Source organism: Mya arenaria, chromosome 8 (genome assembly GCF_026914265.1).
Source record: "Mya arenaria isolate MELC-2E11 chromosome 8, ASM2691426v1".
NCBI lineage: Eukaryota > Metazoa > Mollusca > Bivalvia > Myida > Myidae > Mya > Mya arenaria.
In genome coordinates, this window is record NC_069129.1 from 11,117,777 (window position 1) to 11,261,955 (window position 144,179).

The following is a 144,179-nucleotide window of genomic DNA, read 5'->3' on the forward strand; positions in this document are numbered from 1 at the left end:
ATTCTGCATTTTTATTTCAATTTTCGCCAGCAAACGTTAACATGAAGGTAACACATACTAAAACTATATGGTCCTCTATATACGTATTGAACATAACCAAAACATGATTGATTAACCGTAATAATTGAGGTCCTTTTATCTAGCTATTAATTATTCAGATTCAGGTCCAACTCGTATTCCCCAACTAGATAATCTAACAGATGGAATGTGTCACAAAAGTATAAAATCCCTAAAATCCTTTTTGAAGACTTTTCTAGGGTTGGTTGACCTATATTATGAGCATATGAATGGATGAAGACCAAAGATTTAAGTATTTTTTTTTGTATTTACTACATGTATAAAACATTAAAAATATATAATAAGAAACATGTCCAGCACGTAAAAACGGATTTTAAAATGGTATAAAAAATACAAGTGAAATACAAACATAAAAGTGAGCAATACAAATTATCTCCAAATTGACGAACAAACAACATTACATTTTTAAGACAAACATTAATATTTATCACAGCAACAGTCATAATATCTCGTCCGTTTAATCCGAGACAAGCGGTTCACGTTTGTCACTAGTTAATAAAGTTTTTTCTGTTCAGTCGGGTGCGGTAGTACTTCAAACAACATCCGGAACTCCTCGGTCATTTTTTTCAAAAACAAACTCGGATGTATGGCGGTACATCAGTTGAAGTAGTTCGTTTTTTTAATTATATCGTTAATTAAATTTAGTGTTTTAGAGTTGTATTTATTGATCTAAGTTTAAATTTATTACCAGTGAAGTGTATTATTGCAAACGCAATTAAGATACTCAAGAGTTTAGACATAAAGTTTAACTGCTAAATAAAATTACTACGCGATCTACTTGCAGCGGACTTAAACGTACCTCTTTTTGAGTATGTAAACCGTCCAAATACATCAGAGTTTGTTTTTGAAAAAAATGTCCGAGGAGTTCCGAATGTTCAAACAAGTTGTATATTACATAACTTAAGACAACCGCAATTTACTGTTTTACTGTTTATACTTGGGTGCTAGTGTGTGTATACCACGTGATAAATTGCGTCATAAATTTTACGTCGGAAGGCATAATTTTGCTTCGAATAAACTAAACAAAGACATTTTCACTATTTCTTCACCATTTTGAATGAAACATAGCGCAGTCTAGGCCGCTTACGGAGCTATGAATGGAAGTGAACCATATCGGCACCAAAGTTGTGTTTGTGCAGCTCACACTTCACCATGACCAGGAGAACCAGTTCTTGACGTGTATACCCCCTTGAAGCAACTCCCAAGTACCAAATATGCGGGTTGTCTAATTCGAATTTCATTGTATTGGCTAGAAACTGACAAGGCTTTACTTCCAATGCATCCAGAAAACGCGGCATTTTGTGCGTTAACCTAAAAAAAGGTTTGATGGAAGTACCCCCAAGACCAGTAAAAGTAAGCTGCAATGTTTCCACGCCCAAAAACAACAGGTTAAGCAAATTCAATACTCTAAATATTTAAAAACAATCTTATCGGCATCAAAGCAGTCTGTGAGTAGCTCACACAACGTCGTTACCAGGATAATCCGGCATTGTAGTATAATCCTCCCCGAAGCAAATTCCGAGCACCCGGCACACGCGGCGTCTCATCCGACGTTCCCTCCTGCGTGCACGTTTGCCTGCCCGCGGACATATATCTTCTGGGCAGCCAAGGCAGTAGTTTCCTCGGGGACCGATCAGGACCGGAGTGTAACGGCACCGTTGAGGAATTACCTGGGCTGAGCAGGAGGTCCTAGGGCACCGTTGGAGATCGTTTGCAGTAGAAAGAGGCACAGCCAACCCTAATGGCCGCCCTAAAACTTTTTGGCCAGGACGGCTCGGTGGTCCGCGTCTTAGGGAGCGACGCAGTAGACCGGTGTCTAAGACATCCTTCAACTTTAATCCGCGTGCGGGTTCTCTACGAGTAGATAATGGTCTGATGTCAACAGTGGGTTGAAACCGCGCTGGTCCCAAGGGCCGTCCTAAATTAATGTTTACAGGAAGCCGTTCTGGTCTGTTGTTTCGGTCGAGAAGCACTTGAACGGCGTCTACGGCGTCTCTTATGTTTAATCCGCTTGCAGGACCCGGACGGCCACCTAATTGACTCATCTGTCCAAGTGCTGGAACCAGGGCGTCGTCCATTTGAACAATCTGACCATCAAATACGCCAAGCGTCGTTGGTCGGGAAATCCGGTTCGGTAATAGATCGACCTGACCTGGAATAAAGTACAAATGAAATTAAGTCACATTATAGAAGCTTTGATTAAGCATCTGCCCCCTTGCCTGTATAAATACAAAACGTAATAAGCGGTCTAATTTTCAGCATTGCATTCAAATGTCATCAGCCCTAAAGTTGAATGATTGACGTACATACATGTGACGTCATCATATAAATGAAATCCTGTGGAGGAAAGAAATGTTGTTGTTTTTTGGGGTGGTTTATCCTTGTAAAAGAGAAATCATAGTTGTTTAACATAATTTCCAAAAGTTTTTTTTAACATTTGTAAGTTTTGTTGTTGACATATATACGCCAACAATCAACATGATTCATTTCGGCAGACGACGTCTCAATATGTTTGTCTCTTTCTTCAGTTTTATTTCTTACAATTAACTTTTTTTATTATATTTCTAGCATTATTTATTGCCTTACATATTATGTAAGCTAAAACCCATTGTTCTCATAGTTATAATACATATTATTCTCATTCGTGTTTGTTTGAATTACGCCATTTGTTTTCATAGCTTTTTGGACAGCTTAATCATTTTGTTGATGATATTGGAAATGCTAATGGTCGAATCCATTTTTATGTCTTTTTTAAATATGAACTTTAATAGAGATGCATTCTTACTCCCAAATAAGATTGACCACACACATGTTACAATTGTTTTGATATTCTAAAACGGATGGATAAATGTCGAAAACAATGGTTCTTATGAAAGATAACGAGTGTAATTTGAAAGAAAGGTGCAGAAAACATGGTATTTCTACATTTTGAGACTATAGTAGATCACAGTAAATCGTTTATCACTCACCAATCACCAACAAAAAAATGAGTTTTCAGCAACAAAAAACACGGTTTCAATCTTGTTATCAGATATTTTCCATGAATGTACTTTTCATTAGCAGACGTACACTTGTTATTTATCCTATTAAGATAGCATTAGCTATAACAGATAAAGTCACACTTACCATTTGTCAAGCAGATGAAAGCTACAATGAGCACACAAAATGGTTCCAAGACAGCCATGGTAATACTTGCAAATCAACTTTAAGTTATGCTCTTATTCCGAGTGCCCAGGTATTTATATATGTTTCTTACTCGGAAACGCACGTCATAAGACATAAAACAATAATAAAACACCATGACGTTAGACGATCATCAGCGGATACTAATAATGTCATTTATTTATGACAACCGGTGCGCGGTTCGGCTACTGTCCATTGGCCTGTTAGCCTGTCTATGTCATATTATGAATGCATTATTTCGGATTGACCAATGATATTGAATGCAAGTTATAAAATATTAAGTGACGTACAACCCAAATAGCATTCGACTTGCTAAATTGATTTGGCGAAAAGTATTATCTTTACATTTACAAAAATAAACAATCTAATGAAACGCAGTCGTAAAGTCGTTTCATTTTGGTAAATGCAAACTAATAACCCTTTCATCAGTTTTATTTTCGCGATTATATTAAGTATATTGGCTGAGCCCCTGCTTTAATCTACCGATTCACCTAATTAAAAGCCTACTGATTTACCAAAATTAATGTACGGCAGATATGGACAAAATATACTTCCGATCACTAAACATAGAATGCATTGATCTATGAGACAATGAGACGTCTTGTGAAGGACAATTTCCATCAGTGTGCGTCTTTTGTCCATCTTCAAAACGACGCCAATTTTTCTGCATACAAATATTTAGGTACTTTAAAGCTGCACTCTGACAGATTTACCGTTTTCCAACTTTTTTTTATTTTTTGTCTTGGAATCAGCATTTTTTTGCGTAAATATCTGCTAACCAGTGATAAAAGACTGGTGACAAAAGATCAGATCGCAGATGTACATAGTTCAATTCCAAATTTAATATTCTATGGCTTTAACCGTTACTAACGATTAAGAAAAATGCATAAAACATCAGTTTTTGGAAGGACATATGAAAAGCTGCGATCTGATCTTTTGTCAGCAGTCTTTTATCACTGTTTTGTAGATATTTACGCAAAAATTTGCTCGTTTCAAGACAAAATATAAAAAAGTTGTCATAACGTTCAATCTGTGAGAGTGCAGCTTTAAAATCAATTTGAAAGCCAGGCCCGGATAGTAGGTCATCATATATTTAAAGGTCGTCTAATTGCTTAAATTTTGCTAATTATAGAAATGGTGCTTTTATTGACTTTACTTGTACATTACGGTGTACGCTTATTACTATACAAATGCATTACATTTGATCGTGAAAGCTTACACTAAGAGGAATATTAAAAATACATTTTTCCTAAAACGAATCTCGTCGTTATAATGTGACATATTGTGTGTCTTAATACAAAGATCGTATATTACCGTTAGCATACGTAATTCCACATTACCACAAATAACTGTTAGATAAAAAGCAAGAGCGCCGCGGACGCCAACGCTCGTCTGTTGTACGTTTTCAAACGAACACCTATTGAAGCTAGGGTAATAGGTTATGTAATGCCTGTGTGTTTTGTTTCTGGCAACATGTGCAGAAAGTTTCATTTAAATTAATCGAACGGTGATGTAGTTTTAGCAGTATTTATTTTATAAAAAAATACACTGAATACCATATATCATAGACTCTTTCCTACAGAAAGAGCCAATTGCATTACCTTTGTCCTTTGGTTTTGACGTATGGGAAAGGCTTCATTTGAAAAGAAATGTTCAGGTCAGTGTTTGGCCTTGTCCAGGATGCAGGACACAAGGACAATAACGTTCACTTGCCATTCCTCATGCGTAACGCTTACTATCACAGGTAATACTCATTGAATGGCCGAGTAATTGAATGAACAGATGCACTTCTTGAATGGCGATAACGCTCTTACATGTAAAACTTGTTCATCGGCCATACTTAGTTTTTTTTTTAATTGAATGGACGTTTTATGTAAAAGTTTAGGAAGTGATCATAAAATTCCGGAATTAAAATACCGATTCAATCTGAATGCTCAGAAGTTGACACTGTTGTACAATCTATTTCGCTGCGGAGCACCAACATTGCATCATGTATGTTAAAATATTTGAACATTTGATTAAAACAAAACGATATCTGAAATGTTGAAACGCAATTTAATTAAATGTTTTGTTCTTCATGTCCGAGAATAATATCACATCTACCCACAATGGAAGGCAGTCGTGTTGAAAGCCTAATACCACGAGCGGTTTAAGAGGGGGCGCATCCGGCGCGCGCCCCCTCTTATTTCGTCCAAGTTAACTTTTAATGTCATAATCGGAGAACATAATGCACCACTTCCGACTACAAATTGTAAAACATTTTAATGGAGTAACCCCAAATTACCATGCCAACAGTTCATGCCATATACTTTCGGTTCTGAGGGAGAGGCGCATGCCAAAAGGTTGCGCCTCTTAGTGCCACCGCCTCTAAAGTCAATTCTTGGATCCTCTCCTGAATACGGAAACAGGAAGAGATAAAATATGTTTGAGACGAAAATATTCAAAAATACACAAATGGATTGAATTTGGCGAAATAGATAAAGCTTCTTACATGTGTCTAAAGTGGTTTTAAAATGAAAACCATTAGTTGAAATACCATGTACTTCACTGTATTACTGCATAAACACCTATTTTTTTCTATTTTCAAATCTTTAAAACCCCAAATTCGCTTCATGAAAGCTTCTTTAACTTGTCCATAATCGTTTATGGCGAAGCAATTGTATAAATAGTGCCAAATTGCAACCTTATATCGGCTTTAAATCCAATTTAGAGACTGAAGCGTATGTAAATTTTCTTTGTGCTAGGAAGTTTCGGAACGTATATGATCGTTTTCGAGCTTCAGCTCATACGCTAGCAATTGAACGTGGCCGTTAACAAATATTGAAAGACAATTAAGGTTTTGTCCTCATTGTCAAGATGTTGTAGAGACAGAATATCATTTTCTCCTGGTATGTTCTTTATATGATACTATAAGACAAGAATATAGATAGAAAATATTATAAAAACCCAAATATAATTAAGATTAATATATTGATGTCTTGTTTATTGAAAATGTTGTAAAAGAAACTGCACACTATTTATACTCAGCTTTTGAAAAGAGAAATACTCTTTTTCAGGAATAAACATTACATATTTGTTACAAGTTTTGACTGTTAGTATATCGTATTCCATAAAATAGTTCATCAATGTCAGGGTACCAAAATGTACTTTATTTACAAACTATGTTTTGATGGATACTGTTATTTAATCCATGCTACATTAATTTGCACAAGCAGTTTTCATGTATGTATTGTGTGATGGTTGCATGGATCTGGTGGCCTTCTAGCAAATTAATTGTTTGTTTGTTTGATGGTTTGTGAATGTTTCTTATTCTTTATATATTTAATAATGCTATAGAATTATAAACAGATGCATCAGGGTAAAATGTCCATGTAAACACATAGTATGGCGACAAACACATTCTTAAATATATTCCGTCTACAAAATAAATTACATAATTAAATCTCACAAAATCAAAACATTTTTTTTTACTTTCAGGACCTTTCGACGCCATTCTCAAGAACACATTGGGTATCATAAAAAGTTTACATAAACTCTTCCTATACATAACAAAAGTTATTCGACCGTTTTTTTCTATTTGAAGTAACAGTGACCATGACATTGACCCTAGGGGTTCAAAACGCAATCCAAAGAAAGGTCTTCATAACGTCTTCCTATATATCAAGTTGGTCATAATATGTCAACCCTAATTAAAATGATTCAATTCAAATCGTTGCTCTTTTTGGTAATCACCTTGACCCGTAATGCAATCCCATGAAAGGTCTACATGAACTAAAAGTTCGGTCGCAAAATGTTAACCATAACTAAACTTATTCAGTACAAACCATTTTACTATGTTAATCTATCTGTAAATTCCATCAATTATTGGCATCATGTGATAAAAAGGAAGTTTATATGAATGTTTGTAAATATATTAAAGAAGCATTTGTCATACGCAACTCACTTATAAAAAGTACAACTGAATATAGTAGTTATGAAACGTTCCCTCCCTGCAAAGATTAACATAACGATTATTTTGTATTCAATTGACATAACATTTTTACCTTCATTAAATTCTATTTTATAAAATTAAACTAAATTATGTTTTAAGTTTAGATAAGTGACATGTTTATATATATAACTATAAATGTATTAAGACGATGTACTCGAATATACGTCGAATAAACTGTCTGTTCTGTTCTATTCTGTTCATGAAATATCTGATTACTTTTTTGATTAATAACACTTACAAGAATCGAGCATTTTTAAAAACGAGTTTGCCCATGTCAGATTTAAAACACGTCACATGAAACGCTCATTCACTGATTACAGGGGACTCTTCTGTGAACATTAACATTGAGATTTCTGCTTTGGCGGTACAATATTTCAAACGGAAATGCAAGAAATATTTAGTTAACATACAGTCTAATTAATTGAAAGACCAGTAGTAGCGACCCTAAATACATATCTTTGAACGATCTCGTAATACAATAGCATATGGTTCTGCATTTTTATTTCGATTTTCGTCAGCATACGTCAACTTGACGGTAAGTGATACTAAAACTATATGGTCCTCTATATACGTCTTGAACATAACCAAAACATGATTGATTAACCGTAATAATTGAGGTCCTTTTATCTAGCTGTTAATTATTCAGATTCAGGTCCAACTCGTATTCCCCAACTAGATAATCTAACAGATGGTGTGTGTCACAAAAGTATAAAATCCTTAAAATCCTTTTTGAAGACTTTTCTAGGGTAAGTTGATCTGTATAATGAGCATATGAATGGATAAAGACCAAAGATTTAAGTTATTTTGTTTATTTACTATATGTATAAAACATTAGAAATTTAAATATTAAACATGGCCAGCACGTTAAAACGGATTTTAAAATGGTATAAAAGAAAATACAAGTGAAATACAAACATAAAAGTGAGCAATGCAAATTATCCCCATTTTAACGAACAAACAACATACATTTTTAAGACATGCATCATTATTTATCACAGCAACAGTCTCGTAATATCTCGTCCGTTTAATCCCAGACAAGCGGTTCTTTTTTTGTTCTATCGGGTGCGGTAGTACTCCAAACAAGTTGTACATTAGATAACATAAGACATCCGCAATTTACTGTTTATACTTGGGTTATACTTGGGTTACTTCTATGACTGGAAGTGTCCCATAATGGCACCAAAGTTGTGTTTGTGCAGCTCGAACTTCACCATGACCAGGAGAACCAGTTCTTGACGTGTATGCCCCCTTGAAGCAACTCCCAAGTACCAAATATGCGGGTTGTCTTATTCGAATTTCATTGTATTGGATAGAAACTGACGAGGCTTTACTTCCAATGCATCAAGAAAATGCGGCATTTCGTGCATTAACCATAAATAAGGTTTGATGGAAGTACCCCCGAGACCGGTAGAAGTAGGTCGCAAAATTTCCACACCACAAAACAACAGTTCACACACCTGCTATCTAATGTAATTGCATAGGCAAATTCAATACTCTAAATATTTAAAAAAAAAAATCTTTTCGGCATCAAAGCAGTCTGTGCGTAGCTCACACAATGTCGTTACCAGGATATTCCGGTATCGTCGTATAATCCTCCCCGAAGCAAATTCCCAGCACCCGACACACGCGGCGTCGCATCCGACGTTCCCTCCTGCGTGCGCGTCGGCCTGCCCGCGGGCAAATATCTTCTGGGCAGCCAAGGCAGTAGTTTCCTCGGGGACCGGTCAGGACCGGAGTGTAACGGCACCGTTGAGGAATTACCTGGGCGGAGCAAGAGGTCCTAGGGCACCGTTGGAGATCGTTTGCTGTAGAAAGAGGCACAGCCCACCCTAATGGCCGCCCTAAAACGTTTTTGCCAGGAAGGCTCGCTGGTCCGCGTCTTAGGGAGCGAGGCAGTAGATCGGTGCCTAAGACGTCATTCAAATTTAATCCGCGAGCGGGTCCTCTACGAGAAGATACTGGTCTGTTGTCAACAGTGGGTTGAAACCGCGCTGGTCCCAAGGGCCGTCCTAAATTAATGTTTACAGGAAGCCGTTCTGGTCTGTTGTTTCGGTCGAGAAGCACTTGAACGGCGTCTACGGCGTCTCTCACGTTTAATCTGCGTGCAGGACCCGGACGGCCACCTAATTGACTCATCTGTTCACGTGCTGGAACCAGGGTTTCGTCCATTTGAACAATCTGACCATCAAATACGCCAAGCGTCGTGGGTCGAGAAAGCCGGTTCGGTATAAGATCGATCTGACCTGGAATAAAGTACAAATGAAATAAAGTCACATGATGGATACTTTAAGCATCTGCCTCTTGCCTATGTATACACAATTCGTCTTAAGCGATCCGATTTTCAACATTGCATTGAATGTCATAAGCCCTAATTTTGAATGATTGGCGTACAGATATGTAAGGTCATCAGCAAAAATGAAATAATGTGGAGGAATGAAATGTTGTTGTTTTGCGAAGGTTCATCCTTGTTAACAAGAAATCATAGTTGTGCAACATAGTTTCCATTTTTTTGATATTTGTATGAGTTTGTTTTGTTTTTCTATCTATTTGTCTATTATTTTTGTTGTTGACATATATACGTCAATATGATTCATTTCGGCAGACGACGTCACAATATGCTTTTAATGTATTTCTATCATTATTTATTGCCTTACATACTCTGTAAGTTAAAACCCACTGTTCTCATAGTTATAAAACATATCATTCTCGCTCGTGCTCGTGTGAATTACGTCATTTGTTTTCATAGCTTATTTGACAGCGTAACCATTTTTGCTAATGATATTGGAAATGCTCGTTGCCGAATCGATTTGCATGTCCTTTTTATTGATATGAATTTAAGCATTGTCACATGGCACTGTTCCTGTTTTCTGTTGGTTTTTTCATCATATATTGTGTAGATTATCTTCATGCAGTAAGATATGATTAAGTATTGTCTCAATTCAATCAAATTAAAAATAACTTATTTTCTTGTTACTGATAAAATAATAATAATAATAAATAATAATACTTTACTCATAAACAGAATTACACTTGTTTTGACCTTAAGGGATGGCATTTAGTTATAACAGATAAAGTCTGCACTTACCATTTGCAAAGCAGGTAAAAGCTACTACAATGAGCACACAAAATTGTTCCAAGACAGCCATGGTAACACTTGCAAATCAACTTTAAGTTATGCTCTTATTCCGAGTGCCCAGTAATTTATATTTGTTTCTTACTCGCAAACGCACGTCATAAGGCATAAAACAATAATAAAACACCATGACGTTAGACGATCATCAGCGGATACTAATAATGTCATTTATTTATGACAACAGGTGCGCAGTTCGGCTACTGTCCATTGGCCTGTAAGCCTGTATGAGTGTTATCTATGTCATATTATGAATGCATAATTTTGGAGTGACCAATGATGTTGAATGCTTTATTTATAACGTTTTTACGAAGCCAAAAGTGAAATACAATCCAAATAGCACTTCGACTTGCCTTTTGACTTTGGCGATCAAGTATAATCGACACATTTACACAATAAATGATCGTAGGCGACGCAGTCGTATGGTCGTGTCGGTTAGGTAAATGCAAACTAGTAACCCTTTGACAAGCTTGGTATTCGCGACAATAGTTCAGGTCAGGGTTTGGCCTTGTCATGGATGCAGGACACAGGGGCAACAACGTTCACTAGCCACACAACATGCGTTACACGCTTACTGTCACAGGTAAGTCCGTGAGGCTGGAGTTATTGAATGAATATATGCAATGCTTCAAAGATGATAACGCTCTTGCATGTAACACTTTTAATCGGTCATACTTGTTTGTTTTGCATTGAATGAGCGTTTTATGAGGAAGGTAAGGTTAAAATATTTAAATCCCGGAAAATAAAATACCGCTGACAATTCATCATAGGGTCAGTACACCGTGACTGCTGTTTATGCTCTTGGTGAAGATTCCGCCCCGAAGCATTCACAGTGCACCATGTATAGTGCATTATTTGAACATTGGATTGAAACAAAACGATATCTGAAATATTGAAAGGACATTAGATTAATTGTTTTGTTCCTCATGTCCGAGAATGATATCCCGTCTATCCACAAGGGAAGGCAGTCGCGTTTAAAGCTTTATATGGAAACATAAAGACTTAAAATAAAGATCATAGTTCTAGAATACACAGATGGACTGAATTAAGTGAAATAGTGAAAGCTTTTTATGTGTGTCTAATGTGGTTTAAAATGAGTAGTATACCATTACTGCATTACTACAATAATACCTAATTGTTTAATATGGTCAAATTTTTATATTAAAAATTCAATTCTTTATACCAACATGAAATGAAGTGGCATTCGTTTCTTCTTAAACTTGTCTACAGTAGATTATGGTTTTTAACATAAAATGGAATACCGTGTAAATCAAAATACTACTTCATCACTATCCATTGAATATTTTTTAAATCTTCCTACCGAAAATTCTAATGTTAAAATGTTGATGTATAAAGCTTAAATCTTTGGTGAAGGCTTCTTCTACTTGCCAAAAGTATTTTGTAATGCTTTAGAATCATATACAGATACACCATGGCAAAACGTCTATGATAAAATATCAAGCCAAAGTACAAAATATATTACAAAATCAATTTACACAAAATGAAGACATTATTTCAACTTTCATGACCTGATGACACCATTCTCAATAACACAAAAGGTATCATGAAAGGGCTTCATAAACTCTTCCTATACATCAAAGTTTGGTCGTAATATGTCAGCCATAGCTTAAGTTATTCAGGTTCGACAGCTTTTCTTTCTTAAAAAAAACAACAGTGCCCTCGAGGTTGATCCTAAAGGCCCCAAATGCAATCGCATGAAAGGTCTCCAAAAACTCTTCCTGCATACCATCTTTGATCGCAATATGTCAATCCTAACTAAAGCTATTCAGTACCTACCGTTTTCCTATTTTAAGTGGCAGTGAACTTGACCTTCGAGGCCTTAAACGCAATTCAATGAAAGGTCAGCATAACCTTCTCCTATATACCAAATTGGTCGTAAGATGTCTACCATAACTAACGTAATTCAATACAAATAGTGTTTTTTTCTTAAACAGCGACATTGCCCTTGACCCTAATTGCAATCCAATGAAAGGTCTACATAAACTCTTCCTATATACCAAAGGAAATTGCTCGTGTGCCCTACTGCGTTCATTCAGCATAAACGCAAAAAAACATGCGATCAATCCTTAATTACAGCAGAGCCTTTAAGCGTTTTCCAATTAAATTTGAACTCTAGCCGTTCCGAACTTTGTTTAATTTTCATCAATGTAAGTATAAATATCTTCTTCCTAGAATTTTTTCGTAATTCCTTATGGCATGCACCATATTATTTCTTGTCTTATCACATGGAGTGTTTCTTTATGTGTGCAATTACAAGAGCTAGGGTACCACAACCCCACCTCCTGTTGTATCTCATTATGTTCTTTTCAAATCTACTGAAATTTACATGCTTGCTTCTAATTCATGTTACTTAAGGTATTTAAAAATACTTTAAATGGTCAACGTTTATAAACATTAATCTTTTAAGAAACGAAAACAAAGTTGCATGTTCACACTGCTGTACTGCCAGACTGCTGGACTTGCAACTAGACATATATCAACTTCTTGCAGAAGATATGATGCAAGACTCTAACCCTGGACCAAAATATTGTGACCTTGGCTAGTAACATATTACCAAAGATTCATCGACATCCATTTAAAACACGCGAAAGAAATGTGTACACAACATGTGACGCTCAATCCCTTGACCTAGTATTATGACATTGGTAGAACATGTGACCCAAGTTTCAAGGATATCGCACACAAAATGACAAGTTCATATTCCAAACCTTAGGTACCCATTGTAGGTGAAAAATAATCCTGCTTAAGACTGCCGAGGCTGTATTCAATATCGTTCTTATCCATGTTCTCTAAAACGCCTGTGATTCCATTCAGTCCATTGGCCAGGTATTTTTACAGTTCAATCAAGACTTAGATTCAAATAAGTGAAATCTAAGGCGTTTATTGAATACAGCCCCAGGTCCATGAGTAAGGCATTTGGGCCCTTTTTCATATATTTTAAAGCTGCACTCGCCAGTTTGACAGTTTTGACTTCTTCTTTTTTGGGACACAGAATCAGTTGATTTTGGCATCAATGCCTTCAATGGACTCAAATTAAAAAAACTCACAATAGAACAGAACACAATTGTTTGAAAAACTGCTGAAAAACTTTTTTTCTTAAGCGTTTGTAAAGCGCTAGTTATGCTTTTAGCCATTAAACATCAATTTTTAAACGTAAATATGATTAACTGTAATATGGCCTTTTGTCAGCAGTCTTGATTCACTGGTTTCAAGACATTTAGGCAAAAAATTGCTCATTTAAAGTTAAAACGAAAAAAGTTTTCAAAACAGTCACTATGTGGGAGTGCAGTTTTAATACGCTTAATTGTGTTTGAGAAAAAAAGTCAACATTTTTACATCTTTTATGCAACTAAGACAGTTCTGATGGGGAAATGTAATTACAGAACAACAAAATGTATGACTTATTTTATAGTACTTAACAAGTTTATATCCAATACATGAATGAATGACAAGTTTAACTTGACCTTAAAACATGTGAAGTTTGTGTTTGCACAATTCATAACTATTTAACAACGGTAACCAGTTCATGTTTTCATTTTTTTCTTCGGTGGTTCATCTTCCGATGTTTCTGTTGATGCAGGTGGAACACTAAATTCAGGTACCTGAAAATGGAACAGAAAGTACATATGAACTTTATTTATGTCATTATTTATTTCTAATATATGACAAGTGCAAAAACTTTTGATGTGATGTCATAAATGAAAAGCATTGTAAATATGAACGCTTTATAGTGACATTTTAACTATTAATAGCACTGTGAATCAGCCATTTATGATATTTAAAGAAACAAGCTTGCCTGGGATTATTTTTATCATTTGTGAAAACTCATTAAATAATTTCCATATTGAATCACATAATAAACTAACTTGCACAGCTTTCTTAATTCAAACTTTAATATCAGAACTTTAATTGCTATGGAATGTTTTAGAATCAGATAAACTTGTATACATATATATATATGCTAGCATTAATCTTACTTATAACTACATCAATTAAAACTTAAGTAAAAAGCACTCCACCAAAAGGGTGTGTGCTGTTTAAGCTTTTAGCTATCAAACGCTCTGAAACACCTAGTTTGATTCAGGTTGTTGCATAGAAAATCTAAATAGAAAATTAATTATAAGACACATGAGGAATTTCTAGGGTCGGAGCTTAAATTCTCATTCTCTATTATTATTGGTTAACTCTTTATATTCTTAACCAAAAAGAGATTTCTTATGTGATGTACTATTAAGTAGCTTCTGTCCATGCAAGTTGCCTACGTCATTTTAACAAAGCAGAGGGATTTTATTCCCATTAAAATATTTTTAACCTGGGACTTATTTGGAACAGTTTTACAATTAAACATTGATTGGTCAAGCTATTTATCAAGTCTGTGTAGTTGTTGCAATAATTTGGAGTTTATTGTTTACTACATTTCAACTAATCAGAGATATTAACGTGTGTTGTTTAATGACAATTCCTTGCATAATTAAGAAGTAGCACTGCTGACAAAAAAACAACAACAAAGGTTGAGTTAGCTGAAATAAGAGTTCTAGTTCTTGTACACTGCACTTCCTCTCATTGTGTCTGGCCATTGTATGAAGTTTAATTAAATTCCATCCTTTACTTTTCAAGTTATGCTTCAGACAAGGAAAAGTACCAAAGGGCAATAACTCTTGTGATTAGCTGAAAAAGAGTTTTAATTTTTGTACACTGCACTTCCTATCATTGTGCTTTACAATTGTATGAAGTTTAATTAAATTCCATCCAGTAGTTTTCAAGTTTAATAGGCTCTTGAAAAAAAGTAAAGAAAGGGCAAGAACTCTTTAATTAGCTGAAATAAAGTTATATTTTTTTTGTACACAACACTTCTTCTCATAATCATTGTATGAAGCTTAATTAAATTCCATCCAGTAGTTTTCAAGTAATCTTCCAGACAAATAAAAATGCAACAGATGGGTTGTATTAAACAAACCAAATATAGCATACCACTGGTTGTACAAGCTGTGTACGCAGTTTAAGGTGCTGGACATTGGTCCGGTCGATGCTGATCTGGACAATCAGGCGGTCAAACACTCGCAGCGTAACGTCCCCGCAACTCTGTGTGTTCTCCTATAGAAAGGGAGATAATCATTACTGCAGACAACCTACCTCAAGATGATGACTATAAAACTATTCCTTACCAATTTTTTCAGAACATTAACTGGTAAAATTGTCTAAATATTACAATGCAATAAATTCCAAGATATACTCATATTATGACTGTTCAATAGATCAATGTATGTTTGGGTTGAATACATCATGTATACCAAAAACAGTATAAAATACCTACCTCTTCATTGAAAACAAACACAGGGCCTTTCTTGCGTGACTCTGTATTCAGGTATAATGTAGCCTCAAGTCCATACTTGGGAATGAGGACCTGCACAGCATTTTTACGCACAAACAGAATGTAACCTTCCTCATCCACGACCCGTTTTTTAAAGAATAGCTGAAATGTAATAACTTAAAGTTTGGAAAGATAGGCAATACTATACCAATGTATTTAATGGAAACAATGAGCAAGCCTGAGGACTGTGGGTCATATCAGGGTTTGAAAAGTACAATCAAGCTTTTTAAACCTTTATTCTTGGTTGTAACGCTATTTTTCTTACATACAACCCATGAAATAAAGACACTTTGATCATCCCTTAAGAGACATTTCTACTGATGTACTAATTAACAGTTGAAAAACCCTGTCTACAGCCAAAGTACTTACATGAGTGTGTAGATTCACCGAGGCCCGACCGGCATACTGCGCCATCTTGTGTCGGTAGTTGAGATTGTTACACACTGCCTGTGTTTTCTGTTTTTCGAGGAGTTCTGGGTACGAGGCGTCGGCTCCTATACATACAGCTAGCAGCCGGTGGACAAGGATATCGGAGTACCTGCAGACATTGGAATAACATGTATAAACTTTATGTGTTTACTGCAATGATCATGTTTTATTGAGACCTCTAGAATATTATTGTTGTGAATTTATTTTGAAATTTAAAGCATATAGGGCCGATTGATCAGTTTTTGTTAAAGTAAACAATGCATTTAGCTTCATCACTGTTAACTATACTAATCTGGAAATTTTATCAATATTGTGATCTGCTGTATTTCTAACAAGATATTAAACAACTATTTCAGCTGTATTTGTTTATATTTAAACAGAAAAGCACATACTCAATTATGTTCACATTTAAAATTTAACAACGATGTAGTTAATCACATTATTTACTTTAATAAATAACTGAACTTCTGGCCCTTTGCTCATTTGATTTTCAATACCCAACAGACAATCTTAGCAACATATCTATGAATACTATCTCATCAGCCATAATTGAACTTTTTCATAGAATTTAAAAGTCAGAAATAATGCGAGTTACTAGGGCACGTGAGCTCAGATGGTACACCACCAGCCTTCCAAAGCAGGTGGTCATAAGCACCATTCACGCACTGATTGTATTCTTTGCAACTCGAAGGTTCTACCAACTGAGCCCAGAGAACTCAACTACCCTATGACCTATATATAAGTCAGCTTCGTAACAATTACAAATCACTGTCTTTTAAATCTGTTCATGGTATAAAACTAAATTCTTTTTGGTTATTCAAAATACTAACCGTCTGATTGGTGACGTAAAGTGTGTGTAGATTTCTGACGCGAGGCCATAATGTAGGAACTCTGACTCGGGAATCATACCACTGCAGAAATACACGGCCTGCATCATACATCGCGTGGTCATGATCCGTAACATCGTGTTGAAGTATGTATCATCGGGAATTACCGCAGCGTTCAGACTGTCTGCAAGGTCCTTGCCTGTGGACACGTTCATTTTGAAGCCCTGTAAATGAGATGTTGAGATTAAGTAACATTATAAACCATTTTCAACAAGTCATTGATTTATCTGTTGACTCAAGACATAATTTCCTCAAGCTATCATAATCAAACCATGAAAGCATGTTTGAGTGAATGACTTTAAAATCATGTGCCAAGTAGTGCTTTATTTGTGCAAAATGATCTTATCTGATAACTTCTATATTACTGTAATACATTGCATGACTGATACTTACTGATTTTACTGATAACAGGAAATGTTTGTCAAACATTATGACCCCCTGAGCACCATGTTGTCAGAAATAGTTGGACAATTGAATAACATATGCATGGACCAAAATGCCATTTGTCATATCACATTGGAAGCCTATGAGTCAGTTTTAAGATCATGACCAGTGTTCATTCAAGTCTGAGGATAGTAGGTACATTTCTTAATCACATTGTGATGATGATTGACATTTGAAGATAAACACGTATCCTCCTGGTAGCTGGGAATAAGAACATATGACATAAATTAGAATGAGCAATTTGAGCTATAAAAATGTATTACTTATGTGACAATAGTTAACTTTTAGCAACTTCTGTGAGCTTGACCGTTTACCTCAAAATCAATAGGGGTCATCTACTGGTCATGCCCAATGTCCAAGTCAAGTTTTAGGACCATAGGTCCAAGCATTGTTGTGTTATCACTCAGACAAGCTTTGGGCTACTGACTGACTGACCGCCCCACAGTTATTATCAACAGATGACATCAGCTTGTCAATTGTTTTCTGTCAAGAATAAGTGTTTTTTATACAAACCTTTGACAGAGCTGCTTTAATTAGTGGGTCAAAGTTCGAGGGTGGTGGCGAGGGGTGGCGTCTCAGGACAGCGCAGTTGGGAAATTCTTGGTGAATTCTCTCTGCTGTTGATATGTTGGCCAGCAACATAAACTCTTCAACCATAGAGTTAGTGTCCCTGTGATGGAAACAAAAAAATATTTTTACAATTGATTTTAGAACAATGATAAAGTTTCAACAGTATAAACCATAAATGATCCCCATTTTGAGAGGCCATGAGACAGGACTCATGCTGGGGATCAAACCCACAACCTCTTGGGTAGTTCACAATCTTCAGACCGACACTTATACAAATAGACCACTTCATTCTCACCATGCTTTTGAAACTGCACTACATAAATATGTGTACATCTCATTCCTGCTTATTGTACAGGTGAAAAGTGGCTGAAACTTATCACAAAAACTGAGTTAAAATCTAAACCTACAAAACACTTTCTATTTGAATTGTTGTTTTTTCATCCATTTGCCAAATTTTACTTCTTTGAAATCCAGCTGAGGTTCCTAACTTTTTTAAGTCGGGCCTTAGGCAAAATAGACATCATTTCTCACTTCTTAGAAATGAAACTGGAGTTAGCACAGTGGTGGTGAATAATCACCAAAAAGACGCCTTGACACAGGAATTGTTAAATATTGAACAGCCTATGCAGACCAACATTGCTATGAAGTTGCAATACTTTTGGTGCTACATACGACATTAGATATTTCAGAAATCTTTTTTGCTAAAAAAAGGGCCCTAACTCTTTGTTAGCCTGAGTGAAGTGTGATAGAAATAGCAGGTGCAAAGCAACCCGTGCTGACCAATGTATACCTATGAAGTTTCATGAAGTGTATGTGAAATACATTTAGAACTACAAACAACACAAGTTTAAGGATGTGACGTGACTGGACGTGATGAAGGCAACTCCTATACAGCCCTGGGGGGTATGAAAATGCTTTTCTTGTAGAGACCTATCAACTGGCTCAAATTAATGTATCAAAACTTTTTCATTTCTTATCATTTAAACCCACTTACATCAGTTGTTTTGCCTGTACATCAATGGGATCATGAGTCTCGCTGTCGATGTTGAATCTGATCTCCGGTGAGGCCAGCGTCAGAGCACTGGGAATTAAATGAACAAATAAATACAATATTTTACTAAAAGGTGATGATAACAATATTTGCACTTTTCTGTGAAATAATAAACTTTTAAACTAGCATTATTAGGCAGAGAAGAAAATATCTAAATTTTTGCAAAAACTAGATGCAGATGGTGATGAAGACTACACTGCACTATGACAATACCTCCACGTTTTTCATTGAAAAACAAATCATCTAAAAAGTCACTGTACTGTGGCCCTACCCTTTATCAATTCTCCGCTGCTTCATTACTTTTGCTAGTTTATTGAGGCCCCGCAAGCTGGTAGCAATCTCATCATTTCTCTTCGGATCATCTATAATCATCTGAGCCTCCCCATATGTTAAAGATGCCTGGAAATCGTAATGAAATGTAACAAGCATTTGGTAATTAAAGCACTGGATAATTGGACAAATTTCATAATTCATAATTGAATCAAAATGGCCATTGAATCAAAAATATTTAAAAGTGTATATCAAATGACATATTTGAATGAAAATATCATTTATTTTTATTCTATGCCTTGTAAGTTATAAAATTGGCCCAAAATATAGAATGACAGAGAAATAAATCGTGAATATTTGACATATTCAATCTGGTGTTGTTCATTAAAGTAAATAAAATAACGCCATTTCAACAGTTTAAAAAAAGTGGTGCCAACATCAAATCTGTGAGCAAGTCTCTTTAATGCTAATTCATTCATAAATATATCACCATAAAACTTCTCTTCTTCAACAACACTTTTCTTACCTTAGAGCGAATCACACTCTTCATAAAAGTTGTTTTTACAATCTCAGCTTTGTGTGACATTTCCCAAATAACGGTGAAAGCAAATCTGTAAATACAAAACATGCTAGTAAGTTTATATAGGCATTTCTTCAGAAAAAAACAACAGAACACACTTGTTGGCAAAAAAATGGATCTTATGTCTGATGATATTTTATATAAATTTAGTTAGCTAAAACAGATGCTGGCTAACCAGATATTTAATTGCTGGTGCAATGGACAGGTTGTACAATTTCTATTTATGTTCAATAAGATTCAATATTAAGTATAAAGAACTTATTTTACCTCTTATTTAAAAAGAATCACTCACCTATCGCCATCACTTCGTAATGAGCACAGATTAGAACTCAGTAATTCTGGAACCATGTCTATTCTCTGTAAAGTACAAAAAATAAGATATCATGTACCCCATGTATAACTCATTTCCATAGTCTAATCTTACATAAATGTTTACAAGTATATAACTTTTACTTTAATCACTATAATTCGGCAAATTTGTTTTGTGGCCTGTAAGGAATGCCAATATTTGATCTAGTGCAGGTCAATGACCTTGACATTTGACCCCAAAATCAATGCAGGTTGTTTACTGACCATGGCTTATGTGCATACAAAGTTTGAAGACTATACCAAACCGTTCAAAATTAATTCATCAGAAACAAAAGGACCAATTATTGTTCTCTTTAAGGTCACCATGACCCGGACCTTTGACCCCAAAATCAATCATGGGATCATCTTCTGACCACGGCCAAGGGGTATACCAAGCAAAGAGAATTAATATGAACTTGACAAAAGACAAGTTGAACTTGCTCATAAAGTTTAGATCGCAAACCATAGTGTGATGCCTCCACTGACGGAAAAGACTATTATTATCAAATGAAAATTTAACTTTCACTCTTTACATACCGGTGATAATGATACTATAATCAAGTTGTTACCTTATCCACCAGGTAGACGGTTGTTCCTCGTGAAGATGCTTCTTTGTCCATTGCATTTCCCGGCCGGATAAAATGACTCACATCTGCTATATGTACGCCAACCTAGAATAAGATTCAAACGACAGTTATTACTTAAGTTTAATTTTATTATCTTAAATATAATAACCTTTAAAAGTCCGTCCAAAATCAACATAAATTAAGAATATAACACAGTTTTTACTATATTGAAAATTATATCAGCAGCCAACTGTATGAACTTCTCCACAAGGTATCTTTTTGCTTGTTTGCACATTTAAATTATTTGATTGGTTAATTGAACATATTGGATATATAGTGACCAATCATAAACATTTTGGCTTTTTTTTTTACTTATTAATGATAAAATTAAGCAGTTCTATATAATACAATTGGTTGCTTTGATTGTTTGGGACATTGGGGGCTGTCACTCAACAATGAGGGAACACAATTGATCTATGTAGTATTAAAATAAATTCCAGTCATAAGCTCAGGCACATAGCCAACTAATGACCCCCATTTATGTTCACACTCTAACACACCAGCTATAAATGTTGATTATATCAAATATATAATTTTAGCGAGCAAAAGTTAACCCATATATTCCTCTTGTATCTCACACTATCTTCCACTCTGCCGTCTTTGCAGCAACAACTAAATGATCCCATTGTTATAACAGTAAGTACAATGTCACTCAAACTAAATAATATATTTACATACATGTACATACAGTTCTGTACAGTTATAAAAAGAATCAGCAATGTATTTCCATACCTCAAGGTTGCCGTTTTGCAGGTCTCGACAATGAAGCGCATCATCAATATCTGTACAGCCTGGAGGATCTACACTGCAGACAGTGAGGTGACGAAGGTCTGTGCGATGCTTCATGTCCTTAAATTGCAATATTTACACGATAAAATTAATGAAAACAAGTAATTTTAGGCACAGATATATATGTTTTGGGGCTTTATTAATAATAGTACTTTTCCTTACTTTTAGACAGGCTTCAGTATTTCTATTCAGAACATGACTAAATATATTTTCAGTCCAATGAAAACACTCAGATTTTACTGCTTAGCTTAAGGTCACACAGCCTCTGGAACTTACTAAATATATGTTTATTTTAACGTACATTTTCAAAACTGACAATATCTTTTAACTGTATTTTACCAAATAAAATGAAAATTCTCAAAATAGATTTGTTGTTATTTACCTCTTCTGTGATAGTCCAGGGCAACGAGGGTAGGAATGCAAGCACTTGTTGGGAGAAAGCGGAGTGTGGAACATCATGTTCCAGTAACAAAACCTCATTCTCCGTCTCTTTGTCCCCGATAGTTCCGAGCTTGCGTACAAAGTGTCCCTACAATATAACAATAGCTATGCATATAGGAGTGAATACTTAAATCCATCGCATGCAATTGACAAAGAATGGTACCTTTAAGTGCTGCATGACTTAACAGGCTTCTCGCTACATAGATCAACAATTTCTTACCTGAAGGTACCATGAGTTTCTTTGAAAGCTATCAATAGTGACAACAATTCTCTGGCTTTACAGATCAGCAACGCCTTCCTGAGGGTACAGCAACAATTCTCTGATTACACAGATCAGCAAAACCTTACCTGAGGTTACAAGCACTTTCTTGGCAAGCTATCAATAGCAACAACAATCCTCTGATTACACAGATTAACGCCTTACTTGAGGGTACCGTGAGTTTCTTGGCCAGCAACAACCCACTGGCTTCACAACACTCATCCTAAAGGGTAATGTATGTTTCTTTGCAAGCTATAAATAGCAAATAATCCTCTGCATACACATTTCATGGAAGCCTTACCTGAGGGTACCGCGAGTTTCTCGGCCAGCTATCAATAGCGACAACAATCCTCTGGCTACACAGATCAGCTGCTTGTCGAGTTTCAATCCGGATCTTTGGCATTTTTTTCTCCGCTGGCACAAACAGATGTCTTGTAGCCTTGCAGGAAAATGTATAAATATCATTAAATGTTAAGAATTAAAACACCTACATGAATATTTTCATTACTTTTCAACCAATTGACACTTGAGTTTGTTACTTTTGTATAATAATCACTCAATATTTGCTTTTCAAACAGCCAATTGACACATTAGTCTCTTACTTTTGTATAATATTAACTTCATGTTAGACTCATATGTTTTGTTTTCATTCATAATCAGACCAAATCAAGAGTGTTTGCATGGACATTGCAAAGGCTTACTCTTTTTTCTTGAAAAAAAAGACAAACTAAAAAGGACCTTAATCAAAATCACATCTGTTCAATAATTTGTTAAGGCACATAATCTAAATATTTCATCATCATGTTCATGTCAACTTTTTTGAAATCCAACGGGCCTGAACATATCATTTTGCTGAACATTTTATTGAACAGAGCTATTAAAATTACCTCTTTAACAGCCGATTTCTGTAGAATTCCACAGTACTGCCTCCAGTTGCGCTTGATTATCCCGACAACTCGACCGGTTGGCTGTCGAAGATCTTTTGGAACTTTATTACGCTTGAGACTAGCATCCTGAAAGGAATTTGAAGATCGTGTAATCTTTTACAGTTCAAAAATACTTTTAAATCACAAAGTAAGCATTCCATATAATCCAAAATTGTACCTTTACAATGTAAAAATAACCAAGTATAAATACCTAGTCTTACCATATCAATCATGTGACTTATTTTGTTCATTGGCTAAATTCAGCGGTCTCTAGATTGCTGGGATTGTATTTCTCATTAGCTTAAACATTATATATTTTACAACGATTTTGAAGAAAGTTATGACAACTTAAACTAAGGCATGTTTGCGTGAGAGTGTTGTGGGTGAAACCGGAGTGCTTGGAGAAAACCCACTTCTTCCGCTTGGTGACCACCAACCAAACCCTGGGTCGCCTTGGTGAGAAGCAAGTGCGCTTACCACTGTGTTAACCGGACACCCGTATTTCTCATTCAACAAGAAACATGGTCACAGTGAGAAAGACCTACCCAAGTCCAATTCTTAGCTGTCTGTAGATGTAATGTCAGATAATTCCTGAGTGATGTTAGACAAATCACAAGACAAGACATCATGAAACACATGAAAAATCCACAAAAATATGTTAAAGGACCAAAATAGAAAGAGTTATAGTTAAGGACCAACTGAATGTTCTCAGGCCAATTTCTCAAAAAAAGGCTAAGCTTCTGTTTCTCCTGTTTATTCCCTTCTCTTTTCCCCAACCCTAAACTCTGTTTCCCCCTGTTTCCACTGTATATTCCTAAATAGCTTATTTTGTTTAGCAAATTGTCTTACTTTACCTTAATTTTATCAAATAACAAAAAGGTCATCATGATTATCAGACATATTACTGTTAACTTCTAAAAACATTCAAACCAGTAAATATACCACAATTTACAGAAGGACAATAATAGTGAACTTAGCTTAATCTTGACAAAGGGACTTGAAGAAGTTTTGAGAAATCAGCCTCAGGAGTGTTATCTATCTCAGCTTTTATATTTGCATCAATAACACTCCTGACACCCCTTAGACAATCAATCAAAGACCATATCTATTCACGAAATTCAGGGGAGTCACCTACCTCTGCTTCAATATCTGCATCATCTGCTTTCTCTTCAGTTTCTTCCAGGACAAGAGAGCTGGGACAACTCCATTCTGTTTCTGGCAACATTTCTATGGCAACCACATCATCGTTAACTGCTCGATTCAGGTTTTTGTGACCTTGTAAGAAAACCTACAAATAGCAAAACGCAACAACCAATTTATTAAAAACTTGAAATTTCTATTTCAACAACATTATAGTTTCAGTCTGTGAAATCGATATTGTCCTAAATCATATTAAGACCATTGATTTTTACCTTCAATGTTTAACAAAAGAAAATAATAAATGAACTAAAATTGAACGACAGGAACAAAAGCTGTCACAGTATGTGACGAATGCCCCCGAATGTGACATTGACCTACAAACAAGGTCAGTACATGAAAAGTTGATCTTGCCTTTACGTGTCAAATACATATGGCAAGTTATTTTAAATTGCCTCTGAACATAAAAAAATACCACCCATACTTGACAACCTACACTGTTATGTCCTTATATTAAGAATTCCCTTGTGAATAAACATATCTTTCACCTTAGAGGTAGGGACATGGGTCTTGCACACGACACGTTGTCTTCGTATGTGGAACACATGTAGCAAGTGATTTTAAAATCTGTCCATACCAGGGAAAGTAACAGCCCTGACACGACAACCTATACTCTATGTCCTTATATGCAGCACTCCATTGTGAATAAACACTAAGTGTGACCTTGACCTTTGAGGTAGGGACACGGGTCTTGCACGCGACACTTCGTCTTGGTATGTGGAACACATGTGTCAAGTTTTTTTAAAATCTGTCCATACAAGGGAAAGTTACAGCCCGGACACGACAACCTATACTCTATGTTCTTATATGCAGCACTCCATTGTGAATAAACACTATGTGTGACCTTGACCTTTGAGGCAGGGACACGGGTCTTGCACGAGACACGTCGTCTTGGTATGTGGAACACATGTGGCAAGTTATTTTAAAATCTGTCCATACAAGAGAAAGTTACAGCCCGGACACGACAACCTATACTCTATGTCCTTATATGCAGCACTCCATTGTGATTAAACACTACGTGTGACCTTGACCTTTGAGGTAGGGACACGGGTCTTGCACGCGACACGTCGTCTTGGTACGTGGAACACATGTGGCAAGTTATTTTAAAATCTGTCCATACAAGGGAAAGTTACAGCCCGGACACGACAACCTGTACTCTATGTCCTTATATGCAGCACTCCATTGTGAATAAACACTAAGTGTGACCTTGACCTTAGAGGTAGGGACACGGGTCTTGCACGCGACACTTCGTCTTGGTATGTGGAACACATGTGGCAAGTTATTTTAAAATCTGTCCATACAAGAGAAAGTTACAGCCCGGACACGACAACCTATACTCTATGTCCTTATATGCAGCACTCCATTGTGAATAAACACTAAGTGTGACCTTGACCTTTGAGGTAGGGACACGAGTCTTGCACGCCACACGTCGTCTTGGTATGTGGAACACATGTGGCAAGTTATTTTAAAATCTGTCCATACAAGGGAAAGTTACAGAGCCGGACGGACGGTGCGATTTTAATATGCCCACCTTCGGGGGCATAAAAAGCCCAGTTGTCAACAATATAAAGCCAAATCCATGTTAGAGGCTCAAGGCTTGGGCTGAAGAGGCACTGAGCAATAGACACACTACAATCAAGCATAGACTTGAAAATGTTCAATTGCATTTGTTTGTCAAGGTTTATCACAAACCTTGGTAACTAATAATATTTGTATTGGTTTAACAGTTACTTGTTATGATGTATGAGTATTTATATCAGGATGGTTCTGCCCCATGTCAATAACTTCTCAACACAGCCTGTTCTTTGAGCAAGATTTATGTGTTCGAAATAAAATATATCTGTCGGGAAAAAAGTTTAATTCTTCCCTAAATGGGCCAGGCCACTAAACGTGTATGGTATGGACAGGTAGAATAGACTAAATTGCCTTTCAGAGAAAACTTGCCCGACATAGAAAGACAGAGAGGTGCCAGTTGCACATACTGTACGGTAGTTTTACAAGATGACACCAACAATAATGACGGTTTTCATCACATTTTAATCACCAAGCCTTTCAAAATATTATTAAGGCAAGGCTGTTTTCAGTAAAGTACAGCCACAGTGTACCTAGTCTCCCAACATTTTAATAAAAATCTTCTTAATCTTTATATAAAAAAAGACAACATTTTTGTACCATTTTTTCCTGCCCATGAATGCTGACATTTGCCTCCAGGTAGTTTTCCCGACTCGCTAGAAACGAACCCTGCAGAAACTTTCCTGTCTTGATTCCCCGCTGTAGCTCAGACATAGACAGGTGCTCCGGAAACTGTACCTTGTCCCGCTGCACGACCTAAGAGAGGGGAAGATAATTATGAAATTAATAATTATGAAAGTCAACAGAGTACCTATTTGTTACAAAATTTGTAAGATTTAACCCTTTTTTTAATAAATGAACATGTAATATGCCTCCATGGCCTAGTGGTTGGGGCGTCAAGCTACCCGGTACAGAGGGGGAGGTTGAAGGTTGGACCATTACGGTATTGTTCTGATATAACTGGTTACTGACACAGTAGCAGCTAAATAAATAATGTGCAGATTGCCTTCTTTCCAGGCACCTGGCCTATAGGATAGGAAAAGGGAGTAACAATGTTAAGAGTATCTACATGTATCAAGCTGTCTTGTAAAATCAGCGGACTGGCCCTTAATTTAGAATGGTGGCACTATTATAAAGAAACTCTTTACTCTTTTTGCCTTCGACTGTTTCATTTAATGTCACAGTAAGAAGGGACAATGTCATTTCTGCTAAATCTTTCATTTCCATCAACCATAGATGCACCATTAAATCCCACAGGTTGAAGAAACATTGTCATTTCTGCTAAATCTTTCATTTCCATCAACCATAGATGCACCATTAAATTCCACAGCTTGAAGGAACATTGTCATTTCTGCTAAATCTTTCATTTCCATCAAACATAGATGCACCATTAAATCCCACAGCTTGAAGGAACATTGTCATTTCTGCTTATTCTTTCATTTCCATCAAACATAGATGCACCATTAAATCCCACAGCTTGAAGAAACATTGTCATTTCTGCTTATTCTTTCATTTCCATCAACCATAGATGCACAACTAAAGAGATCATGACAATACATTGTTCAGCATGATGTTAATTGGATGGACATAGTCTGGCGGTGAAAGTATGAGTTATAAACAATCAAAAATAATATTGCGTCATTCAAACAGTAACATGTATTCAAGTTGACACCACATACCATGCTGGTTCCCACATGAGCAAGTTTGTCAAGCAGGGAGCCATTCTCCTTCATCCCCTTCACATATTCCTGAACTGAAAAGATTCAAATAATCTAATATAAAGTACTTGGTGAAAACAAAATATTTAAGTAAAAAGATATCCACTGAAATTTGAACATAATAGCAGGTACATGTACCAGCAGTTTTAGCGTTGGAAATCCAAGATTGAAAACAAAATGTTTTTTTCATGCTTTTACAAAGACTGCGCTGATTGCATTTTTGCTTCATTATCTGCAAGCTACATTCTCTGGTATTGATTAATTAAATTGATAACAAACTGATGAGTTTGTGAGAAGTTAGGGAACTTTTGAAACAAGAGGGCCAACTGTCCCAACCAAGTTTTGCGATAAATGGTTGTAGGATAAGCCAAATTTAGAGATTGGACTGGAGTGACTCAAGCAATATAGTTCATTATCGAACTTGTCCGGGATATTGTACCCATACTCATTCTGACCAAAGATTCTAAAGTCTTTGACTGGACAAGACTGATTTTAGGCAATTTCTTTAATTAAAGTGACGGGATAAATGATTCTGAAACAATAATTATTCCGGTTCTATGAACGGTCATATATATAGAGAATACTAGGATAGTGCTGTGGATGGAGGAAGTTTATCTGGCAAGGCGGAGGAATTTATCGGGTGAGCCGAAGGCGAACCCGATAAAATCCGCAGCCGAGCCAGATAAACTTTCTCCATCCACGGCACTAACCTAGTATTCTATTTATCCTGTTACTTTGTTTAATTAAACACTATAAAACCTTAACATTAATAAGAATCTTTAAAAGTAAGGGGGACAACTGTTTTTTCCCTGTTGACGTCATCACACTCGGTATCCATGTTTAAATCGCCCCCAAAATAGTTCTCAAAACTGTTCAACTTTTTTAGTATGTTTATATTCAAAGTCATTGCATTTTAATACGTCAATATCAATTCAAAACATAACAAGAGCTGTCACAGAGACAGCGCGCTCGACTATTCTGCCGCTTTTCAGTGTAAGGATTGAAAAGTTTTGGCCAAACATGCATGGATCACTGTTAGATTAGATTTCAATGCAATTTATGATGTGCTGAGATATTAACATAAATGTGGTTACATGGAAAATTTCAACCAGATTTTTTAAGTCTAATAATAAAGGGCAATTATTTGCAAAATACAGTTATATATCTAGGTTATCAATTACGTTGAGTGGTTGAATACCATTCTACAAAGTCTCAATTCAATACATCAAGTAGTTGCTTAGAATTTAACCTTTGTGTGCTTACACGCAAAACCTTAACCAGAATTTTTATGTCGAATAATAAAGGGCAATTATTTGCATTAAATGAAACTAGAGTTATATTACATGGTTAATTAAGTAGGTTGGATGGTTGTGTACCATTGTATCGAGTCTCAATGCAATACATCAAGTAGTTGCTTTGATATTAAAATAATGTGTGCTTGCACACAAAACCTTAACCAGAATTTCTAAGTTGAATAATAAAGGGCAATTATTTGCATTAAATGCAAAGTAGAGTTATCAAACTTGGTTAATTAATTAGGTTGGATGGTTGAGTACCATTGTATAAAGTCTAAATGCAATACCTCAAGTAGTTGCTGAGATATTTACCTATGTGTGCTTGCAGGCAAAACCTTAACCAAGGGGTGACGCTGATGCCGACGCTGACGACGACGCCGACGCTTGGGTGAGTAGTATAGCTCTCCATTTTCTTCGAATAGTCGAGCTAAAAATACTTTTAAACGTGCATAAGCATGGATCAGTCTCCAAACATTATCTGATGATGTAACAATTATTCCGCAAGTCACAGAGTACAGTACACAGGTCAAAATTCAAGATCATGAGTGTTTACAAACAATCGCAACATATTAAATGGATTTAAATGATGTTGATAGTGTTGAATGATCATAACTGCACCGGCAAAGAGATCATTCATTTCTGTTGTAAGTGAGATTTTGTCATTCACCACAAAAATGGAATAAACTATCGACGAGTATCGTTGAATGCTGTTTCACAGTTTCCAGCATTTGCGGGTGGGGTAAGATTTTCACATCACATGTAGATTTCAGGTCGATTGTTTTGCCAGTGTCATTATTTTGCATAATGATGGGACTTTATGGGCGAGTGATTGTTGAGGTCGGCTGTTAGTGGTCCATTGATAAGATACTGAAACAGCATTTCTGCTGTTCTTCTGACATTGCAGAATATATAAAAGAAGTTCGTTTTCGCGGTCACATGACCACCTGACTGTAGATAAACATCACATGGTCTACTATCCTAATAAACTGAAGTTTACACGGCACCTTGTTATTGGACCGATTTGTATGCAGGTGACAGGATAAAGAGAAATGGGACTGTAATAGTAAATATCCATAGTCTTAAAATTGTGCATCATCTGCTCTTAAAGATATAACTCAATTATCAATTATGACCAAAATCAATGGTCCTCAAATTTGAATTGTTGATAGATCATCAATTAAAATCAATACTCATTTCAATAAATGCCATGAACTTAAAAAATCCAACTCACTAGTAAAAGCAGTAAGTCCCTTTTCCTTAGCTTTGGTCCGGTTGTCAGCATCATTGGTCACCAAGACAACAGATATTTTGGTTCTCAGCTTTGTAAGATGAGCCTGGTACCAGAGGGAAGCTTCCCGTATGGCCCGATCATTACGGTCATTGGATTTCTCCCCTGGTTCCCGTTCAACATATGTATCTCTGATAAGAGTCAAGACCAGTGTGTAAGCAATCACATTTATTTATCAACACCAGAATGCAACATTTCTACTTCAACTACTCAACAGTCATGTAAAATTTTACGACTTGCCAAATAAAATTTAACAAAAACCAGACAGGTATTATGTTAGATTGAAATTAATTTCAGAAGTCAATGGTTATTCTACATCTAAGTGCTTTCTATGTTACCAGTAGTGAATAACATTTTAAAGGAAGAAAGCATTAATGAAAATTTCAGGAATATTTACTGTTCTCAATTAATAGGATTTCTTTGCACGTTCCAACGAGCAAATGTCCAAACATTTTGAATGTCGCTTGTCTGAATATTTCTTTTCAAATTGACAGATTTTTTTTCAGAACTCAAGACTTAATAGATGTACTGGAAAAATGATTTTGTAAACACTCAAAAAAGACCTTAATGAAGATATTTTTTGCAGAGTCTATATTAAACAAATGGTGTCATTTTTCTGATTATGCAGTTCAATGTACTTTCACAATTGTATCCAACTACAGTTTTAACAGGTAAATAAGTTTAATCGGCTAATGCTTATATTTTAATTCAATGTACCAAGAGTAATAACAAACACAAACAGGAGTTCAAATAAAGCTTACTTGTTAAATTCATTTGCAAATGAGTAGAAGTGTTTTGCTGGGTTTGATATCACATCTTTCAGTCGTTTATAAGCTGGGGCGCTTCGATGACGAACCTTTATTGAAAATCAAAACAGATTTATAAACATATACATGTATATATAGTTGAAGTTGGTATAGCAAGAACAGAGAAGCTTTGCATAAAACATAAACCTTTTGATGGACTATGATAGTTTTATTCACTAACAAATCTTTAAAAGAAGGGCATTTGGATTCACAAGAACACAATATGGTTACTGACACATTAAATCATTTTTTTAAGCGAAAAAGAAGGCAAAACATCATTTAGTAATCATATAAGTAATTTCAGATTTAACAGTGCACTTGTTCAATTAAGTAAACAGGTCATGCTTGTTACAGATCCAATTCTATATTTGAAACTTAAATTATTTAGATATTGTGTCTTATATTACCAGCTGTAAACAACAATCCTAGTCTAAATAATCTGAGGCAATTTTGTTATTCTACTAACCCCTCAACTGGAAAATTTTGCCATATCATTTTCATCCCACACCTACCCCCAAGGCATCGATCTGCCTAATCCCAAATTGGCCCTAGCTACACGCCTAATTTTTAAAAACAAACAAAAACAATTGCAAATGCCAACCCTCCTCTCATGTATTTCAATTTGAAAAAGACGATAATTATGACTAAAAATTTATCAAAGCTAGAGTTGTGGGCCTTGCTGTACTAAAACAGGCAAGCTAAACTCGTTCAACTATTAAACTACCGGGATCCCCTGCATCCGGTCAGGTCCTTTAACAACTATGCTGTGTAAGTCAGTACTGTGAAAATGAATTAGTCTCATCTTTTAAGCTCACCTCTTCAAGAACAGTCTGTAATATGATCACATTCTGAATGGCACTGTCTTCTAGGACATCAATCTACAATGAAAAAAACAACAACTCACTTTCTGCCTGATTCACGTTCAAGCACATTTGCAAACAATGGGAATGAAAAGTCTGATTTTTTTAAAATTTGAATATTCAATTTGTTCCCTAAACGCCACATGTCGACTTCTTCAAATGTAACTCAACAATATTTAACACTGCTTTATTAAATAAAAACACAAAGGTTACACATCAATTATTTTCCGCCAATACCTTTCTCTTATTACACTTATGTGTTTTATGAAACACAAATTTAGATCGATCTGTCAACAAAGCATCACCATTTCTTAACTATCCAGCAGGTGCCCGTTATCTTTCCCCTGAACATACTTAGTGCTGGGATATGTCATTCTTGGCTAGGAAAACAACAAGTGGGATATGGACATGTGAAGTCGCCAAAACAAAAAACGTCAAAGACTCTGAAGCAGCAGTTTTTATGGAATAGGTCATTACATCAATTGCAGGTAAGTGACCATTTGAACAAGTTCATTACCTGATGAAGAACAACATTAGTGTCAGGAATCAAATAATGATGCTTGTCAAACAAGGTGCTTTGATTCACAGGACTTTCTTCCAAAGATGGGCCTTTCGGTTCGTGCAAACATTTTTCGCATAAGGCTGATCCACACGATATGTCATCACGCAGGTAATGCTCTCGGACAATCTTCAGAATACTTCCCTTTTTTGTCTTTTTCAGAAATATTTTATTTGTCAACATTTTAAGACTTAAAAGTAATATGAAACTGAAACATACGAAAATTTCTCAATACACGTGCAAGCTTTTATTCTGTATCATTAAATGCTTGATTAATATTTAAGTCAAAACGGCCAGCTACACCAGCAAAACGGGCAATCCAATTTACTAAAACTTAACACAGCGTTACTTCCCTTCCTTTAATTTGTGATGGTGATTATTGCGCCATTGGAATCAAAGCTCTAAGAACTTTTGAGGGATGGCAATTTAAATACTTACCTTAAGCGTAAGATATTACATTCCTAAAGAGAATGTTTATTCTGGGACCAATAATACTTACTCCCAGGTTTATTGTATAGTCTCATTAGCAAAGATGTTAAGTGTTTGTACCCGTTGACCCAATGAGGCTGTAACCCCTCTATCCAATGCATACCAGGGTCATAGCTAGCCCTCTATTCATGTGGATTAATAATTGTGCTAGGGGAGTTTGGGGGCATGCCCCCTCGGAATATTTTGGAAACCTGGTGCAATCTGGTGCATTTTGGGCGTTCTGAGATGCTTTATATAGTACTGGAAAATTGACAGTTTTAGGAGTCATGTAGTCAAGCACGTATACTGCAACTTTTTTTCTTTTTGTGTCAGAATCATGTGGATTCAGCCGCATACTCACGTATAGGCAGCTACGCGTCTGCGTGCCTTAATTTATTCTAACGAATTTGATCGTCTGATTACTAAAAATGGCGAATTTTGATTTCCTGCGTACAGAGTCCCGTTTATTGCATAAAAAACGTATACCGCATTATAAATGAAGCATCAAAATTAACATATAAATGAAGGTGAGTTAATTCCTTATTAAATGAATGAAAATAAATGTGTTTCATATACACATTTAAATCTGTTCGGATTTTAAAACTCATTCTTTTGAGATATCCATTATGGCAGGTTAAGCACCTTTTTATTTTTGGATATTCGGTTTAATTTATTAAAATATAATATATAAATACATTTCTGACTGATTTAAGTATTGTTAAAACAATCATATCATTATTCTTACACAATTGTTGATCGACTTGACAGCAACTAGTCAAGCATTAACGATATATCCACGAAAAGAAGATTTTTTTGTGCTCGTGAATATCGTGAAAAGTCGGGCGAATATAGCGTCAGTGCCATATTTATACTTGTTAAATAATAGCAAATCAATCAGCAGGCTAAATTTTTAATCCCCATTCTGTTGTGACAATAGTTTTTTCTCGATGTGCACAATTGTCGGAACAACAGTCTTAACATTTAAAAGGACGAAATTCAGGATATTCAAAAACAGTTTAAAGACATAGCATAGTTGTTTAATAAGTGAATACATACATTGACATACAAATATGTCAGACATGTTGACCAATTTGTGAGCAACAGTCATACATTAAAGATAACGATCGACGCATGACCAGAACAGGCCAGACAGTTATGAAAGCTTATAAAATAGTACGATATCTAAATGCATATGTGAATAAACATATTATTGTCAGGTGTCTAAACATATAATACAATAAAAATATACAAAATAAAGGCATAACCTGAAACAATAAAGTATAAATAAATAATATAATTTATTAGTAATGGTACAACTTTATTATATTAAGTTGTATCATTAATGATTCAATAATGTTATTAGCAATGGCAGTGAGGACAATCAACTTAACTTTGTGACATTAACTTGTATTATTAATACTTGAACTACGTTTGACAAAATGCTTTTCTCACATAATTACAAATATTCCTAATTCTGTTCTTATAAGATGAAGTATCTTATGTATGAAACTTACATTTGCAAATATACTGTAGTAAGCTGCTGAAGTATTTCGAGTTGAAGAAACATGAAGGGGTTCTGTTTGTTAGTGTAGTCATGTATTGAGACAATAGGTTGGAAAGGAAAGTGAGAAGAAGAAAGTAAGGTAGTAAGGTCGCCCAGCCCAAAGAATCGGTGTAGGCCTTGATGGAAATTCAACTCGCAGTAGTAATAAAACATAAAAATATGGAGTGAAACGATCAGTTGCTTTATCAAAACGGTGCACTTCGTTGCTAAATAGCCACGTTTGACTGCTCGTCAAGACTAGAATCACCGTCCATGAGACGGTCAGTGGAAATAGGAATAAAAGCTTGAAGGTTCTCAACCATTTCAGATCTTTGTTCAGCGTAGTTAGGACAATACATAAGGAACTGTGCAGTTGTCTCAATGTCTCAAACAGTTGTTCGTCACATGTACAGAGTGGGTCATCGATAATGTTTAATGAGGAGAGATGCTCTTTCAAATTGCTACAATGAGTCCTTAACCTGGCATGCTGAATATTGGAAAAGCGATCACCACTGTAGAAATGGGGTGGTATTGAAGTCTTACCGAAGAGAACGCTGATTTTTTATTTGAATACTGATACACTTTCTGAGTCGCGAATCTCAGGAGGGAGGTCGTTCCATGACACAATACACGACCTCTAAACGCCAGCTCCACAACAACTTAGGGCACAGCTCCACCACGGAAGTGTCCACAGCTCTTTTTCTTTGCACCACCGTTAAGTGATGGAGCTGGCGTTTAGAGGCCATGCAATAGTAGAGGGTAGATAAGACTTTGAATAAAACTGTGTACGGCATCGTGGAAAACGGATATCCAATGGGTTTCTTGTGTGATATCGTGCCGCTTCCACTTCTGGTACTTAAATGATATGTATGTAGGAGTTAAGTTGTGTTTCATTTTGTTGAAAAGAGTTAATCCATGCATGCGTCTTCTTGAGCTAAGCGTAGGAAATCCTGTTTCTGCGTAGAGTTTGTTAGAAGAACCAGACGTGTGTTACCCGAGATAATTCGCAGTGCCTTAAGTTGGATCTGTTCAAAATCGTGTTCAACAGCTTGTATAAGGTTATCCCAGACGACATCAGCATATTCGAGAATTGGGCGAACAAAGGTCGTGTACATTGTTTCAAGAAAACGTCTATCAAGTGTGAATTGCTTATATTTCCTTACCATTCTACCATGTCTAAATGGATTAATTATTATACACTTAAATTATATTATAAATGCATAAACATGTACAGTATTGGCGTATTCAAATACATATACAAAACCATAATAATTTGACCATTATAATGTTTGAGCACTTGAACATCTAGAAAAATCGGACGAAATACACACCATCGCTATTTAATTACTTGTTAAACTTCCTTCACAAACTAAATCTTTTATGCGTAACAAAATCAAAGCTTGTTTTCGGTTTCCCGACCTTCGCTTATTTTTCCACCCGACGCTAATTTGATAAGGTAAACATCCCTTTTATTATGGGGCAGTAAAATAGGAAACTAACTATATTACGGCCGCAATAGTCCTTCGCCAAATATTTCGTCACAAAAAAGTATCTCTTGATAAGCTGAATTGTTTGTCCTTAAGTAACAAACATGACGTCCAATTAACATGCCTTATCATCATTGGTAAATTTATATACATAAGCACTTCATAACTGGGCCAATATTTCTACTATCATGAAATCCAGTTAGCGAGCTTTCACTTATCCCTGGCGTCGGCCAGATGTCACAGGAATATCTTACCTAACTGGTACGTGATTTGGAGCAATAATTGTTATTAATTATATCGATTTTGCCTTTTTTTCAATAGGAAACACGTGGTGGCTGGAATTATTTTTGAGCCAATGGGATGGAGTATTCTTCAAAATATTCGACTTTAAAGGGGCTATACACCGTATGATCACAGGCATCTGAATCATTGTTTGTCACTAAAATGTTGTTTAAAACCATTTTGGGTACATACAATGAGATAAACAACACATCTGAAGATATTTAGTGTCTTTGATATACAAAAAAGAAACAAGGTATGTAACTCAAACTTACCCGAGTTCACGGTAGAGTCCAGTTTTATGCAAATTTCTCAACCAACATATAAACGATCCATTTTTAAATAAGTGACATGGAAAGAAGAGTCAATTACCTTTAAAATGGTGTGCGATATGTTGGTATAACTATAGTGTCTTTAGACAAACAAGCATAATTCAATGTCCAATTCTCGTGTTTTTCTTTAGTCGGAAAGAGCACATTGACTTGAAGGGAATGTGCTGAATTTTGACCTCTAAAAAATTTAGTGACATTTTACCTAAAATAACCTAATATATATATTTTTTTCTTCAGATTCATCAAAGGGGTCACTCATACCAACTATCTAGCATAAATAACTATGAATTACGGCACTTTTACAAAGTCAGAAAATCTCGATTTGTCTAAATAGACACTGTACACTGTACAATAAATCTGTACACTGAAGCATACAATAACTTCAATAGGTCTGTGTTTAGTACTGTTTACAGGGGGGAAATTGAAGATTTGAATTTGCTGTACTCTTTCCGACTAAAGAAAAACACGAGAATTGGACATTGAATTATGCTTGTTTGTCTAAAGACACTATAGTTATACCAACATATCGCACACCATTTTAAAGGTAATTGACTTTTCTTTCCATGTCACTTATTTAAAAATGGATCGTTTATATGTTGGTTGAGAAATTTGCATAAAACTGGACTCTACCGTGAAATCGGGTAAGTTTGAGTTACATACCTTGTTTCTTTTTTGTATATCAAAGACACTAAATATCTTCAGATGTGTTGTTTATCTCATTGTATGTACCCAAAATGGTTTTAAACAACATTTTAGTGACAAACAATGATTCAGATGCCTGTGCGTATGATGAGATAGCGAGAATTTTTTTTTTGTCAAAAACTGACATAAACTTGGTATCGATGTGTACAATTCATTGAAACTAACTGAATGAAGTAGCACATAATTTACTTTTAATTTATTTTCGAAGTATTTTCGTATTTTTTCCATTAAAGAAGATTACTATGTATGCCTACCTAGTAGAATTCATTCTTATGCGTGATTGGCTAGTCGATGTTATCAAGTGATATTACCAAGTTAGGTATATAGCTTAAATATTCCAACGGCGTAGGATAAGCCTGCTTAGCACAGTGGTTACAACCTTGGTATGCAATTTTGGAGACACCGGTTCGAACCCGGTCTCCTACTCATTTTTCTTTTCATTTTGATATTTCTTTTAAATAATGTAACGCTCGTCCGTTAATCAAGGAAAGCAACTAACATTATTTATCTTTTGAGTATCTTAAATGCGGTAAAGTAAGTTTTAATCCAAACCCTATTCTAATGATAACTTATTTCAGCTAAATAAATAAAGACATGTTTAAATGTAAAAACATAGTTCCTGCATGTATTCATATTGCTTTTAGTTTCTAGCGTGTCCAATGTTCAGCAGTAGGAGAGTATTCAAAAGGGGCGTGCCCTTTCAGTGAACAGATGTTATATTTACCTGTATATACGTTTTTGAGAATTTGGAGGCCTTTGTCATTATAAATAAAACGTCTGACTGTTTTATTTCAATTTCTTACATGCTTTGTGATAAAATATGGGGATTTATCATTGATACAACAACAGTGAAAATATCATATTTGGAATTTTCCACTGCACACTGAGGAATGAAAATATCAACATTAGGAACTACTTTTAAAATCCTTTGAAGTAACGTCCCCTTGATCGAAACTTAAAACCTCAGTTTTGACCAAGACAAACTTTCAAAGATATCATTTGAAATTCAAAAAGGTTTCAAGTTTAGATAAATTTGGAAAACAAAGATTTACAGTTTATTAGAAAAATGATAATCCTGTTTTTCAAACGTTCTCTTGAATTTTAAAGCTGAGTGTTCGAAAAAAATGCTTTCATACAAAGCAAACTGCAGACGAAAACAACAGCCCGAACATAAATATTACGAAATTATATCATCGTTCAAATATCATTTTGAACTGATTGTCGTTGTTTTACGAAATACGAACTTCCCTGAAAAATCACTTAACAATTTGCATACTCACGTATATAAAGGGATGATTAATTCTAATGTTGAATCGATAATAAAGAATCAATCATAATTTCGTGCACTGGCCTTATTCTTCAGATCCTTGTATAAGCTACAAATTGCTCTTGAAATACTGAGGAGATTAGAAGTAAATCTAGTGTCTGACATGACTATTCGGCATAGACTTGGCCCATATCTAAACATCATTTTAAGTTATTAAAGTTAATCATTGCCTTAAAGATAAGATAAATTTACGTGCGTCTTTAAATTAAATGACAAGAGATTTTCAAATATTTAATAGGATTTAATTAAAGTCAGTGAGTAGAAAGTGTTTCTTGGTCTTTATTATATAGGATAGCTGGTCACGAATTAAGATTACAAGTACCGTAAGACTCATGCTTTAGTTTTATTCCGTTTATTCTGTTTATTTGATTCTTTATTTTGTTGGAAATGACAAGAAATGTGGTGGATTTTGGCATATTTCTGAAGTTTGTTTAAAACAAAGCAGGATTTCAGTAAAATATATATGCGTATATTAATCTTTAAATATTCTGAGTCTCAAAGCTACAAAACCGTCTTATAACCGGGTTTTTGATTAATAAGGTAAGTCAAGCCTTTTAAGGAAAAACCATAGTTAGTATAATTGTATATGGCAATCAAATTATAATAATATAATTATAAACATTCTTATCATATGATAAGTTTAATACTATATATAGTAACTTCCCTATGCTATGAGTTGCCATTCAATAATACATTTTATGAAACGAGTTTAAAAAAGTTTTAAAGCAAGCGTATGGCAAAGAAAATGGCATCGAATGTCAGAATATTTTATCACATGACAAATTCGTTGCCAGAAACTAAGATTTAGATTTCATTTCGACTATGATTATATCATTTCATTTTCGGTTATGCCTCTGAATTAGTAAATTAGGTTATATTGCACAAGTTAATTTAAAAACAACAACGCCTTAGTGAATTGTTTTTACCCTTAAAGCAAGCAACGTTGCGCTTTCAGTGTAACGCTTACTTTTGCTGTCAGTCTGAATCCAACCCAGAGTGAGAGTTCAATGGTTTAAGGTGGAACGCGACTTTGTTTTTTTTTTCGAGTTACTGTCTGAAAATTGGTATACGAATAGAAGAGCATATGCCCAGTTAGGAACTGTTTTTACTTTTTCAATATTCGGAACAATTTTGAATCTACGAGTCTTCAAAATATGCCACTGACGTCAATTTTGAGACGTCTGTCATATTTTTGCGTTCCAGCTACAATAACCGATATTTTCATCAATTCTTCGTTTACAGCTATGAAATTTCAACATCAAGTGCGTCTTATGAAAACGTGCACGCACATATATTTTTCGTTCTCTTGTTTTACGTTATTTATTTAAAATTCGTCTTTAACGTCATTTTTCGCGGGAAAAACGGCGTCATGTTTCGCTGAAAAAAGTGCGCCTTTCTTTAATTCTTGAAAAAACTGCTCGTTTAATTTTTGATTTTTTTAAATACATGTATTCAATGATTTATTACAAATCGCCTGATATCAAAAAAGGGTACCTCACCGATTCGTTTTTGCGCAGTATCAAATAATCTAACCCCTATACCTGTTTCTTTTTCATTACGTATTGTTATAAAACGTTTAGCATGACGTAAATCGTACTATTATTTACGCTAATAAAAGCTTAGTTTTGAATGAACCACTGATCAATAACATATATCCATTTATCCAAAATCCATGCATAAACATTTATAACAAGATCAATTTTGTCTAATAAAACTTTAACTTATTACTCAATTATGCATTTATGGAAAATATTAAATACTGGTTACAAGATTTTAACCGCGTGTTTAATATCATAATGCACAAAAACAATAAATCATTGGTGAATGCTAAAATATTTACTGTGGTCTACTCTAATCTCATAATGTAAAAATACCATGTTTTATGCTCATTTCTTTCAAATCAACTCGGTATTTCTCATAAGAACCTTAGTTTTCGACAAGATTTCTGCATCCAAGCGTCAGATCACACACGACCTTACTATCATGGAAGTCAAATAGACTTATTTTATTTGCATGAAGAATGTAAGCTTTTTATTTATACTTATATATATAGCTATATCCTACCTATATAAATATTTTGACAACAATATGCTATAATTTTAAACTGTACTATTATTGTATATAATATTATTTATGTTCTATGTCTATCAATGTTTGGATATATTATGAATATGTCAAGCCATGGGGAAAATTAAGATATTGAGTTGAGTTGAGATGGGAGAGTAAGTGTGCATCTTTAAATAGTTACTATAAGCTCATTTTGTTAAGGGTTGTTATAGCTTACATACACACGCACAAAACGTACACGTACGCACGCGTAAAAACGCACCCCACACACCATACCACACTCAAGCACGCGTGCACACGCATACATATATTCGCACGCGCTCGCGCTCCCGCACACGCACGCACGCACACACGCACGCACGCACACACGCACACACACACACGCACACACACACACGCTGTCACACACATGTACGCTCTCACACGCAGGCATGTATGTACACACGCTCGCGCGCGCGCGCACACACACACGCACGCCCACACGCACGCGTGTACAATACGCACGGCAGGGACATTGAGTGCGGGATAAGGTAGCTATGTTGGCTTCTATATCATGGGCATTGAATGCATCGCTGAAAGTTGTCTCATGAATTTGCTTGAACGCACGAGAATCTTTGATTGCGTGGTAAAGTCAGGAAAACAAAATAGCTCGTTATGGATTAAAACAAACAATGCATTGATTAACAAAATTAAACATTTTACTGCACTAAAACATTAACTTTAAGATCATCATTTGAGCCATTTGGAACATATATTTTATCATAGTGTGTGTGTGTGTGTGTGTGTGTGTGTGTGTGTGTGTGTTCGTGTGTATGGGCGTGCGTGCATGTACGAGTATGTGGGCGTATACGTGCGTTCATGTGAGTGCATTTGTGTGAACTATAACAACCCTTAATAAGATGAGATAATAGAAACAATTCAATGTGATCTAACAACCCTTAATAAGATGAGATAATAGAAACAATTCAATGTGATCATTTACAATCAGTGCAAACACAAGTATTAAACACAAATACGATTTACCACAACTTATACTATTGTTTTAATATGCCTTTTAAAATAAATACATATCGAAAACAATGGTTCTTATGAAAAATACCGAGTTTAATTTGAAAGAAATATGAGACCATAGTAAATTCTTTAGCATTCACCAAAAAAATGATTCATTTTTGCGCTTTCTACTATTAAATAAACAGTTACAATCTTGTAATCAGTGAATAATATTTTGTATGAGTTTATTATTAAGTAAGAAGCAAGGGTTTATCAGTCAAAATAAATGTTTGTTATACATGTGGAAATTGATTTGAATAAGAGTTTCACTTTAAAACTTTAATGTGCTTTAAAATAACGCCGATTGACCCCGTTATATATTGACCACATGAGTCATTTTCTTTCTGTTCAAAGAATGACCGATCATTTTTTAACGTCAAGAACTGACCATCCCCCACCCTCCCCAAACCGTTGCGTAACAAATGACCCTCGTTAAAAATGTTCAAGAGTTATATTCACTACCAAACTTAGTCAATAATATGGTTACCAATATAAGTGGAATTTATTAATTGTATATGTTTTTATTCAACGATAACCGATTGACTACATCAAACTTAGATTCAAGACACTGAACTCTATATTTGCGTATTTTATAGATCTGTATACTATTACATTTTTCTCCGATAGTGACATACAGAAGAAAACTTTGATGATTTTAAGGGGGAGGGGTGGGGGCTGCACCCCCTCTACTGCCGGCCGGGATCCGTTTGTGCTTATTACAATACAGATTTCTGTCGATTATCATTTTTTGGTTTGTTAGTTATATTTTGTGTATGAAATGAGTGTCACACACTGGATTTACTATACTTTTGCTTAGTTTAGAGCATTATAACTGCAGATCTCTACTGATACTTATTAAAGAAATTGGTAACTAATAAAGTAGTAGAACCGTTTATTGTTGTGTTATTACTGTAGATGTATAATTATATAAAAAAACAAAGCACTAATCAGCATAGTCACAGCTCATAGCATAGTGACTGGAACGATTATTGTTGTGTATTATCAAAATATTATAATTTGGCAAATAAGATTGCTTAATAATTAAAAAAGCCTCTCATTAAAATAGCCGCAATTCGATTAACGTCATGCTAAACGTTTAAATACACTACGTATTGAAAAAGAAACAGGTATAGGGGTTAGATTATTTGATATTGCGCAAAAACGAAGTCGGTGAGGTACCCTTTTTTGATATCAGGCGATTTGTAATTAAACATTGAATACATGTATTTAAAAAAATCAAAAATTAAACGAGCAGTTTTTTTCAAGAATTAAAGAAAGGCGCACTTTTTTCAGCGAAGCACGACGCCGTTTTTCCCGCGAAAAATGACGTTAAAGACGAATTTTAAATAAATAACGTAAAACAAGAGAACGAAAAATATATGTGCGTGCACGTTTTCATAAGACGCACTTGATGTTGAAATTTCATAGCTGTAAACGAAGAATTGATGAAAATATCGGTTATTGTAGCTGGAACGCAAAAATATGACAGACGTCTCAAAATTGACGTCAGTGGTATATTTTGAAAACTCGTAGATTCAAAACTGTTCCGAATATTGAAAAAGTAAAAACAGTCCCTAACTGGGCATATGCTCTTCTATTCGTATACCAATTTTCAGACAGTAACTCGAAAAAAAAATCATAGTCGCGTTCCACCTTAAATATTTCTTGTCATTTCTTTTTCTACTGGCGCTGCCGTCGAACACGACGTCGTCTGTACATATGGAGAGATAAAATAGTTTGCTATATGACAGAAGCCGCGACAGAGAATCACGCCTCTAACATAAAAGACGCAACACCATTGTTCTAGGACTGGTCAAGCAGTGACCCCATATTTTTCCATATTGGGTCACCAAATTTATATCGTAATGGCGTCTATTTTCCTATTCCTATGAATATTCCGTTGAAAAAAAATAAACATTTAAACATGTCAACAGGTTGTCGACGTGCTATGCTGTAAAGGTTCGCGGTCACCTACTAACCACGTAACTTATAGTATTACATTTCATAAGAGGCGGTTGACAATGCTATAAAATTATTCCTTCATATCATTGTAATACAATATGTAAACTATATCAAGTTATATTTTCTTTATATTTATTACCTTCTAATTCCCGGATGCATAGCAGCAGGAAAAGGCCCCCAAAACAACGCGATGTCAACTTTCCTGGTGTACCTGTTTGTCTTCGCAAACGTGATGGCAATTACTCACCCCTACTTGCTTTCTGACGACAGTAAGTACAAGGACAGCCATTGATCAGTTTGTGTATACGATGTGATAAAATTATTATGTCATAAATGCTACTTTGGAAGACAACATTTTGCTTAAAATAAAGACTTAAATCAAAGATAACTTTTCTTTCACTACACCATTTTCAATAAAGCAAAGGACAGTCTATGCTGCTTAAAGAGCCCTACATTCGTTCTATTACCGAAGTTTGAAAAGGTCATAAAGTTCATCAAACACTTCGACTAACCTGTTTCCTAAATAATGTTTTTACAGTGCTCCGTCAGACGGCCGTATTGTGAAATGGTTTGTCGAAGTGTTTTAAGAAACTAAACTCTCAATCAAACTCTGGTAAAAGACCGATGGCGGGGCTCCGTTAGCGGTGTAGACTGCGCTCTATTTCTGATCACTTAAAATGGTGAAGAAATAGTGATTGTTATCTTTGTTTAAACTCTTCAAGCAAATATTGCCTTCCGACGTAGCATTTCGGACGCAATTTATCACGTGGTATACACACACTGTAAGTTATAAGTTCAGTATACAACTAGAGCTATCACTGAAGGTGATTAATAGCCCCGAACGCCGCCTCTCATTATGATTTATAGTAATATTACATTCCATCCGGTAGTTTTCAAGTTATGCTCCGGACAAGAAAAAAGTAACAAAGGGCAATAACACTGTAATTGGCTGAAATAGAATTGCGGTTCCTGTACACGGCACTCCCTCTCATTATGATCTATCACTGTATGAAGTTTTATTAAATTCCATCCAATAGTTTTCAAGTTATGCTCCGGACAAGAAAAAAGTAACAAAGGGCAGTAACTCTGTAATTAGCTGAAATAGAGTTATGGTTCTTGTGCACTGCACTTCCTCTCATTGTGCTTTACCATTGTATGAAGTTTTAATAAATTCCATCTAGTAGTTTGCAAGTTAATGTCAGGAAAAAAGTTTGACAGCAAAAACCCCCAAACAAATGGCAATTACTCAGTAATTAACTAAATTAGAGTTGTGGTTCTTATACACTGCACTTCCTCTCATTGTGCTTTACCATTGTATGAAGTTCCAATGAATTCCATCCTGTACTTTTCAAGTTATACTCCGGACAGAAAAAAATAACAAAGAGCAATAACTCAGTATTAGGCAAGAATAGAGTTATGGTTATTGTACACTGCACTTCCTCTCTTTATGCTCTATCATTGTATGAAGTTTAATCCAATTCCATCCAGTAGTTTTTAACTTATGCTCCGGACAAGGTAAATTGCAACGGACCGACCAACAAACCGACGGACCGACCACAGGGTGACCCCAATATACCCCCTTCGAACTTCGTTTGTCGGGGGTATACATACACTTATTTCTCTTTGCTGGATTGTGACGCAAACCCTAGGTAGAAATCTGTACTTCTGTCCTTTTTGAAAGGCTATACTTACCCTGTTGTTGATGAAAAGTTCAAAATTTCTTGACATTTAAAGCTGCACTTTCGCAGATTGAACGTTTTGACAATGTTTTTATTGTTTGTCTTGGAACGAGTCAATTTTCGCGACAATCCATGGAAACCAGTGTAACGTGCGACGTCAAACAAGGTCAACAGAGCCCTTCAGAGAAAAGCATGCTCGACCCTGAAGGGGTCCGCTGGTCTTTATATACAGTAAACTCTAAATTCACACAGAGCCCGGGCTTTGTTAAAACTAAGAAACTGACGGCTGGAATCCTTCAACAAATGTTGATTTAAGCTCAAATATGGTCTTTGAAGTCCACGATTTAAATAACGTTAGAAAGGCTTTACAACAAAAAGGCTTAAAAGTTAAGTTACTTTTATTTTTGTGAATGAGGTCTTGTGGGCGAGTGGTGTTGTTGTCTCTTTCTTTATTTTTTCCTTGACTATACCGGCGTAGGCTCGCTCCCCATTGGTATGAAAGCATGAGCGAGTCCCTTTAAAAGTTTTTCTTGGAAAAGGCTGTCTACGTGCGTCGGTTCAATACATTCACTATCTATTTATTTCAGACTCAGGGGCATGTTACGATTCCATTTTACACGACTGTGGAACTCTGAACAACTCATCATGTAAGCAATTGCGGGAATTTGTGGTCCATAGCTGCCCTGTCACCTGCAAAATGTGTAAGTCACTCCTATGAGCTGAATGTGTACTAAATAAAACGGTATAAATAAGGGGACTTTTCACTTGGCTGTTTTAATATCACACAATGACACAATATACTATTATAATGGTTGTTCATAAGTCGGTCCGTTGGTCGGTCCGTCTCACGATCAACCATAAATGTTATGTTAATGTTAAGTATATATTTCGTTAATAAGAAATAACTACAACAAATAATAACATACATCTGAGTTTTTCTGATTCCAACATACTATATACATAAACGATATTCTTTCGAATTCGGGCAACTTAGACGCTAATTGTATTCTTGATTAGCTAAATAATAAACACAATTGGATTGAAGATGTAAATATTTTAAAACAAGCAATTTCTAACACTTGGAAAGAAACTCTTACATCGGATATATCTACAAACACAAACGTCAATCCAAAATTACTAATAAGTATCCAAAATAAACCTTTTAAAGATATGACGAATAAAAATATATATCAAATCTACATAAAGCAATTTTATGAAAAGCCTTACATTCATGGTTATTGAACGAATTTAAATTTATTTACTTGGAAATTGAAGGATTGCCCTTTATGTATTTATTGTAATGAAGTAGAAGACTACGAACACTTCTTTATTAAATGTCCATTTTTGACAACTTTCTGGAATGCTATACATGATATCTTTAAAAGATGCGGAATACAGCAAGAAATTAAGAATTTAAGATATAGAGTAATAGGTTACAAAATCGACCAAAAAGAGTATAATACTGTAAACATTGTTTTAAGTCAGATTGCCTGTTGCATTTGAATACAATACATAATCATATTATCAATATTTTTAGCTATGGACTTTTACATAAAGTTTACATAAAACACTTTTGTATGACATTTTTACAGGTGACTGCTATGACGAGTTGAACACGAGCATATGTGCGGATTTTATGGCCCGGAATTTCTGCAGCATTGCGGGTGCGGCGTGCAGAAGGACATGCAAAATATGTGGTATGGACTATTCCCGGAATTCATTCGGAAACCCTCGGCCATTTTCTATAGATTACAACCTCGGATGTATACAATGTTGACAATGTCAGAAATGTATACACTTTAATTATGCTGCAAGTAGATCGCGTAGAGATTTCAATTTAGCAGTTAAACTTCATGACTTTATCCTTGGGTATCTTAAAGGGACTGTACACCAGATTGGCACCAAACAAAGTTTTTTTTTCTGTTACGAATCTCAGGACAATTATTTAATAAAATGTTTTACTCTTTGATATCATAATTGTTAAAAAAAATGTAAAAAAAATCGAGTCGGAGACCGGGTTCGAACCTGTGTCGCCAAAATTGCAGACCAGTGTTGAATCCACTGTGCTACAAGAGCTTACCCAACACAGTTGGAATATAAAAACTATATACCTAACTTGGTAATATCACGTGATAACATAGACTAGCCAATCACGCATAAGGAATGAATTCTACTCGGTAGACATACCTAGTGTCCTTTTTAATGGAATAATACGAAAAACAGCGAACAATAAATAATTGTAAACTATGTGGTACTTCAGTTTGTAAGTTTCAATGCATTGTACACATCGATTTAAAGTTTATGTCAGTTTTCGACAATTTTCTTTGTTTCGCTTTTTCACCATACGAAGAACAGCCCCTTTATCTGATGTACTGGCATACATCCGAGGTTGTTTTCGAAAGAAAATGCTTGAGGATTTCGGAATGCTCGGACATATGTGTTCTCAACACAATTATTAACCTCGACAAGCAGATATAGGTCTTAAATTGTAGTCACTTTTTGTTATTTTTTTTCATCATAGTTACCAAAGTTACCAAAAACGTTTCACAAGAAATTAGAAATGACGTTCATCACCTTGAAATTACCTCTGGCCTTATAAACGCGTCACATACACCATGGGTGACACTAATTATCTTTAGTTTCTCGAAACTTGAGTCAGTTAACACTCATTTGTACGTATTTCAGCTTGCTGAGGTTAAAATGATAACTTGGTAACAGTTAGATGACATGAAGTAAATTCTTAATGAATAATAATTACTATTCATTAAGAATTTACTTCAGGTCATCTAACTGACCTAGAATACAACCTCATTGGGTAAAACATTGTCAACGCAAATTCTGACGCAGGGAGTGTGTATCGGATTAGTGGCAGTAGATGAACCTTTAAACACCAACGAAAGGTGAACTTCTTAATGATTAAGTCTAATGCTTAATGGTTGCATATCTGCAATTTTATTGGCTTAAAAAGTAGGTTGTATTCTAAATTCATCTTGAAAGTATTTTTGTCCAATCGGGTAACTTGTTTTTCGTAATTGTAAGATGACATGAAGTGAATTCGCAATGATTAAGAATGGGCGGAGTGAGCGTAGCGATCATTAAGAATTCACTTCATGTCATCTTACAGACTTGGAATACAACCTTTATATTGGCTGATACATTGTCGACGCAAAATCTGACGCAGGGAGTGTGTATCGGATGAGTGGCAGTAGGCGGACCTTTATAAACCCGTGAACGTTGAAATTTTTAATGATTAAGTCTACTACTTAATGCTTGCCTATCTGCAATCTCATTGGCTGAAAATGTAGGTTGTATTCTAAGCGAGAATGGGGCCGCCTTTGCTAATAACCTGGGGAACAATATATATAGTATCAAAATATATATACATATTCAGCATGGAGGCAATTTGACCAACTTATCTGTTAATTTTCTTTTTTTTGAAAAAAAAAACGCATATAGACTCGAATGAGACTCATCATATGAAATGATTAGGTTCACGTGGAACTTCATGACGTTGGCAAGTGGCAAGTACTTGGAACGAAACAAAATACGTATAAAATGGACATGCACTGTGTGCATTTCTTTCAATGTGTCCACCCATGCATGGAAATCATCAATGTTATGTCTTGTGTCATAGTTTATATCGCCCATGTTGTTGAGTATCCCATGGGCACATGTGTATTTTTTTTATTTCATTATTCAATTCAAATTCATGCTATTATCTAGCCATAAGTCAAGGCTCATACACTTTTTCGTCTAATATAAGATACTTGTTTTGGAACAAAACAGAAAATGACACCCGTTTATTGGCATTCGGAATTCCTATCATTTTTTTTATCGAAAACAACCACGGATGTATGCCGGTACATCAGTAGAAGTAGTTTGTAATATTTTGAATTATATCATAAATTAAATGTGTTAGTTTAACTTATATTTGTTGATCTAAGTTTAATTTGATTTCCAGTGAATTTATCATTGCAAACATAATTAAGATAACCAAGATCTAAGTCGTTAGCTTTAACTGCAAAATTAAATTACTACGCGATCTACAATCCGCGGACTTATACATACTTATTTCTCAGTATGTAAACCGTCCAAATACATCCGAGGTTGTTTTCGATACGAATGGCCATGGAGTTCCGAATGTTTATAGGGCGCAGTGAAGTCAAGGCAACGAAGTACTGATATTCACGCTGGTAGTATCATCTGAACTATTTTAGTTACTTTTTTCCATGTTAGTGTGGAATAGCTGCAGTGTACATGTTAAAGCTCAACAGCCCCAAATTGTTTATTTTTAACAAAACGGATGAGTGATTAATCAACATTTCATTTTACAGTTGACGATTTTAATCCAGATGCCTATCTTAAAGGGTTTCTTTCAACTATACCAACATCGACCACAGTGAAGGTAACCTTGAAACAGAGTAGTTCCGATAAACATAGAAATATTGATACTAACTTTTCTTTGTAAATATTCTACAGAGTGTACTACTGCTATGGACACTTCAGGGACAAGCCAAGTAGCCAAAACTATTAATGAAGTAATATTAAAACTATTAATGAAGTAAGTGTCTCCCCTTTAGTGTCCATCAGGCCCTAGCCTTGTGTCTCCCCTTTAGTGTCCATCAGGCCCTAGCCTTGTCTCTCCCCTTTAGTGTCCATCAGGCCCTAGCCTCGTGTCTCCCCTTATGTGTCTGTCAGGCCCTAGCCTCGTGTCTCCCTTTAAGTGTCTGTCATGCCCTAGCCTTGTGTCTCCCCTTATGTTTCTGTCAGGCCCTAGCCTTGTGTCTCCCCTTTAGTGTCCATCAGGCCCTAGTCTTGTGCCTCCCCTTAAGTGTCTGTCAGGCCCTAGCCTTGTGTCTCCCCTTTAGTGTCCATCAGGCCCTAGTCTTGTGTCTCCCCTTATGTGTCTGTCAGGCCCTAGTCTTGTGTCTCCCCTTATGTGTCTGTCAGGCCCTAGACTTGTGTCTCCCCTTATGTGTCTGTCAGGCCCTAGCCTTGTGTCTCCCCTTATGTGTCTGTCAGGCCCTAGCCTCGTGTCTCCCCTTATGTGTCTGTCAAGCCCTAGCCTTGTGTCTCCCCTTTAGTGTCCATCAGGCCCTCGTCTTGTGCCTCCCCTTAAGTGTCTGTCAGGCCCTAGCCTTGTGTCTCCCCTTATGTGTCTGTCAGGCCCTAGTCTTGTGCCTCCCCTTTAGTGTCCATCAGGCCCTAGCCTTGTGTCTCCCCTTATGTGTCTGTCAGACCCTAGTCTTGTGTCTCCCCTTTAGTGTCTGTCAGGCCCTAGTCTTGTGTCTCCCCTTTAGTGTCTGTCAGACCCTAGCCTTGTGTCTCCCCTTTAGTGTCTGTCAGGCCCTAGTCTTGTGTCTCCCCTTATGTGTCCATCAGGCCCTAGTCTTGTGTCTCCCCTTATGTGTCTGTCAGACCCTAGTCTTGTGTCTCCCCTTTAGTGTCTGTAATGGCCCTAGTCTTGTGTCTCCCCTTTAGTGTCTGTCAGACCCTAGCCTTGTGTCTCCCCTTTAGTGTCTGTCAGGCCCTAGTCTTGTGTCTCCCCTTATGTGTCTATCAGGCCCTAGTCTTGTGTCTCCCCTTATGTGTCTGTCAGGCCCTAGACTTGTGTCTCCCCTTATGTGTCTGTCAGGCCCTAGCCTTGTGTCTCCCCTTATGTGTCTGTCAGGCCCTAGCCTCGTGTCTCCCCTTATGTGTCTGTCAAGCCCTAGCCTTGTGTCTCCTCTTTAGTGTCCATCAGGCCCTAGCCTTGTGCCTCCCCTTTAGTGTCCATCAGGCCCTAGCCTCGTGTCTCCCCTTATGTGTCTGTCAGGCCCTAGCATTGTGCCTCCCATTTAGTCTCCATCAGGTCCTAGCCTTGTGTCTCCCCTTTAGTGTCCATCAGACCCTAGCCTTGTGTCTCCCCTTTAGTGTCCATCAGGCCCTAGCCTTGTGTCTCCCCTTATGTGTCTGTCAGGTCCTAGCCTTGTGTCTCCCCTTATGTGTCTGTCAGGCCCTAGTCTTGTGCCTCCCCTTTAGTGTCCATCAGGCCCTAGCCTTGTGTCTCCCCTTATGTGTCTGTCAGACCCTAGTCTTGTGTCTCCCCTTTAGTGTCTGTCAGGCTCTAGTCTTGTGTCTCCCCTTTAGTGTCTGTCAGACCCTAGTCTTGTGTCTCCCCTTATGTGTCTGTCAGGCCCTAGTCTTGTGTCTCCCCTTATGTGTCTGTCAGGCCATAGACTTGTGTCTCCCCTTATGTGTCTGTCAGGCCCTAGCCTTGTGTCTCCCCTTATGTGTCTGTCAGGCCCTAGCCTCGTGTCTCCCCTTATGTGTCTGTCAAGCCCTAGCCTTGTGTCTCCCCTTGAGTGTCCATTAGGCCCTCGTCTTGTGCCTCCCCTTAAGTGTCTGTCAGGCCCTAGCCTTGTTTCTCCCCTTTAGTGTCCATCAGGCCCTAGCCTTGTGTCTCCCCTTTAGTGTCCATCAGGCCCTAGCCTTGTGTCTCCCCTTTAGTGTCCATCAGACCCTAGCCTTGTGTCTCCCCTTTAGTGTCCATCAGGCCCCAGCCTTGTGTCTCCCCTTATGTGTCTGTCAGGCCCTAGCCTTGTGTCTCCCCTTATGTGTCTGTCAGGCCCTAGTCTTGTGCCTCCCCTTTAGTGTCCATCAGGCCCTAGCCTTGTGTCTCCCCTTATGTGTCTGTCAGACCCTAGTCTTGTGTCTCCCCTTTAGTGTCTGTCAGGCCCTAGTCTTGTGTCTCCCCTTATGTGTCTGTCAGACCCTAGTCTTGTGTCTCCCCTTATGTGTCTGTCAGACCCTAGTCTTGTGTCTCCCCTTTAGTGTCCATCAGGCCCTAGCCTTGTGTCTCCCCTTTAGTGTCTGTCAGACCCTAGCCTTGTGTCTCCCCTTATGTGTCTGTCAGGCCCTAGTCTTGTGTCTCCCCTTATGTGTCCATCAGGCCCTAGTCTTGTGTCTCCCCTTATGTGTCTGTCAGGCCCTAGACTTGTGTCTCCCCTTATGTGTCTGTCAGGCCCTAGCCTTGTGTCTCCCCTTATGTGTCTGTCAGGCCCTAGCCTCGTGTCTCCCCTTATGTGTCTGTCAAGCCCTAGCCTTGTGTCTCCCCTTTAGTGTCCATCAGGCCCTAGCCTTGTGCCTCCCCTTTAGTGTCCATCAGGCCCTAGCCTCGTGTCTCCCCTTATGTGTCTGTCAGGCCCTAGCATTGTGCCTCCCATTTAGTCTCCATCAGGTCCTAGCCTTGTGTCTCCCCTTTAGTGTCCATCAGGCCCTAGCCTTGTGTCTCCCCTTTAGTGTCCATCAGGCCCTAGCCTTGTGTCTCCCCTTATGTGTCTGTCAGACCCTAGTCTTGTGCCTCCCCTTTAGTGTCCATCAGGCCCTAGCCTTGTGTCTCCCCTTATGTGTCTGTCAGGCCCTAGCATTGTGCCTCCCATTTAGTCTCCATCAGGTCCTAGCCTTGTGTCTCCCCTTTAGTGTCCATCAGGCCCTAGCCTTGTGTCTCCCCTTTAGTGTCCATCAGGCCCTAGCCTTGTGTCTCCCCTTTAGTGTCCATCAGGCCCTAGCCTTGTGTCTCCCCTTTAGTGTCCATCAGGCCCTAGCCTTGTGTCTCCCCTTATGTGTCTGTCAGACCCTAGTCTTGTGCCTCCCCTTTAGTGTCCATCAGGCCCTAGCCTTGTGTCTCCCCTTATGTGTCTGTCAGACCCTAGTCTTGTGTCTCCCCTTTAGTGTCTGTCAGGCCCTAGTCTTGTGCCTCCCCTTTGGTGTCCATCAGGCCCTAGCCTTGTGCCTCCCCTTTAGTGTCCATCAGGCCCTAGCCTTGTGCCTCCCCTTTGGTGTCCATCAGGCCCTAGCCTTGTGTCTCCCCTTATGTGTCTGTCAGACCCTAGTCTTGTGTCTCCCCTTTAGTGTCCATCAGGCCCTAGCCTTGTGCCTCCCCTTTGGTGTCCATCAGGCCCTAGCCTTGTGCCTCCCCTTTAGTGTCCATCAGGCCCTAGCCTTGTATCTCCCCTTTAGTGTCCATCAGGCCCTAGCCTTGTGTCTCCCCTTTAGTGTCCATCAGGCCCTAGCCTCGTGTCTCCCCTTATGTGTCCATCAGGCCCTAGCCTTGTGTCTCCCCTTATGTGTCTGTCAGGCCCTAGCCTTGTGCCTCCCCTTTAGTGTCCATCAGGCCCTAGCCTTGTGTCTCCCCGTTAGTGTCCATCAGGCCCTAGCCTTGTGTCTCCCCTTATGTGTCTGTCAGGCCCTAGCCTTGTGTCTCCCCTTTAGTGTCCATCAGGCCCTAGCCTCGTGTCTCCCCTTATGTGTCTGTCAGGCCCTAGCCTTGTGTCTCCCCTTTAGTGTCCATCAGGCCCTAGCCTCGTGTCTCCCCTTATGTGTCCATCAGGCCCTAGCCTCGTGTCTCCCCTTTAGTGTCCATCAGGCCCTAGCCTTGTGCCTCCCCTTAAGTGTCTGTCAGGCCCTAGCCTTGTGTCTCCCCTTAAGTGTCTGTCAGGCCCTAGCCTTGTGTCTCCCCTTATGTTTCCGTCAGGCCCTAGTCTTGTGTCTCCCCTTAAGTGTCTGTCAGGCCCTAGCCTTGTGTCTCCCCTTAAGTGTCGTCATCTTGTGCCTCCCCTTAAGTTTCTTACAGGCCCTAGCCTTGTTCCTACTAACATCTTCGTCAAAATTGAATTATTATTATTTCAATACAAAGATGTTCTTAACATATACAATTTGTTTCCTTAAGTTTGACTGTGTATATGATGTGCTTAATTTGTGTTCAGTGTTTTTCCAAATCACACAGTTGGTGTATTTAAAACATTATTTGAAATAATTAATATTTTTTTTAAAAATCAAAATTTAATTACTTTTTCAGGATATGACAACAACAGCAGCGCCCGTCACAACAACATTGGCCCGTGGGTATTTCTATTCAATGTGCAATTCCGTTTCTAGTATCATGTCCAGAAACATCACAGTAGCCGAGATATAAATTGATATCGCCTAGGCCTAGTTTGAGCGGTAATCCCTTTGACTTTATGTGAATATTGCCTAGATCATATCTAAGCCATCACTTCGATTTGACTCTGTGTGGATATTGTCTAGATCATGTCTGGGCGGTGATCACTTCGGCTCTGAGCAAATATTGCCTAGATCATGTCTGAACGGTTACAAATTCGACTCTGTGTGGGCATTGCCTAAGAGATGTCTGAACGGTTATCACTTTGACTCTCAGTTGACTTTGCCTAGATCATGTCTGAACGGTGATCACTTTGACTCTGAGTTGACGTTGCCTAGGTCATGTCTGAACGGTGATCACTTTGACTCTGAGTTGACGTTGCCTAGGTCATCTCTCAGCGGTGATCACTTCGACTCTGAGTTGACGTTGCCTAGGTCATGTCTGAACGGTGATCACTTTGACTCTGAGTTGACGTTGCCTAGGTCATGTCTGAACGGTGATCACTTTGACTCTGAGTTGACGTTGCCTAGGTCATGTCTGAGCGGTGATCACTTCGACTCTGAGTTGACGTTGCCTAGGTCATGTCTGAACGGTGATCACTTTGACTCTGTGTTGACATTACCTAGGTCATGTCTAAGCGGTGATCACTTCGACTCTGAGTTGACATTGCCTAGGTCATGTCTGAACGGTGAGAGTTGACATTGCCTAGGTCATGTCTGAACGGTGATCACTTTGACTCTGAGTTGACATTACCTAGGTCATGTCTAAGCGGTGATCACTTTGACTCTGAGTTGACGTTGCCTAGGTCATATCTGAACGGTGATCACTTTGACTCTGAGTTGACGTTGTCTAGGTAATGTCTGAACGATGATCACTTTGACTCTGAGTTGACATTGCCTAGATCATGTCTGAACGGTGATCACTTTGACTCTGAGTTGACATCGCCTCGACCATGTCTGAGCGGTGATTACTTTGACTCTGAGTTGACATTGCCTAGATCATGTTTCATCGGTTATCACTTTGACTCTAAGTTGACATTGCCTAGATCATCTACTGCACCCACTCCAAATGGTATTGAATTTTCCACAACAGGCGCGCAGCGCGAGTTTTCTGTGGTTCTGACCACGAGGGCTTGGTGTTGTACCTGTTGTGAACCATATTGTCAAGCTTAACGTGCAATAAGTGCGTGTATTGAAATGTCGTTGTATTTTATCCACATGCGTCTTTTTCTCACTTTTGATTAACGTTCTGGTATGAGAATTAATGCTTAAATGGAATCAAGGAAAACACTCTCCAATAAGGAACATTATTTTCCATAAGACCAGTATCCAGCTTGCAAAATGGCGAATATATTTTAATGTACAGATATCAACAGCAAAACAACCCCCACCACAGAAGTCTAACCACTCGCAAAAGTGTAAAATCATCCGTGCAACATTTATGTGAAAAGGTACAACACACGAACACGTATAATTGCATGAATGATACGATGTACACACAGCTAGGGAATCGGAGACATAATTGTAAGTTTCATATACATTTCAGCTCTACAGACACATTCCTGTAACAAATACGGCATAATACTGGAGCTCGCCAAGACTAACACGGTGACCCACCCCATGGCACATGTGTGCCCCAACACCCACGAGCATGGCGACTCGGACGCTGTGTTGTATCAGTATTGTCAAGCCCCAAACAGAAGTATATGGACTTTCAATACAAAAGTAAGTGATAAATTCGCCACGCCCCAAACAGAAGTTAATGGACCTTCAGTTCAAAAGTGAGTGATAAATTAGCCACGCCCCCAAACAAAATTATATGGAATATGAAGTTACAATTAAGTGATAAGTAAGCCAAGTCCGAAACAGAAGTTTATGGACTTTCATAATGACCAGTCGCGAAAGCAATTACTGCAACTCGTCGAGGACATCAGTAAATCATTTGGGTAATGCAACCATGTGCTTTAAGTGTTTTTATATAAAATATAAACCTATTATTGGTCAACTTATTGTTTGATTGACAACTGGCGACTGGCCTATTCAAACGTTAGTAATACAGTAGGCACGCCGCGTACAGAACTGAATTGATGGAAATTCAAATAAGAAGCCACAGTCAAGTAGAAGTTTGTGGAGTTATAATTGCAGAGAAGACAATATGGTACTTAACCTTGCCCTAAATAATATACAAGAAATTTGCGTGTTAGTTTTTATCTAGTTAATTTGAATGGGTGAATAGATAGTAAAGTAATCTTTGTTTAAAGTGTTCATTTCAAGCAAAATCTTGCCTTCCGACGTAGCATTTATGACGTAATTTATCATGTGATTTACATACAGAGTGAAATATTAAGGTTATTTCAAAAAAAGGCTATTTCCTTACATTTCATTACTTATTAAGCGCTATATACTCCATGTGTAATACTAATACTACCACAAGGATACTTATGTTTAGGTTGTAGACAATTGTGACCGTATCCCGCCGTTTACTGCAATTCTGGGAACAGAACCCTTTAACACGTTGGCTGCTGTATTCATACAGTGTGAGGCAGGAGGATTTAAGGTAATTTTGCAAACACTGAAAGCTCAATCTGTTTTAGTATGAGATACAAAGTTCGTTTTTTAAAGTGCTACTCGTATTTATACTCCATATATCAAACAACAATTTTGAATGATAAACCTAACTACTTACTAAAGAATGCATTTATGGAAAATATCGATTACTCATAACAGGATTGTAACCGTGTATTTAATAGCAGAAAACGCAAAAATATTAAATGATTGGCGAATGCTTAAAGATTTACTGTGGTCTACTATAGCCTTAGAAGGTAGAAGTACCGTGTTTTCTGCACCTTTCTTTCAAATGAAACACGGTATTCCTCATAAGAACTTTTGTTTTCGATAAGTATTAATCTTTTTTGGTAAATCAAAACACTTGTATTAATTGTGTGGTACTGCTTATTTGGGAGAAAGAGTGCATCTTTAAGGGAGCCGTGTTGGCTTGACATTTGCCTAGAGTTACTCACAACGGATGGCAATAACCAAAGTTGCGAAAAAGATTATAAGTATCTTCCATGGCCGAGAGTGTAAGATAAGTTCATTCTGACCCGAGCGTAGGGTGTTTTGCGGAAATGAGGTTTACCGAGTTTCCGCAAAACACCCTGCGCGAGGGTCGGGATGAACCTATCTTACACGAGCGGCTATGGTAGATGCTTTTTCTCCCACCTCATTTAAACAAAATTAAGTAAAAATGTATTTTTTGGCCGGAACTCTTTTGTGCTTAGTAAAAATAATTGCGTACGGATATGCAATAATTCGTGGTTGTCATGGATATTCGCGCAGTGATTCAGAGTATGTAAATGGTCTGATCGGTCTTTAAATAGTTCTAAGAAGAGTGAAACATTATTTCTTGAAAGGTGCGTGAAAATTGTTTTCTGGTGACATTTGAAGCGAGAAATAATTAACTCGCGTTCTAAATATTGCCACCAGACAAGGTTTCCATGATGCGCTACAGACGAGTCTTCAAAAAGGGAGGTAATTACAATGTGGTGACCATTAAAAGAAGTTCCATACGGGCATTTTATCTTCGCCCGTAGGCAAGATTATAAGTATCTTCCATGGCCGAGAGTGTAAAATAGGTTCATTCCGCCCCGAGCGTAGGGTGTTTTGCGGAAACGAGGTTTACCGAGTTTCCTCAAAACACCCTGCGCTAGGGTCGGGATGAACCTATCTTACACGAGCGGCTATGGTAGATGCTGTTTCTCCCACCTCAGTTAAACAAAATTAAGTAAAAATGTATTTTTTGCTGGAACTCTTTGGTGCTTAGTGAAAATAATTGCGTATGGATATGCGATAATTCGTGGTTGTCATGGATATTCGCGCAGTGATTCAGAGTATGTAAATGGTCTGATCGGTCTTTAAATAGTTCTAAGAAGAGTAAAGCATTATTTCTTGAAAGGTGTGTGAAAACTGTTTTCTGGTGACATTTGAAGCGAGAAATAATTAACTCGCGTTCTAAATATTGCCACAAGACAAGGTTTCCATGATGCGCTACAGACGACATTCTTCAACAAGGGAGGTAATTACAATGTGGTGACTATAAAAAGAAGTTCCATACGGGCATTTTATCTTCGCCCGTGGGCAAGATAAGAATTTCTAGCATGGTTAAATTAATGGATCTTCTTATCTGAGGTGGGAGAAATGTATTTCCGGCCGTAAAACAATACGTATGACGCAATCATTTATTTTCTATAAATAGATAGCGGCGCAGCGATGCGGAGAACCAATGAAAATTGTCCATGTTACCATGTCAACAACGGACTACCCAGCTGCTGATAAATATTACATTTTGGATTGGCCAGCTCAATAACTCTTATTTTTATATATGATACACTATCCTAGTCTGTTATCGACTAAGAAGATGGCGTATGTGCATTTGTAAAGTTTATAAATGTAATAAGATGTAATTTCTACGGAATAAACAAAAGTTAATAAAGGAATGTTGTAGCCCAAATACATCTTGGTGTTCTGCTATTACTACATTTTTGTTGTGTATCTTGTGAGGCATTATTTTACTCTGCTGACGCCACACTTTAACAAGTTGTATTGTGCTATTCTAAGATTACGTCATTCGGCTCTCGTTGAAATTAACAAATGTTGACCCCTTTGGTTGCCTTCTGACGTAGCATGAATGACGTACTACAATTTACCACTGGTTTACATGCACTGTACAGATGCGACATAATTAAATGGAATTAAGGGGAACATGTTGCATTGGCGTTATCGTTTTTGCATATTTGTTGGTATTTTTCAAACGAAAACAAAGCCACAAAATATAATAAACTTTATCATAAAACAAGTGCCCTTTTCACTGATTTTGGTATTTGTTTTTTCAAAGCATGTACATAGTAGACATAGCAATATACTGAACGAAAATTTAAAGGGAAGCAATCAGTGACCCACATGTAATCCTGCTTATTTGTACCAAAGGGTAAAGGAGTATTACAAAAATACATAACTCTCTGTACAAGTTGTCGTCCTTTGTTTTACTTTTGATATCAAGGGCAGTTATCCAGTCATGCATTGACGGATCTGGCTGGTTTCAAAAAGGGACCGAGCTTTCAAGGATATCAAACTTTTGTATAAGACTTTGAATATCGCGTTCACAAGCTCATGTTGACGGACACACGAACAGACGACGGACACCGCGCCATCTCATTTATAAGCTCTTCTGGCATTAGGCCAGTAAATCTAAAAAAGGGGATAACACTAAGCATTTCTTTTTAGTTTATTATAAATACATATTGTTGAAAATGTAAGAATACTTTTACATAATACACACAAAGCATATAGTCTCCGTCTGAGACAATGCTTTTGTCAGAATCAAAATATTCCTTCAACACACCGTTCTTTATTATACATAAATAGTTTATTTAATACTAGATTAAAATACACTTACGGTATATGCATGTATATATATCAAAAATAAAAACGTCGAACAAAACACACAGAATCATGACTATTTTGACTACAACTGACAACAACTAAATTCAGTAATGGAAATGTTAGTAAAAAAATTATCTTGAGACATTCTGAAAAGAACATGAGTTAACGTCCGTAAGTCAAAACAAAATGGTCCTACATGCAAAACCATATTTAGTCAGCTTAGTGCAAGAACTCAATATCTGCTTCTATATCTATATGCAGTTATTGAGTTATTGCACTAAGGTGACGATATTTTTTATACTCGCCCTATTGGAAGTCATGAATAGCCCTCAAAAGTTTTGTTTTTAAATAGATCACATAACTAGCCCAGAGTCTATAACAAAACAACTGATCCAGCCTAAACTTAATAAAAGTAATTAACAATCTGAAAATTCTGGAGCACGTCAGCATCTTATAAAGCACTAATTTGCTGCTTCTTGAATAGATGTTGGGAAACAATCCACTCATTTCCATCCGCATATCCGAACACTTCCGAACAAAATATGAAAAATAACCTCCAATTGAAGAGCTGCTTATCTGCATCTTCCCCATAAGCTTTGCGAAGAATTTCCATGACTTTGGTTTTGTTTTCATCCAGTTTTTCTAACCACGCCTCTAAGGTCTTGCTGTATTCACTACCATTTATCACCCAGAAATCTTCAATTCGAACGCCATTCTAAAACATATTAAAAAATTATTTACATAAGCTTATACAACACAGCATAAATATGGAGCAAAAACAACTTTCAAATTTACTTTAAAATGATAATGGGAAAACCATACTTATTTTCATAACGATATATTGTTTTGCAAGAGAACTAAAGCGTGGAATCGTAATCACGTGACCCGAGAATAAAACAATGCTTTGCATATGTGTACATAAACAATGCTCGTTTATCTTTATCCCATGCAACTCACTCCTGCTACAAATACGGTATAATCTCAGTGGATTAAGGTGCAAAACACGACTATTATTACCAACATAATTGAATGCCTCGTCATTCATATGCGAACATTCACTGCGAACATAAGTAACACGTTTTATGACAAAAGTATCTGTCGAGCTATAGCCAGGTTTTGCACGACATAATGCACCGGTCAATTGTCACAACCACGCCCCCTCCCCAGGTCCGCGGAATAGCGGGGACTTTGACTTTTAGTCCAGCCTAGCCTTGGGTAAAATCCCCGATCTGCGGGGACGAACTGATGGTAAAATCAACGCCAAATGCCCCCGCACCCCAGGGACCTAGGTAAGGCCCATTCCCCGCTATTTTTGGTGCGAAGATAAAACCACAGAATTCACCCGGGACTGCGGGGCCACCTGGAAGGTAAAAACACGGCACATTTCCTCGGCTATCCCCGGACCTTGGGGGCCGTGGTTACGAATGACTGGTGCATAAGCGAGGGCGACGGCGAAGCCTCCATCACCGACAATACCTAGACTATGACAATATTTCAACATCTGTTCAAAATACAGAGAAGCTTAAATAGAAGTAAATACAATTTCATGTACCTGAAAATGCAAATACAAATCTACAGAAGGCATCGTTCCGCCAGAGAAGAAGTTCTTGGCCATCCACTCCGTGTCGGCACCTGGTTTTGTGTCAAAGGCGTAAGGATACATCCGATGGCATAACACTTGAATGAACAGCTTTCCGGAGGGCTTCAACCAGGAGGACACTCGCTGCATCAAGATTTCGTAGTTCTTCATGTGCTGAAAGTGTGAGGTCACATCAATGTTTAACATTTTATTGCTTTGGTTGGAGTTCACGGTTATGTATTCGCAAAATGGTTAACTCCCAGTGAAAACAAGGTCATAGTCTCATGGCGTTTCAATGGTAACGTTGAGTTATTTAGAAGAAAGCTGCGAATATGAAATGCTGTAAAATACCAACAGCTAAGCGAGAGAAAAACTTGTTCAACCTCATTGGAATTGCACAGTTTTTAAAGGTCTCAGGCTTTTTGTCCGCACGCACACTCAAATTGGCTTTTATTGTGTCAATAACAATACCTCAAAGAAAATTTCTTCACGCAATATTTAGAAACAAACAGGTCCGTAAATGTGTACATGTATTTCATTGAGAAGACAAAAACTCCTTTAAACACATAATGTAGTTCAATATAACACAAACATAGTAACCTCAAACATCTCGATGGAGCAAATCCTGTCGAACCGCTTTGGTGTGGTAAAAACATTGGCGTCCGCGGTGATACACTCCAGACGCCCCTGGTAGCCTCGTTTCAGGGCCCGCTGTTGTATCAGCTGTCTTTGTGTGTTGGAGTTGGACACGCATGTCACCTGTAGGCGTAGCAGTGTATTTAAATGGTATATTTCACAGAACAATTGTTTACGTGTGTAGAGAAAAATTTGAAAAAAATGCTCAGAAAGAAACGCCTAATTTTGTCATTATGTATTTTAAATATATTCTTTGGAAATAGAATGGAAACACCCCCAAATGTGTTTACACATTGTCACGTGTCGCTGCTGTACAACCCCTTTAACATTCATAGAATTAGCATTTAATGATTGTAAATTAATTTAAAAAAGCTAATAACCAGCAAAATAGATAAGTAAGGTTGGAGTCTGATTCGCAAAGGTGATGCATTGCAAATACTGAAAGAAAACACTTGATACAATTCTCCCAAGTCAACATGTCACCTTGCATTTTAGATACTGCACATACTGTACCTGACCTTTGGGGACATTCTCAAAATACTGTTCCTGACATTTAGGGAAATTTTCAAAAAACTGTAGCTAACATTTGGGGACATTCTCAAAATACTGTACCTGACATTTAGGGAAATTTAAAAAAAAAACGTACCTGACATTTGGGGACATTCTCAAAATACTGTACCTGACATTTGGGGAAATTCTCAAAATACTGAACCTGACATTTAGGGAAATTTTCAAAAAACTGTACCTGACATTTGGGGACATTCTCAAAATACTGTACCTGACCTTTGGGGACATTCTCAAAATACTGTTCCTGACATTTAGGGAAATTTTCAAAAAACTGTAGCTAACATTTGGGGACATTCTCAAAATACTGAACCTGACATTTAGGGAAATTTTCAAAAAACTGTACCTGACATTTGGGGACATTCTCAAAATACTGTACCTGACATTTGGGGACATTCTCAAAATACTGTACCTGACATTTGGGGATATTCTCAAAATACTGTTCCTGACATTTAGGGAAATTTTCATAAAACTGCAGCTAACATTATGGGACATTCTCAAAATACTGTTCCTGACATTTAGGGAAATTTTCAAAAAACTGTAGCTAACATTTGGGGACATTCTCAAAATACTGTACCTGACATTTGGGGACAATCTCAAAATACTGTACCTGACATTTGGGGAAATTCTCGCAGATATAGAGACTTAATGAGCCCCATCCACACCCAAGATCCTGGAACAAACAAGTTGCTTTATAGAAACTTTATGGGTCTTTCTACACATACTTATGTGAAGTGTAACGTGTAACATATATACTAAGCTTCATTTTATGTTGTTTTAATTTCCATTCTGACGCTGAGTCCAGTAGTCCTTAGTTTAAATCATCCTAGCCATGTTGAAGACCTTTTTTGAGCGAAGATTTTAGAGAATTACTCTGATAACTTTTTAAATAACATTGGGGTACCTTGCAGGGCATGCAGTTTTTCAGACAGCATGTTTGGGCCATTGCTTCACTTCCATGTACTAATGAGAGACTATACAAATGAAACATTCCTTGTATGCAAACACATTCTGAAATAATTAATGTGATTGACAATGCTGAGCTCCTTATGTCTCTAGTTTATTTCCGTTTGTGCCCTTTCCTTGTACTCCTAAACAGTTTTTTGGCGGGAATTTTCGACTACTTGGCTTGTCCCTGTAGCTTTTATTGCATTATTATGATCAATGGTAAAGTACCTTCACGACGCAGACGACAAGGTCAAGGCTATGACAAGCCCTCAACTTGCTATAAAGGAAACACCCACACTTTCTTTACTTTCATTGAGTTAAAACTAATCCATACAATGTTATGTAAAACGCAGTGCAATGTACTATAAAAACAAGACGATAATTGTAGAATATTAGAAGTAAACCTTACCAGCACTGACTGCCCATCCGCGATACCAGCTCGATCACAGATAACTTTCAATGAATAATCTTCAGCTGAAGCGAAAGACGTTTTTCCTTTAAATGGTCCACATTATATTTATTTTTAAATTCCAGTCCTTACCAGGTACAGATAACTGTAGAAGTCGATGAATATTTGAACAAGTGTGAAGTTGAGTACTCGTATACTAGTTTAGACCCCAAGTGACCCATTGTTTCGTTAACCCTTCCAAGACGGTAACCAAACCTTTATTAAAAAGTTATTTTGATTTACGTGTAGTCTTCTATGTTGTGTGACGTTGTGTGTCTGATATACCCTAACCGTGTGCCTCTATACAGGGTATTTCTTTATGTTTTTGCCTCTAGAGTTGTCCCTGTAGTTTTCATTGTTTAATGCGGAGTATTCTAAAAACCACACTTTTAAGTAGGTGCTAGGGGCACAGTGATACATGTATGCTTGTTACAGTCAATTGGTAGTTTCAATCAAAGAAAAAAACTGTTGTTTTCTTACTTTGGATGTAGTTTGTGATTCGAAGGATGCCATTTCAGATTGTATTCATTTGAACTAAATCTCAAGTTTCATTGAACAAGAATTATGTGCTACCATTAAAAGTATGCTGCATTGTTAACAGACACCGGCACCGACGGTCCTCAAGAACAATGAAATAATAACTAAAACACGTTCCGATGCTAGCGTGTTTTATGAGTAATGCAGTTTCCATTGCTGTTAACGCCAAGCTTCTCAAAATCAGATCCCCCTATATGGGTTTTACAACGTAACACTATGGTCAGCGTAACACTATGGTCAGCGTAACGAAACGAATGAAACGTCATGATACGTTTTTAATGAGATTGTGTCATCGGTAGCGGAGTTGGCTGTTTTTATCTTGATATATAGTGTACATTCAGAGTCATTAAGACAATATTTCTACAACTAACGGTCAACTAACGGTCATACTAACGGTCAACTAACGGTCATACTAACGGTCATACTAACGGTCAACTAACGGTCATATTAACGGTCAACTAACGGTCATACTAACGGTCATACTAACGGTCAACTAACGGTCATACTAACGGTCATACTTATGGTCAACTTACGGTCATACTAACGGCCATATTTGCGGTCAACTTACGGTCATACTAACGGTCATACTTACAGTCAACGAACTGTCAACTAACGGTCATACAACTTGGTGTCCACGAACCTTTCTCAAGGGTGTCGCAGCCTTCTGGCCATTCACATCCGCTATACTTAAGCCTCTTGCCCAGAACCTGTAAACAAAATTAATCTTTAAATGCCTAAATAACCGAAACCTGTCACTTTCAAAGAAGTGATATATTTTAACTAAAATAACTACTCATCTACGTTGTCTATTCTTCCATAAAACCAAGCTCTAGAAAAAGCTTGACTTTTTACGGGAAATGGGTGTCAAGTGTAAACCTATCTCCCATTATGCCCTGATTAAGGCGTTACAAAGATGGTTAACTATTTTCAGAGTCTGTGTACCTAATATTGCCAAATTTTTAAGACACTCCCTTGCGTCCGAGTACTTTATACAGCGAACCAAACTAATCCATTACAAAAAGAACATTTATTACAAAATCGATTATAAATAGTACGTATTCACAATATACGTATACATATTTTGAAAACTTCCATTGGTTGTATGAGTAAATATATTATAAAAAATACAAACAAATCACATTAGTCAAACCTTAATCTATGATCATGTGTGTGTACCAGGTTTATGCCTCAAGATGCTGATTAATTATGATCATAAGTAACAAATTTTTAATCATTGAACACACACGCTTACCGTCAGGAAAAATTCTGTTGGCACTTCATAATGCTGCTCATTGGCCTTTTCTGTTTCTATGGCAACAGGAGATTCTCGGAGTCTCTGAATGAATTTCTTCTTAAAGAAGGCCTGCTTTACTACATCACCACCGCACTGTAATTTTTGGAGCCAGGCATCCAAATTTGCACGCACACCTACAAAGAGAAAAAACAACAACACTGAAATATGTTCAGTGTTATTCAATGTCGACGTGTGGGGTGTCGAGAGTTCTTACTGTCTACTGTAGCGTTTCCAAAAGATAGAACGTATCAGACGTTTAATTGTGTAGGATTTCCAGGATTTGCAATGAGTGATTTGGAGTCGAGATGTCTAGCTGTGTATGAATTCAAGGTGTTGTGGTGTCTAGGGTTAGCTATTGGTGATTTGGGGTTGAGTTTTCAAGTTGTGCCGAGTCATGGGTTCTATGTGATGGGGTGTCCATGGTTTGCAATAGGTGACATGGCGACGAAATGTCTTGTTACGCATGAGTTCTATGTGTCGGGGTGTCCATGGTTTGCAATAGGTGACATGGGGTCGAAATATCTTGTTACGCATGAGTTCTATGTGTCGGGGTGTCCATGGTTTGCAATAGGTGACATGGGGTCGAAATATCTTGTTACGCATGAGTTCTATGTGTTGGGGTGTCCATGGTTTGCAATAGGTGACCTCGGGTCAATATGTCTCGTTGTGCATAATTTATTGGTGTTTGGGTGTCTATGGTTTGCAATAGGTGACATGGGGTCAATATGTCTCGTTGTGCATAATTTCTTGGTGTTTGGGTGTCTATGGTTTGCAATGGGTAATTTGAGGTTGAGATGTCTATAGTTGTGCGTTTGTTTTAAGCATTGGGGTTGACGTGGGGGTTGAGCATGATTTCTAGGTGTTGGGATGATTAAGGTTTTCAATCAGGTGACCCGGCGTCGTTATGTCGGATCGATCTTTTTTTTGACATACTAGCGGTCTGAATGTCTTGAAGTGATCATCTGATGTACATGCACATCACTACATGGTCATATAAAAACCAAACAAAAAACAACAACATGATTATACATGTATACCTGGTAAGTACATTATCACGGACAGGTCTACATGTATGTACAGTACAGTTGCAATGAGGTGATGTCTTTTTAGCTGACAAAGAATTATCTATACGGATACAACAACACTGGCATAAAATGCAGAAGTTACCATTTCTTAAAGCTTCGTCGGACGCCATTTGTTGTCAATCGCCAGCTGAAGTAGTAGTAAAACGGAAGTTGACAACTACACAACCCACCGATCAAAGTTCATAATCTAGAATGCCAAGGGAGCTAACCGCGTTCAGCTTCATAAGTGTTGATCACTTCCGGTAAAATGTCAACGGAAGAAAATTTAGGAGAGAACAGCGGAACAGCTTCTAACACGAATGAGACCGTGGCTGCAGCATCTGCAGATATAGAACAACCATCAAGCCCTACTCTGACTAAGACAAAAAGTAAGATTTATTGAATTTCGTTAAGAACATTTAGTATTTTCGCAATCGGAAGTAAATCGCAAACTAAGTTTTCACATTGCAAACACCTGACTCAGATCCTGAGTGTGATCCCTGCCAATTGCCACCACTCCCCCCATCACTGGGACATCCATGGTAAGGCCCATTCCCAGCTGTTTTCTGCGTAAAAACAAAAACCAACCCACTCACTCGGCACTGCCAGGGCACCTGAAAGGTAAAAACACGGCTCATTTCTCCCGCTATTTCCAATATAACGCCGGACCTGGGGGGGGGATTACAATTGAATGTTGGTTCCCGGTTGTTTTAAGGTATCCATAAAATTCCAACGTGTACTGTTCATCTGGTGAGACATTAGCTGGGTTTTGGTTATACTTGTACATTCAGTATGCTTGACTCCAGTACTTAACAACTTATTTATTGTACTCGGGAACCAGATTCAACCAGAATAATTCTATTGTAATCAGATATACTAGGGTTTTCACATGAGCCAGGTTCTGCAAAAGAAGGCCAGGATGCTAAGGGCACATTGTATCGAGTTTGCAGATGTTTGAAATGGGTTTTCATGTTTTCAAAATTTTCCCACTCCTTACATCATACTCTTACGAAACTTATTAACTTATTGCCAGCTCCTTCAAGAATTTGACAAAATGCTCCAGGTACACAACTGCAAAAGTTGCCTGTCTTATGCCTTTAATTCTATGAAGGCAAGAGGTTGCACATAATGCTTCCATAATTCTTGAGTTAAAACAGACAATTTATCCCATAACAGATATGACCATGACAATGCAGCTATAATCAACAAATCGATGAACTTGAAAGACCAGGTCAATGGATACTTAAATTGGCCAATCTGAAATGGGCCGTCTGAATTTGCTGTATGGGACGATCTGTTTGTACTAATTTCAGTGATGCAATTATTTTTCTATTCCAGTTGATGTATTACTTAAAGCGGCAGGGGATGCTCCTATCATGAAGAAGAAGAAATGGACAGTCGATCGCAACAAGAAAGTGGCATATATAACAGCCTTCATCAGCAAGGCAATCAAACTAGAGCCGGGGGAATCTCTGGTAAGAATTTTCGTAACGTTATAGTGATTATACTGACATATTCAGTGATTATACTGATATCACTGTATCATATTTTATATTTATAAATGTAAAAGATACAGTAAGAGTTTTTCTTCAAAAATGTTCTCTTACAGACGAAAGAAGCCGTTCCTCTAGGACCAACACCAATTTTGTCCGAGGCCAAGGATAAAATTGGTGCTCGTCCTAGCGAAACAGTTTCTTACGTCTGTAAGAAGACACATTTGAAGAAAAAAAGAGTAACTGTATCTGACTTATACGATGTTAAGCGTATTGCATACATTAGTGAGCAAATAACAAATAAATAAATACAGGTTTATAAATAGAGATATTCCTGAAAGATAAACATCACATTATTTTTATGGCCTTTCTAAATACAATATATCGGCTAATGGGATTACTTGAAATCTCGTGCACGGTCAGCTTACAACCATAAGAAGACACATTTTCAATAGCTCTGCTGGGGGTATAGTTGTATAAGTATAAATAACATCCAATAGACCAGTTTAAATTCTATTTAAGACATTTTTGTTCATAGAAACTTGGTTTAACATTTGAAAGCAACCTACTTTAAGAACATGCACCAATTTCTCAAACAAAATCAAGCCCCTTATAACAGGATCAAGGTTAGCATGCCATTTTTGTTTTGGTATAATGTGTATCTTATTCTCATTCTGAAGAGTTCAAAAATGTGAATCATGATAAACATCTTTTCAGTTAGTAAAATCAAATTGAAGCAAGTAATTTGCCTAAATTAAGCTTGTCATGCTTACGATTTTTTGAGAAATTGGGGCCTGGTCACATTATTTGACTTACAGATTTACTTTATATATTAAATGTTGTTACTTATAAGCCAGTGTGTCACTTAGAGCATTTGCTTTCAATAAGTTTGCAATATACATGAAAAGTGTAAGAAATAGTTAGGTTTTTCTTCTATAATTCCAAGCTTATAACAGTCGTTCTTATATACAAATCTATGGCTGTTGGTTTTGTTTCACTGATCAGTATGACTTATATGGCGTGGTGCCAGACAAATGTCTCCCGGCCCACTATGGCGCTCTTGTCAGAAACAGTTACTCTAAAAATGAAAGGGAGGAAGTCATAATAGGAAATAACAATCATTCTTTAGTTAATACAAATTTCTTTTTGTTCGCTTGTGACGAAAGCTGATAGCTTATAGATTCCCTCCCGAGTTAGTTTCCTTGGTATAAGCCAGTACTGGTGTCCATTTTGAGAGGTTGCGAGAAAGAACCCTTGGTGGGGATCGAACCAACAACCTCTTGGGTGATAGGTGGATACCTATACCACTAGACCACTCTCGTCTGTATTTTCTATCATAGTTTTGTTTGAGATTTTTTTGTCTTTCCCTTCAGTTTCTCTATGTGAACCAGTCATTTGAGATTTTCTTGTCTTTCCCTTCAGTTTCTCTATGTGAACCAGTCATTTGCTCCACCACTAGACACTGAAGTTGGAACAGTTTTTGATGTAAGTATACACTAATTGTTCATAATATGTGAGTAGTCTACGTTGTATTCATAAGGAATGTGGACAATATGTTTTCTTTTCATTTTTATATGCATGATTATAAAACAAGACATATTTTAGTTTTACCTGGTGGCGTCTGGTATGTTCTCTGCTCAATAACTTTAAAAGCCTTTTGTCCAATCATCACCAAATTTGGTCAGAATGTGTATTGGCATAATATCTTGAATTAGTTCAATAACCAGCCATATCGCTCTAGTTAGGCAAAAGTTATCACCCTTTAAATATATAAATTACCTGAAATGGTCTAGTCCGATCAATAACTACAGAAGCCTTTGTCTAATAATAATCAAATTTGGTCAAAATGTGTATGGGTATAATTTTTTGGACAAGATCGATAACCAGGTATATCATTTTAGTCACTCAACAGTTAAAGCCTTTTTATTGTAGAAATTAACCTAGATCTGTCTTGTGTCATCATTATTTTTAGAATCCATTGTACAATCTTCACCAAATTTGGTCAAGATGTGTATGGGCATAATATCTATGATGACTTTGATAGCCAGCCATAATGCTTGATTCTTTCAAGAGTTATCACCCTTTAATAGTAAAAATGACCCAAAAATGGTATTGTCTAATCAATAACTTAAGAGGCCTTTGTCCAATCATCATTTAATTTGGTCAGAATGTGTATGGATTTTTATCGCCATATCGCTTGAGTCACTCAAGGGTAATCACTGTTTAATTGTATTTATTACCTCAGATTAGTCATGTCTAATCAATTTCTTTAGAAGCCTTTTGTCACGTAATGCCACCGCTCACTTAACTTTCGTGATAGTTCGTTCAGTAACCAACCAACAACTGTTCAAGTGTTCTAAGTCTTTATTGTTCCACGTTCTTTCTAAGTATAATAATCAGTATATAATACAGCATGACATTTAAGGTAATCCCACATCCTAACTGCCGTGCATTAAGGACCCAAGGCCGCGTTCCTTGCCTGGCCTAACCAACTCTGTTTTCACATCCCAAATCATCTCTCTTATACTAATTTGTTGTCTGAATATGACAGCTTTACAACCCAAGGAATACACGTTTTTGTAATTAACATGACCATTTTGTACATTTGTACCAGGTCGGCTATCAACCATTTTCATATTCAAATGACAATCAAATATGCCCTACATTACTAAACATACAGTATGTAGACACATATCCATTTAATTAAATCTTAATTATATCTTAAATATAACGTATTACGTCACATTCTATAGTAACTCTGTTACGTGACACTTTTCCCAATCATCAAATTTGGTAATGACTTCAAGTATCCGACGTACAATATAGGTTGTCATTGATTGAGATGTTAAATTAAAAAATGTAAAATTCTGGTGCCTGATGGACCCATATCAGTTTGGTATCAATTGAAAGGGTGTTGCTTGCTGATAACAAATATATGTAAAATAAATGACAGAAAATATAATCATTGATCAAGTTATTCCAGTTGATATTTTTGTTCTTTAATTATCTCTATACTGCAATATTTTAAGGTAAAAGAAGTTTGAATTTTTTTTTACATATGTTCTCTCCTGACACATGAAACCATTTGTATTAAATGACATCAAAATAATATGGATTGACCATCACATTATTGAGTTTTAGATGCCTAAAGATGAACACCAGCCGTGATGTACACAATTTTAATTGTGGTAAAGAGTGAAGTCAAAAGCTACTATGATAGTTAAGCTTTTAAAATTCCATTTTGCTGCCCACCACTGGTATAGGTGTCAGCCTGGCACACCAGAGGAAGTGGGTTCAATTCCCACCAGTGGTATAGGTGTCAGCCTCGCACACCAGAGAAAGTGGGTTCAATTCCCACCAGTGGTATAGGTGTCTGCCTCGCACACCAGAGGAAGTGGGTTCAATTCCCACCACTGGTATAGGTGTCTGCCTCGCACACCAGAGGAAGTGGGTTCAATTCCCACCAGTGGTATAGGTGTCAGCCTCGCACACCAGAGAAAGTGGTTTAATTCCCACCAGTGGTATAGGTGTCAGCCTCGCATACCAGAGGAAGTGGGTTCAATTCCCACCAGTGGTATAGGTGTCTGCCTTGCACACCAGTGGAAGTGGGTTCAATTCCCAACAGTGGTATAGGTGTCAACCTCGCACACCAGAGGAAGTGGGTTCAATTCCCACCAGTGGTATAGGTGTCGGCCTCGCACACCAGAGGAAGTGGGTTCAATTCCCACCAGTGGTATAGGTGTCAGCCTCGCACACCAGAGAAAGTGGTTTAATTCCCACCAGTGGTATAGGTGTCAGCCTCGCATACCAGAGGAAGTGGGTTCAATTCCCACCAGTGGTATAGGTGTCTGCCTTGCACACAAGAGGAAGTGGGTTCAATTCCCAACAGTGGTATAGGTGTCTGCCTTGCACACCAGAGGAAGTGGGTTCAATTCCCACCAGTGGTATAGGTGTCAGCCTCGCACACCAGAAGTTGTATGTTCATTTCCCACCAGTGGTATAGATGTCAGCCTCTGACCCAAGTAGTTGTGGAATCGAGCGCCACTAGGGGGTACTTTCTCATGGCTTCAGTACTGGTTTGTTACCCAGGCAACTGAATGAGTCATATCAGATTTCAGCTGCCTTCACAATAAAGCTAAAATTAGTTAGTATTATCTTATTGCCTTCAACGTTTGTATTCTTTTTAGCTCCACTGGCCGAAGGCCATGGAGCTTATGTCGTCACAGATTGTCCGTCGTGAGTGCGTGCGTGCGTGCGTGCGTGCGTGCGTGCGTAAACTTTTACTTTAAACGACATCTCCTCTGAAACTGATAAGCGGATTTTTACAAAACTTCACAGGAATGTTCCTTTGGTGGTCCTTTACCAAAATTGCTCAAATGGTTCCGGTCCATTGCACAATATGGCCGCCAGAGCTAAAAATAGCAAAATCTTTAAACGACATCTCCTCTGAAACGGTTCGGCAGATTTTGATGAAACTTGACAGTAATGTTCCTTGGGTGGTCCTTTATTAAAATTGCTCAAATGGTTCTGGTCCATTGCACAATATGGCCGCCACAGCTAAAAATAGCAAAATCTTTAAACGACATCTCCTCTGAAACGGATAGGCAGATTTTGATGAAACTTGACAGAATTGTTCCTTGGGTGGTCCTTAACCAAAATTGCTCAAATGGTTCCGGTCCGCTGCACAACATGGCTGCCAGGGCAAAAAAAAGAAAAACCTTTAAAGAACATCTTCTCAGAAACCGATGATCAGATTTTGATGAAACTTAACAGAAATGTTCCTTGGATGGTCCTTTATCAAATTTGCTTCAATGGTTTCGGTCCACTGCACAAGATGGCCCCCAGAGGTAAAAATAGAAAAACCTTTAAACGACTTCTCCTCAGAAACCGATGATCGTATTGCAATGAAACTTGACAGAAATGTTACTTGGGTAGTCCTTAACCAAAATAGCCCAAACAGTTCTGGTCTGCTGCACAACATGGGCACCAGAGCTAAGAATAGAAAAAAACGTTAAACTACATCTTCTCAGAAACCGATTATCAGATTTTGATGAAACTTTACATAAATGTTCATCGGGATGCCCTTTAACCAAAATTGCCCAAATGGTTCCGGTCCGCTGCACAACATGGAGAGAGTTAAAAATAGAAAAACCTTTAAGGACTTCTCGTCCGCAGTCTTCACGAAAAACATTTTAACCTACTAGCCAGTTGGACTAGCATAATGGCATATTTTACTAGTCCGAATGACAATCTAGTAGTCCGACTATTTTGCCACATTATAAAACTGTATGCTTGAGGTAAATACCTATTTCAATTGAGCAGCTTGCAGTTTGAGTAAACATTTCTTTATTATGATGCTCATGCAGTGATAGGGAGTGACATCCTTCTGTTGGGAATAGTGCTCTTTGTTTTTCAGAACCTATGGGTACTATGTAAAAACAAAAGGCATCTTGCTTGAATAGACTGTAATAATATCAACATGGTTAGAAAAGAAATGCCATGCTTTAATAGCTTTGATTACATTTTACTACTGAATTACCTCCCTTTAATAGAAAAAAAATAATGTCTTAATTTTTCACGTATAGCATCTTTAAATAATTTTTAAACAATAATAATTTATGAGTAAACATATAAGCATAAAGTTCTCACAAAAAGATCAATTTAAAAACCTTACATTTATACATAGGAAAGTATATATAGACTGAACATTAATTTTCGTTTAAGTGACATTCTGAAAGTTTATGAAACAGCTATTTTTAGTAACTTAAATGGCCGAAAAGTGTAAGTAAAACACCAAGTCGATTCTATCTCGTCAGTTCTTGTTCAGGTTAGATATTTGCTTCATAATCTATTCAGATTAAATGTTTATTAATTGTTTAACTTTTAAGCATTATTTTGGGTCGATATTTATAGTTTAAAGGAACAACTTATATCTTAAACAGCGACAACGTGTCGCGAGTGGCAAAAGACCCGACATCACATCAGGAGTGAAAAAAAGATGGTCTTATGCAGGACTAAGTGGATGCGTGTTGAATGCTGCTTGTATAAATATATTTTGATAATCAGTAAGGTGGTCTTTGCTTGAACCTTTTGGCCAGTGGAGCACAGGCACTGATGTGCCTCTTGTTTCTATTTTCAGTGTTTTGGCAGTGATGGAAAATTGGTCCTCCACTATTGTAAGACTCAGGCATGGGGTTGACACATAGATTGGAAAAAAGACAGAGACATTTCTCAATTTCTGTGATAATATTTTATGTTTTATGGTTACCACTACCTTATACATGACATAGGAGTGAATAGTTTATCATGCCTGTATTGGACATAAAAAACACAACAAAAACAGGTGCCTCTGTTGGAAAAAGGGACTCTTCGAGGCTTGTATTCAGAATGTTTGTGTCAGACCTATTATTTGGATGTTTGGAACAAAGTCAAAGTAACATTGATTGGGTTAGCGCAGTGGTTAGCCAACTAGCTTCTCACCATGGCAACCCAGGCTGGACTTTCAGTCTGAATTGTATATTAGTTTGGTTAGTGGTCACCAACCTGACAAATGGGTTTTCTCCTGTACTTTGGTTTTCCCCACAATACAAGATCACATTTGACTTAGTATAAGTTATCGTAACTTTCTTCACAATCGCTGTAACGTATTTAATGTTTAAATTATTATTATTATTATAACTGTGTACATGTATGCAATACAGTGCAACAGGGATACAAACAAAACAGTTTGCTAATGTGAGCGACTTTTTGCCTTAACCAAACTAGAACTGGTCATATGGTTATGGTTCAATAAATCAATTTTATGCGCTATGTCCTGTTTTACTAATATGATATGTTAACTGTTGATTAAATATTGTATTTCAAGAATAAAGATAAATTTGAAATTTGTGTTGTTTAAATAAACTTATTTATAAAAATGAGATTTCTTTGCTACGCCTAGTCTAAGCTTGTTGGGTATGTGTGCAACTGTCAACATCCCCTGACATCAGCTTAAGCAAGTTTCATTTTACACGAGTCATTGAGACCTGTCAAATGATAGCTGCAACACAGTCAACGCCCCCTGACCCAGCTTAAGCGGGTTTCATTTTACACGAGTCAATGAGATCTGTCCAATGATAGCTGCAACACAGTCAACGCCCCCTGACATCAGCTTAAGCGGGTTTCATTTTACACGAGTCAATGAGATCTGTCCAATGATAGCTGCAACACAGTCAACGCCCCCTGACCCAGCTTAGGCGGGTTTCATTTTACACGAGTCATTGAAACCTGTCCAATTATAGCTGCAACACAGTCAACGCCCCCTGACCCAGCTTAAGCGGGTTTCATTTTACACGAGTCAATGAGATCTGTCCAATGATAGCTGCAACACAGTCAACGCCCCCTGACCCAGCTTAAGCGGGTTTCATTTTACACGAGTCAATGAGATCTGTCCAATGATAGCTGCAACACAGTCAACGCCCCCTGACATCAGCTTAAGCGGGTTTCATTTTACACGAGTCAATGAGATCTGTCCAATGATAGCTACAACACAGTCAACGCCCCCTGACCCAGCTTAAGCGGGTTTCATTTTACACGAGTCATTGAAACCTGTCCAATTATAGCTGCAACACAGTCAACGCCCCCTGACCCAGCTTAAGCTGGTTTCATTTTGTATGAGTCTTTGAAACCTGTCCAATAATAGCTGCAACACAGTCAACGCTTCCTGACCCAGCTTAAGTGGGTTTCATTTTACACGAGTCAATGAGACCTGTCCAATGATAGCTGCAACACAGTCAATGCCCCCTGACCCAGCTTAAGCAGGTTCATTTTACACGAGTCATTAAGACCTGTCCAATGATAGCTGCAACACAGTCAACGCCCCCTGACCCAGCTTAAGCGGGTCTCATTTTACACAAGTCATTGAGACCTGTCCAATGATAGCTGCAACACAGTCAATGCCCCCTGACATCAGCTTAAGCGGGTTTCATTTTACACGAGTCATTGAGACCTGTCCAATGATAGCTGCAACACAGTCAACGTCCCCTGAAATCAATCAGCTTACGCGGGTTTCATGTTACATGAGTCAATGAGACCTGTCCAATGATAGCTGCAACACAGTCAACTCCCCCTGACCCAGTTTAAGCGGGTTTCATTTTACACGAGTCATTGAAACCTGTCCAATTATAGCTGCAACACAGTGAACACCCCCTGTCCCAGCTTACGCTGGTTTCTTTTTGTATGAGTCTTTGAAACCTGTCCAATAATAGCTGCAACACAGTCAACGCCCCCTGACCCAGCTTAAGCGGGTTTCATTTTACACGAGTCAATGAGACCTGTCCAATGATAGCTGCAACACAGTCAACGCCCCCTGACCCAGCTTTAGCGGGTTTCATTTTACACGAGTCAATGAGATCTGTCCAATGATAGCTGCAACACAGTCAACGCCCCCTGACCCAGCTTGAGCGGGTTTCATTTTACAGGAGTCAATGAGACCTGTCCAATGATAGCTGCAACACAGTCGACGCCCCTGACATCAGCTTAAGCGGGTTTCAATTTACACGAGTCAATGAGACCTGTCAAATGATAGCTCAACGCAGTCAACGTCCCCTGACCCAGCTTAAGCGGGTTTCATTTTACACGAGTCATTGAGACCTGTCGAATGATAGCTGCAACACAGTCAACGTCCCCTGACATCAATCAGCTTAATCAGGTTAATTTTACACGAGTCAATGAGACCTGTCGAATGATAGCTGCAACACAGTCAACACCCCCTGACCCAGCTTAAGCGGGTTTCATTTTACACGAGTCAATGAGACCTGTCCAATGATAGCTGCAACACAGTCGACGCCCCTAACATCATCTTAAGCGGGTTTCATTTTACACGAGTCAATGAGACCTGTCCAATGATAGCTCAACGCAGTCAACGCCCCCTGACCCAGCTTAAGCGGGTTTCATTTTACACGAGTCAATGAGACCTGTCCAATGATAGCTGCAACACAGTCAACGCCCCCTGACATCAGCTTAAGCGGGTTTCATTTTACACGAGTCAATGAGACCTGTCCAATGATAGCTGCAACACAGTCAACGCCCCCTGACCCAGCTTAAGCGGGTTTCATTTAACACGAGTCATTGAGACCTGTCCAATGATAGCTGCAACACAGTCAACGTCCCCTGACATCAATCAGCTCAAGCGGGTTTCATTTTACACGAGTCATTGAGCCCTGTCGAATGATAGCTGCAACACAGTCAACGTCCCCTGACCCAGCTTAAGCGGGTTTCATTTTACACGAGTCATTGAGACCTGTCCAATGATAGCTGCAACACAGTCAACGTCCCCTGACATCAGCTTCATTTTACACGAGTCAATGAGACCTGTCCAATGATAGCTTCAACACAGTCAATGCCCCCTGACCCAGCTTAAGCGGGTTTAATTTTACACGAGTCATTAAGACCTGTCCAATGATAGCTGCAACACAGTCAACGTACCCTGACATCAGCTTCATTTTACACGAGTCAATGAGACCTGTCCAATGATAGCTGCAACACAGTCAAAGTCCCCTGACATCAGCTTAAGCGGGTTTCATTTTACATGAGTCAATGAGTCCTGTCCAATGATAGCTGCAACACAGTCAACGCCCCCTGACCCAGCTTTAGCGGGTTTCATTTTACACGATTCAATGAGACCTGTCCAATGATGGCTGCAACACAGTGAACACCCCCTGACATCATCTTAAGCGGGTTTCATTTTACATGAGTCAATGAGACCTGTCCAATGATAGCTGCAACGCAGTCAACGCCCCCTGATCCAGCTTAAGCGGGTTTCATTTTACACGAGTCAATGAGACCTGTCGAATGATAGCTGCAACACAGTCGACGCCCCCTGACATCAGCTTCATTTTACACGAGTCAATGAGACCTGTCCAATGATAGCTGCAACAATGTCAACGCCGTCTGACACCAGCTTAAACGGGATTCATTTTAAATGAGTCATGAATACATATCTTATGATATGTGCAACGCAGTCAAAACCCCCGACACTGGGTTAAGCGGGTTTCATTTTACACTAGTCATGAAGACATACCCAATGATACGTGCATCACAGTCAACGCCCCCGACATCGGGTTAAGCGGGTTTCATTTTACACTAGTCATGAAGACATATCTAACGATATGTGCAACACAGTCAACGCCCCTTGATCCGAGTGTACGTGAGTTTCATTTAACACTAGTCTTGAAGACATATCCAACGATATGTGCAATAGAGTCAACGCTCCCTGATACCGGGTTAAGCGAAATTCATTTTACGCAAGTCAAGAAGACATATGTAGTTATATGTGCAACACAGTCAATGCTCCCTGACACCGGGTTAAGCGAGTTTCATTTTACACTAGTCAAGAAGACATATCTAAGGATATGTGCGACACAGTGAACGCCCCCTGACACCGGGTTAAGCGGGTTTTATATTACACTAGTCTTGAAGACATATCCAACGATATGTGCAATACAGTCAACGCTCCCTGACACCGGGTTAAGCGAGTTTCATTTTACACTAGTCTTGAAGACATATCTAACGATATGTGCAATACAGTCAACGCCCCCGACACCGGTTTAAGCGGGTTTTATTTTACACTAGTCTTGAAGACATATCTAAGGATATGTGCGACACAGTCAACGCCCCCTGACACCGGGTTAAGCGAGTTTCATTTTACACTAGTCTTGAAGACATATCCAACGATATGTGCAATACAGTCAATGCTCCCTTACACCGGGTTAAGCGAGTTTCATTTTACACTAGTCAAGAAGACATATCTAAGGATATGTGCGACACAGTCAACGCCCCCTGACACCGGGTTAAGCGGGTTTTATTTTAGACTACTCATGAATACATATCTAACGAGATTGCAACACAGACAACGCCCCCCCCCCCCCGGCACCGGGTTAAGCGGGTTTCATTTAAGGTCTAGTGGTACAGTTAAGTATCCGCCTCTCACCCCAGAGGACGTGCGTTTAATCCACACAAGGGTGAGAATCATCAAATTATAAAGATGTCCACTTCTTACCAAAGAGGTTGCTGGTGGCCATCTCTCTCCCCAGAAGTTAAGGGTGCAATCCCAGTAGGGAAAGAATTTTCTAGTGGTATAGGTGTCTTCCTCTAACCCTAGAGGTTGTGGGTGTAATCCCAACTAGGGTTAGAAACGTCAAACTGTACAGTAGTCCGCCTCTCAAACCCGAGGTCGTGGGTTCTATTCCCACTATGATGAGAATTGTCAAGTGTAACAGGTATCCAGCTCACCACAGAGGTAGTGGGTTTGATCCCAACAGGGTAGGAATTGTCAAGTGGTATAGGTGTCCACCTCTCAATCCAGAGGTAGTGGGTTCGATCCCCAGCACGGTAGGAATCATCAAGTGGTAAAGGTGTCCACCACCCGACCCAGAGGTTGTGGGTTCGATCCCCACTATAGTAGGAATCCCTAAGTAGTATAGTTGTCCACCTCCTGACCCAGAGGTAGTGGGTTCGATCCCCACCATGGTAGAAATCCTTGAGTGGTATAGTTGTCCACCTCCCGACCCGGAGGTAGTGGGTTCGATCCCCACTATAGTAAGAATCCTTAAGTGGTATAGTTGTCCACCTCCCGACCCCCGACCCAGAGGTAGTGGGTTCGATCCCCACCAGGGTAGGAAACCTTAAGTGGTAAAGGTGTCCACCTCTTACCCTAGTGATTGTGGGATTGAGCCCAACCAGGGGGTACTTTCTCATGGATTTAGTACTGGTTTGTTACCTAGGCAACTGAGTGATTCATATAAGATTTCAGCTGTCTTAACAATGAAGATAAAGTAAATAAGTATAAACTAATTGCCTTAATCGTTTGTATTCTTTTTTTTCTTTTTTCAGTGTTTTGGCAGTGATGGAAAATTGGTCCTCCACTATTTTAAGGCTCAGGCATGGGGTTGACAATGGATTGAAAACAGAAAGACCCCAGAGGACGTTAATCAAATTCTGTGATAATTTATTTTAAAGTTTATAAGCAACCACTGACGTACTTGCTCTAAGAGAGAATTGTTTATCACGCCTGTATTGGACATCAAAAACAGAAAAACCAGGTTCTCCAAAGTATATGAAAGTAGTGACTATCGGAGGCTTGTTTATGGTCAGTTTGACTCAGAACTACAAGGTGCATGTTATGAATCAAAGTCAAAATGAAGTGCAAGTCCGAATGTGAGTCAAGGATAGTGAGACAATGCTTGTTGCCATGGTTCGAGAAATTTGTCTGGCTTGCCAGCCTTTTCAATGACATTTTATGAAATTATTAATTGAATGATGGCTCAGAATTTGAACGCGGAAAGGGTCTATCAGCCTTTTTACTTGATGTTACTTGGAACATGTCCGCTTTCACCTTAACGGTAGTGACCTGACGGAAAATGATGCTTCTTTGTTTAAGGTATTCAACCCACAAATACCATTTATCTCGTAGCTTCCATGGTTACAATTGACTGGTGCATTACATGTCAATGTGATATTTTCATTCTATATTTTGCTTGGAAATGCACTTGAAAAGCCTTTTTTGCAAGACCTAAAATGCTGTTGGGGTTAAATTAGTTTGTTCAATATAATTTACTTTTCTATTTCTTCTTATGCATATTTTGAAATGTTGTCAAAATATGTTGTGTTACCTATCCTAAAACTTGAATCTATTAACTGTGGGTCGAATACCTTAAATTTTCTTTAAAACCTGTGCTTACATCTTTCGTATTATAAGATTTATGTAACGATGGATTTCGTTGTGAGTTTATTTAATGAACGTTATTTTAATATGTGTGTGTGTGGACGTTGTTTGTTGTATTCTGTGTTTCTTGTAAGCATATGTTTGGCTCTTGTTATTAATCGCCGATCCTTGCGCAATTAACAATGAAGGTAAAATTAATGCAGTGGTTCCAAACTGAGAAGTGCTAATAATAAGCTGCTGAAGTATTGATGCACAGTTTCCACTGCATTGATCACATCGATTAAAACATCCTTTGCATGTTTATTTAACAAAAGTGACTTAATTTGAAGTAGATAATAATTTGTATTTTTTATCACATGCTACATCTTGTTATGGGATTAATATAGCCAACACTTGTTTATCCGTTTAATACATTTGCAAAACAACATTGCTATATTTCTATTGGTTTGAAAATATATCACCCCGCATGTTTGTAAGCAAATTAATTGGCAAAAACAATTGCTTATTGGTATTATTCTGGCAATTCATACGTTTCTTCCTCACTTTGTTTTGACGATAAAGATTTTGAATGTCTCCTTTTGAAGAAGAGGGGGTATATTGCTTTGCACATGTCGGTCGGTAGGTCTGTCCATCGGTAAGCTTGTTCGAGTGATAACTTGACAATTCCAGGATCTATTGTCATATAACTTGATATGAAGGTTTGGCCTGACCAGTAGAAAACCCCTATCGATTTGAGGGGTCATCGGGTCAAAGGACAAGATCACAGTGACCTTGAACAAAAACTCGACAATTCCTGAACATATGGTCATCAAACTTGACATGAAGGTTGGGCCTGACCAGTAGATGACCCCTATAGATTTTAGGGGTCCACGGGTCAAAGTTCAAGGTCACAGTGACCTTTAACGCGAAAAATGACAAAGCTTCTCCAAGTGATAACTCAATAATGCCTGAACCTATGGCCATCAACCATTACATGGAGGTTAGGCCTGGTCAGTAGATAACCCCTCTCATTTTAGGGGTCATCGGGTCAAAGGTTAAGGTCACAGTGACCTTGAATGCAAAGGTATGTTTATGCTGGACCGAAAGTCAAAGTCCCCGCTATTCCATGTACCTTCGGGGGCGTGGTTATAATTGACTGGTGCATAAACTCGCCAAGGGCTCGCTTACTAACATATTTCCTGAAACACCGGTGCAGGGTGCGTTGTTTTGCCACACACGTTAGACCCCCCTCCCACCCATTTAAAAAATCTCAGGCTTATTAACAATGGTCTGAGGCTGACTTACAAAGAAAATCATCATCCAACACCTTTGCCTTAAAAACAAATTGCATCTATTTAGTAGTAATGGAAATCAAATGTCGTGCCATAGGGCCGTGCACACAATTAAGCTTAAGCGTTACGTCGAGTCAGTAAAACATATCCAATATCTTTCATTTGATTGTCCATTTACTAAGGCCAGAGTTTTTATATCGTTAGATTTACGGGAGCACCGTACCTAAATATTGCAAAACCAAAATAAAAATGAAATTAAATTTCATTGTTGTAATTTTATTTTTTTACCGCCGTACGTTCCTCAAATGTAAAGAAAGAATTAAAATAAGTGTAAGACTTAAAACACGGGTATAACATTAGACAATGTAGCAGGGGGACATGATAATACCCAGCGCTGATCAGGCTACAGAATATTTATTTTCCAATATATGGGGAAACTACCTATTCATTGACATCATACATACAAACGTTTTCAATGGTGCGATACAAACAATACAACACAAGAACCACGCCCAAACAATTTCAACAAGACAATTCAAGCTATCAATTCATCTAAGCTATTATTTAATACAAATGAGTGCAAGATACTATATAAACCACTCACCAGACTGAGAACCAGTATGTATCACTAGCAGATTAAAAAATGGGGTGGGGCATTTTTACAAAAGCTTTCTTATCAAATTAATCACAGTGATAGCATCAACTAGTTTTCCCGGCTGCACGGGCAATCCACATGCACACGGCTCCGCTAGTTGACACACCAATGTAAAATGGTTAGTTCTCTCAAGAGTTTAACTTAAGGATAATCGTATACATTTAGAAGCAAAAATTTAAGTATCATTATAAACATGGGAATAACAGCATGGTACATTGATGTGTAATAGGTCAAAATGTTATTATTGATTTAGCTTGATAGGAAAAAGCTTTGGGAGGTGTTACTAAGAAGAGGTATTGTATTTATCATGTAATTTAAATTATACTAGATTTTGCTGATATTATCAGACGCTGTAGCGTACAAAAAACATTGTTTCTCCCATGACTAGGTCAATCCCTAAGCACAGGTTGCTCTGCCCGGCCACTGTTCTGACAATATCAGCACCTACCACTGTGTAAGAATGCTAATATGTTGGTTTATGTTATACACCCATCCAACAACCTTCGCCGCACCAAGAACTTAAGAACGAAATTATCCGATGTAGCGAACCTTACAGTTCGACCTAAGAAAAGAATGACTATCAAATGAGGGAATAAGTAAACTGAAGTGGTGATTATAAGTACTGTTCGATCAATCCAGTAATAATACTTACGTGAAAAACTACAGAAACAAGCTCACTAGCCAAAATTGTAAACATAAACCCCCTTTAATGGCAAAGGGTAAACGCCAATTACATAGAACACAAAAGCAAAAAATCACAAACAAGAAACATGGAACAACAGCGCAAAACTCCATAAACAGCACAGTACATAAATACTATACAAAAAACTAGGAATGTTTAACAAGTATAGAACGGTCAGTAAATTGTAAATTTTATAATGTAATCGTAACTTGATTTGCATAACATCAAACAAGAACAGATGAAGTTATTGGCATGGCAGACCGAAACTGTTATCTGTATTGGCTTCAATGTAATTGAAATCTGGGTATATATTTTATATTCAGTCACAATGATTAATGAATCGACTCATTATAAAAACGAGTTGCACTATCACCAGTGGAGATGGTCACCAGTGGAGATGGATATTTTTTTTATTTGTTTCAAGATGTTTTTGAGTTTGTTTTCATCGAAACGATAATCAATCATGCACATATACCTTCTTAAGTTGCATTTAATGATGCACACAAGATACAAGAAACTCATTTTAATTTAGTATTTTTGGAAAATTCTGGGTATTAGACCACATGCATACATCCAATGTTCCAAATTTCAAAATGAAATGTCATGATGGGCACTGTTGATAATAGTCGTAAGGGATTCTAATGAAACAAGTTTTATGTAGTTGACGAGTTGTTTGGAGGTGCAGAGGTGTTGGACGCAGGCGGGGGAGCGTTGTGAACAACATCCGAGGATCCACCTGCTTCTGCTCTTTAGGTGGATGCAGTGTCGGGTTGCGTCGTGTCCCCGTCCCCAGGGAGCGTTCTGGCTGCCACTGGCTGTTGTTTTGCTTCTTTCTTTCTGTGAATTGAAAAATAGAAAGGTCATTATAGTGAGCATGTAACTTCCCCGGATTCTAGTCCGTTTGGCTATATTCCGGATGCCAATGTTAGGTATACCGGATTCTACTCATAGAGAAAATTATGGTTCAAATAACGCATGCAAGACCTAAAACAACGTTATGTGTTGTTTCATATGTGCTGGAAAACGCTCTTAAGCTGATTCTTAATTTCTCGGACTCTACCATACTTGGCCCGCACTCTCTTTAATCAACATAACATCAGTAAAGATTTTAAATAAGGATATTAAACAGTACTATATAAGCTTTTTTCCAAACTCTCAATATTTCCTTTTAATTTAAAATTGACTTAATTGTTCATCTTGAATTGAAATCTATAACATAAGGGAGGTTTCAAGTTCCAAGTTTTTTACAAGGATTTGATGAAAGTACAAGGGCAATGATGTCAGGTGCGTCTAGGTTTCCTGGTTCATTGTTTTGGGTGAAAAACGTCCTCCATTCGGCGAGTATTAACACAGTTTTCTATATGTTTCAACGATATTTTTTCGAAACGACCTTAAACGAAACGTCTGCATTAAAATATCTCGTGAAAACAACATACGTTCTTACTAGGTATACCGACTCACTCTATACATTTTATTGTTGAAAACTACGATTTAAAACCATTAAATTTCGTGCAAACCTCGTTTTGTTACCTTGTTTTAGTCAATGACAGTGTTGTTTTCCAGTTGTTGAATGCAGGTAGACCGTTTTGGTTTTAAATCGGCAAATTTAAGAAAATGCTTACTGGTTCATCCTGTACATTTTAGAACCTATATTTATCCTAAAACTGGAAAATCTATGACACACTAAAATGATTAAAATACGTCGATTGTTTTCCTAATCCATGTCATTTTATTTTGGAGGCAATATAATAAGTGGAGACACGATAAGGTCATGAATTGAAAAAAGTGTTTACTGAACTTCATTTTAGACGTTTATAATATATTGTTGACAGTTTCCTGAAGGTCAATCCCCTCTTTATTTGTCGAAGTTAAACAATATTCTTATAGACATCTGCATTATCTATAAGGTAACCTCTTTGCTATCATCAATTTCAGTTCAAAATAGCAGACATACTGGGAAAGAAAGCTACAAGTGTGATGTATGCTGGCAGAGGAATGCATCACGTTCATCCCATGAATTAAACATACAGCAAAAACATCATCCAGACAAGTGTCATGTGCGTGAAAAATGTGGAAAGTCATTCTCGACTAAACGCAAAAAAACCCGGGATAAAACAATATTGTAGTTCTATTGCTTAAGTTTTATAAGAAGTAAGACGCTGATCTACGTATTATGATCTTTAATTTTGTGTAAAATAATGAGGCACATCATATAAATTGGGTTGGTTTACATTGTTCTAACAAAATTGCTGTGTTAGTTTTTAGCTTCGTTTACCATGTTTGATGATTTCATGATTGATCTGTGATTACGAATTCCTGTGGAAATTATTTATAGAATAATACATATACAGTATATATATATACATGATTTTGTGGAATAATGAAGGATATGTCATATAATTAGCATGTAGCATTTGTCTTAAATTTACTTGAATGAAACGTGATTTTTGTATAATTACCCAAGTTTAAAAGCCATGTAGAGTAAAGCAACCGCTGATGTCGAGCTACATTTATTTTCATCTATCCCCCTGGTTGCTCGCGCATCTCGATCATCGAAAGTGAAGATGTACATCAGACGATGTCTCAAGTCCAGTGCGTAGTTTGAGTAGCTCCAGTTGTTTGGTGTTGCGTTTGGTCCTGCGTTTTCGTTTGGTGTTGCGTTTGGTGCTGCGTTTTCGTTTGGTCTTGCGTTTGGTCTTGCGTTTGGTATGAGGTCTTGTGAAACACCACAGAGGACGATAACCCCATCAAAATCTATATAATTTGCTTTCAAATAACCTTCAAAGCTAGTTGTTTTCCATGTATCGCTATTCATTGGATCAAACTCTGCTAACTTGGTATATTTTGGATAAGTTACTCCAATACTAAACATCTTAATTGCCCTTTTCTGCGTTGTTTCGATTTCTTGCAATATTTTCGTTATTTTCTCATAAAGGCGATATATAGACCTGTCAAAGAGTAGTCCTTTCCTTTTATTCTCTGGACCTTCATATAACTTCACCAACTCAAAGGCATAACCTTTCCTTCTTCCTTCTTTTAAATCGTCATAACAGACATTTTCCATTGTTAATTGTACTTCTGAAGGTCTTGGAAAATTGACTGACGTTACTGAAAAAGAAGATTATCATTCAGTTGAATTAAGCGATAGTAATTAGGGATGGCAACGAGTAGTAAAATTGACACTCGAGTACTCGGACAATCTTTCGATCGAATACTCGGGTACTCGAAGTAGCACCACCACTAGACGGAGAAGAGTTCGTACAGATATATTTCATCAAATCATTTCTGAACAAAGACAACTATATATCTCGGCTACCGCACACGTACTCGACAAAAAAGACTGTGCAGACTAAAATATTGGAAAGTCCATTCTTAAAATAATGGAAAGTTAGTTGAAGTTAAGTATTATACACAGTCCAAAAATTAATATAGAACAGAACAGTGGATGAATTTACCTAGATGTGTTAAGTTTTGTTCACGACAATATACTGTTTCTCGTGTTGAGGGGGTTTCAAAAATATGTAATTTAAACAGTGTTTTGTAGTACCACTACGTCAAGTAAATAACGCAGCCCTTCTTTGATAAATCAATTGATTATGGCATTCTGATTTTTCTGGCTAACATAATCGTCATTTCTTTTTATTGTTTTTGCTGGTCGCTTTCCATTTCTGTAATAGGTGTTATTTCACCATTTGAAGTGTTCAATGTGTTTTCTAAAGAAAAACAGTTTTTTGTTGCAATGCTTCTCCTTATGTCCATTAAACGCTGATATTTTGATTGTTGTAAGTTCTTAGCGTACACATATATTTTCTCATAAGAAATTAATGGCTTACATCACTTGTACGATCATTTGGAATCTCAATCAAATTAATCTCCATTATATCAATTTATTCACTAGAATATACTGATAGCCCCTATTTACACACAAAAAAAACTCATTTATGAATTATCATACATTTAATAACTAATCTAAACCACTTTCTTCCAAGCAGACAACCGTCGTCACGGTCACCATTCCCCTTAAACAAAGCACATATTGTTGTACCAGCCAAAATAACATACCTTATATCACTAATGAATCCCACCCTAGAATCTTGCAATGCACAAACCCATTGTTCCTGATCCGACACAAACAATGTTCGTCGTGCTTATGACGATATCACATGAAGAAATTACACTGATCTTTGTTTAATTGTAAATAGTGCATTCAGGCAACCCCAAATGAATAGAATTTGAGTTGGTTTGATCCCACATGAAATGTTTGAAACGAGTCTTAAATTACGATCATCTGCTATTGAGCAATCAAACTTAAATACACAAAACTATTACATTTCGTTCAAAAATATATTTATGAAGTTAAATAATACTGACATGTTATAAAATGTAATTACCTGTATTTGTTTGTAAATACTTTGTAAAATGAATAAATCTCTACCCTAGTTCCGTCTATCTCCTCTATACCCTGTATATATGGTATGTTTGTTTTGTTTTGTTTTTTTGAAACGGCTATATATCGTTTAATGTTTTTGGAACTCAAATAATTCAGACTTACTGTTATTTTTCCCCCCAAGTAAATCGTATAACTATAGTTGTTACAATTAGGTGAATATGTATGAAAAAATAAAGGTATCTTTTAAACTAAAAAAAAGAGATTATTATTGACAAGCTATTTAAAGTAAGCTATTATGGTACATTTATGCGCAGTGCAAGTATCAAAAAGAGAATATGTTTTGATTTTTAAATTAAAAAAGAAAGAAAAGTAGGCAAGTAAGTTAAAACTTTAACTAATTAATAACACAAATCGTTTTTATCAATATTCACTCAAAAGGTAAACTACGAACAAAAGAACGAACAAAATGATTAACAGATACATTCATATTGCACCAATCGGTACTGCCTTTGTCTTTAAATAAATAAATCACTTTGTTATGAGGTACGTGACATGTCACAGAGACTTTGGTTTAGCGGCATGATTAAGATTTTCAACACCAACGTCCAAAGACAGCAGTAACGTTGACAGGACCCTTCCTTTGGCCACGCCCCCCCGCCCCCACTATTTTTATAATGGCAAAAAACTCACACAAAAAACAAACAAATCAGGACAAAAATAATGATTAATGAATATTTTTAATTATAATTATATCAACCAAAACATATTTCCCCAATATATATATATATAACAATTACATTTATATTTAAAGGTTAAAATGTGAAGGCCCTAATACGGAGGGTGGTGTTTATTGTAACAGACTGGTAAAACAATCGGGCAATATTGCTGGATCTGGAAATAATTGCCCGAGCAAGATGTTATTAGAACACAAGAACATTTTATCCATATTTACCAAGAATCAACAGACTTTGAGTTTTGGCGCACCTATAATAGATACGGGACATGATAAAACATTTACAGAGAAAACCCTCGAAGACTTACATAACGTGTGCCTTAATGCGCTGAGCAGTTCATAAAATTTAACTGAAAGAGTTACTTTAACGAAAGATAATGGAAACAGTTAAACATTCATCAAGTGTTTTCACAAAATGTATTTCCATTTCGTTAGTTGCCGTAATTAGTCGTGTCAGATATCGCAACAGCGCACTTAGCAGTCGAAACATAAAAAATTACATCAGCATCCAACGGCAATGCGGGGTATGAGAAAAATATTTTACAATTTATCTTTCTTAAAAAAAACAGCAACTTTAGAATATAATGGTTAGATGACTTTGACATTCATTAAAACTTTACAGAAAAAAATGGATGTAAGCGTTCTTGTTTTGTATCTATAGATATTCATGTTTATTGACACAGAGGCTAAATGTCGCGAAATCCACGTGTTTTGATGTACTTCGGTATAAACAAACGAACTTTTTACGATACTTCCACTTTTCAGTCGATATAAAAAGGCTAATTTGACAACATATGTTTAGGTTTATATGGTTTATTAAGGAATTATTTGCATATCTGTGAATGGCCGTACGAAACGAGATGCTTCCATGACCAACACTCGCTACTACATCGCTTTTTTATCGCTAGGAGTTTGCATGAAAATGCCAGTGCATTAGCTGTATAGTTTCTGCAACCTGTCTTAACTATATACAGCTTGTGAAATACAATTTCTTGTCTATACATTAATACAAAATATATTTACGGCCATCATGATTATTAAATCAAGGAACGTACATAAATATGAAATACTGTCTGTATCTTATAGTACTATTATTACCCTAACAAATATAGTATAGAACATGCCAAAATAACCTTAAAGGTACTCGCTCATGTTTTTGGACTAAAAATTAGTTTTCCAGGTAATGCATCTAAACACACTTATTTTATCATTATATTACTTTTTGATATCCAAATTGCAGAAAAAAATACAGTTAGAGCATTAAAAGGTATTCTGGTTCTAGTAGGGTTCGAACCCACGCCGGTAAAGTCAGGAAAAAATAGAAAACCGCCGCCAAAATCACACGATCATTGGCCCCCAATTTCTCGAAACTTCTTAAGTCCCTTATAACACGATTTAGCTAATCTCACTATTTGTGTTGTTCTTTAAAATGTGTTATATTTACTTCTTCAAGAATTTTTAGTATAAATTATGTAGGAATAATCTGCATGATTATCAAAATAAACCATTTTTTTTTATCAAGATCCATTTTCAGTATGTATTTTGGCTATTTGAAATTAGCGACTTAAGGCTGTTAAGCTTAAGAAGTTTCGAGAAATTGGGGCCGGGACTTTAACAAAAGTGGTGGATGTTTTGAACTGTTAACGATACATTGATAACATCACGTGATAATATCAATCAACCAATCACGCAACAATGAAAATTGTGGTTTTTAACGCGATATTTGAACAAATATCAATATTCTTTCCAGCTTTTGGTAGTTTTTTTAACACTCCTTATGATATGCCACAGTTTATTTCGTAATTAAAAAAATGCATTTTACAAACCATGAGCGAAACTAAAAACAATGCTTAAATAGTCTAAGCATCCAATATAAGCTACATGTTTATATTAAGAACAAAAACAACGAACCAAAACATTGTTATTCTACAGATAACTATTGCAGGCAGTATGGTTATATGTCAATAACTAATACTATACTACTGCTATAATACTACTAATCTATTGTCTATTTTTTCAACACGAATACCGCAAAACGTCTATGGTGTAAAACCTAGTGCCTACAAGATGTACTTCGTACTGCCTACAAGTTGAATTCCGTACCGCCTACAAGATGAACTTCGTACAACCTACATGCTGTACTCCGTACTGCCTACAAGTAGTACTCCGTACTGCCTACAAGATGTACTCCGTTCGCCTACATGGTGCACATGATACCGCGTACAAGATGTGCTCTGTAGCACATACATGGTGTATTCAGTACTGCATACAAGATTTACTCCGTATCGCCGTAAAGATGTACTCTGTATAGCCTACAAGATGTTTTCCGTACCGCCTACATAGTGTACTCCGTAGTGCCTAAAAGATGTATTCCGTACCGCTTACATGGTGTTCACGGTACCAGTACCTGGTTTACATGTTATCGCCTATATTGTGTACTCCGTAGTGCCTTTAACATGTATTCCGTACCGCTTACATGGTGTACATGGTACCCCGTACCTAGTATACATGCTACCGTCTACATGGTGTACTCCGTACCGCATACACGGTGTAAATGTTACTGCCTTCAAGATAAACTCTGTACTGCCTACAAGATGTACACCTTAACGCCTACATGTTGTACTCCGTAACACCTACATGTTGTACTCCGTAATACCTACATAGTGCACTTCTTAACGCCTACATGGTGTACTCCGTAACACCTACATGGTGTACTCAGTAACGCGTACATGGTGTACTCCATAACGCCTACATGGTGTTCTCCATAACGCCTACATGGTGAACCTCGTAACGCTTACATGGTGTGCTCCGTAACGCCTACATGGTGTACTTCGTAACGCCTACATGGTGTACTCCGTAACGCCTACATGTTGTACTCCGTAATACCTACATAGTATACTTCTTAACGCCTACATGGTGTACTCCGTAACACCTACATGGTGTACTCAGTAACGCGTACATGGTGTACTCCATAACGCCTACATGGTGTACTCCATAACGCATTCATGGTGCACCTCGAAAACCCTAACATGGTGTTATCCGTAACGCTTACATGGTGTACTCAGAGACGCCTTGATTGTGAACCACAGTAACAACTACAAGGTGTACTCCGTAACACCTACATCCATTCAGCCTTAAAGATTTACTCCATACTGCCTACAAAATGTACCCCGTACTGCCCAATTGATGTCCTCTGTAACGCCTACATGATATACTCCGTACTGCCTACTTGGTGTACTACGTAACGCCTACATTGTGTACTCCGTACTGCCTACATGGTGTACTACGTACAACCTACAATATGTACTCCATACAGCTTACATTGCGTACTACATAGTGCCTCATGACGTACTACGTACCGCCTACATGGTGTACTTTTTAGTTCATACAAGATATTCTCCGTACCACCTATATGATGTACTCCGTACCGCCTAGATCGCGTACTCAGTAGTGCAGATATGATCTACTAAGTACAGCAAGCATGGTATACATGATACCGCCTATACCGTGTACTCCGTACCGCCTACATCGTGTACTCAGTAGTTTCCATACAAGATGTACTCCGTACCGTCTACATGGTGTACATGGTATCGCCTACATCGTGTTCTCCGTACTGCCTACATCGTGTACTCAGTAGTTTCCATACAAGATGTTCTCCGTACCGCCTACATCGTGTACTCTGTAGTGCCTACAAGATGTACTCCGTACTTCCTACAAGATGAATTCCGTAAAGCCTACATGGTGTACTCCGTACTGCCTACAAGTGGTACTCCGAGCTGCCTACAAGATGTACTCCGTTACGCCTACATGGTGTACAAGATACTGCCTACAAGATGTACTCTGTAGCGCCTACATGGTGTACAAGATACTGCCTACAAGATGTACTCTGTAGCGCCTGCATGGTGTACTCTGTACTGCATACAAGATGTACTCCGTATCGCCTTAAAGATGTACCCTGTACAGCTTACAAGATGTTTTCCTTACCACCTACATGGTGTACTCCGTAGTGCCTACAAGATGTATTTCGTACCGCCTACATGGTGTACATGATACCCGTACCTGCTATACATGTTAACGCCTATAGTGTGTATTTCGTAGTGCCTTCAAGATGTTTCGATCCGCCTCCCTGGTTTACATTGTACCGCGTGCCTGATATACATGTCACCGCCTTCGTGGTGTACTCCGTACCGCCTACACGGTGTAAATGGTACTGCCTACAAGATGAACTCCGTAACGCCTACAAGATGTACTCCGTAATGCCTACATAATGTACTCCATAACGTCTACATGATGAACCTCGTAACGCCTACATGGTGTACTCCGTAACGCTTACATGTTGTACTCCGTAATGCCTACATATTTTCTACCGTATGGCGTACATGGTGTACTCCGTAACGCGTACATGGTGTACTCCGTAACGCCTTTATGGTGTACACCGTAACGCTTACATGTTGTACTCCATAATGCCTACAAGGTGTAGTCCGAAACGCCTACATGGTGCACCTCGTAACCCTTACATGGTGTACTCCGTAACGCCTACATGGTGTACTCCGTAACACCTACATGGTGTTCTCCGTAACGCCTACATGGTGTACTCCGTAACGCCTACATGGTGTACTCCGTAACGCCTACATGGTGTACTCCATAACGCCTACATGGTTTACTCCGTAACGCCTACATGGTGTACTCCGTAACGCCTACATGGTGTACTCCGTAACGCCTACATGGTGCACCTCGTAACCCTTACATGGTGTTCTCCTAAACGCTTACATGGTGCACCTCGTAATTCTTACATAGTGTACTCCGTAACGCCTACATGGTGCAACTCGTAACCCTTACATGGTGTTCTCCGTAACGCCTACATGGTGTACTCCGTAACGCCTACATAGTGTACTCCGTAACGCCTACATGGTGCACCTCGTAACCCTTACATGGTGTACTCCGTAACGCTTACATGGTGCACCTCGTAATCCTTACATAGTGTACTCCGTAACGCCTACATGGTGCAACTCGTAACCCTTACATAGTGACCTCAGTAACGCCTACATGGTATTCTCCGTAACGCATACAAGGTGTTCTCCGTTTTCTCCGGAGGTCTACATCCGTTCAGCCTACAAGATGTACTCCATACTGCCTACAAGATGTACTCGCCACTGTCAACAAGGTGTACTCCGTTCTACCCACAATATATACTCTGTACTGCCTACATGGTGTAATCCGAACGTCCTATTATATTTTCATCGTACCGCCTACAATATATACTCCTGCAAGATCTGCTCTATACTGCCTCTAATAGTTTCTCCGTATTGCCTACATCTTTTATTCCTACAAGATGCACTTGGTGCAATGTACAATATCTTATCAGTGTATCGATATATAAAGCCTGTATGGCAGTGAACCTTTTGGCTCATGGCAAGGCCCCTTATGTTCAAATATACTCCAGACAAAGCCCCTTATTCTTTATGCAAAGTTCCCTAATTTTTAAGCATTCTTGGGATAAAGCCCCTTTTTTCTAAAGCATACTCAGGGAAAAGTCACTTCTGCTTAGCATACTCGGGACAAAGTCTCTTATGCTTAATCATAATAGGGATAACTCCCCTTATTCTAAAGCATAATTGGCGCAAAGCCACTTATTCTAAAGCAAACTTCCAATGCATTATTTGGGCAATAGAACCAGGTAGTTCCAGCTTTACTAGTTTTTGTAGTAGGTATTACTATTCTGTTAAAAATGTACAAAAGCGTAGAGAAGCCGGCATAACTAAAGGCCCAACATACAAACTTCGTTCGTACAAACAAAATATGAGAATACAAAAGGATGCAGATAAAACGGAAATAATCATATCCGTCTTCAAATCAGTACTAAATCTTGAAAAAAGTACATTATGTATGGATGTAAAACAAAATAATAGGTTGCACTGTACAAGTAGAGGCAGGCAAAAACCAAAGTATTTCAAGTCCAGTTTAAGAGACTTCATTTGCTCATCTAGATACACATAATATCATATTACAACTTTTTATGATACAACAAAAAAAGCAATAATAAACTTTACTTATTACAACTTATTTATAAAAAGTACACTCTTGAACAATTACAAAAATACCTCTAACATGAAATTGTCCAACTTCATCAAACTTTAATAGAAATATCTCATGTTTCGACCATCGAGACTAGCAAATAAAATCTTACCAAGTATTTACAAAGATAAAATCCTGATCAGTTACTTAACACTCTTTAGTTTAACAAAATATATTTTATAAGCTTAAAGATATATGGAGGCAATGGTAGATCTTATTATTTTGAATAACGCTATACTGTTGAGAATATTAACTATCTTCGTAATTTGAATGACAACGAGAAATAAGCAAGTATGAACACGTTTAAAAAGAACAGAAAAGCTATATTAACGAACATGAGAAAGATACAAGAAATAGCACCACCACTATACAGAGAAGAGTTCGAACAGATCGATTTCATCAAATCATTTTTGAACAAAGAAAACTATATCTATCGCTCAAAGCACACGGGCTCGACAGAAAAGATTGTCCACAATTAAAATATTGGAAAGTTGAAGTTAAATATTATACACAGTCCAAAAACCTATATAGAAAAGAACAATGAATGAATTCACCTAGATGTGTTAAGTTTAATTCAAGACAATATTCTGTTTATCGTTTTGAGGGTTTTTCAAAAATATGTAATTTGAACAGTTCAGTCTTATGTCTTTTTGGTGTTTTGTAGTACCACTAGGTCAAGAACAATATGCAGTCCTCCTATGATAAATAAATTTATTATAGCATTCTGATTTTTCTTGCTAACATAATCGCCAACTTTTTTTTATAGTTTTTGCTTGTCGCTTTCCATTTCTGTAATAGGTGTTATTCCACCATTTGAAGCGTTCAATATGTTTTGTAAAGAGAAACAGTTCTTTTTTGTTGCAATGCTTCTCCTTATGTCTATTAAGCGCTGATATATTGATTGCTGTAAGTTCTTAGCGTACAAGTATATTTTCTCATAATAAATTAATGGCAAACATCACTTGTACGATCATTTGGAATCTCCATTAAATATATTTCTTCATTAGACTATACTGAACGACCCATTTTGCACAAAAAAAAATCATTTATGAATTAATATACAGTAAATAACGAATCCAAACCCCTTTTTACCAATCAGACAATCATCGTCACGGTCACCATTCTCTTAAAACAAAGCACATTATATGTGTTGTTCAGTCGAAATACCATACCTTATATGGCAAGTGAATATCACACTAGAATCTTGCAATGCACAAACCCATTGTTCCTGATCCGACACAAACAATCTTCGTCCTTCTTATGACGATATCACAGTAAGAAATTACACTGATCTTTATTTAATTGTAAAAAGTGCAGCCAGGCAACTCCAATGAATAGAATGTGAGTTGCTCTATTGGAATAAAAATGAACCTATATATTGTTCGCACATGAAATGTTTGAAACGAGTTTTAAATTTCGATTATCTGTTATTGAGCAATCAAAATTGAATACACGAAACTATTACATTTCGTTCAAAGAGATTTTAATGAAGTTGAATAATACTGAAATGTAATCGAATGTAATTTGTAAAGCCTGTTTTTATTGATGAATACTTTGTAAAATGAATGAATGTCTACCCTTTTCCCTCTATACATTGTTTTATATTATTATTATTTTTTTAAAGTATCTTTATCGTTTAATAGTGCATGTTTTATTTTTGGAACCCATATAATTCAGACTAACTGTTCATGTCTGTCATGCAATATCGTATAGGTATAGTTGTTACAATGTACATGTATACAAATGACAAAAAGGAACCTTTAAACACAACAGAAAACAATATTATTGACAAGCTATTTAAAGCTATTTATTGTAAATTTATGCGCAGTACAAGTATTTTTTCTTTAATTGTTAAATTAAAAAAAGAAAGAAGAACAGGAACAGACCAGTAAGATCGATAAAGATTAAATAACTAATTTTAGTTAACAAACAGTAGCACAAAGCTGTTTTTCAAAATTCACTCAAAAGGTAAAACTGACTGATCTGTGCCGAAGAACGAACACATTGATCAACAAATACGTTCAAATTGCACAAGTCGATACTGCCTTTGTCAATGAATATCAATATAAAACAAAAGGCTTGTTAGAGTGATTTTGGTCTAGAGGCAGGATTTAGATTTCTACTGACCCGGGCCCAAAGGCAGCAGTTACGTTGACAGGACCCTGCCTTTGCCCCCCCTCCCCCACCAACACCCATTTTGCTAATGTTTAAAAACGTATAAGGATAAAAAGGTCATGTTACATGAACATTTATCATATAAATCATCACATTCTCAAAAGAATCCCTCGAACATATATGACCTTAATCATTACATTTATATGTTATACTGTGAAATCCCCCAAACGGAGGGTATTGATTTGTAACAGGCTGGTGAAATTTATCCAATTGAGCAATTTTGCAATAATTAGAACAAAGAAGTAACATTTTATGTGAAGCAACAAACTGCGTTTTTGCACCTAGAATACATGCATTCGGACACAGAGGCTGAATGTCGCGAAATCTAACTAATAACTAAATCAAACTGTTTTAACTTTTCAACACCACTTAAAGCTGCACTCTCACAGATTAACCATTTTTACAACTTTAAAAAATTGCTCGTTCCAAGACAAAAAAAAGTTGTAAAAACGTTTTATCTGTGAGAGTGCAGCTTTAAAGTGAATGATGCAAAAACTCCCCAAATAATTAACATATTTAAAAGACAAAGAAGTCCTCTTATAAATTATTAAGTTCTGAGTGAAAGGGTCGATATGTCATAACAAAGGATGCTGAAATTATAACGCGTAATCATTCGGCAAAAAGGAAGCGGTTTGCGTTTCTTGCTAGTAGAAGGAAGGCTGCCTTCCGTACCGATATTGCCAAATCTATCATATATAAAGGTGAAATGGCTATGCTATCCTGATTTATTTAACAAATTTCAAAACAATGCAACCAACGGAGCCTTGATTATGAATCAATGAAGCATGAAGTGTTTTAGTCAAAGTGTACCATTCATTTACCTACTTGAGCTATTTTTCATTGATTATTTGCTTTTTTACGGCTAGTGCACTTCCATGGGCACAATACGGTCGATTGTTGTATGTTTAAACACCTTTAATATTGGGCAAGGATTTTTTATACATTTATTGTGTGATGCAGAATCAGTATGAGCGTGCGTAAGTAAAAGTGTAATTAAGACACAAGCTGTAAGACATGTTCATATTTATAAAAATGGAAATTGTTACCCAATAAGACCGTACCGCGTATTTGTTATGCACAAATCTTTGCCAGTAATTTTTACCATGCACCCGGCTGGACCCGGCATGCGCTTTTCAACTTAACGCGCGAACGGGAACCGGGATATGTTTACCTCGTGACTGGTACCCGTCCGCGCGAAGAGCAAAATCGCGCATGCCGGGTTCGGCCCATGTGCATACTCAAAAGTACTGGCGAAGATCTGTGAGTCGGTATATAAACAGTATTCTTGGCAGAGTTATTAAAGAAAATTGCGAACACGCGTCTAGTTTGTGCCTGTTGAGCGATTACACCTTGAAGATAACTTCATTCTAAACATGCATGCAACGTATACAGCTGTTTTATAAAAAAATAACTTGTAGATTGAACTCCGTCCATACATATCTCTTAAACGACCGAAAGTGGATTATTTGTTTATTATGTGTATCACAGTGTACTAGAACACATTATTTATGATGTTCAGTCCAAGAGACCACCCTATGGACCAATCGCTCGAATCAGGTAGCTCGACTGGCCAAAAATGCTCTCCAAATACCAAGTAACTGTGGCCTAAGTGGGATGCTTTCGGTGGATTTTTTCAGTCATGTCAGTATATTGATGATGTTGGATTTTGTTTGAACATGTATTCGTAATTGCATTACCACCCTTACCAATTGAATTGCATCTGTGGGGTAATTGAGTGACGCGGTTCCATAGAAATTGATTCAGCCAGGTTCTTTGTTGAGAACAGATGGATATGACAATAACAAAACGGACATTTGTACTTAACGCATTAAGTAAAATGATAAATTAAATATATTAAACCTTGGACCTCTTCTATGTTATTTTGACTTATTGAAAACTATTAAATAAGTGCTGAAAAACATACGAAGATTACATGATCACCTCTACGAATGCTACGTCATACACGTATGTGTGCTTTCTAGAACCTTACAGGGCGTAGTCAGTGCGTGATTTACGTGATACAAGTATGTGTGCTTTCTAGAACCTAACAGTGCGTAGTCGGTATGTTATTTACGTGATACAAACATGTGTACTTTCTAGAACCTAACAGTGCGTAGTCTATGTGTTATTTACGTGATACAAGTATGTGTGCTTTCTAGAACCTAACAGTGCGTAGTCAGTGTGTTATTTACGTGATAAAAACATGTGTACTTTCTAGAACCTAACAGTGCGTAGTCAGTGTGTTATTTACGTGATACAAACATGTGTACTTTCTAGAACCTAACAGTGCGTAGTCAGTGTGTTATTTACGTGATACAAACATGTGTGCTTTCTAGAACCTAACAGTGCGTAGTCGGTGCGTGATTTACGTGATACAAGTATGTGTACTTTCTAGAACCTAACAGTGCGTAGTCGGTGCGTTATTTACGTGATACAAACATGTGTACTTTTTTGAACCTAACAGTGCGTAGTCGGTGTGTTATTTACGTGATACAAGTATGTGTGCTTTCTAGAACCTAACAGTGCGTAGTCGGTGTTTTATTTACGTGATACAAACATGTGTACTTTCTAGAACCTAACAGTGCGTAGTCAGTGCGTGATCTACGTGATACAAACATGTGTACTTTCTCGAACCTTACAATGCGTAGTCGCTGCGAGATTTACGTGATACAAATATGTGTACTTTCTCGAACCTTACAGTGCGTAGTCAGTGTGTGATTTACGTGATACATATATGTGTATTTTCTCGCACCTTACAGTGCGTAGTCAGTGAGTGGTTGTCGTCATTTATGTATGTGTTCTTTCCAGAATCTTACAGTGCATAGTCAGTGTACGAATTACGTGATATAAGCACGTGTACTCTCTCGAAAATTACAGTGCGTCGTCGGTGTTTGATTTATGTAATAAAAGCATGTGTACTTTCTAGAACCTTACAGTGCGTAGTCGGTGCGTGATTTACGTGATACAAGTATGTGTACTTTCTCGAACCTTACAGTGCGTAGTCGGTGCGTGATTTACGTCATACAAGCATGTGTACTTTCTCGAACCTTACAGTGCGTAGTCGGTGCGTGATTTCCGTGATATAAGCATGTGTACTTTCTCGAAAATTACAGTGCGTCGTCGGTGTTTGATTTATGTAATAAAAGCATGTGTACTTTATCGAACCTTACAGTGCGTAGTCGGTGCATGATTTATGTAATAAAACATGTGTACTTTCTTGAACCTTACAGTGCGTCGTCGGTGCGTGATTTACGTCATACAAGCATGAGTACTTTCTCGAACCTTACAGTGCGTAGTCGGTGCGTGAGTTACGTGATACAAGCACGTGTACTCTCTCGAAAATTACAGTGCGTCGTCGGTGTTTGATTTATGTAATAAAAGCATGTGTACTTTCTCGAACCTTACAGTGCGTAGTCGGTGTGTGATTTACGTGATACAAGCACGTGTACTTTCTCGAACCTTACAGTGCGTAGTCGGTGCGTGATTTACGTGATATAAGCATGTGTACTTTCTTGAACCTTACAGTGCGTAGTCGGTGCGTGATTTACGTGATACAAGCATGTGTACTTTCTCGAACCCTACAGTGCGTAGTCGGTGCGTGATTTACGTGATACAAGCATGTGTACTTTCTCGAACCTTACAGTGCGTAGTCGGTGCGTGATTTACGTGATACAAGCATGTGCACTTTCTCGAACCTTACAGTGCGTAGTCGGTGTGTGATTTACGTGATATAAGCATGTGTACTTTCTCGAACCTTACAGTTCGTAGTCGGTACGTGATTTACGTCATACAAGCATGTGTACTTTCTCAAACCTTACAGTGCGTAGTCGGTGCGTGATTTCCGTGATACAAGCACGTGCACTTTCTCGAACCTTACAGTGCGTAGTCGGTGCGTGATTTACGTGATACAAATTCCTACTATATTTTCTCTGTACTGCCTATATCGTTTATTCCTACAAAATGTACTTCGTGCAATGTACAATATCTTATCCGTGTATTGATATATAAAGCCTGTATGGAAACGGAACATATACAGATGAGAGGCAAAACCTACCCAAATCACATCGAGAGAAAAGCAAATGCACGATGGCTAAAATAATAAGCTGAATAATGGCAAGAAAGACGTAAAAGGAGAACTAACTAAACAAAGACTCAGTCATATAAAAGGCTCAGACATTTTAAAACTAGACGTAAGTTGATATGGAATTATACAATTAAAAATTAGTGCGCATATTTAGAGATAGAAACATCCATATGAAATGATCAGGAATAGTTTGGGTACGTATTATTTCCCATAAGTTTTGAATGAATTGATACTAGTACTGCATTCGAGTACCAATGGACTTTCGGATCCTAAAAGCTAGGAATAACTCCCCTTATTTTTAAGCATTATTGGGGCAAAGCCACTTATTCTAAAGCAAACTTCCAATTGATTCTTTGGCCAAGTCCCTTATTCTAAAGTATTATTAGGGCAAAGTCACGTTTGCTTAGCATACTCGGGACAAACCCCATTATGCTAAAGCATACTCGGAAGACCTCCCTTAATTCTAAAGCATTATTGGGTCAAAGCCACATATTCTAGAGCATACTCAGGGCAAAGTCACTTATGCTGAAGCATTCTCGGAACAAAATCCCTTATGCTAAAGCCTACTCGGAATAAAGCCCCTTATTCTAAAGCATACTGCTTCCCGCTTAGTTACTGGCCAATTAAACCTTTAACGAATGTATTACAAAATGATAAACTATGCTTTGACAGACATTGGAATAGAAGATAAAGGAAAACTCAGTTCTCCTAAACAAATAAGTTGCTGTTAATACAAACAGTTGTTTGAATGGCGTTAAAAATAGAACGTGGTAGTTCCAGCTTTACCAGTTTTTGTAGCATGTATTACTATTCTGTTAAAAATGTAGAGAAGCGGGCATTACTAAACGTCCAACATAGAAACTTCGTTCGTACACACAAAAGATGAGAAAACAACGGGATGCAGATAAAGCGAAAATTTTAAAAAAGAGTAAATTATGTATAGATATGGAGAAAAATAAGTGGTGCGTTTAGTTTAACAAATTACGTTTATAAGCTTAAAGATATATGGAGGTAATAGTAGAATAGACTATTTTGAATAACGCTATATATTTTATTGTTGTGGATATCTTCATAATTTGAATGACAATGAGAAAGAAGCAAGTATGAACAAGATTAAAAAGAACAGAAATGCTACATTAAAGAACATGGGAAAGATACAAGAAATAGCACCACCACTATACAGAGAAGAGTTCGAACAGATCGATTTCATCAAATAATTTTTGAACAAAGAAAATAATATCTCGCTCACCGCACACGGCCTCGACAAAAGACTGCACAGACTTAATATTGGATATTCCATTCTTAATATATTGGAAAGATAGTTGAAGTTAAGAAATATACACAGTCCAAAAACCTATACAGAAAAGAACAATGAATGAATTCACCTAGATGTGTTAAGTTTTGTTCAAGGCAATATAATGTTTCTCGTTTTGAGGGGTTTAAAAATTATGTAAGTTGAACAGTTCAGTCTTATGTCTTTTTGGTGTTTTGTAGTACCACTGAATAAAGTAAATTATGCAGCATTTATTAACGTCCTTTGATAATTCAATGAATTATGTCTCTCTGATTTTTCTGGCAAACATAATCGCCAATGATTTGTAGTTTTTGCTCGTCGCTTTTGATTCTGTTAAAGGTCTTAGTTCACCTGTTCAAGCGTTCATTATGTCCTCTAAAGAAGAACAGTTTAGGGCTGCAATGCTTTTTATTTCGTCTTAAAAAGCTGATAATTTGATTGCTGTAAGTTTTTAGCGTACACACATGTTTTTTCATAATAAATTAATGGCTTTCATCACTAGTACGATCATTTGAAATCTCCATAATATATTAATCTCAATTATATAAATTTCGTTACTAGGCTATACTGAGCGGCCCTATTTACACACAAAAAAACCTCATTTATGAATTAATGTACAATTAATTACCAATCTAAACCCCTTTTTAACTAATCAGAAAATCGTCGATGTGCACCAGTCAATTGTAACCACGGCCCCCAGGTCCAGGGAATAGCGGGGACTTTGACTTTCGATCCAGCCAACCCCGGCTAAAATCCCCGCCCTGCGGGGACGAACAGATGTTTAAATCCCCGCCAAATGCTCCCGCACCCCAGGGGTCCTAGGTCAGGCCCATTCCTCGCTATATTTAAAGCGAAGACAAAGCCATCGCATTCACCCGGCACTGCGGGGCCACCTGAAAGGAAAAAAAACGGCCCATTTCCCAAGCTATCCCCGGTATACCCCCGGACCTGGGGGGCGTGGTTACAATTGACTGGTGCATTACGGTCACCATTCTCTTAAAAACAAAGCACAGTCTATGTGTTGTATCAATCTAAACAACATACCTTATATGGCCAGCGAATCTCACCCTAGAACCTTGCAATGCACAAACCCCTTGTTCCTGATCCGACACAAACAATCTTCGTCGTGCTTATGAAGATATCATTGTAAGAAATTATATATATATAGGGCATTTCTCATGATAAACGAGTCATATGTAGGTTGTTCTAAATTAACTACCCATTTCACTGATAATATCGTACCCTTATGATGCTCATATGATGCTCATATGATGCTCATAATCTTAAGCGATTATATTTTGATATGAATCTGATTACAGGTTGTCGTAATATTATCCGATCACCGTCTTAGTCAGCTGCTACGATGCAAAATTTTCATTTCTCACCTATCATATTTCAAAGCGTGCATTTCAGTCGCCAAATATATAAAACTTAAACATTGAGTTCTGCCTGAAATAATTATTTATTGTATTGCAAGTTACTAGTAGTATAAAATTTGGACTTTCGCGGCCATTTTGTTTGGTGGTGCGGTGGTTCTGTCGGTGGTTCCATTGTTTACGCATGCGCAAGTTTGAAATTGACTTTTGCGGCCATTTTGTTTGGTGGTGCGGTGGTTCTGTCGGTGGTTCCATTGTTTACGCATGCGCAAGTTTGAAATTGACTTTCGCGGCCATATTTAGCGATTTCGCGCGTTAGCGGTCATATTTGGCGATTTCCCGCTTTTAGCGGTTATGTTTAGCCATTGTTTAAAATCCAAGACAAAGGGTCATTGTTTAACTGGGTCTCCATTGATTATCAGTATTAATCTTTTTGCGATTGAAGTTGGCAGCCATTGTTTTACCGGCTAATATGAGTTATAATTTGACACCATATGACTCAAACAGGAGAATGTTTGATTCCTTTTGGGATGAGAATGGTAATATGTTACCCTGGAACGATAGTGAAGCTCGTTGTATATATTTGTGGGTTAAGGAGAGTCATCAGAAAATGGTAACTCTTTTAAGACAAACTAACAATTTTCAAACCATAGTTGATCAGTACAATAGCCATCAACAGATTGAAGAATATCCGGATAGATGTAAATTCATTCCCTTTTTAACCGCATATACAGGACTTAAAGACGAGCCCATAGTACGAGAATAATCAACGTCCAAGACATTTTTTTTTTTTTGGATTGTCAATAGTGGTATATAACAAACCGAACAAATTGGATATTGTAAGTCTGTGCTTTAACAGTTGTCTAAAGTGTTTAAAAAATACAAAAAATGGCTCAAGCTCAGATACGTTTTTCTAACGAGTTGCAGACATATTTGAGAGGTTTTGCATTTGAAAATGTCTCTTGGTCACCAATAAGAAGGGAAATTACATGCACACTTGGTAACAAATTTGTCATAGTTGTGAAAGAGAGACAGCGACGCATTAAAATAATATTTAAAAAGGGTCACCAAAGTTTTCAATTACCATTTGATATTTTTGAAACTCTCTGTGATATGAAGGAAAGTGTTCAGTTATTGGCTTCATTCTTACACGGACAGTCGAAATGACAACTTCAAAACTATTAGAGTTTGAATATAGTTCTCCAAGCATGCTATTCTTTCAAGACAGACTTAAAACGTTCGACATGTGGCCACCTCAAATAGAACCAAACAAGTTCCAATTATCTTCAGCAGGATTTTATTATACTGGCAGAAATGACACAGTAGAGTGTTTTTCTTGCGGTTTGCGATTACATCAGTGGCAGAAAGGAGACGAGTCGTTGTTAGAACATAAAACACATTCTCCAAGTTGTTTATTTTTGAACATAATTGGACATCATAAAAACGACATTGTATGGCAGCATAAGGACACCCGATCTTCGTCCTCCAATGACTCATCCCGAGCACCATGGACGTGGACCGAACCTCTGGCGGGTTTTCAATATGGCGATATCCCCGGATGATCTGAAAATTCAAATTTGAATTTTTCCGTTACCATATGTAACTATAAAAGACATACAACACAGCACAAACATTCAGTGTTTCGTCGACATTTGGTGTGATCATATCGCAGCAGAAAAACTTAACATGGATTGCAGTGAACTATCTCAAAATATTTATGAAAATGAACATTGTGACTCCAAAACGAATGTTATGGACACTACAGAGATTTATACTCCAGTTTCTACAAGTGTCGCGCTAATGAATTCATACTTTGACTTTGTATATGCGAAGGCACTGTGTGAGGTTATGGGTATGGTGACTAGACAACTTTGCTATGGTTGCCAGATGGATCTCCCATCTCAAAAAGATCACGATTGTATCATGGATACAGACCCTGATGATGATGAGTATAAAATAGAACGTTACTTTAGTGACATGCTAAACGCAGTTAATGAAAAAAATATACTACAAAGTTGGGAAGAAATTGTGCGCATTTCAAACATTTCCTCTGAAATGATTGATTTACACAAACATTTTTAGAGAGCAATGACTATCTGCAGATAATAAAAACCGAGCGGTGGTGTGAAAAAATGAAAAGAATGGTGTTGACAATCAATCGCATTGAAGATCGACTGTTTCGTCCACCACGTTGAGCAAAAGAATATTTACAACACAACAAAATGGACATATTATGCAATGTTGTATGTGTTTTACTGCATTTTTCTTCAAAAAAAGAATTCATGAGAAATTAAGAACTCTGGCATTGTGTGGCGTAAAATGATTTGTTATATTTTTTACTTCACGAATTTCCTTTTTGCATGTTTCAAATAAATATTTAATTCACTTTATGTACATGTATGTCATTGTATGTATATGCTTGTATGATCATATGCTGACTTATTTTATACATGTTTAGTTTCAAATAAATGTATTTATATCTGTACATGTTTTCATTTCCTTGCTTTAGTTTAATTAACAACCCATGTGTCCCATAATATAAACTACTAACAAGGATGATCATGTTTAATCATGGATAAAACGCAGAAGGAACATATCCTATCACAATATTATTTCGATTCTAAAAACGCAGGCAGCTTTTTGGGTGCAAAAAAGTTACACAGGATATTAAACCAAAACTATCCAAGAGTATTTACTACTTATTTCATAGAGAAATGGCTCAACAATCAAGATTCGTATGCCATTCAACGTCAGGCGAGACATACATATAAAAGACCACGTGTTGAAGTGGCGGGTATGAACGATCAGGGTGATGGATTTAATGGCAGTTGATAACATTGCTAAATACAATGATGGAGTTAAATACCTACTCATTGTTATAGATATATTTTCACGTTTTCTATCCGTTCGACCCTTAGTTAATAAAAAATCTAACACGGTATTGTTAGCAATCAAGGATATTCTTAGTGTTCATAAGTTTAAAAAGTTAAGAACGGACCGAGGTTCTGAATTTATCAATCGTGAATTAAAAGCGTTTATGCAAAAGAAGAGAGTTTACTTGTTTAATACACAAAGCACCGCTAAAGCAAACTATGCAGAGCGAGTCATTCGTACCCTTCGTGGTATGATCTTTAGAATGTTAAGATATCAGCGAAATTATAGATATATAGATCACCTTCAAGATATTGTAAAAAGTTACAATAATTCCCCTCATCGGAGTTTGGATGGATTAGCACCAAGTGATGTTACAAAGAAAAACGAGACACAACTTTGGAGTAAAATGTATCTAAAACCTAAAAAATTCCCCAAAACGCCTCCTCGCTTTAACTATAAAATTGGTGATTTGGTTAGATTAAGTTACACAAAACATCCCTTTAGAAGAGCTTATCAACAACAATATACTACAGAAGTTTTTAAAATAAAGAGCAAGATTTTCAAACAAGGTTTTCCATTGTATAAGATCATAGACTTGAATAAAGAACCAATATCAGGTTATGTGAATCAAAATGAAATAATTCCTGTTGATAAAGATGCAGACAGTCTTTGGTATGTTGATAAAGTTTTAAAAAAGAGAAAAGTCAAAGGGAAATTAGAGTATTTTGTTCGATGGGAAGGATTTCCAAAATCATTTGATAGCTGGATTGATGCAGATCAAGTTCAAGAACAATAATAATGGAACGTTATGTGTTTGTGAGAGACAATGAAAGTAATCACATCTTCACCGAGAACAAACCCTATAACTTCAAAGTGCAGTTAAAATTACCTCTATCTTTTAATGGTTACTGGAAGGTTGCTTTGTGTGAAATAAGTATAAAAACTGATCCTAAAGCAAGAAGAAAAACTGTAGATAATACCTTATTTATTAACTCAAACGTTTGCAAAGAAAGCGTTGTTGACGGAGGTGAACGTCCCTTATTGAGAAGAACAGAGAAAAACGAAGAAAATGGTTGGAATTATGTGTTAGAATCTCCTTTTTATTTACCCTTAAACCGATCAGAATTCCAAGAGATTGATTTCAGTATAAAAACTGTGGAAAACGAGTATGCTTCATTCGTAAGTTCACCAGTGCATCTCACACTTCATTTTAAGCGATATCCATTTTACCCCAAATATGAATCAATCTAAGTTGTATGTACCGAACCCACAAATGTGGATAGACTATTTCAAAAATAACAAACCTCAAGTTGGGAGGGGATTTGCCATTCCACACAAGTCGAAGATGGGAAGTAATGGTATGACAATCAGCACAGTTTCCCCATCGGAACAGACAGTAAACCAGGCGAAAAGTGAGCTGAAACGAGATGGTTTAAATACTTCAGAAATGTCAACCCTTGTTCATAAATTATCCAAACCTTCAGAAGTAACACATCGTGTAAACAGCGCGAGAAAAAAACAGTTCAGAAACAGGAGTAAACAAACTAAACCGAAAAAAGGACAGAAGTCTACAAGAAAAAATAAAAAAAATGAAAATAAACCTGTAAAAAACAATCAAAAATCAAGAAAAGGTGTAAAAGCAAGCAAAAAAGTGGACAATAAATGGAAAATTGATAAGAAAGCGAGAAATAATTCGAAGAAATCTATAACAACGTGGGATATATTTGGTTCATAAAATGTCTTATTTCACAAAAGACGGATTGTCTGAAGGTGTTCCGAATGAATTACTACTATTTGACTTACCTCCTACACAAGTTGCGGTGAATGATGTCCATTATCAAGAGATTCGTCCAATATCCCAAGTGTCGGATGATACTCCCATTGAGTTTCAAATCAGTGGTCAGAATTCGATGGACTATCTCGATCTGAAAGATACACAGTTATGTGTGAAACTAAAAGTAACTAATCCAGATGGATCTAACTTAAAATCGGGTGAGAAGGTGGGACCTGTGAATTTGTTCTTGCAGGCATTATTTTCAATTATAGAAGTGACTCTACAAAACAAGGCGGTTATATCATCTAATTACAATCCATATATAGCCATGTTTAATACTTTACTATGTAATGGAAAAGATGCTTCATTTTCTCAATTGTCTTCTCAACTATTCATAAAAGATGACAATGATCACCTAGAAGACTGTGATCCTAGTGGAGCAAACAATGGATTGTTTTTACGGGCAAAATATATAACAGAATCAAAAACTTTAGAGTTGCAAGGGCCTATATATCACAGTTTATTTACTATTAAACGGTACCTGTTAAACCAAGTGGATGTTAATGTGAAGTTGTATCGTAGTTCTCCAGCATTCTGTCTAAGTTCTGGCGAGACATCCCCAAGCTATAAAGTAAACATTACAGATAGTTATCTTTTAGTAAAAAAAGTTAGAGTCAATCCAGCTCTCATTGTTGCTCACTCTGAGATGTTAAAGATCAACACAGCAAAGTATCCATTTGATAGACTTGAATGTCGGTTATAAACCATTGCTGCAGGAAGTACGGTGTTTACGTGGGATAACTTATTTCAAGGACAAAAACCAAATACAATTGTCGTAGCCTTTGTTAGATCAGCAGCAATTTCGGGAGATTATAAATCAAATCTATTTTGATTTCCTAAACTGTGACATTAGGAGTATTTGCCTTTATGCTGATGGGGTTCCAGTGTGGGGTAATCCACTAAAAACAAATTTTAATAATTTAAATGGAGAAAGTTTTATGAGAGTATACGCAAATATGTTTCTAACAAATGGAATGTGGAATAAAGATGCTGGACTTGATATAAACAGAGAAGACTTTGCACGCACATCCTGTATTTTTACATTTCAATTAGAGCCAAAGTTTTCTGATGAAGCATTTCTATCTCTAATAAAAACAGGAAATGTGCAATTAGAGGTTCAATTTGGAACGGCTTTATCTACCGCAACAAGCTGTATTGTGTATAATAGTTCTCCTGGATTTTTTAAAATTAACGCTCAGAGAGACATAATAACAGAATGAATACATCACAGCTTCAGTGTTGTATAGACTGTGATCCAATGTTGCAAAAAACAATTTTGGGGGTGTTTGCGGCTGATCAACTACCAAACGACTTGGTATTTCCATGTGGTTTTATTGCCAATACAGACAATCATTTCATGGAAGGAAGACATTGGTGTACATTTTACTTCCCAAATTCAACCACTATCGATTATTTTGACAGTTATGGGAAACCAATTGACTATTTTAACACTTATTTTCTGAAATATGCTTCTTATTTTTCAACTGTTATCACAAATTCGAGACAGCTACAAAGTAATTACAGTGATGTTTGTGGCATGTATTGTTTGTTTTTCTTACTACAACGAACAAATGGTGTATCTTTTTATGACATTGTACATAGTTTTTTCAATGATTATGACTGTAATGATTTACTTGTATATAACTTCGTTAGAAATATGTTTCCATATTGTTCGCAAAATGGTTGTTTCAAAAACCAAACATCTAGATCACTAATAAAGTAGTGTATTTAAATGGTTTTTGTTTGTATTCTATTTATTGTGTTCTCTGTTATCAACAAGTGTAGATCATGTTGGATGCATTAATTAAATTTGAATGCCCTGCCACTTGTATTGTGGCAGGAACAAGTGGAAGTGGAAAGTCAACCTTTCTATTTGAGTTGTTTAAAAATGCAAACTCTATGTTTACCATGATTCCGAAAAAGATTATATATCGTTATTCTACCTATCAATCCTTATTTGATGATATGAAAGAACATGTGGAAAATATTGAATTTTTTGAAGGTTTACCAACTAAAGACGATATGGACATGTGGACTATGGAAACTGACTTCAAAATATTAGTGATTGATGATTTAGCACAAAAAGCTTCACAAAGTGTAGATATTGTCAACTTATTCACCATTTATAGTCATCACCATAATTTTTCAGTCTTTTTCGTAGTGCAAAATTTATTTACAGGAGGAAAATATTTTCGAACTATTAGTCTAAACAGTCATTATTTTGTGTTGTTTAACAATCAGAGAGATAAATTACAAATTCAAGCATTAGCCAAACAAATGTTTCCCGGTGAAACGCATTATTTTATGGATGCCTATAGAAAAGCCACAAACAAGAAATATATTATAGTTACCTTCTGGTGGATGTAAGTCCACATTCTAACCCGTTATATAAACTTCGTACAGACATCTTTCCATATCAAACCCCCATTGTATTTCTACCTGAAAAGGAGAAAAATGGAAGATAAACTACAGAAGGAGAGACATTTTTTAAAATTTATGATCAACACCAATGAAAAACAACAAACAATGTTGATAAAAAACTTAACAAAATCTCAATTGGCTGCACTTATAGAGGTGATTTACAATGCTATCAGGGGAAATCTTGTCATTCCAGAAAAGGATAAAAAGAACTTGAAACGATATAGACATGTCATACGTAAAGTAATATCCAAAAGACTCTCTTAAAAAAGGAGGAAAGCCATTCTGTTAAAATATTTCAAACAGTTTTTAGCGTTAATTAAACCCAGTGAATCATGGCTCAAGAATTAGTGTTAATTCCTAAATCAAAGTATGAATACTTACTCTCTAAATGTGATGGAAGTTTACAAAACAGTCAACCTTTTAAAAACAATAACATGGTATTACAACAAAACGGTAAGAACTCACAGAAAAGGTTGACTCAAAATGGCGGGAAGTTACAGAAAAAATCAATTCAAAATGACGGAAATTTACAGAAAAGACTAGTCGTGAAACGTTTAAACAAGTTTTTTGAAAAACCTAAAAAAAATAAGAAAAAAAATGAGAATCTCAAAGAAATAAAGTCAAAACAAAACAAAAGGGGAAAAACAAAGATAATTAACAAATTGAAATGGATTCCCTATAGTATTTGAAATTCAAATGTTTAAAATTCAAATGTTTGGCGAACTTTTTTCCCGCCAAATTCACATTTTGGTGGAATATTTTCCCACCAAAACATTTGACAAACTAGTTCATTTACTATTGAGTTTCCGAGTTAGTAACATTCTTTAAGTTTTTACAGAAGGAAGAAATTGATACTTTTGAACCAGAGGATGGATCTAAGGGGTATATTCTAGAAGTAGATCTAGAATATCCAAAACATTTACATGACAGTCATAACGACTACCCATTAGCTCCGGAACGTAAATTCACACCCAATGAAAAATTATCTCCTTATGCTCAACATGTGTTGAAACATTTACACAACAGTGAGGAACTTCCACCCAGAGCAAAGGTGGAAAAATTACTCACCACTTTAGAAAACAAACATAATTATGTACTTCACTATCGCAACCTGCAACTGTAGTCTAAAATAATAGACGTGTTATACGGGATTCTTCCAATCCCTAACGTCTAAACGGGAATGTGCAAAAAACGGGGGTGTTTTAAAAATATTGAAATTCTCTTAAGTGAAGTATTTTATGGTTGAAATTGATCATAAAGAGTTATTTTCATATTTTACCATGTAAGTGAAATGTTATTTTGCACTAAACAAGCATTTCATGCATTAAAACAAGTTGTTTACCTTTCCAACAAAACGAAAGTTGACTGACACTGACAACAATTATGCGAAGGGGGACAACTCGTTACAATCGTAAGAACTCGGCCTCCTCCGACAAAGCTTCGAGAAAGACCTCGTTATACAATCGTAACAACTCGGCCATGGCCGAAATGTTCCGAGCGATTTAAAACTCTGCCCTGAAGCCTTGCAGGTGCCCTTCATGTATATATCGTTATGTTTTGACAGAATGAAATGAAGAAAAGCCGTCAAACTCATAATTATAAGTTGGATATTTATTTTTTGTGTACGGAAATTATGTAAAATAACATTATCTGGTAATATTTCTTGTTTTTATGATATTTTATAGACGCTATATGCTTTAACCCGGAATCCTGATCGGAACAACTACCCACTTTTGATACTAAACAATTTGTACGTGAAGGATTTGCCATATCAAAAATCTAAAAAAATCCGTCAACGTACAATTATTTGGACTACCTGCAACTGTATCTCCAACTCGGTCTAAAATTGAAAAAAATACATAAAGTATTAGAGTTCCAACAAGAGGCTTTCATGAAACCCTACGTTGAGTTCAACACCAAAATGCGATAACAAGCCAAGACTGCTTTCGAGAAGAACTTCTTCAAACTCATGAACAACTCGGTCTTCGGTAAGGTTGTTGTTTTTTGTTGGTTTTTTTTGTTTGTTTTTTTGGGGTTCGTGTTAATTATTACATTGTTATCATTTTTGTATGATCTGCCCGTATGTAATTTATACAATAAATTTATTGTCACTTCCATACCACTAATACTTATCTACAAAAACAACTGTTCAATAATTGTCAGGCGTAGTTTCACTTTTTGGTATTTCATTCATCTTCAATCAGACGCTTACAAGTGCTCATGTACAATTAGGAACCTAAAGTAAAACTGACCAAAACTAACTACCGGCAAGTAAAAAGTGTATTTTTCGGTCCCATTTTCATATCCCTCATCCAAAACACAGGTATCTAAGATAACGACGGATACCATCATAAAAACATATATTGAGCAGTTCAGAGTAAAGATTAACATGATGAAAAGTTACTTACCAAAAATTTTGTTTACTTTCAGGAAAAACCATGGAAAATCTTCGGAAGCATCGGTCCGTAGAACTTGTTCATACAGAAAAACGACTACAGAAGGTGTCATCCAAACCCACTTATAAGATGCACCGGATTTTTTCTGAAGACCTTGTTGGTGTTGAATTAAGTCGCAAAAAAATTAAATTAAATAAACCAATTTTTGTTGGAATGAGTATCCTTGATTTGTCAAAATATACCATGTACGATTTTTATCATAATCATTTGAAAAATGTGTATGGTAGCAACGTTGAGCTAGAATTAACGGACACAGATTCATTTTTAGTATCATGTACAACACCGGACATTTTCCAAGATATGTTGGCCTATTCACATTTGTTTGACACTTCAGATTTCCCTAAAGATCATTTTTTATATAGTGACTTCAACAAAAAAGTAATGGGAAATATGAAAAGTGAAACAAATGAGAAATGTATTAGTGAATATTGCGGTTTGCGATCGAAAATGTATGCATTTAAGTGTGATGATATAGACGAGAAAAGAGCAAAAGGGATATCAAAAGCGGTTGTTAAAAAATCATTGACTCTTAATGATTATAAACATGTATTATTTAATAATTCTCAAATGCACTCAACAATGCATTCATTAAGAAGTCATAACCATAAAATATATCTGGAAACAATCAGCAAAGTAGGATTATCTAGTTTTGATGACAAAAGATTTTTATTAGAAGATGGAATTAAATCATATGCTTATGGACATTATAAGATACAAGAGATATAATTTCTATGTTTTATACCAAATTACATCTAATTTCATGTGATGTTATCTACTGCTCTACTGTTAAAATGTAACCTAAAATAAATAAAAAAAAAATAAATAAAAATGTATGATCTTTGTTAAACAAATTGTTTGAATTCAATTATAATCAACTTTATTTGTATTTGCATTGTATTGTATTTATAAGAAAATAAATATTAAAATCTTGTCTGATATTTTATTTATTGATACAACATACCGGAATGGTATAAAATAGCTCGTCAGACATGTCCTCAACTTATAAATCTAAATTTGGTCTTGTTAAATTTTAAAATATTGTATTAATGGAATGAAATAGTTATACACAAAAATAAATAATAAAAAACATTCACGTTTTCATTACAATAAGATCGAACACATCTTAACATTTCTGTAGGGTTGATTTAATGAAATGTAAACGATGCATCATACCTTTAAGGTATGAGGTTATTTGATAAAGAAATTGTGTGAATCCTTTACCGATTTAATAAAAATAGTGAAACTCAAAAGAAGCTAAGAGAGGACAAAACTGTTATATCTTCAAAACCTACTTTTGGTGGTCAAAATAAAAGATTATTTAGTAAGTTGTTTGAAAAACTTTCATGTCTTTGTAAGGTTCAACGGAGGTGTCCATAATGATAAACAGAGTCCAGTGAATCGAGCGCTGGCATTTGACAATGGTTTAATAAGTGATTTATTGTGATAGCTCACCACAGTGGAAGAGCTTTAGTCACCCTGAATGATAAACTAGATATATGATAACGACAATCCCGTCTTTTGAGCCATCAGCAGCTCATTTAACTGTCTTCACTTTTAAGTTATTACAATGGGTACGTCGGAGAGTAATTGGGTGGCTATTAGATATGGTGCTGTTGTACGAATTGACACTAAACGGTCAGGTTTTAGTCATTCAATTTCTTGAAATCACTTTCGATCACGCGATGGCTGGGTTCTGATGAACTTTTGTTTGTCAATGACCTGTGATCTTACATATAAAAGAATCCGTTTGATCACATATAAAGATGGTGGAGGTTATGATAAGTCCATCGTCTGATGAGGGAAAACAATACCATTAAATAGATCCTAGGTCGATGACCCTATGTTAGAAACGTTGGATGAGTTGTCCTTTGACATACAATACACTGATGTGGTTAGTGTGACAATGCTATTGTTTATATCCCTTCTATTGAAATCAATACTGTTAATCAATGGAGACCCAGTTAAACAATGACCCTTTGTCTTGGATTTCAAACAATGGTTAAATATGGCCGCTAACGCGGGAAACCGCCAAAGATGGCCGCGAGAGTCAATTTCAAACGCACATCCAATTAAAAGACACATGCTAAATTTATAAGTTTAATGATGTATATTAATGTGTGATCAGTTCGTCCTCCACCTCCTTGTCTGTCTGGAGCGTACATCTGACAGGATCCAATTGCCCTATCCACCTAATGTACAGTAGCAATACTGAATTTTATCACCACACTTGCTAAAATGTATAACAATGTTGTTAAATTAGATGAGTTTGACTTGTAATTGCTGAAAGTATAGCTTTCATATCAAATATCTGCTGTATGTTTTAAATTAGAGTATGTCTTGCTATACCTATTTCAGGGACTAGAATTTGTCATCAATGCCATCGCGGATAAAATCATTTGCAAGTGAATAATTGCTTTTTTTCTAGAACGGGCATAAGTACAATTTTCAATGTTCGTTGAATGCACAAGACTATAGGTACTCACATTACAATAACATAGTTGTTAAATGTTTTTCTCAAGAAGCAAATATTTCCTGGAACAATTTGAACACCTGCTGAAGGAAAGTCATTTCCCCCTTTCTCCTCTTTAGCCAATATATCATTCGTCATAAATCTGTCAAAACCAGGGTACAAAATCAAGTACTAGTAATACGAAGGTTATTAAGGTACCTCTTTGTAAATTATTGGATCAACCAATCATGATTACAAGTAAACATTTAATATAAAGTATATAATACTGCAACAGTTTCATGAAATCAAACCTGTGAAAAAGATGATGTTATAAATCTGTTTAATATCAATATGTACAGGATTGCTTGGTGACAGTTAATTAAACTATGTACAATAACAATGATTAATTACAAACTAGTTTAATAACATACAAAACAAAATATCGCATGGGGCTTTCTGATTCTAACCAAAGATTAAAACAACACAGTAATGACTAATATTGATCTCAAAAAGAGATTTTTAAAGAGGAAAATTATCATTATCTTCTCACACAAAGGAGTGTGTAATAAATCGAGCGTTGGACAACGGTTTAATTAGTGACCTACTGTGATAGATCACCTCATTGTACTAGATTTAGTTAGCCTGGATGATAAACTAAATGTATGATAACGATAATAGTGACAGTCCCGTCTTTTGGACTTTCAACACATCATTTAACCGACTTTTCACTTTAATGGTATTACAATGCGTCAATGACATGTGCTTTTTCACCTTAAATAATCAGAAGTTTGATCACTTAAAAAGATAGAGGGGGTTATAATTAGTACATCGTGTGATAAGGGGACAACAATTAAAGGCAATACTATTAAACAAATGATGCGTTAATCATTGTTAGAAACTTTGGAGCGTTGTCCTTTGGCATACATAACCCTGATCTGATAAAGACGATAGTGCTATCTTCGTGTCGTACCATAAACTACATTGAAATGAATACTCTCAATCAAACAATGCACCCGTCAACATTCCGCGGACCTGCCTGTGATGGGACCCGCCAGATTCGTTAAAGATGACCGCGAGTTACCTTCTTTTACCCTATAACCTAGTGATAACTATGGGTTTTTTCCTTTGTAAAAATGGAAAACATTATTATTTTTTTGAACAGAGACATTATAAATCTTTGTGGTAATGAGAAAACTGTATCTGCTGATGAACAAGGACAACAAACGTCTTTTCAAAGTTTTAAAATGAACATTTTGAAACCTTTGTCTTAAACTTTCTTCCAAAACATTCGTGTAAGAATCGTTATTCTTTGAAACAAAGAAATCATATAAAATCATTAAAGGGAAAAAACGTTGTAATTTTCCTAACTAGTGAGATCAAATTTTGTTTATTACTTGTAAAAGGGATTGAAAAAAAACTTTTGAAAAATTTGATGATTGTAGAAAACAATAGTTGTTATCATAACCTCTCAACTGTTAGGTCAGCTCAATATAACCTTTATCAATATTTTATGTAAAATGATCATGAGCCCCTTTTAAAAGGTATCAAGTACAATTATTATAACAATCGTGACCATTTCTATGATAAATGTTATTGTTAACATGTTAAGATTGTTCTCCCTATCGCTCCTTTTGGGAGTTGAATTGATATATAAAAATATTGTATTGATGGTGATAACGGAACTCATCTTGGCTAATGTTATGTTAACGGAAAAATGAGTATGGTTTTGCAAGGTGAAAAGTTAATATCACCGTTCATTAAATTTGAATGTCTTTCACTGTTAACAATGACCCTTTGTCTTGGATTTTAAACAATGGTTAAACATAACCGCTAAAAGCGGGAAATCGCCAAATATGACCGCTAACGCGCGAAATCGCCAAAGATGGCCGCGAAAGTCAATTTCAAACTTGCGCATGCGTAAACAATGGAACCACCGACAGAACCACCGCACCACCAAACAAAATGGCCGCGAAAGTCAATTTTAAACTTGCGCATGCGTAAACAATGGAACCACCGACAGAACCACCGCACCACCAAACAAAATGGCCGCGAAAGTCCAAATTTTATACTACTGTTACTCTCCTTTCCCGTAATTCATAACTGGGGGACACAAGTGGGTTGGAGGACTGTTCTTCCATCCACATGGATATTTTGTTTCAATGATGTATTGAAATTACACGTTTACACCATACATGCTTATTAAGATAGTAAATGTATAACATTAGACAAAACTAGGTGGATATCATTATGATGTGCATCAAAAGTTTCGTGGGTTTGCTGGAGCAGGTTTTGAACAGGGACTTGCGTTAGAGGGGCGTTACTTAGGGGCACAACTTTTTGGACATGATCCCTCGAGTGGGCATGACATTAATATTAAAATGTGGGAAGTGGGGTTTAGGGGTACTCCCCCTAGAACATTTTTAATCTTTTTAGTCTGAATTGGTGCATTATGGCGTAAATAAGTACTTTTTTCTGAGAAATATTAACAAAAAAATAACCTTTAAGTTTACTTGCGGGCCAACTGGGGGGGGGGGGGCACAGGCCCTACAGCTCTCCCCCCCCCCCACTGAACGAACCGCCCATGGGTATCCACTTGTAAATATAAAATAAATGAACAATTTTTGCTTGCTTGGGTATATAAGTAAAAACAAACTGACAGTGGCAGTATAAATCTGGGTCCGTGAGCCCAGCTCAGATACACCCAACTGCAATTGACTAAATCATATGGTGATTTATTACCCATTTAGGAACATTGATCGTCAATATAAAATAAAAGATGAACTTAATTTTAGTTTTTATTGTGAAATAAAGAGAGAGTACTCGGACTTGCAACCGGGAATTTACAGGAGGTAGGCGAACATGTTATCTCCCTTGCTTGATTCGACGGAAATAAACGAAAGAAAATCTGATTCGTTAGCTCCGCCCATTCATCTTCGTTTCTTTCGGTGACATTTACCATATAAGGTATAGGCGAAATCGCCTATCCTTGTAATTCTGAACTTGTCAATTCACTTTTGTAAACCTGGACTTGTTGGACTGCAAATGTTCATTTTACGAATGCGAGTGTCGACTGTAGGATTGCAGTTTTACATATGCATGATTCGGCTTTCTAAATTACATCATCATATTGTTAAAGGCAAGTTATACGATCTATGTTTTAGTGAGTTTATACAGGTTAGATCTGACAAGTATACATTTTGACTACTATAATGACAAATGACAAATCAATACGGAAAAACTGACGAATAGAAACAACAAATAGCACGTCTACATTGACAAATGTAAGAGATATTTAGTATGATTAAGAAGCACATTGTTGGAATTACACGTCTGGACTTTTGGCAACGAATAGCCTCCATAAAGGCGGGGCTCCGTTAGCGGCGTAGACTGTGCAATGTTTCATTTAAAATTGTGAAGAAATAGTGATGTTATCTTTGTTTAAAGCAAATATTGCCTTCCGACGTAGCATTTATGACGCAAATTATCACGTGGTATACACACACTGTAAGTTATAAGTTCAGTATACAAATATACTCATTCCTCTTTGCTGGATTGTGACGCAAACCCTTGGTAGAAATCTGTACTTATGTCCTTTTTGAAAGGCTAAACTTACCCTGTTGTTGATGAAAAGTTCAAAATTTCTTGACATTTGAAGCTGCTCTCTCACGGATTGAACCATTTGTCAATGTTTTTATTGCTTGTCTTGGAACGAGGCAATTTTTGCGACAATCCATGGAAACCAGTTATAAATATAAGACTGTTGACAAAAAATATATCGCAGATTTGTATATTTCAGTTCAAAAATGATGTTTTATGCATTTTTCTTAACCCGTTAGTAACGGTTTAAGCCATAAAACATTTATTTTCGAACGGAAATATGAAAATCTACGTTCTGATTTTTTGTCAGAAATCTTATATCATTTGTTTGCAGATATTTATGCAAAAAATGCTCTTTCCAAGACAATTTTTTTTTTAAAGTTGTAAAAATGGTCAATCTGTGAGAGTGCAGCTTTAAAGTTAATGTTTGAATAAACATGACATTGAGTCTTATTAATACGGTTGTTTTAATTCATTGGATATACATTTTGTTTTCATTTTAGATATCCAGTCATTGTGTAGAGCAATTAATGACATTTCTTATAAATGTTGATGTCTGGTGGTCAGAATTGTATTTGAATCATACGAAAGTCGGTAAATGAGGTTATTGCAGATAATTTTTTTGTTTATGTTCTAACGTTTGACTTTAAAGGGACGTGATCGTGTTTTTTGGTGAAATGCACTTATTTTCGTTGGAGGCAATTCAGTGTGGCAAATCATTAGGAGCGTTTAAAGTAAGATACTGACGGCTGGAATCCTTCAACAAATGTTCATATATGCTCAAATCAGTATTGTCTTTGAACTCCTCAATTTAGAATAACGTTAGAATGGCTTTTCAACAAAAGGCTTAAAAGTTAAGTTATTTTTATTTTTGTGAATGAGGCCTTGTGGGCCAGTGGTCTTGTTGTCTGTTTCTTTAAATTCTACTTGACTATACCGGCGTAGGCTCGCACCCCATTGGTGTGAAAACATGAGCGAGTCCCTAAAAAAAATTTCTGGGAAAAGGCTGTCTATATGCGTCGGTTCAATACATTCACTATGCTATTTATTTCAGACTCAGGGGCATGTTATGATTCAATTTCAAACGACTGTGGAACTGTGAACAATACATCATGTAAGCAATTGCGGAAATATGTGGTCTATATCTGTCCTGTCACCTGCAAAATGTGTAAGTCACTTCTATGAGCTGAGTGTGTACTTAATAAAATGGTATAAATAAGGGGACTTTTCACTTGGCTGTTTTAATATCACACAATGACACAATATACTATTATATTGGTTGTACATATGTCGGTCCGTTGGTCGGTCCGTCGGTCGGCAGACAAAACATTGTCCTAGTCATGAAAGGGAGGTTGGTCATAACTGGTAGATGACCCCTTGTTTATTTTGAGATGAATTGATTTCAATATGCAGTTATTGAGTTATTGCACTATTCGGTATTGATGTTGTTAGAGCTTATATCCAAGGCAGAGTAACACGTCCAATGTGATATTACCAAGTGAATGATTATCATTTACGACGGAAGTAAATCTCAACCATGAATGTTATATATAATATTTAATATTATTTTCAGTAAGTCTAAATATGTTTCTGTTTTGCTCACTAATTTTTTTAGTTGAAACCATAATAATATTTAGTCACAAGGCACTAAAAATCCGCATATATGTGGGACGGATACCTTAGTACCTCAATTTATCATAAATATGTTATCAATTCTGTTGTAAGTATATTAAAGTTGCGGGCCTAAAACAAACATGTTATTTTATTTTATTTTATCACAGATATGTGTAACTCAAAAAATAACACAGATCAGCTGTGGAGTAAACCGGTTAAATTATATTAGATTGATTTTATGTAGATCCCACGAGTCATTTTGATCGCCTTGTATTGTACTTATATTTACCAAAACAAAGGTTTTATTATCGCAACAAAACAACCCACTTACGAATTCCGCACACACGTACGTTGAAATATTCAACTGCGACGATTCAACCTACTGTGCAATGCCGATACTATTTCTTTTTTTATTGAAAACACGAAACCAACTGATGCTCACAGCTTGTCAATGTTTAACGGATTGTAGACAAATAAAAAATAAATGCTTGAAATCTTAACTACAATAACGGCTGAAAAAATGTCTTAAAAACCAAAATCCTTAATAGATTCATATACCATTTTTTTTTATATGCCCAAATGAGACCCAGCAGTAAAATATTCATTTAAAAACATAAATAAGGATCATCCATGACAGCACTTAATACTTTAGTGTATTGAAAGACAAATTCGGTTAACTTGATTATAACTGCTTATGCAATGATAAAATAAGGAGAGTAAATGTGTACCCAAACTTCCACGAGAACTACAATATATATATATAAAGTTTCACAGCTCTCACTGTAAAATAAGTTTAAATTTCCCTAGATTTCACTAAAAATAGTTCAGAAATTTAATTTAGTAACGAGAGAACACAAAAGCCTAACATACACTAACCGCGAGTCACACAAAAGATTACGCATAAAATAAACTGACAGAGAGACAAACAGTAGGTTATGGCCAAACATACACTAACCGAGAAACACAAAAAGGTTACACATAAAATACACTGACAGAGAGACAAACAGTAGGTTATGGCCTAATATACACTAACCGAGGAACACAAAAAGGTTACACATAAAATACACTGACAGAGAGACAAACAGTAGGTTATGGCCAAACATACACTAACCGAGAAACACAAAAAGGTTACACATAAAATACACTGACAGAGAGACAAACAAAAGGTTAAGGCCTGACATACACTGACCGAGCTACACACAAAAGAGTAAGACCTAACATACACTGACCGAACTACACACAAAAGGGTAAGACCTAACATACACTGACCGAACTACATGCAAAAGGTTAAAGCCTGAAATATACTGACAAAGAGACACAATAGGTTAGGACCTAACATATACTGACCGAGATACACAAAAGTTTAAGGCCTAACATGCACTGACAGAGATACACACAAAAAGTTACAGTCTAACACACACTGACATAGAGATACATAAAAGTTTAAAGCCTAAATTACACTTACCGAGAGACACACAAAAGGTTTATGCCTAACATACACTGACCGAACGACAAACTAAAGGTAAGAGGCTAACATACACAGACCGAGCGACGCACAAAAGGTTAAAGGCTAACATACACTGAACGAGTGACACATTTAAGGTTTAAGGCTAACATACACTGAACGAGCGACACTTTAAATGTTAAAGGCTACCATACTCTGAAGAAAGACAATAGGTTACAGCCTAACAGAACCTGACCAAGAGACACACAAGGTTACGGTCCAACAAACACAAAACAAAAGACAAACGAAAGGCATAACCTACACTAACCGTGAGACTCAAAACATTAACGTCAGACACATAAAAGGTTAAGGCCCGACAACCGCTGACCAAGATACACAAACAGAAAACGGCCCAACAACACTGACTGAGAGACACACACATATAAGGTCAACAATCACCGACCTAGAGGCACAAACACATAAGGCCAACAAATAATGACCGAACACACACCAGATTAGGATTAAACAGGCCTTGTCGGAAAGGTGCACACAATCTGAAGGACTTACAACACTGATCAAGATTCACGCAATATGTAAATTAAAAAAAAAACACTGACCGAGGCACACAAAAGGTTAAGGCCCAACAGAAACTGACCGAAACTCACACAAAAGGTTCAGGCCTAAAATGCACTGATCGAAGAATACAAAAGTCAAAGATTCAACGAAAACTGACAACCAAGAGATATTGAAAAAGTTAATGACACATGGACAAAGAAAAAGGTTAAGATCTAACATACACTGACCGAGAGACACACAAAAGGAGAAGGCCCAACTGACACTGACCGAGATATAAACAAAAAATCCAGGCTAACAGCCACTGCTTTAGAGACCTAAAAATGGTAATTGCCAAACGAACACTGAGTGAGAGACACACAAAAGGTAAATGGCCTAACAAACACTAACCGAGACACACACACACACAAGGTCATGGCCTATAAAACACTGACCGAGAGACACACAAAAGGTGAATGCCTAATACATACTGACTGAGAGACTCTCACAAGATAAACCACTAACAAACACTGACCGAGTGTCATATAAAAAGTTATGACCTAACAAACACTGACTGAGAGACACACACAAGGTCATGGCCTAACAAACAAAGACTAAGTGAAACATAATAGGTAATGGCCTAACACACACTGACCTAGAGACAAACAAAAGGTGAAAGCCTAACATACACTGACCGATAGTCACACACAAACTTAAGGCATAACAGACATTCACAAAGTGATATACAAAAGGTTAAGGCCTAAAATACACTGTTCGAAAGACACACACACAATGTGAAAAAATAATATACACTAACCGAGAGACAAACAAAAAGAAAAAGCTTAACATACACTGACTTAGGGACACAAAACAGGTTAAGGCCTAGCAGGCAATGACCGAGAGACACACAGACGGTAAAGGGCTAACAGGAACTGAGCGAGAGACATACAAAAGGTTAAGGCCCTACAGACACAGACCGAGAGACACGCAACGTACAAAGAAAAAACTACACTCGAATTCAAATATAATTATATTTAATTGTAGTGACCGATTGCTTTGGATCTCTCAGCAAAATAATAGTTTACTTGGTGAATAAACATTTTATTATTACTTAACGTCGCACTTATTTACAAATATGTTAAAATACATGAATACAAGGTAAACATTCTTCATATGTTTCATTGCACAACTATAAAGAAATGCACTCCGACGAAAATGCATTTAATGTCAATATCTTTGACAGACAGACGATGTTATTAATGTCGGGCTTATTGTGGTTTCATATTTTTAAACGCATACTTAAAGAAACTATAACAGCTTATTAGCTGTTTTACTCCAGATACATACGACCGCAATCACTACTGATCGATAAAAAATGGCGTAGATATGCACTTAATGTACTTTTTAAGTCGGGTATTGAGTATAAAAACAATATATTTGGAGACAAAAATAATCGAGTAGCATTCTTTTGAATGCGCTTTTTGTAAAGTTGTAGGCATTAAGAGAAAATATTGAGCTAAAAAGAGCTTTTGAAAAAGTTATTTTTTGCCCATATTATTGAATAAAGACACACACACATGTTAACTAGCATGCGCGTTGCTGCCTATACGCGAGTACGCGGATGATCCACATGGTTCTGAGATAAATAAATAAAAAATCGCCAAAGTTGCAGTTTGCGTACTTCACTTCATGATGCTAAAAGTGTCCATTTTCCATTAATAAATAAAGTACCACAAAAGGCCCATGATGCACCAGATTGCACCATTGTTTTCAAAATAATCATAGAGGGCATGCCCCTGGACCCCATAGCACAATTATGAAATCAGATGAGGGTTTGCTACGTCCCTGGCTAGTTATTATAATACAACAGTACGGTATAATGAAAGACGCGTTGTTACATAATACTACTTCAGGATAATTTTAAGTTTCTTCCATATGGTTGTATGGTCATTGTTTATTTCTTTTAGTATACGTTTTTCACAAGCATTAAAAAATATCCTGTGCACATTGCAACTTTAGAAACACATTTTTGCTTGTGCTCATCAGAAGAACAACTCGCTTTTGTCACATATTATGCTTCAGTTATTAAACATTATTTCTTAATTCTCATAAAATGTCGCTTTATTTAAACTTTTGAAAACAATGGTTGCAACCTTAATGCGTGAAATTTTATATTGAATTATTTTACTTCATTATAGTCTACAATGCTAAAATCCCATTACGCAAAAAATTATTAATTTTGACTTTCAGAAACATTTTCAACCTTTCTGGAACGTGACTGAGCGAAGATTCACTGTCAGGTCATGTGACCCCAGTGATAATTTCAATGTCATATAAGGGCAAATAACTGCTTCAATATTTTAGATAAATCATGACCTGATTGCCTCCCTTATACACATACAACAGTGACGTCACTATTCAATATGTACACAACAATACTTAATTTTGTTTTGTATAATGAAATAAATATCATATGGCGTGTGACATTAATATTGTCAACGCCTCGGATGACATTATGTTCTCGGGTCGGCAATATCAATGTCACACATGATGCCATATGATATTGAGATATCGTCCCAGACAGATGTAAACAATAAATCATGTACACGCTTCAATTCAGATATAAACGAAAAGTATTTCTGTGTAAGACTAAAGATTTAGCTCAGTGGCAATATCGAAACTTAATAAAGCAAATGTTGAATGTTCAAGAACAATTTACATGGACAAGTCATATCACAGCTCTAGAATCATAGCCTCTAAAATGAAATTAGTCGAGTTTGCTTTATATATCTCTTGTTAAATATAAGCAGTACAGTAAGTATATATTTTGAGTATGACTGGATGTACGAACATAATATAAAATACAAGTTAACTTCTTGCTATTTTATGTTGCCCTGAGGAACGACTTAATTGTCAAGTTGTCCCTAAGTAATAAAGTAATAGGCTGTGTTCGCTGAGGATCGACTTAATCGGTCAGTTGTCTCTGAGGAACATGTTGTGAGGAACTTTTTCTTCGACCGAATTGTCCGTGAGAAACGACTTAATCGGCAAGTTTTCCCCGAGTGCGACCTAATCGGCCAGTTTTCCATAAGGAACAAATAAATCGGTCAGTTGTCTTTGAGGAACACATAAATCGGCCAGTTATACTAGAATGAATCTGCAAGATGTCCCAGAAAGACGACTTTATTGATGATTTGTCATTGAGTAACGATTAAATTACCCATTTTTTCATGAGGAACAAATTAATAGGCCGGTTACATCCGAGAAACGACTGTATTAGTCAGTTCTTCGTACGGTACGATTAAATCGGCCAGTTATCCCATAGGAACATAGTGCATGGGATGGTATATCACACGGTGACCTCACGACCAATAACTGCACTCTACTTCCCGACTCAGGACGTGGGGCAGAGCTGCAATCATCTATAATGGAGCAATCAAACTTCAAAAAACGCTGTGAACTATCAGGAAGTAATCATGACGCTGATGTCCCACCACGCAGTATTTATCCGGAACTTTCAATGATGACTTAAAGCAAGTGAACGCGGGAATCCATGGAAGCCAGGTTGCACGTTCGGACGAAATTGACGCTAATGGAAGCAGCAATGATGCAGCTTGCCGGCGAATTGCGGCGGAACAATTGACTTTAAGTGGTTCGCATACGGACTATCTTAAATTTATTAAGAACTCGGAAACGTACATCGAGGGCAGAGTGATTGATTGCAGATTGGGGTAAAGTTACCATATTCAGTATTGTCAAGGTGATGCAAAATCTTGTATTGAAGATTGTGTTTTGTTAGAACCAAGTGAAGGTTATAATCATAGTAGGTCCATATTGCACACCACATGTTATTGCTAGATCGGACATCTAGCATTTGGTTCCCCGATATTGGCGTCAAACATTGATGGTCTTATTATCTTTAGAAACGAATAAATGTTTCATCACGCTGTCCCAATTAGAGATTGCTGCAGAAGAAAATAATCATAATTTAAAAAACATACGCCGCGTTGTTTAACGTTTGCCTATACATATGAGGGTTATGTGGGTAGATGTTGCACATTCAACTAGTCTGTTAGAGAACCGCTGTTAGTCATCTAACCATAAACCCATTAAATTCAGAAGAAAACAATGTGTCCCCAAATAGGCAAAACCAAGTAATTAATAGTAAAACTAAGACTTTTGCAACTTGCATCATATGAGAAAGCTCCAAACCTGTTTAAAGTTGTTGTTGTTGATCAGGGTCATGTTTAGATTTAGCACGTTGAAAAAAGTTCAAATCTATGTCGATAGACAGTAGGCTAAACTTTGTACTCCAGTTGAAACAAGTCTAAATCTTGCTCTGTACCAGAATGCAAATATTAGCATCACATTGCATTACATGAATGGGAAACGTCGAGAAATGATCACACCGATACGTTATCCTCTGTAAATAGTGCAGCTCAAAGGAGAGTGGTAGACAAGATCTGCTACGGAATTATATTTGTGGCTGTGACAGGCGAGAACGGAAACATGTGCCAGACGTATGCTTTGCTTGACGGCGGCGCAGACAAATGTAATGCTATGAACGTGTTTTGCATCGTTTAAGTGTCGGTACTAGCTCAGTGACATTTGAAATGTCAACGTTGAATTTACCAGGCGTCACTTATCACGAATAGGATCTGAGGGCGTTTACCGGTGTTGAATGACACTTTAGCCCGCCTTTAGCAGCTCATCGAGAAGGAGCATGAGTGAGGTTTATTCGATCAACACGTTCTGTATTAAAAGGACTTACGACTGCACAACATCTCAACGATGCACAGCTTGTAACTCTGATGACTCGAGCAGAGAAGACCACGAACGACATGCCCATAAAACAAGTGAGTAACGATCAAAACAACCTACCTGCATTAACACGAAATATGTTGCTGTTAATGAAAGCCGATAACCAGCTAGGACATTCGGCAGGGTGATCCCATGATAGTGGCAGATGAATAATGCACCGAGAGGGCTTTGACCACTTGGACTGTTCACTGACGTTAATGTGTGTCAGGATGGGCACGTGTGTAGATGTATGATCAAAACTTGTACGTCAAAAATAGTAAGGCCTATCACAAAGTTTCAACCTCACGTCATCAAGTATATTTTTAAATTGATATTGCTCCTTCGTTCCAAGTGTTGTTCAAGGTTTATGAAACTAAGAAACTTCATGGTGGTGAGTGTAAAACCATTTTATGAGACGTAACTTAAAAGTATGGCGCGAAGTGTAACGTAGCTGCCCACGTTAACTTGACTTCATTATTATGACGTCGTATTTGTCAACATTCTTATGTATGCAATAACAAATCTAAAAGATTGTCAAAAACGCTTTTAAGATGAAGGTCGTGAAATGCTTATAGTTGGTGTGTTAAAGTAAAAACATATATTTAAATAGTAAATTTAATTAATATCGAATATTTAACGAATTTAGTTAAGATTGAAATATTTGTGTTAATATAAATTTGTATATTAATGATAATTATATCATTAAGATGAAGAATATTTCTTAATATGATGTTCGTAAATGACATGATTTATCTGAATAAGCATTGTATTGCTTGTTATGTTTTGTACATTTTATTTTGTTTTAGAGCATTAAAGCTTGTAAACGTGTCTAACGTCATGAAATAATGAGTGAAAATATCAGACGCATACTCAGTTCATCCACATGACCCAAAGCCCGTAAAACGATAGAAGTTATTTTTGGATTTAAACGTTTCAGATTCAGTATTCGTTTAATAATATATAATTATAAAATAGAGCTCAAAGAAATAGTGGATTCTAACATCTGGTTATTGAATTAAAGCATACTTACACCTTACCTCCCAGACAACATTATTTTGATCACCCCATCAAAACTTGATGCAATGATTAGCCAATGCTTTATGCATTCTATACCATACGATGAATGATACTTGTAACCTTTATTGCCATGGTAATTATATTTTTCAATTTGATAAAATCTGGTGCGTTCGGAAATATTTCAGTATATGTTTAAATTAAACCGTATCGGATCGACCTATTATGATTACCAATGCTGCACTTTATTGCTTATTTTCACAAGCATATAGACTGTGTCATTTCTGTATATTTACACCTCAACTTCCATTCCTTAAATGAACTGCCTTTCAGCAATTGCGTTCATCAGTCGATGAACGCAACATCTTCGGATATGTTCGGATCGCTATTTATCGCATAACAATATACATGAAAACTATTGATCTTGTTATTGTTTATATTGTGTCAGCAGGTCCCGTAAAATATAAATCAACATTTTAGAAAGTGCTAAGTTATTATATTTTAAACGTTTTGTTGCCAAAAGTGTTTTAAATTTACGTTTAATAGTGATTTCAAGTCGTTGATCTTTTCTCACGTTATTGTGACGTCATTTGAAAAAAAAATGTTTCCGGTAACAGTCGGGTCGTCCTATTTACCGAATGGATAAAAAGGATTACTGAAAGATAATCCGAAATGAAGTGAAGTATTTTTTAACGTTTCTTGAATAAAATAATGAACAATTGGTGTAAATATAAGTAATGACTTGCGGGGTTGATGTCATTATCGGGGATATGAACACAATTGGGCTGGACAAAGTACATGAAGTCCTTCGGACTTCACACACTTAGACCAGCCCAATTGCGTTCATACCCCGATAATGACTTCAACCCAGCAATTCATTTCTTAATTTAACCTTATTTTCTAACACACATAGTATTTGCCATGCTATAAATAAAAGATCAGAGCTGAATCTTTCCTTTCGGCTCAAACAAAATCGTAATGTCGCGAAAGCACCTTACGCTTCTCTTGCAGAAACTCTTGTGTCATGACCCTTTGACTAAATAAGACCAAAATTGCTTTGTCTATTCTTGAACATTTTACAAGTTTAACGGTATAATTTTAAGGCCATATGACAAAGTACAATGCCATCTTGCCAACCATTCCTTTTACGTTAAGTGGATTGTCCCATGTTTCTTGTTTGTGATTTTTTGTTTTTGTGTTATATGTCTTTGGCGTTTACCCTGTGTCAATAAACGGGGTTTATGTTGTTTAAACTCTTTGGTACTGATCTTGCTTCTGTTGTTTTTACATAAATATTGATCATTGTTGTATTTTCCGATATAAGAGCTTATGCATGTTTTGTGTAAATTTAATTTACCCAGAAGAATAAAAAATAAGAAAACTGCAGAGAATGCTAGATGTCATTTTGTTTAAAACTTTCTAGCACACCGGATCGGCATTTCCGGTGACGTCAGCCGTGCTGGAAAATCCCATCTGGCATCCCCCCATGCCAGATGAGTCACGCGCTGTGACGTAATAATTTTTATTTCTTTTATTATATACTTTAAGTAACCATAATTATGAGATTTCAATAGATCAGTTTCATAAACAATAACTTAACATAAAATATATCTTCACAACAAAACGAAATAACCCTTCAAAGACTTGATATCGAAGGAACTTATTGACGTTGACAGTGAATAAAAATTACTGGGCGTCATGACGTCAGTAAACATTATCGCACGCGCTTTTTGGTGAAATGTACAAAAATGAGCTTTTTTTATGCAGTTTCTTCACAAAAAAAATAATTAAGGTATGCTAGAAAAAATATCTATCATGTGTATCCGTTCCGGATAGAAAAATCCGACCCTCGGGCAGGCTGCGTAGCCGGTAACTCGGCAAGCCTCGTTACCAGGAAACGCAGGTGCCCTCGGGTCGGATTTTTCTATCCGGAACGGGAACACATGACAGATAATATTAATCTTGTTATGGACAGCCGGTCTCGAAAATCCATATGTAGTTCTAGTAGTACTTGCTTAACGTGAAACAGGCACTCATTACTGTAGTATTCAATCTCGTACGCAGTGATCTTCCTTGATCTATGTCGCCACATACGAAAACAGTTGGAGTTTAGCTGTTTTTTTCTGTTTTTTTGTCTTCTTCTCAGAAATCCAACGTTAGGGTGCAAAGGGCATTGACACGAATTCAACGACATCATGCCCGAGATGACGTTATGTTTGAATACATTATGGCGCCCTTTTCTGAAAATTACAACTATGTAACTGTCATTTTATATACTTTTTAGGCATATACAAACATGGTTCGTTTCAGTGTAAGATTGCAATATATAACTTATCAACTCGTGAATACCTAAAGTGAATATTTTAACTAGTGGTAGTCATGATATAAAGCGTTTAGTTCCCAATCGGTGAAATGTATTATGATCTTACACTCAAACAAACACTAATCCTCTTTTATATCACAATTATTGATAAATCATGTACAATTGATCTATTAAGTCTAATAAAAACAAACACATTTTTATTGGCGAAGAAGACGGTGGTTAATATTGATTATATATATGACCATTTAATGGAGTGTTTTATAGTTGACATATGCTCTCTTTAAGTTATATGTAACATTTAAGCACAATTGAAAGACAACACTGTCAACATTAAAATGTCATTTGTCAACGTTTGAAACTTTAATGTTTTATTTTCAAAACTGTTGTGGGTTGTTGGATAATGCATTTTTGTCGGCACCTTTTGCCTTTTAGATAGCTTGGTACTGAATCGTTTTGGAGAGGCCTGATTTGAACCGACTGTTTATATTCCTACATATAAACAAACGAACACACAAAAGCCAACTATGACCTTTAACCCACAACGCGCCCCTCCCCGATACGGACGGTTAAATTCTGCAATTGTGTTCGAAGAAGGAAAAGGAGGGGGAATTCTCTTCCCAGAACATATAATCAGAAATAATGCATTCATGCGTATTCATTGCATGTGTTTTAAACGACATTGACAAAAATAAAGAATTTCGACATTTTAGGGGAGGTGCCGAATCATTGTAGCACTGTTTGATCATAAAAAAACCCTAGATTATATATTAAAAACTTATGAAACGGATGTCCATTTCCATATTCCTTATTATTGATGTAGGTTTAATCTTCTATATATCCTATATATATATATATATCATTGTGTTACTACTAAGTATACAGAGACGAAAGTCCCAAAGCCGACAACACCCTTTAATTAAAACATTACCCGAAGAGCTCAGATTGCAACACATATTCATGAATATTTAGCGCCCAGTGCGGATAAAGGTTTAACTGTGGAGGAAGCAAAACTTCGGGAAACAACGCAACCGCTTCCCGAAACGAACATTTATATTTTCTAAATGTGGTTCGGGGGAGATAGGAGTCATGGGGTCCAGAACATTTTTGTCAATAATAATGTTTTTGGTGTATTTAATGGATATTTTTAACGATGTTATTAATACGGTATTTTTACAAATAAAGGGAAGGGCCATGTGTTTGGTCATTAAAAGACAACAGATCATGTATTCAAATTTAAAAGAAACAGACGTCCGTTTCGATTACACTTAATATTGATGAATGCGTAATATTTTCCAAGATGTTTTATTTATATGAATGCTTAAACAAACAGAATGCGTGGAAAATCGATATGACGAATATTCAAGAAGAGAATATATGTGTATAGATAAGAGTCTTTATATTTTCCCTCAGGCGATGCTCATTCGGCGATTGGTACTTCTTGTTATATATTCTACAGGGTTATACAAGGAATTTAGTTCACATATGTAATAGACGTCGGTATGTAGATATCAACCGTTAACCGTTAAAACGGTCACATGATATATGTCGACGCCCTCAGTTGTTCACGCCCGAATGATGAAAATAAGTAAATATACAGCTATGTATTAATGGTGCTAATATGCCTATCAACTTTCGAAGCGTAACGGATTCGTTATCAACCAATTTACGAATATTAAACCCTGTAGTTGAAGTCACGCGGAACAGTGGTCTCGCTGTCGGTGTCAGCCAATAGATTACTCTGGAACAGGGCACTTGAATCATTCTGCTCTACAGCGAACTTGTACTACCAGTTAACGACGGTTTCCCACTGTGAAACTGAAAAATAATCAGGATATAATGTGATAACCAATTGGTATATTGTCTCAAATCGAGATTAAATATGAAAACTTGTGACGTTTGTATTATAAAGATGACGAAAGCCCAATTTTGATAGTGTTCCATTTTTCAATCATATACAAATACTCAACTCCTTATAATTATTAATTAGATGAAATGAGTAATTGATTGAAAAACACAAACATCTCTAATCTAGATAGGGCTTGGAGTCTTTCAAAGATTTCAGACCTTGAATTTGATTTAGCAAAAATGAACATGAACATCGCAAACACTTGCCGGTAATCTCCTTTGTTCTTGTTGTTTCATTTGACCACGTTTCAGTCGAATTTTTCTCAATCATAAACCTCACTGATTGACTCACGGAGGCTGTGATCGCCTTAATATTCACGCCGAATGAAGACTCCCATGTGCATTCAAACGTCGAGGTCGTACTTTCTGTCTTGGTCTTACCAATCTTGACTGAGCTTGTACGCTTATGCTCGGCCTTCGGGTGTTCTTCTATGTTTCTTGTGATTTTGTGTTCTATGTCTTTGGCGTTTGCCCAGTACCATTAACCCGGGTTTATGTTTAAACATTTTTTACCACTGAGCTTGTTTCTGTAGCTTTTTGCATATATATTGATGACGGCGTTGTTTATCTCCCACTTACCGATGACATTTGGGTGGAGGACGACCCAGGTTTCATTACGTTAACCAGGCTGTCCCCCCATCTGGATGCTCATAACTGAAAAGTAGAAATATAAAGAAACATATTTAAGAAGTGATCTAATGAAAAACATTGTAAATATCAATAAAGGGTATGTATTATGAGATACATTTTCATAAGATACTGCGTTACGTTCGAAATAACAAGAAACATATCAACCACTATCAACATCTAGTGTTTAAGTATACGAATTATAGCATTGGTATGTTTACCAACCTTCCGCTGTTGTGAATAATTCGATTGTTTTTGCCACCGAGAACAAACAGTGCGCCAAAATGGCGGTCGCCGTGGATGACCAGCCTAGTTCCGTTCCAAGGGGACATACTGTTGCAATTCGGATTGATGCGTTTGCCACTGGCGACGTGCTCGATGAAGCCCCAGTAGTCTAACTTTTTGCAGAAGCGCCAGTGGTCCCATCCGTGGGGTTGCTCGTTCCACCATTGGGATGCAAAAACTTCCCACTTGAACGGTGTTTGGTCAGGAATGGCTCAGACATAATCTATAATCTACAGTAAAATCGTTGCCAAGGAATATTACCCGCATATTATTATGGGCTTGCTGATTCCTATTTTGTAAAATACGTGGCCGTAAGTAGATCATCCGAAATGTTATATAAGTTGATATATTTTCTTATTACTTAAATAGATATCACACATTTAAGACAAATCTTTCAAATTATTTTCAGTAAATCTAAATAATTTTCTCTTTGTTTAGGACACCAAAATAATATTAAGTCAATATGCATTCAGAATCCACACATACATATGACAGTTACCTTCATACGAAAATTTATCAACAATATGTTATTTATTTAGTTGCAAGTATATTAAACGAGCGAAAAAAAACCAATCCAGTTATTTAATGTTATCACAGATACAAATAAATCAATATTTGCATCTTAAAAACACAAAGCAGCTGAGTAGTAAACAGTCTTAATTATATAAGATTTATTTTAAATAAAGCCCATGCCTCAATTTGATCACCTTGCAATGCACTTATACTTATCAAAGATTTTATATAAGTATATGATGAAATCACGCAACCATAGGGTGCTCACATCTCAGTAGTTCAGTGTAGGTCAAGATCTTATGTCAAGCTCTACCTTTATAGATCAAATTTCGCGTCTTTAATTTTGTCCTATAGCAAACAAACAGCATACCCATGAAACATACATTTACTTTTTTAATTAAGGCAAAATATTGTTACATAAAAGACCCGTAAAGCTACATACACAGATTAATGTCAAATATATAAAAGTTTCGATAAACTTAACTTCTTCAATACTTTTAGTCAAATAAAAATCAAAATGCTTGAAATCATTAGTACAACAAATGTTAAACAAACATTTCCAAAACACAAGACTTCCTTATCGATATTTAGAACAATGCACGAAAATGAGCTCTGATTTACATACCATTTCTTTTGTTATTAATGTCCAAATGAGGCCCTGCAGTTAAATATACTTTTTAAAAAAAGGTTCATCCATGACAACACTTAATGTTAAGGTTATTGAAAGACATTTTTTTTTTAAATCTATTTCAACTGTATATGCAATGATAAAACAAAAACAGAGTAATTGTGTAACCAAACTTCCGCGATACCTACAATGAATGATAATATATGGCTTGATCCCATAGCATTGACTATTTGATAGGGTTTTATGTCCCCAGTCTTAACTATACGTAATTAAGCAGTTTGAATTTAATTGTATCTTAAAATCATTAGTTTTTAAAGATGATGTATTTTAAAGAAGGAATATGACTCTTTGTCTGTTAATTGATAAGACAGTATTTTGAGAATGTTTCGTCTGGTATATATGTCTATATATCAACTGGCTCATTTATTGTCGATGCTCGGGTTGCCTTATTATTAAAAGTATTGAAATGTATTCAAAACCCGAAAATTGTTTGTGTGTTTTCCTTTGTTTATTTCACAGTATTTAACAGTATAAATATTTATTTGATGAACACGGAAAACATCTTATTACTCAGGGTTACATGAAACTAAAATATACGGTCGACGTTATATTCTATACACGCTTACAGTCTGACCATTGGAATCTATACACCCTTAAATTTTTCCGTAAAGTAAACCATGAAACTGTTGACTGCGACCATTTCAACTAGTTTTATTTCCGGATAGCCCTTTAAGCTCCCGTTTTAGTATAATAACTCTTTTAAGGATTATAACTTGGACTTCCAATATGTCGACATGGATAAACAGCCTCAAGTCAACTTTGTAAGTGCTCCGTCACCATGATGTGTCGCTGTGGTACGTAAGGATTGGGATCAAGTATGCTAACAGTAAAAGATATATGATTTTACTTTGAAATATCAAAGACGAATATTTGAATGTTATTTTATGTATGTTTGGTTCATAATGGTACTTTGTCAAGTGTTTGTGGTTATAAATGACTGATGCATAACATTCTTAATGCAATGTCAGATTCTAATTGAGAGAATTGCTCCCATTTGTCCAAATTTTATTTTCATCAATTGTGGCAATGAAAGCAGATAACCCTAACCCATATCATGCACAGTAAAGATTTTCTTTTTCTTTTTGTAATATATCTTCAAGAATATCAAAGACTGTGGGAACTGAAAGCTTTTATACCAAGACTTACAGCCATAGTTGATAATGACAAAGTTATCAAGTATTGCATTATTCAAATATAATTTCAGGTTATGCAGATTGTTGAGAGCAATATGATGAGGGAAGACAGGAAAGAGTCTTATTGTTTGGTAATGTTAACAAGAAATGTTTAAAACACCTTTTTTAATCATGTTTTCCAATATGATATAATGTGTATTGTGATCCTAGAATTGGACTTTTTTTCTTTATTGGATTTTTAGGAATATTTAACTGCTTCAGACTTTGAAATAATATCATGACAGTAAAGCAAACCACAAAGTATGTTTTAATATATTTTGCCTAATACTATCGTACAGGCCATCAAAATAGCATACTTTTGTTTTAAAAAAAAACTTCTTATATTTGCACAATAGGTTTTAAGACTTTGATTTTTTGAAGGTGATCAAAAGAAAGATTTTTTATAGAATTTTCTTTTATATTAAGATTTAATTGCAGTATGTACTCATGGAAAAATGGTGTTCGAGAGTTGGCGAATGAGGATTTGCTTGCAGCATTGAAGAACGATAATATGTATGTTGTATTTGTTTGCTTCTAAATATGTGAATACTGTGTTAAACTTTAAATCTTGCCATGAAATAAGTATCATGTATTCCAATTTCAATTTGCCAGTATTACTATATCATAATCCTAAAAGATCCTCTACAACTAAACTTTATGCAAACATGTTGTTTATGCATTTGAAATTCTTGTAATTTCCTGCTAACAGCATTTATTCCTGTATTGCATATAAACTGATAAATGCCCAAGATTGCCAAAAAATTGCTGATCTTTGGTAAATGGGGATGCTTTTAATCTATATCTTTATTATTTATTTTTCAGGCAAAGAACAGAAAGAAAGGTTCTCTTAACATAGAAAGTAAAGAAATAATGAAGTTCACACTACAGTTGACAATCTGGATGTGTTTCCTTTGCTATTTGAACATGATTTATTTTAACTTACATAACAAGTATGCACTACAATAATGACTATCTATATTAATAGTAATGATATTCCATTAAACATGGATATGGAAAAAATATTCTTTGACAGTGCAAGATAAGATAAATCCAGACATAGTCAGAGTCTTCAGTTAACTTGGATGTGTTCCATTTGTTTCATCCACAAACTTGAAATTTGTCTTGTAACTACGTGTATTTTTATGAGGTTAAGTGGTGAGTAATCAACCTTTATCATAACATTTTCTTATTTGGGGATAGTTTGTATTTATGTTGACACTATGTGCACCTTCAGTCTCTTCATTTTACTGTACGAAACAAGTCCAAATGTGTCATTTTAGTTTAACCATTTTAAACTGTATTTATTATACTCTTCATTGAATACCCATTCGTATATTATCAAACATTTTAATAAATTTAAATGTGTTGTTATTTTGAATATATTGTATCGGTGCCATAGGGTACATGTACATGTCCATTCATAGCCTTCAAGATAAAACAGATATATTCTTGGTTGTAAAATTTGTTCTTTATGCATATACATATTGAGTGGCTACAGAGAACTCAACAACATTTTTCTTACAAAATATCTAAGGGTTTCCTTACATGTGATTGCTACATTCAGTGTACCTCATTTATATAATACATTGTATATGATCAATAAAACAGATTAAGAACCAAAGCTGTTGATAAATACTTTTTAAAAGCTGTATATGTACAAGACAATACTGAGACTGTATAGACACCAATGTTTGTCCTAACTTGAAGATGTATAGATTTTAATGATTGCCTTGAGTTGAGGCTGTATAGATTCCAATGTTTGTCTTAAGTTGAGGCTGTATAGATTCCAATGTTTGTCTTAAGCTGAGGCTGTTTAGATTCTAATGTTTGTCTTCAGTTGAGGCTGTATAGATTCTAATGTTTGTCTTAAGCTGAGGCTGTATAGATTCCAATGTTTGTCTTAAGCTGAGGCTGTACAGATTCTGATGTTTGCCTTCAGTTGAGGCTGTTCAGTTGAGGCTGAATAGGTTCTAACTGTACTATACTGATTTTTCTTTGACAGGCCTGACTCGACCCATCTTTCTTGATTCCTAAAAATAAACAAACTTTGTCCGATTTATCAAAACATTATCTAAAGAGCACGAAAGGAACACATATCCAAGAAAACATAATTTCCAGGGAGTTGGGGGTCAAGGAGTGTTTTTGAAGAAGGCGAAACTTCGGGATACAACGTGCCCCTTCCCAAAAAACGGACTGTCAAATGATCTAAATGTGGCACGAGAGAGTAAGAGGGAGATGGGTTTTTATTCCAGAACATTTAGTCAGAAATAATGCATTCTGGTGTATTCAATGAACATTTTTTAAACGCTTTGTCAAACACTAGGCATTTTGACAATTTAGTGTAGGGGCCGAATCATTGAAAAAGTCATTGATCATGAAAACCCCTAGATTATATATTCAAATTAAAATAAAATAGATGTCCATTTCTTTCATGCTTTACAATGAAATATGGGGTTTTAACAGTGAAATAACAACAGTGAAAATATCAATTTGATATTTTCACTGCAAAATAAGGAGTGAAAATATCAATTTTCAGAACTACTTTTAAAATCCTTTGTTGTTACATAAAGAAATATTTTATAAATTTAAATAAATATATAATTGGAAATTAACAACTTACCGTTTATTACCGGTTATCCCGTTTATCAAACATTTTACTGATCTTTGAAGCTGAATGTTCGAACATTTGCTTTCATTCCAAACAAATTACAGACAAAAACAACTGTTCGAAGATAAATAAAATTTTATAGCATCGATCAAATGTATTTTGAACTGTTAACCGTTGTAGTACGTAAAATGAGCTTCCTGGAGAATTCACACAACAATTTACAGATAGATCCAATATTTTTTTACCCCACCCACATCTCAAAATGTGTCAACAAACTAGCGTGGCATTTACTCTTCTGGAAAACAAACATTTTAAAGCGAAACAGACTGGTCTCTGACAGTAAGATGACTGTATATTAACTTACTATAAAAACACGCGTATATGCAGTCTTAAACTAAGAAGAATGGTTAAAATCCAATGAGTATCCACATTTGTTTTGCTAACACATTTGACCTTCCAAATTTTCATTCTATAAATAGCGGCGTAGTAATTTGGTTAAAATAAAAAGTGTTTTCATTATTTTTTGGAACATTTGTGCACTAATAATACTTCATTTTTTACTGTTCATAAAGCTTTGCAATAAAAAACGAGCGAATATTAAGCTATAAGAATGAATAGCAGAGAACTATTTCTCAGCAAACCGAAAGTAAAAAAGTTGACAGCTATAATTATGCATGAGGGGCGCCCCACGGGTAGCGGCGTAAAGCCCACCCTTTTCAAAGAAGGGGGTAATTCAGAAATAAATAAAAAACAAATAAAACTCCGAAAATAAGCATAAAAGAAACAGAAAATTTGTTTATTTCAGTGTAAGATCGCATTTAATTTCACTCGTGATCATAAAAAAACTACATTTTCACTCCTGGCTTCGCCACTCGTGAAAATATGTTTTTCTATGACACTCGTGAAATAAAATACGATCTTACACTGAAATAAACAAATATCCTCTATATCCATTTCACTGAATTTTGATGACTGCGTAATATTTTCAACTTTATTTATGTACATAGGGATTGCGTGCAAAAGCGACATGACAAATAATCAAGTAGAGAATAAATGTGTGTAGGTAAGAGTCTATTTATTCTCACTCATGCGATGTGCAATTCTTCTACAGGTTTATAAAATGTGTTCAGTTCAAATATGTCTAAAACGTTTGTTTACTAGGTTTACATATGTCTTGTAGTCAGTGAATCTTCGGTGTGTAGATATCAACCGTTAAAACTGTCACATGTAAAATTTCGACGCCTTCGGTTGTTCCCGCTCGAATGTTGGAATAGAGTTAATATACATCTAGATATAAGTGTTTAATATGCTTATCAACTATCCAAGTGTCATGGTCTCGTTATAAACAAGTATACGGCTCAAGACCACAGTTATCTGCCCCCCGTTGACCAAGATCCGGATGTGAATACAGAAACAAAGAGTGCTTGTGTTCAAGTATCAATATTTTATTAAAATTGAATGAAAAAGAAGCAAAAAATGTTCTTTTTGCAGAGAACTTGACTGAATTTGACACTCTATTGCAGAAATTGATAGTTTTCAATGTAAATATTGGAAAAATCATAGCTTGTGGAAGTCTGAAAATTAGTTGTTTGTAGCCGATTGACTCCCTGGCGTAAGGGTTATGTATTTGAACTCAATTTTGACAGTCGGGTCAATGGTCAACATGGTGTTTTCTTGTGATTATATTTTGTGTCTTGAATTGTTCTAGAGATGCCATGTCCTTGTTTTTCAATTGGGGTGTGTATAAAGTCAAAAGCCAGGTTAGTGTCTATATGAAACATATAGTAAAAATAACTGTGGTCTCACGCCTGATATAGAGGAAGCTTTTGGAGGGGTGGCCTATTTTAAATTGTTATAAATTCTTAATTTATACAGCTATCTGGTTGAAATTTGGCCAGTTGACAGTGCTTAGCCATAGAATATTGGTGTTTGAGTATGAAATGTGAAAATCTTATATTACATAATATAAATTAATAATATATAATTTTCTTATATATTTTTGACATTTAAAAAAAAAACTACTTTCACTTTCAATTTAATGTTTGGAAATAGTTCCAAATGATGGTAACTAATGAATGAAAGCCTCACTTTCAATTCCAAAGTATAAATGGAGGGATTTTTTTAACATAGGAAGCAGACCCAGGAGGAACTGTCTGTTGAAGACCCCCCCCCCCACCAAGCTGCCCACCAGAGGCCAAGCTGTACTTGGTGTTTGCCAACATGCTGTAATTTGTAAGTACTTCAAGATAATATATTAGAAAATGGTATCCAAACTGAAGTACAAAGTGAGACAGTTTGGTCATAAAAGCCCATTGAGACTGTTCCATTCCTAAATGAATTTCTTTCATGTTGTCAATCATTTCTGATGTGGCTTTGATAATAATATTATTTTCTAATGAAACTGCTGACTTGTATCAGTCTTTTGTCTGTATTGTGCATCTATTCACACATTTTGTTTGCTCTTTTAAGCAAACATTACAATAATTGCAAATTCTATAAGCAATTAAACAAAACTTACTGCACATAGGATGCAGAATGATGTTTTATTTAGTGTGCATATGATTTTCAGCTTATGGACAAGAAAACATATACTTTAACAATCACAGCAACACAATGAGATCCCAATTTTAAAGAAATAATGCCACCTTTCATTAATTCATTAATTCATTCTATCAATCATTCATATATATATTCATTAATTCATTCATTTATTCAATTTATTCATTGAAAAACTTGACATTTCTCAAGGCAAAATAAATAAAAAGTGAGCAGCTTTCATAAAGAATAGAGCCTTTTCCCTTAATGCATTAAAAAACACAACCTTAATACAGTATAAATGTTTTAAAAACCCTAATTTATTGCTTATTTTAATAGCCAGCCTGGTTGCTGTAGCCACAGAGGAATTTTCAAGGACAAGAACCAGTGCTGGTAAAACTGTGGTCTCTGTGGTTTTCCATACCGGCTCTCGGCAAGGATTTTCAAGAAAGGAATACCATCTCCAAGTAAGAAGAAATTCTAAGCATGTCTGGTTTGAATGCTTGCAAAATGCATCTGGGTACTCAATAAGATGAGGTTTACCTTTGAGTTGTTAAAAACTGATTGCAAAATGTCCAAAAGACTATATATTCTATTAAATTTGTCCTGAAAATCTTTGAATTCATGAACTTTTCTGCATATTTATCACATTTATGACTATATTAAAGGTTGTGTATGCCTCAAATGAGTGTTTACAGGCCTTTTTCAAACTTTAACAGTAGTGGCAGATAGTTTTATTTGTGTAAAACATTGCTTTTGTGTCTTGCTTGCAGATCATGATGTGTCAATAAGCTCCAGTTAGCTGCGGCCTTTTCCCCAGGCGGTAGTCCTGCAATCTGAATCCAGGAGATGCAGCTCTGAATCCAATATTTCAGAAGAATGAAGATGTTAGTCAACTCTGTAGTGCTTGTTTGTGTGTAAATGATTCCAATGAGTGAGATTTATAGCAAATCAGGTGTAAATAAGCATCTTATAGACAATAGTGAAGTGCTGTACTCTGAATTTAATGCCAAATCTAGCCTTCAAAACAGATTCTTAAAGTAAATTTTTTTTAAAAATGGGCATAATAATGCTATCTCTGCATTTTCTACATCATGTAGCCACCTCATACATGAAAACACTAGCAGTTGTCATGAATCTTTAAGTTTTGGTGTGTTTTTTGCCATTTCCTTTGTTGCGCCATTTGTCCCGGAAGCCAACAATTTGGCATATAGTGTTGTTTAGACTGTCTATTAACACATTATCACTAAATTTCTTGTGTTAAACTGAACAGTTCTGTTACCTTTGTATATAAGTGGACCAGAAAAGCAAAATTTTGACAAGTTGAGGCATTTCAGTTGGGCTCTATGTCATTTTTTATATAAAACACTAAGCCGATGAAGTGGAAAAACTTTATTTTGCTTAGAAAAAATCTTAAAAGAGTAGGCAGGCCAGTTTTGTGGTGCTGTTCTATAGACACCATTAAAAGCTACAAGGAAAACTTTACTTGGTCAAATTATTCCAATGCATAAGGAAATAATGGCTCTTCAAAGGTTTGCGGCTTAACATTTGAGGGAAATGGCTGTTTCTGCTTTTTATGAAAATACCACAGGTGCTAATACTTGTCTCATTCATTTAGTGTTTGATATATCATTGCCAAACTTTCAGTATGTGTTGCATATAGCCTGAAGCTGAACTATAGGAGTTTTGAAGTCTGTTTCTGAAAAAATGTTGCTTAAATAGGCTCAAGACCACAGTTATCTGCCCCCCGTTGACCAAGATCCGGATGTGAATACAGAAACAAAGAGTGCTTGTGTTCAAGTATCAATATTTTATTAAAATTGAATGAAAAAGAAGCAAAAAATGTTCTTTTTGCAGAGAACTTGACTGAATTTGACACTCTATTGCAGAAATTGATAGTTTTCAATGTAAATATTGGAAAAATCATAGCTTGTGGAAGTCTGAAAATTAGTTGTTTGTAGCCGATTGACTCCCTGGCGTAAGGGTTATGTATTTGAACTCAATTTTGACAGTCGGGTCAATGGTCAACATGGTGTTTTCTTGTGATTATATTTTGTGTCTTGAATTGTTCTAGAGATGCCATGTCCTTGTTTTTCAATTGGGGTGTGTATAAAGTCAAAAGCCAGGTTAGTGTCTATATGAAACATATAGTAAAAATAACTGTGGTCTCACGCCTGATATAGAGGAAGCTTTTGGAGGGGTGGCCTATTTTAAATTGTTATAAATTCTTAATTTATACAGCTATCTGGTTGAAATTTGGCCAGTTGACAGTGCTTAGCCATAGAATATTGGTGTTTGAGTATGAAATGTGAAAATCTTATATTACATAATATAAATTAATAATATATAATTTTCTTATATATTTTTGACATTTAAAAAAAAAACTACTTTCACTTTCAATTTAATGTTTGGAAATAGTTCCAAATGATGGTAACTAATGAATGAAAGCCTCACTTTCAATTCCAAAGTATAAATGGAGGGATTTTTTTAACATAGGAAGCAGACCCAGGAGGAACTGTCT

The 144,179-nt window shown here is 36.6% G+C and overlaps 5 protein-coding genes and 3 long non-coding RNA genes across 15 annotated transcripts in view; 4 read left to right on the forward strand and 4 right to left on the reverse strand.

The window, feature by feature from the left end:
* Window positions 1-13,730: 13,730 nt before the first annotated feature.
* Window positions 13,731-32,927, reverse strand: LOC128242226 (exosome complex exonuclease RRP44-like). Its single transcript, XM_052959313.1, has 22 exons — window positions 32,648-32,927; window positions 32,086-32,148; window positions 31,226-31,320; window positions 30,408-30,595; window positions 27,843-27,916; window positions 26,764-26,919; window positions 24,530-24,682; window positions 23,356-23,481; window positions 22,770-22,907; window positions 22,151-22,297; window positions 21,712-21,828; window positions 20,923-21,024; window positions 20,298-20,362; window positions 19,952-20,036; window positions 19,427-19,554; window positions 19,099-19,185; window positions 18,048-18,204; window positions 17,034-17,254; window positions 16,144-16,312; window positions 15,718-15,876; window positions 15,375-15,497; window positions 13,731-14,005 (listed from the first exon to the last, which is right to left on the reverse strand). Exons 1-22 carry the CDS (start codon window positions 32,870-32,872, stop codon window positions 13,928-13,930), a joined length of 2,856 nt encoding a protein of 951 aa, XP_052815273.1. The 5' UTR covers window positions 32,873-32,927; the 3' UTR covers window positions 13,731-13,927.
* Window positions 32,928-36,408: 3,481 nt separating this feature from the next.
* On the forward strand, window positions 36,409-58,992 carry LOC128242773 (uncharacterized). Its single transcript, XM_052960087.1, has 9 exons — window positions 36,409-36,448; window positions 44,068-44,175; window positions 46,173-46,286; window positions 47,178-47,282; window positions 49,920-49,990; window positions 54,425-54,467; window positions 56,054-56,232; window positions 56,957-57,064; window positions 58,760-58,992. Exons 2-9 carry the CDS (start codon window positions 44,097-44,099, stop codon window positions 58,868-58,870), a joined length of 810 nt encoding a protein of 269 aa, XP_052816047.1. The 5' UTR covers window positions 36,409-36,448; window positions 44,068-44,096; the 3' UTR covers window positions 58,871-58,992.
* A 783-nt stretch (window positions 58,993-59,775) lies between these two features.
* On the reverse strand, window positions 59,776-67,216 carry LOC128242772 (uncharacterized). The gene is made up of 8 exons (XM_052960086.1): window positions 67,120-67,216; window positions 65,911-66,086; window positions 65,299-65,365; window positions 64,083-64,147; window positions 63,336-63,398; window positions 62,126-62,284; window positions 61,499-61,699; window positions 59,776-60,661 (listed from the first exon to the last, which is right to left on the reverse strand). The coding sequence occupies exons 1-8, from the start codon at window positions 67,145-67,147 to the stop codon at window positions 60,398-60,400; spliced, it is 1,023 nt and encodes a 340-aa protein (XP_052816046.1). The 5' UTR covers window positions 67,148-67,216; the 3' UTR covers window positions 59,776-60,397.
* Window positions 67,217-67,255: 39 nt separating this feature from the next.
* Window positions 67,256-80,470, forward strand: LOC128242775 (ubiquitin-like protein ATG12). Of its 2 annotated transcripts, XM_052960090.1 has the most exons (5): window positions 67,256-67,405; window positions 68,355-68,491; window positions 69,932-69,994; window positions 74,649-74,711; window positions 80,443-80,470. In XM_052960090.1, exons 1-4 carry the CDS (start codon window positions 67,285-67,287, stop codon window positions 74,706-74,708), a joined length of 381 nt encoding a protein of 126 aa, XP_052816050.1. In that variant the 5' UTR covers window positions 67,256-67,284; the 3' UTR covers window positions 74,709-74,711; window positions 80,443-80,470. The 2 variants fall into 2 exon arrangements, with proteins under 2 accessions (XP_052816050.1, XP_052816049.1); XM_052960089.1 differs by lacking the exon at window positions 80,443-80,470 and having other exon boundaries at window positions 74,649-75,393.
* A 2,336-nt stretch (window positions 80,471-82,806) lies between these two features.
* On the reverse strand, window positions 82,807-87,295 carry LOC128242774 (uncharacterized). Its single transcript, XM_052960088.1, has 3 exons — window positions 87,276-87,295; window positions 86,280-86,928; window positions 82,807-84,657 (listed from the first exon to the last, which is right to left on the reverse strand). The coding sequence occupies exons 2-3, from the start codon at window positions 86,882-86,884 to the stop codon at window positions 84,570-84,572; spliced, it is 693 nt and encodes a 230-aa protein (XP_052816048.1). The 5' UTR covers window positions 86,885-86,928; window positions 87,276-87,295; the 3' UTR covers window positions 82,807-84,569.
* An 18,049-nt stretch (window positions 87,296-105,344) lies between these two features.
* On the reverse strand, window positions 105,345-113,308 carry LOC128242776 (uncharacterized). Of its 6 annotated transcripts, none has more exons than XR_008262711.1 (7): window positions 113,197-113,211; window positions 112,893-112,916; window positions 111,007-111,094; window positions 109,137-109,219; window positions 108,625-108,746; window positions 108,126-108,238; window positions 105,345-105,510 (listed from the first exon to the last, which is right to left on the reverse strand). It is a non-coding gene; the product is annotated as an uncharacterized LOC128242776 (long non-coding RNA). The 6 variants fall into 6 exon arrangements; XR_008262709.1 differs by having other exon boundaries at window positions 112,878-112,916; XR_008262707.1 differs by having other exon boundaries at window positions 111,007-112,187; window positions 112,893-113,308.
* Window positions 113,309-135,935: 22,627 nt separating this feature from the next.
* LOC128243572 (uncharacterized) lies at window positions 135,936-137,705 on the forward strand. The gene is made up of 4 exons (XR_008262854.1): window positions 135,936-136,137; window positions 136,548-136,607; window positions 136,954-137,028; window positions 137,338-137,705. It is a non-coding gene; the product is annotated as an uncharacterized LOC128243572 (long non-coding RNA).
* A 2,634-nt stretch (window positions 137,706-140,339) lies between these two features.
* The window catches only part of LOC128243573 (uncharacterized), a 3,852-nt gene continuing 12 nt past the window's right edge, over window positions 140,340-144,179 (forward strand). The window contains exons 1-4 of one of the 2 annotated variants that reach the window (XR_008262856.1): window positions 140,340-141,355; window positions 141,998-142,125; window positions 142,432-142,545; window positions 144,155-144,179. The exon at window positions 144,155-144,179 is cut by the window's right edge and continues 12 nt beyond it. This is a non-coding gene — a long non-coding RNA (uncharacterized LOC128243573). Of the gene's footprint in view, window positions 142,126-142,431; window positions 142,546-144,154 lie in introns of both variants that reach the window. The other variant, XR_008262855.1, reaches the window with a different exon arrangement.

Coding starts and splice junctions, on each gene's coding strand:
- LOC128242226 (XM_052959313.1), bottom strand. CDS start 32,872: ATGTTGACAAATAAAATATTTCTGAAAAAGACAAAAAAGGGAAGTATT. Junction 21,829..22,150: donor CCTGGACTATCACAGAAGAG/GTAAATAACAAC, acceptor TTGCAATTTAAG/GACATGAAGCATCGCACAGA. Junction 18,205..19,098: donor GTACAGGCAAAACAACTGAT/GTAAGTGGGTTT, acceptor TTTCCATCACAG/GGACACTAACTCTATGGTTG.
- LOC128242773 (XM_052960087.1), top strand. CDS start 44,097: ATGTCAACTTTCCTGGTGTACCTGTTTGTCTTCGCAAACGTGATGGCA. Junction 46,287..47,177: donor CCCTGTCACCTGCAAAATGT/GTAAGTCACTCC, acceptor ACATTTTTACAG/GTGACTGCTATGACGAGTTG. Junction 49,991..54,424: donor CAACATCGACCACAGTGAAG/GTAACCTTGAAA, acceptor TTACTTTTTCAG/GATATGACAACAACAGCAGC.
- LOC128242772 (XM_052960086.1), bottom strand. CDS start 67,147: ATGGCGTCCGACGAAGCTTTAAGAAATG. Junction 66,087..67,119: donor CGACGAAGCTTTAAGAAATG/GTAACTTCTGCA, acceptor TTCTCTTTGTAG/GTGTGCGTGCAAATTTGGAT. Junction 60,662..61,498: donor ATTTGTATTTGCATTTTCAG/GTACATGAAATT, acceptor AATATGTTTTAG/AATGGCGTTCGAATTGAAGA.
- LOC128242775 (XM_052960090.1), top strand. CDS start 67,285: ATGTCAACGGAAGAAAATTTAGGAGAGAACAGCGGAACAGCTTCTAAC. Junction 67,406..68,354: donor TACTCTGACTAAGACAAAAA/GTAAGATTTATT, acceptor TTTCTATTCCAG/TTGATGTATTACTTAAAGCG. Junction 69,995..74,648: donor AAGTTGGAACAGTTTTTGAT/GTAAGTATACAC, acceptor TTCTATTTTCAG/TGTTTTGGCAGTGATGGAAA.
- LOC128242774 (XM_052960088.1), bottom strand. CDS start 86,884: ATGGAAAATGTCTGTTATGACGATTTAAAAGAAGGAAGAAGGAAAGGT. Junction 84,658..86,279: donor TACATGGCTTTTAAACTTGG/GTAATTATACAA, acceptor TTCAATTCACAG/AAAGAAAGAAGCAAAACAAC.